Source organism: Populus trichocarpa, chromosome 4 (assembly GCF_000002775.5).
Source record: "Populus trichocarpa isolate Nisqually-1 chromosome 4, P.trichocarpa_v4.1, whole genome shotgun sequence".
NCBI lineage: Eukaryota > Viridiplantae > Streptophyta > Magnoliopsida > Malpighiales > Salicaceae > Populus > Populus trichocarpa.
In genome coordinates this window covers 9075668-9195676 of record NC_037288.2, presented here as the reverse complement: position 1 = coordinate 9195676, position 120009 = coordinate 9075668, and the positions used below count along the sequence as shown (strand labels likewise).

General features: G+C 33.5%; 10 protein-coding genes and 2 long non-coding RNA genes across 27 annotated transcripts; 7 read left to right on the top strand and 5 right to left on the bottom strand.

The window, feature by feature from the left end:
- The first annotated feature begins 7669 nt into the window (after window positions 1-7669).
- On the top strand, window positions 7670-8617 carry LOC112327239 (uncharacterized). The gene is made up of 2 exons (XR_002981367.2): window positions 7670-8010; window positions 8242-8617. It is a non-coding gene; the product is annotated as an uncharacterized LOC112327239 (long non-coding RNA).
- A 9976-nt stretch (window positions 8618-18593) lies between these two features.
- On the top strand, window positions 18594-23310 carry LOC7494554 (protein GAMETE EXPRESSED 3). Its single transcript, XM_024599331.2, is given in 9 exon segments — window positions 18594-18731; window positions 19139-19326; window positions 19495-19824; window positions 20129-20375; window positions 21087-21371; window positions 21485-21571; window positions 21943-21975; window positions 22054-22328; window positions 22410-23310. Coding segments are annotated over 9 exon segments (2133 nt in total). The 5' UTR covers window positions 18594-18658; the 3' UTR covers window positions 23025-23310.
- Window positions 23311-27600: 4290 nt separating this feature from the next.
- Window positions 27601-34307, top strand: LOC7494553 (uncharacterized). Of its 4 annotated transcripts, none has more exons than XM_052452089.1 (10): window positions 27601-27828; window positions 28523-28707; window positions 28822-29208; window positions 29462-29543; window positions 29729-29804; window positions 30108-30188; window positions 31119-31255; window positions 31895-32147; window positions 32367-32430; window positions 33424-34307. In XM_052452089.1, the coding sequence occupies exons 2-10, from the start codon at window positions 28584-28586 to the stop codon at window positions 34053-34055; spliced, it is 1836 nt and encodes a 611-aa protein (XP_052308049.1). In that variant the 5' UTR covers window positions 27601-27828; window positions 28523-28583; the 3' UTR covers window positions 34056-34307. The 4 variants fall into 4 exon arrangements, with proteins under 4 accessions (XP_052308049.1, XP_052308048.1, XP_052308047.1 ...); XM_052452088.1 differs by having other exon boundaries at window positions 28765-29208; XM_052452087.1 differs by having other exon boundaries at window positions 28523-28764.
- Window positions 34308-34439: 132 nt separating this feature from the next.
- Window positions 34440-37729, bottom strand: LOC112327183 (uncharacterized). Of its 6 annotated transcripts, none has more exons than XR_002981262.2 (3): window positions 37367-37721; window positions 36929-37014; window positions 34440-36774 (listed from the first exon to the last, which is right to left on the bottom strand). It is a non-coding gene; the product is annotated as an uncharacterized LOC112327183 (long non-coding RNA). The 6 variants fall into 6 exon arrangements; XR_002981258.2 differs by having other exon boundaries at window positions 37304-37718; XR_002981260.2 differs by having other exon boundaries at window positions 34440-35359; window positions 35744-37014; window positions 37304-37717.
- A 3111-nt stretch (window positions 37730-40840) lies between these two features.
- On the top strand, window positions 40841-51119 carry LOC7468371 (histone acetyltransferase HAC1). Of its 4 annotated transcripts, none has more exons than XM_052452085.1 (17): window positions 40841-40974; window positions 41246-41425; window positions 41514-41616; window positions 41943-42183; window positions 42270-42518; window positions 43262-44667; window positions 45567-45860; window positions 45943-46221; window positions 46768-46896; window positions 47248-47448; window positions 47544-47686; window positions 48309-48612; window positions 49287-49429; window positions 49564-49642; window positions 49761-50123; window positions 50327-50592; window positions 50700-51119. In XM_052452085.1, exons 2-17 carry the CDS (start codon window positions 41274-41276, stop codon window positions 50737-50739), a joined length of 4392 nt encoding a protein of 1463 aa, XP_052308045.1. In that variant the 5' UTR covers window positions 40841-40974; window positions 41246-41273; the 3' UTR covers window positions 50740-51119. The 4 variants fall into 4 exon arrangements, with proteins under 4 accessions (XP_052308045.1, XP_052308044.1, XP_052308046.1 ...); XM_052452084.1 differs by lacking the exon at window positions 40841-40974 and adding an exon at window positions 40975-41105; XM_052452086.1 differs by lacking the exon at window positions 40841-40974 and adding an exon at window positions 40989-41141 and having other exon boundaries at window positions 42297-42518.
- A 17204-nt stretch (window positions 51120-68323) lies between these two features.
- On the top strand, window positions 68324-74420 carry LOC7494549 (protein decapping 5). Its single transcript, XM_002305920.4, has 8 exons — window positions 68324-68675; window positions 69927-70027; window positions 71039-71110; window positions 71560-72444; window positions 72612-72680; window positions 73142-73309; window positions 73463-73573; window positions 73846-74420. The coding sequence occupies exons 1-8, from the start codon at window positions 68483-68485 to the stop codon at window positions 73984-73986; spliced, it is 1740 nt and encodes a 579-aa protein (XP_002305956.4). The 5' UTR covers window positions 68324-68482; the 3' UTR covers window positions 73987-74420.
- A 7997-nt stretch (window positions 74421-82417) lies between these two features.
- Window positions 82418-84765, top strand: LOC7468370 (transmembrane ascorbate ferrireductase 2). Of its 2 annotated transcripts, XM_052452082.1 has the most exons (5): window positions 82418-82571; window positions 82678-82851; window positions 82994-83042; window positions 84048-84247; window positions 84347-84765. In XM_052452082.1, exons 2-5 carry the CDS (start codon window positions 82705-82707, stop codon window positions 84650-84652), a joined length of 702 nt encoding a protein of 233 aa, XP_052308042.1. In that variant the 5' UTR covers window positions 82418-82571; window positions 82678-82704; the 3' UTR covers window positions 84653-84765. The 2 variants fall into 2 exon arrangements, with proteins under 2 accessions (XP_052308042.1, XP_024454854.1); XM_024599086.2 differs by having other exon boundaries at window positions 82434-82851.
- A 1406-nt stretch (window positions 84766-86171) lies between these two features.
- LOC7468369 (uncharacterized) lies at window positions 86172-90388 on the bottom strand. The gene is made up of 7 exons (XM_002305251.4): window positions 89764-90388; window positions 89438-89572; window positions 88739-89106; window positions 87206-87950; window positions 87005-87101; window positions 86867-86921; window positions 86172-86548 (listed from the first exon to the last, which is right to left on the bottom strand). Exons 1-7 carry the CDS (start codon window positions 90224-90226, stop codon window positions 86486-86488), a joined length of 1926 nt encoding a protein of 641 aa, XP_002305287.2. The 5' UTR covers window positions 90227-90388; the 3' UTR covers window positions 86172-86485.
- A 6852-nt stretch (window positions 90389-97240) lies between these two features.
- LOC7468368 (uncharacterized) lies at window positions 97241-102176 on the top strand. 4 transcript variants are annotated; one of them, XR_008058934.1, is made up of 6 exons: window positions 97241-97400; window positions 97934-97990; window positions 98339-98409; window positions 99049-99080; window positions 100644-100772; window positions 101750-102176. XR_008058934.1 is itself a non-coding variant. In XM_052451914.1 (5 exons), exons 1-4 carry the CDS (start codon window positions 97276-97278, stop codon window positions 100732-100734), a joined length of 324 nt encoding a protein of 107 aa, XP_052307874.1. In that variant the 5' UTR covers window positions 97241-97275; the 3' UTR covers window positions 100735-100772; window positions 101750-102176. The 4 variants fall into 4 exon arrangements, 1 of the variants encoding a protein (XP_052307874.1); XR_008058933.1 differs by having other exon boundaries at window positions 99049-100353; XR_002981269.2 differs by having other exon boundaries at window positions 98339-98414; window positions 99049-100353.
- LOC18097629 (uncharacterized) lies at window positions 101180-101756 on the bottom strand. The gene has a single exon (XM_006384159.3). It carries the CDS (start codon window positions 101682-101684, stop codon window positions 101346-101348), a length of 339 nt encoding a protein of 112 aa, XP_006384221.1. The 5' UTR covers window positions 101685-101756; the 3' UTR covers window positions 101180-101345.
- Window positions 102177-102762: 586 nt separating the features above from the next.
- LOC18097628 (phenolic glucoside malonyltransferase 1) lies at window positions 102763-104231 on the bottom strand. Its single transcript, XM_006384158.3, has one exon. The coding sequence runs from the start codon at window positions 104187-104189 to the stop codon at window positions 102774-102776; it is 1416 nt and encodes a 471-aa protein (XP_006384220.3). The 5' UTR covers window positions 104190-104231; the 3' UTR covers window positions 102763-102773.
- A 9330-nt stretch (window positions 104232-113561) lies between these two features.
- Window positions 113562-115137, bottom strand: LOC18097627 (phenolic glucoside malonyltransferase 1). The gene has a single exon (XM_006384157.3). It carries the CDS (start codon window positions 115058-115060, stop codon window positions 113645-113647), a length of 1416 nt encoding a protein of 471 aa, XP_006384219.2. The 5' UTR covers window positions 115061-115137; the 3' UTR covers window positions 113562-113644.
- Between the last annotated feature and the right edge of the window lie 4872 nt (window positions 115138-120009).

Genomic DNA, 120009 nt, shown 5'->3' with positions numbered 1-120009 from the left:
TGTCTTTCTTCCATGCTTATATTCTTTAGTATGGAACACATATCCATTTACAAAATACATGTTGTAGCACTTAACTTTTCTTTCAGGGCCCAGGCTTAGTGAAGACAATGACTTAGCAGCACTCCTTCTCATTTGATAAACCTTGTATGTAATGTACAACAATGAACAGTAAACGAGAATTTTGTAATGACATGCATACAGTAATTTTGCAAGTGATAATGAGTTTGTGATGGTACTTACATGTGTTCTGAACCACGTGGTAAATTGTTCATCTTGTAATTGAAAGATTTGGGATTCAGTCAGCTATGAGTTATTGGACAGTAAATATTGTCGATGTTGCCTGCAAGTGATAATGAGTTTATGATATTACAATATATAAATAGTATATTATTAACAAAGTTTAATTAGTAGTACATATATATACTTAATGAATAAAAGGTATCAGCTTATCACAGTTAAATAGAAGATAATTGTGTGCTTGTCTGAACTCTATTTCTGACAAATATCTTCCCCTTACAGCATTTTTAGGTGTGGGTCATCCAGGATTGGAGAATATTGACAAGTTCTCACTAGAAGACACTTCACTGTCATTATCATACCGTGGAACGCGATTGATTCTCGTTCTCAGATGAGGTTCGAAATAGTATGAGATAAATATTGAGATCTCCTCAACAATATTATGCCTCACATATCAAAACCTCAATATGCTCCTTGTTTTTAACCTTTTTCTTAAATTGAACAAGTACTTGCATTGAATTAATCAAATATTTTGAATTAAGAAAAACAAAGAAAATACTTTTATATATAAATTACATTGTAACTGTAATATTTAACCGTTCGAATGGGTACATCATCTATACTGGACCGATCCTCCAACTTTTGCCTCGAACGGTAGATGTATGGGGAGATGCTCCATTGAGTCAAAAACTAATGGAGGGAATATCATCTCAAGTTTGCATAGTGTCTCGACGATATTTGTTTTAAGCCTCTCAATGTGATCAACATTCAACTTGGTGGAGCATATATCTTTAAAGAAATGACTGATCTCTGTGAGTGCATCTCATATCCTTTTTGGCAACAAATCACGATAAGCTAATGGGATAAGTGTTTGCATAAACACGTGGCAGTCATGACTCTTCATTCCATACAATTTGCATTCCTTTGTATTAACCAACCTTGATATGTTTGAGGCATGTCCTTCGGGGAAACGCAGACTCTTAAGCCATTTGTAGACTAGTAGTTATGTGTTTTTCTCTAACACGAAGCTTGCTCTTGGTTTTGCGACCCGTGACCCATCACAAACCAACTCCATATTTTAACGGTTACAGAACAAAGCTATATCCATTATAGCCTTGATGTTGTCCTTTGTCTTCCCCTTCACATCCATGACGATGTTGAAAATGTTCTCAAACACATTCTTTTCTATGTGCATGACGTCAAGGTTATGGCAGAGGAGATTGGTCTTCCAATAAGGAAGCTCCTAAAAAATTCTTCGTTTTACCCAATTATGGGTCAAATCAAAACCAGGAAACTTCTGCTTACCTGATTGAAGACCAAACACAATGTCACCGTACTCTGATACAACATCATGCAATTCTCACCCGAAAGATGCGGGGATGCAACATCCTTTTCAACTCTACCAATAAACAACGGTTATAGTAAAAAAAAAAAAAAAGCTTTACCTCAGTTTGTTAGCGTGAATGCCTTGTTGTTTTCCATGAAGTATGGACATGCTAGTTTTCCATGCGTGCTCCAACCAGAAAGCATTCCATAAGCTGGAAAATCATTGATAGTCCACATCAAAGCCGTCCTCATAACAAAATTCTATTTCCTCGATATATTATAAGTCAAAGCTTCGAAAGACCACAATTGCGTCAACTCATCAATCAACGGTCGAAGACAAACATCTATATTCCAGCCCAGGCTGCTCGGACCGGGTATGACAGTAGATAAAAACATGAACTCTGGCCTCATACACATTCCTGGTGGCAAGTTATAAACTGTGAGTATGACCGGCCAACAAGAATAAGGAGCAGTAAATGACCTGAATGGATTGAATCCGTCTGTACACAACCCAAAACGCACGTTTCTTGATTCAACTGAAAAGTGAGGATGCACACGGTTAATGTGTTTCCACGCTTCACCGTCAGAAGGATGCACCATCACTCCATCAACCGCATTATGTGATGGACAAAAAGAATGAGAAATAAGGGAATAGAGGGTCGGCAGAATGGTGATATATTAACTTTTACCAATGGAATTACCGACGGAATAATTTTATCGGTGATTTCATCAGCAATTTTGACGGTGAATCAGTCACGTCACTGTACGGAGATCCCGATTTGAATCCCTCGGTGATTCCGTAGATAAAATCGCCTGTAAAAACTTCAACGTTAGCGAACCGCCTTTTTTTTAATTCTGAATATTCCGTCTGTAATTCCGTCGGTATATACCGACCGAAGTATTTCGTTGGTATATACCGACTGAATTACAGACGGAAAAGATTCCATAGGTAATTATGACCGCAAATTACCGACAGAATAATTCTGTCGGTAATGCCATTTGTATTAAGCGAATTTCTGGTAGTGATAGGGGTATGTGCTGAGTCTCGAGCTAATCTAATTTTTTTTATTAAGATGATGCAAGCATTTTTTATAACAAAAAAAAATGTTTATGTTATTGACTCGAATGAGTTTAGTAAATTTGACTAATTTAAATAATATGAGTATAAAAATAAACGATAACAAATAAGCTGACAATAAAAATTGACAACGTAAGGAAAAACTCGATTTAAGATAATTCGAGTTAGCATGTCAAATTTGTGACTAGGTTGTGATACCGGAGTAACCTCGTCGAAAATAAATTGAATAAAACTATGAAACTCAATTATTAAACAATCCAATATTGAAGAGCAAAACTGAAAAAATAATTTAATGAAAAAAAACATATAAAACAAAAGATTCGGGTCAACCCACTAACCCTATGACCATGGGCATAGGATTGGGATAACCCTATAAAAAATTAAAATAAAGCACAAAGATCAATTCTCAATAAATCAAATGTTAAAGTATGAAATTAAAAAAAAATTACAGAAGGACAAAAAATGATCAAAGTCAACCCGTGTTAACTTTCAAAACTCGTGATCCTGGTCATGAGTCCAAGACTAATCCCATAGACGGCAAGCCCTAAAAAATAATGAAGTAAAATTCTAAATCAATAAAATACCGAGTAATTAACAATACTCTAAATGGTGTGGGGGAATCATTGTTCCCCCACACCAAAATCATTATAGATTACAACAGTAATCCACAGTGCATTCCTCTATTTTGTTTTTTCAACTTTCCCTTTTTTTTTCCAACTTTCCCTTCTTTTTTTCAACTTTCCTCTTCCTTTTTTTTGCATTTTTTTTTTCCAAAATTTTTTTTGTTGATTTTACTTTTTAAATATTTTGCTGGTTAAAAATTTTGCTTTGTAATTTTTTTCCTTTAAAATACTGTGGATTGCTGCGGTGTTTTTCCACATAGTTTTTTTATTTTTCAAAATTATATTTGTCGATTTTTTTTAATATTGAGGTGATTAAGAATTTAGTTTTGTAATTTTTTTCTTTAAAACATTGTTGATTGCTACAGTGTTTCTCCGCATGGTTTTTTTTTATTTTCTCTGAAATTATCTTTTTTTTTTTTTTAATATTGAGCTAGTTAAAAATTACAGTTACAATATGTGAGAAAAGTACTGTAACTTTCTTCGCAAATTATTGTGGATTGCTACAATGTTTTTTCCCACGTGGTTTTTTTCTGTTTTGTTATGTTTTTCTCTAAAATTGTCTTTGTAAATTTTAGTTTTTTAAATATTAAGCTGGTTAAGAATTACAATTACAAGTAAATACAAGTTTTTCCTCACAAAACACTATAGATTGATACAGTTTTTCCTCGCATGGTTTTTTTTCCAATTTCTTTTTTGTTTTCTTTTTTTGTAATATTTTTTTTTCAAAATTATCTTCGTCGATTTTTTTTTTCATATTGAGTTGGTTAGAATTTAACTTTGCAATAAAGCTTAATCATGTGATGGACAAAAAGAATGAGAAATAAGGGAATAGAGGGTCGGCAGAATGGTGATATATTAACTTTTACCAATGGAATTACCGACGGAATAATTTTATCGGTGATTTCATCAGCAATTTTGACGGTGAATCAGTCACGTCACTGTACGGAGATCCCGATTTGAATCCCTCGGTGATTCCGTAGATAAAATCGCCTGTAAAAACTTCAACGTTAGCGAACCGCCTTTTTTTTAATTCTGAATATTCCGTCTGTAATTCCGTCGGTATATACCGACCGAAGTATTTCGTTGGTATATACCGACTGAATTACAGACGGAAAAGATTCCATAGGTAATTATGACCGCAAATTACCGACAGAATAATTCTGTCGGTAATGCCATTTGTATTAAGCGAATTTCTGGTAGTGATAGGGGTATGTGCTGAGTCTCGAGCTAATCTAATTTTTTTTATTAAGATGATGCAAGCATTTTTTATAACAAAAAAAAATGTTTATGTTATTGACTCGAATGAGTTTAGTAAATTTGACTAATTTAAATAATATGAGTATAAAAATAAACGATAACAAATAAGCTGACAATAAAAATTGACAACGTAAGGAAAAACTCGATTTAAGATAATTCGAGTTAGCATGTCAAATTTGTGACTAGGTTGTGATACCGGAGTAACCTCGTCGAAAATAAATTGAATAAAACTATGAAACTCAATTATTAAACAATCCAATATTGAAGAGCAAAACTGAAAAAATAATTTAATGAAAAAAAACATATAAAACAAAAGATTCGGGTCAACCCACTAACCCTATGACCATGGGCATAGGATTGGGATAACCCTATAAAAAATTAAAATAAAGCACAAAGATCAATTCTCAATAAATCAAATGTTAAAGTATGAAATTAAAAAAAAATTACAGAAGGACAAAAAATGATCAAAGTCAACCCGTGTTAACTTTCAAAACTCGTGATCCTGGTCATGAGTCCAAGACTAATCCCATAGACGGCAAGCCCTAAAAAATAATGAAGTAAAATTCTAAATCAATAAAATACCGAGTAATTAACAATACTCTAAATGGTGTGGGGGAATCATTGTTCCCCCACACCAAAATCATTATAGATTACAACAGTAATCCACAGTGCATTCCTCTATTTTGTTTTTTCAACTTTCCCTTTTTTTTTCCAACTTTCCCTTCTTTTTTTCAACTTTCCTCTTCCTTTTTTTTGCATTTTTTTTTTCCAAAATTTTTTTTGTTGATTTTACTTTTTAAATATTTTGCTGGTTAAAAATTTTGCTTTGTAATTTTTTTCCTTTAAAATACTGTGGATTGCTGCGGTGTTTTTCCACATAGTTTTTTTATTTTTCAAAATTATATTTGTCGATTTTTTTTAATATTGAGGTGATTAAGAATTTAGTTTTGTAATTTTTTTCTTTAAAACATTGTTGATTGCTACAGTGTTTCTCCGCATGGTTTTTTTTTATTTTCTCTGAAATTATCTTTTTTTTTTTTTTTTTAATATTGAGCTAGTTAAAAATTACAGTTACAATATGTGAGAAAAGTACTGTAACTTTCTTCGCAAATTATTGTGGATTGCTACAATGTTTTTTCCCACGTGGTTTTTTTCTGTTTTGTTATGTTTTTCTCTAAAATTGTCTTTGTAAATTTTAGTTTTTTAAATATTAAGCTGGTTAAGAATTACAATTACAAGTAAATACAAGTTTTTCCTCACAAAACACTATAGATTGATACAGTTTTTCCTCGCATGGTTTTTTTTCCAATTTCTTTTTTGTTTTCTTTTTTTGTAATATTTTTTTTTCAAAATTATCTTCGTCGATTTTTTTTTCATATTGAGTTGGTTAGAATTTAACTTTGCAATAAAGCTTAATCATGTGGGGAAAGCAATGTAGTTTTCCTCACAAAACATTGTGAATTGCTACAGTGTCTCTCCACATGGTTTTTTTTTCTTATAATTTTTTTCAAATTATCTTTGTCAGTTTTATTTTTTTAATATTGAGTTTTTTGAGAATTACAATTACAAGTCATTACTAATAAGGCTAAATCATGTGGGGAAGCATTTAGCTTTCATCATAAAACACTGTGAATTGCTATAGTGTTTCCAACATGATTTTTTTTCCTTTTTTTGGTGTTTTTTTTTTGTTATTTTTTTTCTAAAATTGTCTCTGTCAATTTTTTTTTTTAATATTAAGCTAATTAAGAATTTAGCTTTGTAATTTTTTTTCTTTAAAACACTGTAAATTGTTGCAGTGTTTTGCCATATGATTTTTTCTAAAATTATCTTTGTCGATTTTGTTTTTAAAATTGAGTTGGTTAAGAATTATAGTTACAATAAAGCTAAATCATATGAGGAAAGCGTTGTAATTTTTCTCACAAAACATTGTGGATTGCTACAATATTTCTCTAAATGGTTTTTTATTTTATTTTATTAGGGAAAACACTATAGTTTTCCTCACAGAACATTGTCAATTGCTACAACGTTTTTCCTCATGGGTTTTTTTCCTTCCAAAATTATCTTTGTTGGTTTTTTTTTATATTAAGTTGGTAGAGAATTTAGCTTTGTAATTTTTTTTGCTTTTTATTAACAGAAAAGCTAAATCATGTGGTGAAAGTACTGTATCTTTCCTCACAAAACACTGTAGATTGCTACAAATCATTTTGTTCAATCTCTAAGTTTTTAATCACCAACACAATTTTTTTTTCCGTCATGAAATATTTGCTCCATCATACCTTTAGTTTCTATTATTTATCTAGCGCTGGTTCACAATTATAAAACTATCAAGTGCATTTATTTTATAAACCCGCGGCAGCGCGCGGGCATGTCATCTCGTGAAATTGAAAAAAAAAATGCAATGAGATGAAAAAAAAATAGCAATAAAAGAAATAGAGACTAAATTTTTTTACAACCTTGATTTTTTGAACTTCAAATCAAGTCCAAAAACTTGATAGAAACCTTTAGTTCTCAAGAATATGCATCTATTAAAGACCATCAACCGAAAGAAAATCACAAACAAGGATGCAATTGCAAAAAAAAAAAAAAAAGATTTGCTTACAAAAAAAAGAGCACTATAGAGTGGTTTGTGAAGAGGGTTACCTTGCCACACACCACAGTAAAAATACCTAGGAGATTCAGTTTTTTTATTTTATTTTTGTTAATATCACCAAGTCTATTTTACTTATTTTGATTGTTAATTTTGAGAAACATCGAGAATTATTTACTTCTTGGCATCTCCACTACTGTCTTTCAAGGGTAATTATTTGAAGGCCCTTCTGTTTCGAGGGTTGCTTTACGGGAGGTTACATTGTCTTTGTCGTTCTTACATTGACTTGGAGTCAAGTCCATACATCAATATTAATTCTTGTTTAATTAATTTATTTATTTTAAATGCTTTCAAATAATATAACAATCAGTGCTGTAAATGCAAAATATATATTTGTTGCGGTTTGAATGATCATATTTGTCTTTTAGTTTTTGGCACCACAAAGAAAGAGAGAGGAATTTTCTTCAAAGGTACCGAAACGAAAGATATAGGTTTTGTCATCTATAGACTTGTTCAAAGGGTGTAGAATTCCTAGAAATCTTTTCCTAGGGTTAGGTTTTCGTATTATCCAAGAAGCATCTCTTTTTTCTTTCTCAAACCTTAAGATTCTCATCTCCTGACTTATTAGACAAGTGGAAGTGCGATTGTAAGTGTTGTAATTATCCAAGCTTTCCAGCCAATAACAACTTCGTAAATACAATAATATCCGAGGATGTTTTAGACAACCTCAATATCAGTATCTGTATTAAGAGTATTGGCTATAAATAAAAAGGGTATAGGAGAGGCATTGGCCATGTAAAACACAATATTTTTCAGTATGAAAGCTTTAGTGATAGCTATTCTTATAGCTACCATTGCCTTCTCTCCTTTATCCATGGCAGCTCGAGAATTGGTCGACTATGGTATGACCATCTTCTATCGGCTCGTATATATTACCATATTAGTACCTTTAATAAGTCATTCATGTCTGTATGAAAGCTTTTTTTTATAAAGATCTTGGTTTATTACCGTCAAACATGGATTGACTTCTTCATTTAATTTTCACATTTTAAATCAACAATATCTGTATTGTAGATCCATCCTAATACTGTTATACAGATCATAACGTGTTTAAACGTGCGTTGACGTTGCAGGAAAAGTTAGCGTTACCGTCAATGATGGGAGCAATGGCAGGATTTGGATGCCACCCCCATCACCGGTGACTAATTGTAGACCCAACCAACGCTGCTACCCTCCACCAACAAATGATTAGTGCTGTAGTCTTGCAATGAAATTGTAATCAGCTGCTGGTGGAATTAATTTTGAAGTTTATCTAAAAAACTCATTTGGTTTTTCTAAGCGCTCGTATAATGTATTAATATTATAATTATTCCAAGTCTTTTGAATTATCTCTAGTATAAATATATTTGTTGAAAGCGTTGTAATCTAAGTACATGTCAAAGGGACTTCCTCTCTTGAAAAAGTAATATGGTATGAATGGAATATGTTTCCATCGTATTTCCCTCGACATATCATTGCTTCCCAACATAATAGCATCAAACTTGGCTTGGTCTAATAGGGCTTTTAAAGGATTAGATCATGTATGTTCAGAAGAAAGAAGTCTCAAGAGTGAGTGGATAAACAAATGAGATTCAAAGAGAAAAAAATATAGAGGTGCAAAATGATAGAACCCAACAAGAAAATTAGAGATTAAGTGTAAGTTGACAACTCCTTGTATAAGAGATGGTATGTTACAATAAGAATCACTCACGAAGAAAGGATACACCAGAAAAACATGAGAGAGAACTTTCTTAAAAAAATAAGAAAGGGATATGGCCAAATAGCCATGATGAAGAATTTGGTAACAACCACACCATCTATGAAAAATGACTTGGAGGTTTAACAATCACTCCCTTGGTATCCTGATCTACTTAATTTGGGATGAGCGAAACAAGAGGATATTTGATAATACTTGCAAGCTTGTTTCATTTGTCTTTCGCAAGTTTCAGGTTATGTTCTTCACGGTTCTGCATTTCCATGAAAATAATCATTTCAATCTCCAATTTGGGGGCTGATGGCTTTCTGCTTTTTTGTTGGGCCTTCCTGCTCTAGCTGGCTTTGTTTCCTCTGTCTTCTGGGAAGCTCTCAGGCTCAGCATCTCAGTTAGATCTTCAAAGGGTTGACTAGTCCTTATTTGCTGCTGGTGATGGACTATTTCGATTTGGCTGCAGTTGCTACTGCTATCATTTTAGCCCTCTCAGTCTTGCTTCTCTCCTGTTGTGGCTTCTTGTGTTAGGTTCCCTTGTGGACTTCATCTGTGCTGGTTGTCAGGTCTCTCCTATGTGGGATTTGTTTAAGGTATTTGATCTTCTCGGCTAGTTGGAAGCTTTTGCTATCTCTCTGCTTGGTTTTTTTATTGTGCATGCTGAATGTTGTGGTTCCCTTGATGTCTGATTTGATGCATCATGTACTCATTCGGGTTTTATGTGTTGTAGCCTTCCAGCTATGCTAGTTTGCTTTCTATTTTCCTTTTGCATTTTGGTTAGGTTTGGCACCTTATTGCAGGTTTCTAATCTAACCAAGCTCAGTTTCTGCTTGGTTGTTAATCTATTTTTGTGGGCATGGATGTTTATGCCTAGTAAGGGAGCCTGTTTTCTTTTTGTATATTTATGTATGTTGAACTTGTTGGTTCTCTAGCTTTGTATATTTTTTATCTTTAATATATTCTTACATTTTGATAAATAAATAAAAAATGACTTGAAGGCAAGCAAATACAATTGCTAAATCAGTGAACATGTCTGGTCTCCCACACATCTATTTGTATCGCTTGTTCTAAATTGGTTATGGTAAAAAAAATCTTCCCCTTTACTTTTAAAGTTTTGGGTTGGGATCTCTATTTCGAAGGCATATACATATAATTCACATTATTTTTACTAATCTTATACAAGTTTTCTTTCTCCAAGTCTCTAGCATCTATATCATATTATTAAGGCTTACCAAATATAAGACTATATGCATTCATATCTATAGTATATATATCTAATCCTTACATTTTTCAAATGGAAAAAGGCATTTTGCAATTTTATATCAATTTTATTTCACTAATTGCCTTAATTCGCCCTATCTTGTATGGTTCAAGGTTGATTCTAATGGCAGCCTTAATTTTCAGTAGTATGTTGTTCTATTATATTCTCACAACTACCACTGTTAATAATCAAATCAAACAAGTTATTATTTATGGTGAATCAAGCATAAAATAACTTCTATCACTACAAATTTTCATTAACTTTTAGCATTAAGAACATCTTCCTAACCAATGTCTGACTCTCGTCATAATATTTATACAAATCTTTCTCATCTCGATTAAGCTCTTACAACTTATCAACATCTTTGAAATGTTTTTGCTGGAACTACCCTCAATCATGTTGATCGATTTCGATCCCCTACAATCACTAGAATGATGTCTTAGTTCTCCATGTTTAAAGCACTTGCCCATCATTATTCAGGGGATTACTTGGCTTGTTCATTTCAGCTTGTCTTCTCGCAGTTTCATCAGGTTTAGTGGCATCTTGTTTAGCAGGAGGTTGTTTCATCATTTGTAACGCTTTTTTCTTATTAGCAACACTAACTCTACACAACTCATTGTACATTATCCTAAAAGGATCAAATTTACTACTATTAGTTTCTTTTTAGTATCACCTCAACCTTTAATGTTATATTCCTTGCCTTTATAAGCATAAATAGCATATGTACCCCAATCTTGTCTTGAATTGTAGGTCTTTACCACCTTAAAAATATCATGACTTGTTATTCTTGTATTTCATATAAGTGGTTATGTTCTGCTAGCCTTTAAAACTCAACACTATACTCATTAACAAATCTATTTTTTGAGGAACAATCCTAATATCACTAAAATAAATATTGTTTGTAATTTATGAGGAAGGAATTGCTTAGAAAATAACCAAGGTAAATATTATTGATTATTTTTTTATTCAATAGAAGAGATCAAGGAATTGAACAAATCTAAGCAATCAGGAAATTTTTCAGTCATTTAATCAAAGGTTTATTCTAAATTTCTTCTTCATATAAGAATAGGTTGATCATATATTACTCTAAATATTAGCTTCTGCTTTTTTAGCGAGGCAGATTTATATCGTTCATTGACCACTTTAAAGCGATGTAAAATTCACACTTATCAAATTCCCTAACACTTGCCTTTTACAAGTCCTTGAGCAAAACTAAAACATAAAAAAATACTAACATTCCAACATTTTGTCTTAGAAAAAAAATATTCTCCATGTATTTTTATATTATAAATAATAAAAGAAAAATGTATTAATCTTTTCACTTAACTAAAGTTTTCATGACTTCTTCATCAAAACTTGTAATTTAGTAGTATCTAGAATAATTAATGACCTGGTTTACACGTAGAAAAATTTGAATTGGAAAAATGTGTACTCTAAGTTACATTTGGTAAATCTCTCCCTAACTCCTTATATATTTGCCATGAATTTGTATATTATAAATAATAAAAGAAAAATGTATTGATCTTTTCATTAAAGTGCATGTGAGTTTTTTTATGTTTTTTTTTTTTGGTATGAAAGTGAAAAATCAAGTTTTTAACATATTTATTGAATTAACCTACTTATGATGGTACTAGATAGGTGGTTTGAGTTACACTATGGGTAGTCTTAATTTTTTCCTAACATAAAAAAAAAAAAAAAAGATGTTCAAATGACTCCAACATTTTTAAAGAAATAAGAAAAATCTAATACTCGAGTTATTGACTTGACAGAATTCAGTAAATTCGATTAACTTAATAATATGATTTTTAAAAGGAGGCATCGACGGTAAATAAAGCAACAAAAAAATAGCAATAATTAACTATAAAAATGAGTTGTCAATATCATACTCGAGAAGAGATGAAAGAATAGCCCATTGGAGACTCATCATCGCTCCACAATGGACACTTCTCCACCACTAAAAAGAGCTCACTAAGATGATTCTAATGTCATTGTGAAAGGTTGCACGATGACATTAAAAGGGGTCGCACATGCCATCAAAGCCACAATCAGGAAAGCAAACCATACAAAATATCATGAAGTAAGCATCCCATGATTATATTTAATAAATTAATTTAATTCAAAAATATTAAAAACAAAAAGCTAAATTCAACGAAAAAAACAATAAAAAACTCGAGATGACTCGGGTTATTTTTTAAATTAGTGAAAAATTCTATAGAAAGCAAATAAAAAACTAACGGAGCTCAATCTCCAATTACATAAATGTTGAATGATGAAACTGAAAAAACATGAACTTTAAAAAAGAAAAAAACAAGCAAACACAAGCAAACATCCTAAACCTAGGTTAATCTCCAAAACTTGAAATTTGTGAAATCCTAGAGCCGGTCTCAATTAAAAAGTTCAATTTCCAACCAATTTAATATTGAAAAATAAAACTAATAAAAAAATCAATTTAAAAAATTTATCAAAGTAAAAAAAAAATAGTAATCAAAAGAATAAGGATCAAATTTAATAGGAAAAAAACTAAAAGATATGAAATCATAATAAAAAAATCAATTTTAAAAATTATCTCAAATAAAACAAATAAAAAAATAAGAAACAAATCTGATAAATAAAAAATTTGAAGGAGGATAAAATTAAATAAAAAATATTATTTTATAAATTATTCCAAATAAAATAAATAGTAATTGAAAGAATATAGACCAAATTTGAAGGAAAAACAGATTGAAGGGTTGCTTTGAAAATTTTAGACAATCAGTGCGAAAGTCAAGGAGAAGAGAGAAGAAGAAAAAAGGTTATTGGCGCCAAATTGATGATCAATAAGCCACATGCACCATTTGGTTATAGAGGAGCCACTAAGATGGTTTGAATGCCATTCTGGTAGCCACTATCTAGCCATCGTATGACCCCGCACATGCAACCTGAATGGTCTGGCCACGACCCACGTGCTGACACAAGTAATGCATGTGTCATCCACTTTTTTAAAATTCTATTTATATTTATTAAATTACTAAATCACCCCTTAGTTAACTTGAAAATAACAAAAAAAAAATAGGCTAAAAAATTAGAAAAAGCCCTTGGACACAAGTTAAAGAAAATTTTCTTTTATGGGTATTTTTGTTATTTGATAGTGTTTTTAAAAAATAAAAATACAAAAAAGTCCTTGAATGCCAATTTAAAGGGTGGTGAAGGAAGAAGGACAAAACTTGAAGGATTTATGGCTAGCTAACTTGTGGAGTACATATTATTGCTTGGTAAAGTGTTTTAAACTTATATGATCACGTTATCAAGAAATTTAAATTGATGTTTGATTTAATTGTCAATTCTTGAACCTAGGGTTTTATGAGTGAATTTGGGGATTTTGTGAATTGTCTATGGGATAATGTTGGGATAGGGGAATAATATGGGAATAACCTTATATCATAAGTAATTGAAGAGAGAATTTTGGTGATTTGACTTGGGTGAGAGCTGGCCAAAAAGGAAAAAAAAAGAAAAGGATAAATGGTTTTAAACTTATAGAAATTGAGTGTTTTGATGAGAATTGATAGTGATATTTAGGTCAAGTATTGACAGGGAATATCTCAAATGTTAAACCGCAGAGCGAAGAAGGTGTTGGGACATCACATACAGTAGGTAGGTGTCCAGTGTCTGTGTTTCTAATTCATTTCATTATTATAAATGCAAGTTCCTTGTGATTCTGTACACCTTGTTGGGTTAATAATGAATAATAAAAAGGAAAGAAAATATTATAACAGACTTTATTAGTTATTCTGAGTTAGGAATAGTTAATGATATAAGTGGATTTTCATTGATATCAACATTACTTAAATTTGATTAGCTACTCCAGATATGAAGGCTAATGATATCAAAGGGTCCTTAACATTGGCATTTCCAAAAGTGAAATTAAGATATTAAAATGGGCTTAATTAGCTATTCTGGGTTAGGAATAGTTAATGATATTAGTGGGTTTTCATTGATGTCGACATTACTTAAATTTGATTTGCTACTCTTGGTATAGAAGCTAATGATGTCAATGGAACCTTGACATCGACACTTTCAAATGGTGAGTCTAAATATTATAATAGATTTGATTAACTATTTCGGGTTGGGAATAGTTAACAATACTAGTGGGATGCACTAATATCAGCAATTTCAATAAAATTGATTAGTCAATCCATGTAAGGGAGACTAATGATACTAATAGGATCCTTGTGAAGAATTGGTAGAGAGAAAGAGTATTTGATTAGTTATTTACAAAGAAAGGGGAAGAGTTAATGTCGTTAATGAGAATACATTCGTTGAATGAATATCAGTAAAGGCTTTATTATGTTATTGTTATAAAAGAAGTGAAAATCTAATAATGCTTCCATTTTCATTGTTATTATTATTTTAATATTTACATCATATTTTTTTATTTCTCCAGGTCCATCGTATTCATGTTAGTAGTTATTCCTACTTTATTCCATCTTTTGTTATCTAAAGTATTTTGAAAAACAAGTAACCTTTTGGTAACTTGTAATTTAAAGATAAGCTTTTGGTATATATATAAATATATTGAGCCTTCTTTTGATGTAAATTTATGTTGTGTATTGTTGTATGGAATTTATAATATGGAGATGATAAATGTTGTGGTTAAGGTCTATGATGATTGGATCAGAATTAAGGAAAGATTTATAGGAATAAAACAGGTTGATGTCGATAATTTGAGACCTCCCGGTATAGGGGAGTCTCTGCTAGAATTTTAGTAGATTTTTTTTATGGACTTACATATACAAAAAAAAAATGCTCATGTTTTCCGTAATATTGTTTTAGATGTTGTTCTATAAATTAGATTGTTACAAAATACATTATTGACCTTAGAAAAGATAAAAGAAAAATAAGGTTTTTATTTGGGGGTATTTTGTACTTTCACACGGTTTTTTTTTTTTTTTGTAACTGCACAGGTCATGGGGGTGTTTTGGTGTTTGTTATGTTTACTTTTTAATTTTTTATTCAAGAAAGTTGTTGGCATGTCCTCATTACATGCCAACGAGTGGGTGGCGTCTACGTCATTTGGATGGCATGTGTGATGTCATCTGGTTCCCAAACATGACCTTCTGTCGTATTTTTAGAAGTGTCATCATATCCTCTTCCTCATGGTGTGACGCGTGATGATGTATGGTGGTTGGATTGTCGTCGATGGTCGTTTCCTTTTTCTTCTACTTTTTTTTTCTTTTTCCTGCCAGACAAAGTGCTTGATTGTCGTCTTTGTTTTTGCTTTTTCAATTTCAGTCCTTATTCTTTTAATTTCTTATTTAATTCTTATTCTTTTTTATAAAATTTCTATTTGTTTTCAATTTAGACCCTCAATTACAATTTCTCATATGTTTTTTTTTATTTTGGTCCTTATTCTTTTTACTTTTGATTTTTTTCCTTGACCCTTTTATTAAAATTTTATTGGCTTTTAATTTCATCTTTCAATCAAATTTTATGTTGTTTTATTTTTTTCAATTTGACCCTCATTCTTTTGATTTGTTTTTTCTTTTGTTAAAGCTATTTTTCAATTCAATTTAACCCTCTAATTGAAAATTTTTATTTACCCTCTAATTAATTTATTTTTAACTTCCACCCTCATTCTTTTAATTAAATTCTTTTCTTGGATTCTTTTGTGTAATTGATTTTTTTTCTTGGTTTTTTCTTTCAACATTTGATTTGTTGGAAATTCAGCTTCGTATTTTTTTCATTTATAGCAATTCTGATCTAATGACCTGGTCCATGAGTTTGAAAGGTTAATGTCGTTTGACTTTTTTTTCTTGCTTATTTTTTTACGATCTTATCTTTCTATAATATTTTTTTAATATTGATTTTTAATTTGATTATCTTTGATTTCTTTTCTATGGTTTTATTATAGTCTCATGACCCAGGTCACGAGTTTTGTATGTCTTTTTTGGATAGAAGTTTTTTTTCTGAAAACGTTGTTGTTTTATGTTTGGTTTTTGAAGATATTATTCTACTCCATCTATAATTTCTTTTTATTTTATAAAAAATAACTTTATTTTTCAAAATAAAAAATATTCATTTTTAAATAATATTTCTTATATGTTTGGCGTTGCGTAATATTTTTTTATGGTATGGGTTTATTCAATAAATTTTATTTTGTGTTTCTATTTCTATTATCTTTTATTAATTTAAATAAATAAGTTCAGTAAACACAATCAGATAAATATCTCATTTTGTGTGATTGATTATCTTGATCTACATTAATCCCTCAAATTTTTTAATTTTTTTTTGTTATTATTAAGAACTTTTTTTCGCTTATTTACATAGAAAATTATTGATTTATTTCAATAGATATTTTCATTTGGTTGTGAAGTTGCACACATAAATAATAAAGCACCATCAAAAAGCACGATTGAAATGGTAACTCATAGACGGCTCAAAAATAGAAAATCGAAACATCCTATGGGCAAAACAGGGTGTGAAGTGGAAAGCACTTTTCGATATGGCCTTATTGCTATTAGTTTCCTTCTTTATGAGTCGGGAAAATACAAAATTCTGGTTTGTCAAAACTTCATATACAATCCATAGCAAAAACATCCAAATGAGAATCAGGCGCAATCATATACACTGAGACAAAAGTTTTTCTTCATAGTTCGTGCCACTGAACAATTGCTGGAAAAAGTAGTGTCTCTACTGTGATGTGTTGCCATCTTTTCTTCTTTCTTCTTCTTCTTTTTTCTTTGTATCTCACACCAAGAAAAAAAAATCCCTTTTCAGTTCCTAGAAATTTACAGTTAATAGGCTTACAGCTCCCACACAGCTTAGTGAGATTTCCTGCATTATATGCCCTTCACCTTTTCTTTTTCCCTCTCGAGGCCCATGACATTTGCGTTTGGAACATGATTTTTTAACATGGTATCAGGATCTTGATGACTAAGCGATTACGAGTTTGAATCTTATCATCCTCGTTTATTTGATAAAAATTAAGTAAAAGGTAATGTGGATTTATACAAGTTTCAAGCTCAAATAGCTTTTATTTGAGGTAATGTGTTAGAGAATAATATAAATCATATCTTGGGACTTTACCTAATAGTTTAAGCTATTGAGTTGAGATGATTCTTTGACAATGTTATGTATATTAAATGATAAATATTATCTATATATGTGTGTTTTATGTCAATATTAAGTTATGTGTATGTCATATTATATTAAAAAAATCTAAATATTCTACAAATATATTTATGTAATATAAATATATATTTCAGGTTAGGTTCAATTAGGTTTTGAGTCGGGTTTGACAATATTCATACCCTATATATCTGTTATCCATCAACTTTAGAAAACACTCACCTATTCAAGTTAGAATATAAGAGGTTCAAATTAAATTATCATCCCTAATTGAAAACCAACCTCAGTAAATTACAAATGAAAGATATAAGAAATTGATTAAAACAATAAAAAAAGATATACCTAATATGAAAGGATCACTGAGAAGAGAAGAAAATGACTGCAATTTTTTTATTTAGCATTATTTACCTAAAAAAATATGGGATAATTTTGAAATTAAAAGATTTTTATAAGAATATTTTAGAGATAAAAAATAATATATATTATCTTTAGAAACATGTTCATTTTATACTCTTGTTTTAAAAAAACAAAAACAAAAATTCACTCTACAATTATTTTCTTGACAATTTTATTTTTTTATATTTTTATTTTTACCTCTATTTCTACAACTAAAAATATTTTTGTCTTTATCTTTTATGTGGGTTAGCAACCAAACATAAACGGAGAGTTATTGAATTACTTAAAATATATGCTATCATCAAATAGAGAACAAGTACAGAAAAGGCTCTTGGGCTGAAATTATATATGATTCAACAAGTACTCTTTTATTTATTATGGAGGTGTTTGGATTCAAATATCTATAAAATTGTTGTTCGTGTATCCAGATTCGAAGAGCCTGGTATTAATTATTATTTATTGTCATTATCTTTCCATGTTAGAATTGGATAATTTACACGTCTGCTGCGCTTTATAATTCAAAAAAATCATAAATTAATTTCTATCTTCAAAAAAAAATCCTAATTATTGTGTGTGTGTGAATTCTTATTAATAAAATCTCTTTATCATGCATTGTATTATATCTAAGTTATATAGGTCTTTTTAAAATTCAGTTTAGACATGATGATATTACCACCAATAGTTTTTTTTTAAATAACAAAATAATATTGTTTTAATAAAAATAATCGGCCAAGTTAATACAATATACATAGATTGACTTAATAACCTAATGTTTTTTTTTCATGTTATTCCTACACAACTATGTTTATTTGTCACACTCTTTATTTCTTAAAAAAGAATGGATAAAAGGGATGAATTTAAAGATTTTGAAGACTTGGGAAACGTGGCACGTTCCAAGACATCTCATTTGGGAGAAAACCGGCCGGTTGTGCTGTTCCCGCCACGAACCCAGCAGTTATGTAACCGTTATTTTTGTAGGCGACCATAGATTTTAAAACCATAAAATAAATTCAATTTCTCTCTATCCCTCTCAGCAATCTCTTCAATGGCAGTTGAAACTCTTCTCTTCTTGCTGCTAGTTATCGCTTCAGTTTTCACAGAATCACAAAATTACCCTCGTGAGTATTCTGTCTTCCCCCTAATTTATGTCTCGAAAACATGTTCAAATTGTTATTTTCTAATTGTTTGCGTTAAATTTATGTGGTTGCCTAGAAAAAAAATGAGACAAGTTAAAAGGTTTCAAGTATGATAAACTGCACAACCCTGGTTTGAGTTTTTTTTTTTTTTTTTTTAATAATTTTGGGTTCATGAGAAAATGTGCCAAGTACAATCTCCATTTGTCAAGATTCGGTGATCATCAAATAATTACATGGTTGCTATGCTCCAAGGAGATAAAAGAAGCGGCTTGAATTAGAGCAATATTTTGATGAAACACGATGATGCTTGTGATTGATTTCTTGGCAAATGGTTGCCATTGTATTACTGGAGAAATACTTTCTAATGCGAAACCTAATTGTTTTTTCAGGTGAAGGGCCTTCAGTAAGAACTGATTTAAGGCTTTCAAGGCCTCTTATTGGAGAGGATGGAAGGATTTACATTTGTAGTGAAAAGACTTTGTATGCGTTTGAAAGTAATGGGTCTATTGCTTGGACCTCATATTTGAGTTATGCTTGCAATGCAAGCATGGCTCCAGTTCATGGAACTGTAGGAAAGGTAAGCAGTTTTCCTGAATTTTAGAGGGCATGTTTAGAAATCACAGATAAAACTTTGGTTGTTTTTAGGTTTCTGCCTATGATTGTTTGGTAGAGATGTGCACCATATAAGTGATGTTTTAAAAGCCATAGTGTTCTATGTCTGTTGATTTGTGAATTTTATTGGCAGCTATATTTGGTTGCAGAGAGCAGAGTTTTGAGAATCAATTTTAGTGATGTTAGATCTTCTCCACCAGCAGTAGAAGTTTTCTTTGGTCCAGAAAAAGGTCAAGCAGGAGCAGGCGATATCATCGGGCTTGCAGCGAGTACATTGAGTTCGTCTGTATTTATCAATATTAAGAACCGAGGACTATTTGCTTATGAGATGCATGGGAAGCTACACTGGAGTGCTGGAGCTGTGCTTTACCAGTATGGATACAGTTTAGGTTGTAGAAAAGGTGTAAAAGATTGTTCTTTCAGTTCATCTCCTGTGGTTGATCGATGTGAGGCTAGTCTATATGTAAGGTTTACTACAGCTTTGAGCAACGTTTCTCCACAATGTTTGCACTGATAGTGCTTTGCTTCACAATGCTTACACTGATATATACTGCATGCTCTTGTTCATACACAACAATTTCCTTGCCGAAGTAACTTGCTAATTTTTCTAGCAGAATTGCATGTGAATGTTAAGTTTCAGGCTTTCTTTGATTTCAAGCACTCTCCAAGCTTTCTTTCTTTCTTTCTTTTATAATGCATGAATCAGGATTAGTCCTTTTTGCGCACATCTTAAGCTTATGGACATGAATTTTGTTTTGCACTTGCAGATTTCAAATAATGCAGGAGAATTATATTCATTGTCTCTTCGTAGCCCTCACTTTAATTGGGTTCAGGATCTAAGCTCATTTGACAAAAACTTCACTGTTACACCTGGAAACAATGGCCGGTTGTATGTGACAGTACCCCCACTGTCACTTGTGTTGACTCTAGATGTCTTGAAGGGTAATATTTTGTGGCAGACGAGTATTGGACCGTTAGGTTCAGCAGAATGCGAACCGGTTGTGGACTCCAATGGTAAATCTGTAGTTTTTCTTTTTTCTTTTTACATAAAATTGAAGAGTTGTTCTAACTGTTATATCATAGTCTTAATTTGAGATCAATTAGATGCCAAAATTGATCAAAAGCAGAGTTTATGCGCGGTGTGCTGACATATTTAAGGACTGATTGCTGCTAGATAAAGATCAGAATGACTTTGTGCCACAAATAGGTAAATATTATGGGGTTGGATTAGGCAGCAGTGGCAGAGGAAATACAAAGAAGTTAGTGATAGTCTTAATGCAGGACAAGTTTAGATTAAAAATATTCTGTGTAAAGCCAGAAATTCCAGTTTCTTGGATCACATGCTGAAGCACTTTTATCATCCAAGTCTATCTGCAGTTTCCTATTAACACCTCCATTCTTTTGCTTCTGTCTGTTTTCTGTTCATTCTAAGACCTTTTCACCTCCTAATATGAATTTGTGCCTCTTGGTGGTAAAAACATAGTCTTAGTTTCACTTAATCTGAGATAACGTTGGACATTCCAACATGAGTATCATGCTTCTGTTTCCAGTCATCATACGAGTGAATACCTTAAATATGATAGGTACACTGGTATCAAACAAATGTCTAGTTTGGATTCAAGTCATCAGTAATCCTCGGGGAAATTGATATGAACTTCGTCAAAAATTTGGACTGCTGTCATAACTGACAACATCAATTTGTTTGTTGCATAAATGCCATGACAGGTTGGGTATCTATCGGTTCACTGGATGGATTCCTGTACTCAATCTCACCAACCGGAGCCCTAAAGAAATACTCAAAAGCATCTGAACAAGATTATGTTATTCAAGTAAGCCCACATTTAGATTGCTCCGGCAATGCTGTTTATATGTCCCAGACTGAGATGGAAGGAAAAGTTGTCCACACAGTTGGTGAATCTACTTGTGTCTCAGCAATGAAACCAAAAGGTGTACTGTTCACTATGTTGGTTCCAGCAACTGGTGTGATCCACTGGTCTGAAAGCTATCCTGGTAATTTTAGTCTTCATGTGGCATAATTTCTTAGAATTTCATCTAGCTTCAATGTTCTCTTATAATGATCTATTTCTTAGTAACTCCAAATGCTTTCATATTTTGATTGTCAGGTAAAGTCTCATCCATGCTTTCTCAAAGTGATCTGAAAAACTTTGTACTGGATGAGGGACTTCTTCTTTCTTTTATAGCTGCTTCAAGTAAGTTTCTATTCACAGAGCATATGTGCCAAGGTCTGAAACTATTTGGCCTTGTGAATGTGTAATTAATCTGTTGTTTCAAAAGAAAAGGGAAATCCAGATCATCATTATATTAACACTTTCTACAAGAGCGTGTCACCCTTTTAAGAGAACTGAGCATCTGATGGTTTAAAGCCCACTTCTTGATCTTGTAGTCCGCATCATTTTTCTATGTAATCCTAAAATCTCAAGTGTTTGTTTATGAATGTTGTGACTGAAGTGGAACTAGTTACCAAATGTATATAGACATTTGCATATAATAAGTTTTTTGAACTTGATAATAAGCTCTTATATGAGTCATGTCTCAGCTTTTGTGATTGTGAATGCTGCAGGGACTGGCAAACCACTGCCTTGCCGTAGCAAACGTAATTGTTCTTGCAACTCTCTTTTCAATTTTTATCATTCGTAATGTGAATAGAATGTAATCATTTATTTGTTTCCAGATCAGAAGCTTTTATCTACTTGCTCACAAGCAAGGCCCAGGCATCATAGTATCTACACAGGCAAGACGCAAATTCTTCCGAGTAGAAACACAACACTTGAAAAAAGCTAATTAATATTACTCGTTCTTTCAGGTAATGAAAGGACAATACTGCTGTTCTTGTTACTTGAATCCATGCTCTTGGTAATTTTAGCTGGACTTGTACGATTCTGCTGCATATTTTGGACGAAAAAGAAGCTTCAAGATCAAGGCTTGGGAAGTTTCCTTGAAAAGAGAGTAAGATCAATCACTCCTTTCTATCCTTTGCTGACTTCTTCCATGTTATTATATTGTGGTGACCTTTTTTATTCCTATCAGCGTTCTCTCCAACTTAAGAAGAAAGAATTTGATAGGACAATCACGCAACTCGAGAAGAAGGCTGCAAACGAAGCAGTGGCTCATGAAGTCATTGAAGAAATAGGGGATTTGGTACGAGAAAGAGAGAGCATATCAAGGAAGCTCTCAACAACATACAGTTTAGGTAGGGATGGAAAGGGCTTGCGGTCAGAGTCTCTCCTTCCAGTATATGATGGGAAATCAAGGAGCTATTCTTTTCAGAGTGCAAGGAAAGAAAGCGTCACTATTTTTCACACACTAAGTAATACATCTTCTGGAGAAAGCAGCAAAGAGAAAGATTCTGACCGGGACTTTCACGAGGAGAACCAGTCCTCAGCTAAGGGAAAGGGAAAGGCAAGAGCACCTGTTGAAACAGAAAGTTCAAGTGATGATGATATCTTTGAGAAAGGCTACCATAGAAGTTCATCAGAGCCAACATCAAGCTCAAAAAGGTATGCCAATCCATTTTTTATGGAGCAAGAGCTGACAGAAGAGGAGTTGAATGATGAGGGGAAAGTGGTGGAATCAGCAACAGGCAGTGGCAGAACTAGAAGCATGTGGTTAAAGAGAAGAAAGACGTTGTCTTCAACTAACTAGATTGCAGACAGGTGTGCAATATGCCAACAGAGAAGTTTATACATGTGTAAGGCTAGACAGCCTTTGATAGTCCTGCAACATCTGTAGCGATTGTCTTCAGAGGTTAATGCAGACATGTTAAGCAAATTCGTGTATATTGGAAGTAAGAATAGGTGAAATTAATGTTCACTTCAAGCTTGAAAACTGTTGGTTTTGATTTTGATAGTCCAAGTGATTCTTCTTTCGCTCTTGAAAGAGCAGCTTATAGCTGCTGCACTTGCATATAAAGAGTTCTACGTTTTGAATTCTTGACCTCTTCCAACAGAGTCTTGGAGATCTTACTTTATGCCCATCAGAGCAGCTAAATCTTGAGATCTACTTTGCTAGGTTCCTTGCTTGCCTTCTCAACTCAGCAAACAGTCCTCCTTTACTTCTTTCTTGTTTCCATCAAAAGTTGGTTCTAAATCCTCTTTTTTATTTTAAATTCATCCTTGAAAGGACACAGAATAACTTCGTTTCTTAAGTTGGACAGAAATAATGGATTCTAGTATTTAAGAAAAAAGCTCTTCATATATGTTGGCTTCCTAATAATGCATTACAAGTCCATGCTACCACATGTCACAGCCAAAGATAGCAGCTACATTGGATTTGGATTGGACTGAATAAAACTCCTACAGAGAATTTTGAGTTAGATTGTAGGTAGGCTCGATTTTTATTTCACTAATATTCTGTCTGGGAAAACATCTCCGATACTCTATAAATACTTCTCAGTGTATATATGTTTTACTAGTTTAGTGGTTTGTGTTATGATACAAGTTAGATCTATGTTTTTTTTTTTTTTTATGGGAAAGAAAATGTCAAGTTCACATGGATTCATTTGGTATTGTTATTAAATTTGACCTAGTAGGTCAACCTTCAAACCAAACCTTTAAATCTGAATTCTTGTTTAGTCTGAGTTTAAAACTAATTCGTATGAGAGTTGTTTTGATATAACTTAATCGACTTGGTAGGTCTAAAAGCAACCTAAATAATCAATAAAGACCATTGTTTGACTTAAAGATAAATTGAAGGTGATGTCTTTTTATTTAAATATTAAAATGACAATATATTAAATCAATTCAAGTTTCATATCTTAACATGTTAAACCTACAACTCGAGTCATGGACTCCACTAGGTTTAACAACTTTGTTTTTTAAAATTATTTTTAACTTAATGATATAATAACAAAAATAGATACCCGTAAAATTGAGTATCAATCAAATATCGAGATATTTGTTTGAGACTGCAATAATCTCAGAGAAAATAAACCAAAATAAATTATGAAGATCAATTTAAAATCAACCAAATATTGAAGATAAACTTTAAAAGAAAATAAGATAAAAAGGATTCAATCATAAAGAGAAAATTTGGAAGATGGAATTTTTATAAAAAAAAAAAAAGGAAGAAAAAAAAAGTCTAACCCAATGAGTCAATCTCAAAACCTCTCAACCTAACTCTCATTCTAGCCTGGGTTTAAAATTAATCTGCATAGGAGTTACCGTAATATGACCTAATCGACTTTGTAGGTTCAAAGACAACTCAGACAATGGGTAAAAAGTATGATTTGGTTTTAAAAAAAAATGTTAAGATGATATATTTTTTTTAATACTGAGACAGTGATATATTAAATCGACTCAGGCTTCAAGCTTAACTTACCAGACTCGCGATACAAATCATGGGCTCTACTAGGTTTAACAACTTTGTTTTTTTTTAACTATTTTTTTACTTAATGATATGATAATAAAAATAGACGCTTACAAAATTAAGTACCAACCAAATATTGAATGTGTTACTTGAAACCAAGATAATATCATAAAAAGCAAACCGAAACAAATTATAAAGACTAATTCAAAATTAATGTAATATTGAAGGATGAAATTTTAAAAAACAAACTAAAAGAAATTCAATTAAAATAAAAATAAAAATGAGGGTAGCAAAAAAAATGGTTCATATAAACAGCAAAAGAGTTAGGTTCACCCCACTTTTTTTTAGGAGGATAGGTAATATGATTTTTAAAACAAAAACAAACAATATATAAAAATAAAAATAGAGATCCCATCTACTAATATATAATTGTTTGTGGATTTATAAAGTGGAGGATACTAAGTTTAATTTTGGTAGTACTAAGTTTAATTTAGATAGTTTGTGCACTGTAGTTTGCTTTTATAAAAAATAATTTAATTAAAAATACATTAAAATTATAATTTTTTACTGTTTCTTATATCAATATATCAAAATTATCAGAAACACTTAAAAAGCATCAATTTAATACTTTTTAAGAGAAAAATAATTTGAAAGCAGGTTGAACAACATTACCAAACACAGCTAAAATATATTTTTCCCTAAAACACTCATTTTTCATCTTTTTAAGTATAGTAAAATAATTTAATTGTCATCATAATCAATAAAATATAAACTAGTTCAAAGGGGTATAAATGTATTTTCATTTAATCATGTACAAAAAATTGATAGGTATGCCATTGAGATCAAAAAAATTAAACTAAAGGTTCAAGAGTCTTTTAGTCTTTTTATTTAGGTTTTTATGTAATTATCAGGATAATCAAGTATTTTTTTTTTTAGCATCAATTAAATATTAATTAATTTGAAACATCTTCTAGTTTGTACAGTGCACATACCAGGGTGTGAGAGACGTGCACGCCTTTTAAATAGTGTGTGAGGCACCTCCCAATAAAAGAAAATGTTATTCCACCGTGTTGTTGGATAAATCACCACTTCCTTTTCCTCCCGGTGTGGTACTTGTAGGCAGCGATGGGATGGTTTGTCATCGGTTGACCTTCTCTCTCTCTCTCTCTCTCTCTCTCTTATCCTTAAAAATATAGATTGATCATGTTTGTTTTTGATATACCAACTTCAGTCCTTATTCTTTAGATTTCTAATTTTTGTCATTGATTTTTTTATTAAGGTTTTATTTATTTTCAATTCTAATTTTTTATATATAGTTTTTTTTTCAATGTTATCCTATTTCTTTTAATATCTGATTTTTGTCTTAGTGCTTTTCTAAAAACATTTATTGTTTTCGACTTCATCATTCAATCCAAGTTCATGGTGCATTTTTTTTTTAATTTGGTTCTCATTCTTTTTTTTCTTGTTATTATTTTTTTCTTTTCAATTTAACCCTCCAATTAAAAATTTGTTCTTGCCCTCTGATTTATTTTTTATTTTAATTTTCACTCTTATTTTTTTAATTGCTATTTTTTATTTTAGATATATTTGTGTACTTGATTATTATTTTTTTCAATTTCATCCTCTTGCATTTGATTTGTTAGGAATTGAGTTTCATAGTTTTTTCATGTATGTTTTTTTTTGTCTAATGACCCAGGTCACAAGATTCTAAAGTTAATGTAGTTCAACATTCTTTTTCTTGGATTATTTTCTTTTTTAATTTCATCATTTGACATTAGTTTTTTTTAAAAAAAAAATTGACTTTGTTATTTTCTTCAATTTCTTTTATATCGGGTTATCTCAATCTCATAATTTAGGCCACATTTTTTGTGGGTTAAACATGGTTAGCTTGCCTCTTATTATCCAAGTTATATGTCTATCACGCTACCTTGAGTTGACTCATGTTAAGTTTTTTTGTCTTTTTTTTTGTTTAATTATGTACTTCCAAATGTTTTCTTTCCAAGTTGTTGTGGTCTTTTTTTAAAAAAAGAAAAAATTTGTTCACTTATTATCATTGTTAATTTTTTTTATCATCTAATTAGAATAAAATCAATTTATTAAACTTTATTGGGGTTATAACCTAAGTCATTTTTTTACTATTTTTTTAAAACATGTTTACGGCATTAGACATTTTTTTTTCGCAAAAAAAATACAAACCTACAACATAGTACGAGCCTATGTCTGTGTGTGTTTATTTTGTTGTTTTTAAAATCATTTATATCATAGTTATTTAATGAGATGTGTTTGAGTCATGATTAGGTAGGTTAATAAAAAAAGGATTCGGTCTTAGAAAAAAATAAAAAAAATCTTTTTGTATAAAAATAAATTGAAAAAAAAAAAGTAAACTAGTTTTGAGATTGTCACAAGTAAATTCATGTTTTTAACTAGATTATAATGAATTAATTTTCTTTAAAACTTTTTTTTATGAAACCTAACCCAAACAGGTCTCATGTTGAGCCACCATGCTATTCCGATTTCATAACACTGATACCAACATGTGATTTTAGAAGTATTTAAAAGTATGGTAATAATTAATTTTTAAATATTTTTTATTTGGAAATGTATTAAAATAATATTTTTTTATTTTAAAAAATATTTTTGATATCAATATATTAAAATAATTTAAAAATTAATTTAAAATATAAAAAAATAAAAACAATTAATTTTTTTAAAAAATATTTTTAAAATATAAAAACAAACAGCCACTTCTTTAAAATTAATAAAGTCCCTCGCCACGCGGACAGCTAGGATTTCACAAGAAAGCAACATCTTTTCCAAATACCAGAAAATAAAAAGCCTAATATACACCGCGTTGCAGCATACCATCGTCTCTCTTTATATCCCTCTCCGTGTCAAATAATTAGGTAATAGAAGAGGGGGGAAAAAAAAAAGGCTGCTCATTTCGTAGAAACCGAAAATTAAAAAATAAAATAAAATACAGATCCAAAAAATTGGGTAGCCTCAGCTTCTGCTTCTTTTGTTAAGTTATGCACTCGTGTGTGCAAGTGTAACTGTAACTATAACTGAACCAAACCTCACTTCCAAAACCCTAACTCTCTCTGTCTCACACTGTATTTCCTGATTGGTTTCTGAGAAAATTCAGGTAAATCAGAAGAAAACAACTATTACTCCCTCTCTCTCTCTCTCTCTCTAGCTTGTTTTTCTCTATTTTTCCTCTTGTTCTTAAATTTGCGAGTTAATTTCTTGTTAAGATGGTTAATTTGACTGAGTTATAGTTTGTTTGACATTAATTATTGAGTTCATTGGAGCATTGTTGTTTATGTTGTAGAAATTAGAAATTTATTGATTGGTAACTGCAAGTATTTATTTTCTTTTAGTGACTATAGTTTTTTTATAAATTTAGTGACTATAGTTTTTTATAAATTTAGTGACTAATGCTATTTTTTTAGCTACTGGAATCAAGAATTCTTTTTTTTAATTGGTAAATTTTAGACTATTATTGGTTTAGATTAGTTGAGATGAACCATTTTTGCTCTTTATTTGTTTTCCGTTTCCAAATCTTCCGGCTTTACTGCGGTTTCTTTGTTTTGTTTTGTTGTTTTAGATTCAATTGTTATTTTATATAGTGCAAATACAAGACTGATATTTTATTGATATAAATATTAATATGTGCTTCTGTGAATACTCAATTAGGGTTTCATTCTTAATTTCTTTTCAGTTAAAAGTCAAATAATGAGTCTTTTTATTGCAAGAGGTTGTTACACAGGCACACACACAGAGGCATAGGTGATAGATATTGGTTTTCATTTTAAGTAAATAGGTTTTGTCTCATGCAGGATATTTGTGGAGATTTGGTCTGTGGATTTGCTAGAAGTGAAGCTGCTTTTAAATTCAAGTATGGGGACTGGGAATGATGAGCTTTTGAAATCTGATTTAGGGCTAAGTGATTCTCACTCCCAACTAGGTAGTAATGAGACTAAAGAAAGTAAGGATGACGAGGAGAGTGTGGAGCTCAATGAAGGTGCTGTTGGAAATGATGAACGAATGAAAAATGGGGAGAGTGTGGAGCTCAATGAAGGTGCTGTTGGAAATGATGAACGAATGAAAAATGGGGAGAGTGTGGAGCTCAATGAAGGTGCTGTTGGAAACAATGAAGGTACAAAAAATGGGGAGGGTTTTGAGCTCAATGTAGGTGTTATTGGAAATGATGAAGTTACAGTCGATCCAGGGTATTCTGCGCTTAAAGTAGGTAATACTGGAACTGAAGAAGCTGCAACAGATCAGAGTAATTTGGTGCTTGAGGAACGTGGCATTGGATCTGAAGAAGTCCACTTTGCAGTGGAAACAGAAGTTGACATGGATTTGGTTGATTCGCCTGTTAGGCAAGTGAATATTGAAGTGGTTGATGCTGTTATAGTTTCTAAGAAACCAAATATTTCAAGCATCACAGGGAATGTTGAGGATTGTTTCCTTGATACACAAAATAAAAGTCTTATCCAGCAAGAGAAGGTTGATGGCAGTCGTATCCTTTCTTAACCTCTGATAACTTAATCCTTTTATTTGTATATTATCCAACTCAACTCTAGATGGACCCATTAGTTTTGAGGACCATAATTCCAGAAAAAAACTTATCTTCCAGAATTATATGCTGCAAATAACCTTAATAATTGAAAGTCAATATGAAGAATGTTATATCCATGAAAATCACTTTTACAGTTGCAGTTTAATCTGATTGCTCCCTTTTTGGTCATGTTTTCCCTAATCCAATATGCCAGATGTATCAGGTGTTAAGAGAAAAAGGATAACATATAATGAAGAGCAACCTTCAGTGCATGTCATGTATAACTCCTTAACAAGGTCAGGGTGGAAGTGTTCATAATAACTTTGCAAATTCAAGAATTTAAAACTTTATGTTTAGATTTCTTGTTGAATAGCTGTGACTGTTATCATTCTGGAATTATTGGAGCCATTATGTCATATTATTAGAGTTAGCTTGGATTCTCATTTGTTGAATTCCTTGGTGATTGTTTTGCTCTTCCCAGAGCTAGCAAGAAAAAGCTTGAGGAACTGTTACAACAGTGGTCAGAGTGGCATGCTCAACAGAACTCTTCGTCTCATGTAAGGCTTGATATTCTCTGCTATTTAAATTTGCGGTAATATGTAAAATTTCACCTTTTTATCTTTTCTAGTTTGGGTGGCTTGGTTTGGCTTGACCATTGAAAAGTTAGGAAAGTATTTCCACCACATGATCCAGAGTGGACTGGTAGAAAATCTAGTGTAAATATTCTTACATTTCCATTAGAAAGAGAATTTTTCAGATATCCTATTGTGAATGCTGACAATCTGTTGCTATTTTCTCTGATGCTTCATATTCTTTATCAAACCAATGACTTGTCTAAACTACGTATCTCATTCTTTCAGGATTCTGACGAGATGCTACAATCTGGTGAAGACACTTACTTTCCCGCTTTACGTATTGGCATGGTGAAGTCCTCTGCAGTGGTAATTTCCTTCTTCTTTTTTTTCCTTTGATCCTGCATGCATATAGTTTTTAAGTTAAAGGACTAGCCAGGTATTAATCATGAAGAACTTTTTGTTCTCGCAACATTAGATGCTTCAGGATGTATTTTCTGTGATGCAATTAACCCGTTGCATTATTAATAAAGCTAGTTGGATTACAACTATATACCTTTGTTAAAGGAAAAAATATAGCAAAGATATTTTCCATCATAAATTTTCTAGTTTCATTTTCTTGTGAATGGGATTCTGTTTTGGTATATGGCCTGAACCCTGGTCGAGCTATTTGTTGAAGGACCTTAAAAAAAAAAAAAAAAGGCCCTTCAATTTTGATATGGAATCCTAAAGTTTGGAAGTGGATAATGTAGTTCTTAGATAATCCCTGGCGTGTGTTACTGCACCTTCAATGCACTGATGTGCAATTATTTGAGCTATTTCTTAATGCTAAAATCTAAAAAGCACATATTGAGCTTGTTTATATTCTAAACAATGACCACAGAGCTTTCGTAATGTAAGATTTTAATAGGCATGTATTAGCCAACCATGCTGTACTTGGAACACTGTTATCACTCTGGAGGTCAGTTCATTATCCATTACCATGGAAAATTACATACACGAAAGTACAAATATTTTCTGTTCGAGTTCCCAGTTTTTATACAATTTGTAATTGTGGGATTTTTCTTCTTTTCTTTATGGGGTTTGGAGTTTACTTTACACTTCTCAAGCCATTTTTACCTGAAAATTTTCACTCATGACTGCACTCCACTCATTGTAGAGCAGATGTGAAGGCCATGCCATCATAGTACAATGATATTCTTTCTTTTTTGAATTTATATTCTCTAAAAGAGATTAAAAGTTAGGATTGCATGCCTTTTCTGTTTCATCCGTTTTTCATTTGATGTTTTTTATTTGTAGACCTTTTGGATTGAAAACCAAACAAGGAAACAGCAGGACAATGCCATAATTCCTCTGCAAAGTAATTATGTGCCTCTGTATGATCGTGGATATGCATTGGGTTTGACTTCAGCAGATGGTCCAATTAACATCGAAAGGTAAATTGATCTTGACTCATGTACCATTCACAAATTTCATGTTTTGAATATATAACCTTTTTGGTTTGTGTCCGACATGCTCATAAGTTGCTCAAAACTTGTTGATTGCTATGTATGTTGAAAAACTTAGGATATTAGCATTCGTGATGATTTTTTGATTGTGATGGGGGCATTGTATGTCATGGGTTGGCAAAATATAATGTATTGGAGAGTAGTTAACCACAAGGGATATCCATGTGGATGCGTGTTTATCACCGAGAATCACTATAACCTTGTTTTTCATTTCCATTGGCAACTTGGAATGTGTAACTAATTACAGACTTTAATGAAAAGAGGATCTGAGAAAGATCATTAGAAACTCAAGTTTGTTCAACCCATTAGAATAGTTGCCGCATTCATATCCTTCATCTATATAAGAAGGATCTTGCATTTTGCATCAGATAATAATCCATTGATGATTTTATGGGGCCAATTTTCCTGGTGCCAACCTGTCAAGACATAGTAATTCATTAATTATAATTCTATTCTTCTGTCAGTTTTCTGATTCAACCAGTGATTCTTCTTATATTATATATTTGTTTTATGAGGGTTCCTGCACATTGTTTATCATATATTAGCTATTGCCTTCCATTTCTATAGAGGCTTGGAGATAGTAGGTGATGCTGCACGTTGTTATAACTGTGCTTCGTACAACCACTCTTTGAAGGAATGCCCTAAACCTCGTGATAATGCTGCTGTTAATAATGCTCGCAAACAACACAAGTTCAAGCGAAATCAGAATTCTAGTTCCCGCAATCCAACACGCTATTATCAGAGCTCTTCAGGTGGAAAGTATGATGGTTTGAAGCCAGGTTCTCTTGACACTGAAACACAAAAACTTCTAGGTCTTGGGGTAAGAGCTTGCTACATCGTATCATTAGTTTCTCCTATCACACATGAACCCCCCCCCCCCCCTGTTTCTACTGGCTAGAGCCTTGTTGGCTCAAATACAATAGCAAGTACAGGAGTGCACATTGCATGGATTAGATAGTGTGATGGATCTCCAGCTGAAGAGTATTGACACTTTGTTCATGGGATTTGTTTTTCCCTTTTTTTGGAATTTGTTATGCAGGAACTTGATCCTCCACCATGGCTTAACAGAATGCAAGAGCTGGGATACCCACCAGGATATCTAGGTAATGCAGTCCATTTCACTTCTTTGTCGGATATTGCTCTGTTGATTTTGGTTTCCTTCTACGTTGTCTGGTATTCTTCTTTATGTTTGGATTTGTCATTTTTTTGCCAATTTGCTCACACCAGGAAAATGTGGTCCTTTATAGAATTTGAATAAGGTATTCAAGGATCATGACATAAATTCTCTCCTGTTGCCCTTGGTTGTTGCATGGATTGGAGGCCTAGTTTCATTTAATTTATGTTAGTGGATTTGTAAATGTAGAGTGACCGACTTTGTTTGGTAAATGTCATCTAAGCTAGTGTGGTTGGAGGCCAGCAAGGATAAGAAAAGCTAATGTAGCCCAAAGAAAATTACGATTCCAAATTCTTGCAAATATTTTGCACTTCATAGCTCAAATAAGCTTTAGCTGACCTCAGCTAGTTTTTGGATTGAGGCTTCGTTGTAGCTGTTGTATAGTTCACCTAAGCTGATAGGCTGATGCTAGTGCACAGTGAGTACCAAATTTACCTAAGGTCAGAGAAAGCTATCACTATCCATCTTCTTGCTCTTTGGAGATTTTGGTCCGACAAGTACCTGAATTTTCAATGGAGGCAATAACCATATTCCGAGCCAATTAGATTTAATGTCTCTGCTACTGTAAATGTAGATCAAAACTTTGTTTTCCCTGAACTTGAACTTGAGGCCATGCATATTAAAGGCAGTTAGGACTCCAGTAGAGATTATTGAGCATGTGAGAAATGATGCTTGAGGTAATCACCTCCCACATACAAGAAGAGACTACAGAACATCATGATAATTCCAGGTTATGCTATTAACTACATTTGCGGTTTTGTTTCCATTTGATAACTACAAATTGCCCCATGTTATTGGTGGTGAAGGTTGTTTTGTTGTCATTGTGGCTGTCATCCCCAATAACTGAAGTCATTGTTTTTGGCAGCTTTTATTTATTCACAAGTATTTTTGCCATCATAATCTCTTTATGCTCGTATTGCAGATCCCGATGACGAGGACCAGCCATCAGGGATCACAATATTTGCCGATGGGGATGTCAACGAGGAACAGGAAGATGGGGAGATTACGGAAACAGACCCACCTCCTGAACCACAGAGGAAAATGTCAGTTGAATTTCCTGGAATAAATGCGGCAATCCCAGAAAATGCAGATCAAAGACTCTGGGAAGTTGGGCCTACAAGTTCTGATCCATGGAGGCACCGATCGCAGCATAGATTGAAATATTCTTCAGAAGCTACAGGTAGATGGCATCATCACGAGCAAAGACAGTATAGGGATGATGGGCCTCCAGGTGTTGATTCGGTGTTTAGCCCATCCATGTCTAGTTACCCTCCAAGGTATGGTCATTATGATTCTAGTTACAGTTCTGACAGCCCAAGAGATCTGACTCCTGCCTTTGGGAGGTCCAATTCTGATAGAGGAAGGAGCTCTTTGGTACATGAAGATTTTGTAAGCCATGGTTCCACGTCAAACTCATCCTTAAGAAAACGTTCTTCGCCACAGGATATCGGCTCAGCGAGGTACAGGACTGATAACAGCCCGGATGACTATGACACGGATTATTCATATCGGGATTATTCATTCGATCGCCATCGCCATCGTAGCAGGCGGTAAAGGGGTAGTAGACGTGATTGTAACAAGGTAGCCTGGATGCGATATTCCTTGTAAAATACCTGCTTCCGTTTCCCTTTAGTCCTTGACTAGAGATACACATTCGATTTCTTTCTCCAGGAGAAGGTTGTATAGCACAGTACTAGCTGGTCGTAACTAGTTCAGATGTTTTCTGCAATACTCCTCCGGTGGGAGTTTGTTTAATTATTTTGGTATCCATCTTTGTTGCTTTATACAAATTGCAGATTGTGTTTATCAGGAATCTCTGGAGGATCTCGTGGATTTGATGCACTGTCAAATTGTGCCAAGATAGGATGACAAGTGGTCAAGTGGCTCGAGCAGGTGGATAAATAATTAAATCTTTAACAGAAAAAAATGTGAACTTCTACCAAAAAATAATAATTATAAATTGATTATGAACGTTCAAAGTTTATAAAACTGTGGCCAGAAAAAATGTTGAGGTGTGTTGGGTTTCATTATGTAATGAAATAGCAGCACTAAGAGAAATTTGACATGAAGCTCTACATAGTGAATAGACTCAAAAGTAGTTGTATTATGCCTAACCGTGTAATGCCCAACAAAGGGAACCTGATATAACCAAGGAAAAAGATGGCAGTTGAATGATGTGTGAGATTACATCTTCCTCAATCTGCTTGCAGATCTATATATAGACAAATATGTCAAATGAAGAATGAACCTCTTTTATGGATTGCAAGCCATGAAAAGATTCCAAACCTGGCCACTTCATACTTCAACACAGATCATCAAGCAAGCTCCAATCATCACAGGATATGCAAGAGTAGGCTGTAACAACAGAGAATTCACCACCTGGTTCATGGGTTCTACATCATAAAATTAAGCTTTCATGTTATTAAGCTTTGGAACTCCATCATGTAGAACATGTCAACCAAAATGCCTACATTATTCACCCATTAATCTTCCATAAATTTATCAACTATCATTCCCCGGCCATCCACAACTCACTCTTTATAAGAAAACCTTCCGCCAAATATTGGACATGGACCCTTCTCTCTTTGGAACCAAACCCAACTGACTAAAAGTCATTATATCATCTTTAAAAAAAAAATTAAGAAATCAGCTTGGGTCATTAATCCCCAGATAATCTTTAATGACACAAGTCCTTCAGTTCATCAAGTGCACTCTTATGTACTCTATCGTATCCCCCCAACAAAACTTTGATGCACTTTGTCAATAGCCTCGCGCACACGCCCAGGGGAGATGAGATGTCTACATTGTATACACCAGTATAGTATGGACTACAAAAATGCAGAGAGCGACTCCTCCGGCTACAGAAAAATTGATTATTTTTCAAAGCTGACAATTTGCTCTAAACTCTCTCAACAATATCTTTGAGGTCAGATATCAATATAAAACCATCTACATTGCTGATTGCATTTGATACCTGTTTAGAAGTGTTTTTGGGGAAGAAAATATTGGTTTTGAAAACACCAATTTTTTTTACCAAATGAGGCACACAACTTCTTTAAGCATCCCAAAATAACATCAATATGATTTTTCAGAGGACTCCACAGAGTATTTAATCACCAACGAAAAACAAATGTGAAATGCAAGCCCCATCTTTTCCAACCCTACAGGATTCCATTTTCTAATATGCACTTGTTATGTAATTAAATGAGTAAATTCTTCCATGCAAGATACATAAAATATACCAAGAAAAAGGGTCGCCTTGTCTAATGTCATGTGAAGGACTGAATTTTTCTGAAGCTGCTCCATTATAAAGCAACTGCATAGAAAAGGACCATGAACATGACATGCAAAAACCGAAACAATATAGATCTCTATCAACGAAACAACATAACCAAAGACCAAATTAATAGCATCTTTAAGCCAAGTATGAAATCCATAAAAACATGAAATGCACAAACACAAAGACGTCTTATCACAGTCTCTTTCATCCACCACTGACCCAAACATCATTAATTAGCATGTCTTTCCCTAAGAGCATCAAGAACCCGAAAAAAGGACTTTAAAAGCTCAACATACATCCACCACTGACCCAAACATCATTAATTAGCATGTCTTTCCCTAAGAGCATCAAGAACCCGAAACAAGGACTTTAAAAGCTCAACATACATCCACCACTGACCCAAACATCATTTAATTAGCATGTCTTTCCCTAAGAGCATCAAGAACCCGAAAAAAAAAGGACTTAAAAGCTCAACATACAGCAAGAATAAAATCCAAGGAACAACTTAAAATAAAACACATCTCTCTCAAAATCCTCGTCAATCACTTTGTGGGCAACATGTAAAGAAGACAGTCCAAACTAATTAAAACACTTAACTAACCCTATCATCTGCCTCCTATCATTCACACTGCTACTGCACAACACTAATTTATTTTTCGAAACACGATTACACATAGATGGCTCAGTAAAGGACTACCCCATGGATGATGGAAAAGGCTTAAAGTCTAATTCAGTTAGTTCCCTGACACTAAACCCATGGATGCAAAACAACTGGAAAAACTCAAAGCAGGGACCTAAACCAGAAGCAAACATGGTCTGTGTCTGATCCATAAATGGAGGTGAATAAGTTTCATGATGAACCGCTATATAATTCCTTACCTGCACATAAAAGGGGCATGGAGAAGCTTGGGAATGCCTTCAAAAGAACCAACCTAACCAACTTATACCTAAGTCAGCAAGCTACAACAGCTATTCCTTCTCCAAATTTTAAACCTTTTTAAGATGAAAAACAACTAAATTCAAATTTCAACCCCAAGAAACACACAAATAACCCAGCACCATGTAGCTTGCAGCCAAATAGAAGAAGATAAATCTGAAAAAATGAAAAAAAAAAATTGATGCTTGAGCAACAAAAAACGTAACTCACATGTCAAAACCTTGCCATGTTGCCTTTGATGCAAGAGAAGGCCACTACGGCAGTAACCTTCCAACTCTGCTCTGAGTCCCCACGAACTGCATAGAGAGAGTTGTTAGTACAATTCTAATTCATTAAAAAAAAAAAATCCAGCAACATCAATAACAATTTAATGCAATAACACAGAAGTGGCTCCCAAACCGAAGGATTACAATCCCACAAAAGAAGAAATTAGATTAAAATCTAAAACCCAGCACGAAATAAAAGTGCAGATATATCCTAGAAATAAAAACCCATTAACCAAAAACAACAAATAAAAAAGAATCCATAATTTCCCAACCAGGAATCAAAAAAGATCATGAGAAACTAGGATTTCAAAGGATACACCTTCCTTTGTTTTTTTTCACAGATTCCTATCTACATTGAAAGCACCATCGTAGCACCACCGACCTCATCATCGTTGGTGCAAGAGCAAGACCCTCTCACTGGATCCTTTTCTTCTCCATAACAGCCTCTCTCGTATGTCTTTCCCCTATCTGTTTGGTTTCAAAAAAGAAGAAGGTAAAGAAATAGATTAGCTGCCAAGAAGTTAAAAAGCAAAGGAAAATCATGGCCTCCAAACAACCACGCCTCTCAATAAATGGAAGGGGACACAGAAAGCAGGAGAAGAAATTGAACATAATATCGCGAGATCAACAAATTTTCTGGCGAGAAACACTGCATAAATCCACAATAAAATACCTCACAATACACAGTATTTATCTGATTTTTTTATATATAAAATTTTGGGTTCATACAAAAAGAAATAAGTAGTGAAATTGGAAATTGACAAATTTAAAACCTTTTGTAGATTAATGATAATAATATTTTCTTAGTAAAAAAACCAAAAAATAAAAATAAATTGCCTTACCAAAACGGATAAAATTAGCAACATAAAATTTTATCACTAAATTTGGAATAAAAAAAAAAACTATTATAGGCAGTTTGTTTTAGGAATTGAAACTGCGTTTCATGATTTTTAAAATTTTTATTTTAAATTAATATTTTTAGTATTTTTAAATTATTTTAATGTTAATAAATTTTTAAAAAACAAAAAAAATATTTCCATATATTTTTAAGTGAAAAACAATCGCTATTACACTCTCAAATACTATCTTAATATTTATTTTTTAATTTATAATAAATATCAAAATATCCCTAAAAAATAGATAATCAATACAAATTAATATATTGGCACGCAATCCAGCGCGGGTCAATATCAATTTTTTAAAATTATAAAAAAATATTAAAAATATAGAGAATGTTTTAATAAAGTTATTAAACCTAATCAACTAAGTTAATTTTTAAACTTCCACTCCGTTTTTTGTCAAATTCAAGCGCCTTGGGTCTGATAATTAAGCTTAAACAGCAAAAAGTGAGTTTGAGAGCATTAATTATAACTTATTCCCTTCTTTTCTTGTTCAATAAAACCAGTTAATTGATCCTTAAAATTTTAAAATATAGGTACACTTTTGCACTGTTATTTTTTAATATTTTTGAATTTTATTATTAACCGAAGCTCCTGGGTCTGCCAACCATGCCAGACCCAGGCGCTTCCGGTTTGATAACTATGCTTAAACAACAAAAAATGAGCTTGAGAGCATTAATTATAACTTATTATCTTCTTCTCTTATTCAATAAAACCAATTAATTGATCCTTAAAATTTCAAAATATAGATTTAGGTTTGTTTTTGCATTGTTATTTTTAAATTTTATTTTTGACCGAAGTGCCTGGACCTAGCAACCATGTTAAACTTAAACGTCTTGGGTTTGATAACTATGCTTAAACAATAAAAGTGAGCTTCAGAGCATTAATTATAACTTATTGCCTTCTTCTCTTGTTCAATAAAACCAATTTATTGATCCTTAAAATTTCAAAATATAGATTTAGGTTCGCTTTTACAAAGTTATTTTTTAATATTTTGAATTTTATTTTTGACCCATGTGTCTGGGCTTATTTTTGAATACCAGACCCAATATAGTTGCTAGACCCACGACGTTTTTGCTGGCATGGATGCCGAACCCAAGGCGCGTGGGCCTGGCATAGTTGTCAGACCTAAAACGCTTGGGCCTCGCGTGGTTGCTTGACCTAGATGCTTGGCCTTGACGTAGTTGCCTGACCCAAGGCGTTTGAACGTAGAATGGTTGCCAGACCCAACCCAAGTACCTTTGTTTGGCATGACTTAAGCGTCTGGGTGTGGCATGACTTAAGCGTCTGGGCTTAACAATCATGCCAAACCTATGCGTTTTTTAAAAAAAATATAGTAATTCATATATAATTGTTCTAAAAACATATTTACTTCATATTTTCAACTTTGTCTTTTTAACCAAATATATTTTTATCTTTTTCTATATTTATTTCTTCTATTTTGGGACATTAACCACACACATCCCTAAAAATCATTCATTTTTTTAGTGAAGAAATCATCTACAAAATTGCACAAATTAAGATAGTCAAAAGGACAATAAGTCTTTTACATATACAATATTTTCTTTTCCTACAACATAATGTATCAATTCAAAAATTCAAAGGTTTTCTCTTATGATCATATATCTCAAATTTTCGTATATACTAGTAGTTATAATGTAGAATAAACTCATTGTAACAAACTTTGACAATTAGATTATGTAACATCTCAAATTTAAAAAAAGTATTGAACCTTTTAAAAAACTGTCTAACACTTGGATGAAACACATAAAATTAATATTTTCATCCATAATGTTTACAAAAGAGAAAAGTTTATTTTTTAAGACTTGAAATAAATCACTTAGAACTCAATATTGTTTTCCCATTATTTTCTCTTCGAATATAATAAATTTATAAAATAAGATGCACAAACAAAAAAGAATTTGTAGTTAAGTTCTATTGTATATAAATGAAAAATCATGTTTGAATGAGGCAATGTATATTTTTCAGTCCAATCATGCTTTTAAAAAATTTTAAATTTTTTGATCCAGGCGCTTGGGTCTGGCAGACCCAGGCGCGGGGGTTGCCAAACCCAGGCGTGCTAGTCTGGCATGGTTGTAGGAAGAAGATAATTGTGCACTTTAGTTGTTAGGAGAGAGAAAAGAAAGAAAAAACGCAAATAATCGATCACCGACGGTAATTCAACCATCATCTGTCTACACGCGTCACGCCATATGGAAGAGGACATGATTGCGCATCGAGTGAGATGGCGGATGACCATATTTAACCACCGAGAAGCGTTACATGCGCCTCTTTAATAGCACAGGTACCACCTATTCGCTGTGGAATAAAAGGAAAGCCAAAGAAACGTCGTGAAAATATGAGAAATTAAAAGTGAAACTAGGGGTGAGAAAAAAACTGAAAAACACATTAAACCAAGAAAACCAGAAAAAAATAACCGAAAAAACCGAACCGTAAAAAAACCGATTAGAATTTTAAAAAACCCGACCGGTTTGGTTCGGTTTTATAAGCCTAAACCAAAAAAAACCGAACCGAACCGAACTCAAACGGAAAAAACCCGGAAAAAACCGAGTCAAATTGGAAAAACCGATTTGAACCGGTTTTTGTTCTAAAAAACCGAACCGAACCGAAACCGGTCGATTTGAACCGGTTTTGGTTTTTTTAAAAAATATTTCGGTTTGGTTGCTTTTTTTTTTATAAAAACCAAATCAAACCGAAAATAATCACCTCTAAATAAAATTATTATTACAATTCATAATAAAAAATCTCTTGATCTATAGTGATTTTTTCGTACTATTTAGCTCTTGTTATAATCATATACCTGGACATCTCCAAAATAAAAAAGAGAAAAAAAAAACAGTATATAATTATTAAAAATTATTTTAAAATCCGGACCTGACACGAATAATAAAATCCAAACCTAGGAAAAAAAAACGGATTTTCTTTCTATTTCTGACGTTAAATATAAAGAGGGATAGGAGACATTATTAATCTATTTTAACACAAAAACCAGCTTCTTTTAAAAAGACGAAAACAACCCTAACACCGACCCGCACATGCATCTGCTTTCCCTTTTCAAAAACCCTCGCTGGTAAGTTTCCCTGTAGGGACAACCTCGGCCTTTTCAATTTCTAGGGTTTTCAACTCCGATTCTTCTCTCTTATTCAATTCCAATCGTTTTTCTCTTTTATTGATCATGATTGATTTTTTCTCTGATTCCTGGTAATTAATTTGACCTTTTTCTGAGCTGTACAGCCGGTTCTTAATCACCGACCGACATTATCGAAATTAGGGTTTTATTGTTTTTTTTTTCTGAATTGATGGTGCTTGTAAATGATAATGTGTTTCTTTTGAATTTGCAGCAGGAGAGGAAACCCTAATTAATTAAAGATGTTGACAAGGAGATATAATTTGGAAGGCAGTGATTTTAATAACCTTAAAGCTCATTGCTTTTCCAATTCAAGTTCACTGAATAGTCTTTTGGATGATTGGCGGAAAGACCCTAACATTGATTTTTTTCGGGGTTTAGTTAGAAACAACATGTAAGTTTCGTATTTATTTTTAATTTTGTTTTTCATTTAATTTTGTGTTTGTTTATTGTATGTGAGATGCTGAATTTGTTTTTTTTAGCGTTGAGATTCTCGAAAAGGATAGGAATTATCAATTGCAATTGCAAGGATGGGATTATGTTAACGTGTTAGAGAACCAGTTGTTTTTTAAGGCTGTTTCTGAGGTAATTTCTTGTTATCTTTTCTATGATTAAGTGATGTTAAGATGGTTTTATATGTCTGTTTGTTTTTGGTTTTGGTTTTGTTGAGGTTTAAAGATGGGTTGTTGTTGTTAACGTTGCCGCATTTTAGATTATTTTGAAAATTCTTGCTGTTTTGAGTTACTCTTTGAAATGAAATTGTCTATGGTTAATACTAAAGTGATCTTATGAAGGGAAAAACTGAATGTGGGATTTGTAGTACTTGAAAAAATGAAAAATCAGTTAGGCTTGCTCTGCTTATTTTTCGAGAGCATTAAAGTGACATCATTTGTATTTGTGCGCCTTTGTAGGAGGAATATATCAATCTGGACACTCTGAGAAATAGATTACAAAGTTTAATCCTACAGCAACACAATGATGCAAATTGTGGTCAGCAAGGATCCAAATTGACAGCAATGCAAACTTTGGGTTTGACTCAGGGGTGCAGTTCAGATGAAGGAAACCCTATTTTCAATAGTTACCCCATCATTGGCAACAATAATTATAATCTGATGGGGGCTGAAGAACAGGATCATTTTGGCTTCCAAAAAGGTGAGCAATCCATCCATTTTTATAGGACTTGCTGAGAAAATGGATACTCTACTTTTATGTCTCACAATGCAATTTCTTTTCCATAGGATTATTTAACAACGAATTTAATCTAGGAACCACAAGTATGTACAATGCTTTCACTGTGGCCTCAAAGCAGATCGGTAATGAGATGGATTCCTCTCCTGATATAAATTCGTCCATCACCACTATCTCTTGTGGTGATGGGTTTCCCGAAACTGGAACTTTTGACAGTGGACCAGTTTTTTCTCAAGGAGATCATCCATATCATCTTGAGGCCTTCAAAGACATTTTTCAGCAGCAACATTTTGATCAAAGTATGTTTATCTGCATTTCAACTAAGAAGTCTTAGTTTTTTAAAAGAATATTTTATACCTTAGTTGAGGTAATTGCTGCACATAGTATTACTTTATGCAATTCTGTAATAGCGAGTCATTTATTGGAATTTATAAATATTGAGTAAGTGGTGAATGACAGACAACTTGTGCTTGCACACCAGTTTATGCAAAATCTAAATCACACTTGCAATTTTCAGTATGTTTTCTTTATTCCTTGCTTTGGTTATTCTAAACTGTGGTTATTCTTGGTCGCTCTGCTTTTCTTTTTACTTGTTTCTTCAAGGTCTTAAAGTATGATTGTGGCTGATGATGCTTTTCAAAACTTTTGTTTAGCTCCAAGTCCAATGTGAAATATCCTTTAGTTATTGGTTCTCTTAATGGATCAAGGAGAAATGGACTTGTATTGCCCATGTCATATTAATACAACATGATCACATTTGCAATATGGTACAAGCTTTTATCACTATAATCTGGCATTTCATGAATAGGGCTTCCAACTTTGTGATTTGGTGATGTCCTGGTGTGTTTGATTCTTTCCTGTCATCCTGTTACTTTGAGATTTTTTTTCTATGTTGGCATACATTCCGTTCTTTGTTTGTATCAACATGCTTGTGTTTATCTTTTATGTGGCATTCCTATCAGATCTCTAGCTATTGTTTTGCTCGTTCTTTTGTATGTTTTGGTCATCACTTTGTGCTCATGAGTTCAACCATTTGTGTCAGGCAACTTGAATTTGGTGAAACTTGGAAGCTTGACAAAAAATGAGAACCATTATGGTATGCCTTTGTCCACTTTAGGTGAATGCTTGGAGTATTCAAATTCAATTCTGCAGATCCCAGATTACTCTGGAGTCTCAAGCATTCTACCAAGTTCCAGCACAAGGTTTGGCATAACAAATTCAACTCCTGATAAGCTACTGGAATCTAGAGCACAAGTATTAGAACAGACCCAGCAGCAGTCTTGTCAGTTATATGGACAGTTTAATAAGGCATTGGAGGTCAAAGTACCAAGTCACTTAAAGGATCACAATAAGTCTTGCAGGCCAACATCTGGACATAAATCTATGCATTCTCAGCTCCCGCTCCCTTCAGAACAATCACACGGGGTTCGTGTGCCTTCAAAAAGTTCTGCACCTCTTCAAAAAGTGGCAAATTTAAATAACCTGCCATTTTTTTCTTCAAGAGAAAAGGTCTTAGCTGCTTATGTCAATTCCAAGAGATCAACGATCCCAATGGTGGACTGCCTAGATTCTTTCCTTAAGCATTTCCATTCAACAGTGTGTGACAATAGCAAGTGCTATTGTGAAAGTCTTCGCCCACTGTTATTGCATTTTGATAACTGCCTCCAAACTGATTGCCTTGTATGTGCTCCTAGCCGAATTCTGTGTAAAACTGATAAACTTGGTCAGAACTCTAAAGAGGTGAAGAGTGGTCATAAACGGGAGATCATTGATACAGATTCTAGTGGTTATGGATCTTGCTGTTCAGGAGACAAAATGCCTCCTTCAAAGTGTCAGAAGATGGAAAAATATTCTTATTACTTTTCATCTGGAGATGGAATCGCATCTGTGGTTGCTCCATTCTTGGTTCAATCTGATGGTCTTGGAGGACCCCTGCCATTGAAGCAATTGCCTGAATCTCCTGTATCTATTAATTCTGAGTTTTTTGGGGTGAATAATGAATCACTGATGAATTCCATGGAAAATCCTACAAGCTCTGATCAGATCAGGAGCAAAGCTGCAGATAGTTATCCCAGATTGATTTGTGAGAGTGTTTCTGCTCCTTTTAAGGAGCACATTGTTGGTTGTAGTTCAGGAGAGATGGACTCCAGAAGTTCTAGTGGAGTTGCAGACGTTATGAAAGGTGACTGCAACCAATTGATGAATAATTGTATGCCTATTGTCTCTGAAGAGGTTGGCGCTGCTTTTAACAAGGAGGCGATCCAAGTCATATCTAAATTTCATTTAGCCAAACCAGCTATAGAGCATGAGCTAAATGCAACAGTTGCTGAACATGAAGATGGAATGAAATCAGAAAGTTCAAAGATGAGAGGTGCTTCCTTAATTGATTTTTTCACACCAGAACAGATAGAAGGACACATGTCCAGTCTTGAGCAGTCGATGTGCCAGGTGAATACATCAGCATTACTATATATATATATATATTAATCTTTAGAGACTAGAAGCACATTTTTTCTGTAGATGTTTCATCTTGATGCTGAAATTGAAAGATTAACATATCATATCGGCTTAATTCGGAAATCTTGCTTAACCTCTCTGAGTGAGTTATTTGAATGCAAAAAACATGCACAGAAGAGAAAGAGCGAAACAAATGAACATATCCTTTTAATTGAACCTTTCCCAGCTATCTGGGCCTAGCTACAGAATCTTCTTTCTGATGTTTTCTAGACGGGGCCATGAATTATGATAAGAGGTTACCATATTGCTTCTGAGTGCTCGCAACTGTTTTGCACACTTTGTTTTTCTTGTTGTTTCTTTTCCTTTACATTGTAGCTTAGGTCATTATTGCAAATGAGCAGAGATTTTACTTGGTGTCTTAAAGTCAATCCTCTAAGAGTGAAAATAGTTGTGTTAAAAATGGGAAGTTATGTAAATAAACAACAGACCATGTGCCAATCACCGTTACTATGAGCCTTTTGATATGAATGGAAACTAGGGAGTCCAGTGATATATATGCTTTGGTGTAACCTTTATAAATTTGATCAATCAAGCAGGAAAAAAATGTCATGGAAGTTAAGTAGATTGGATCTGAAGTCTAAGTAGCTGCAGATCTACTTGGGCAAAAGCTTGAGTCTGTATCCAATGTGTGAAGTTGTGTGTTCATATATTATTTCCTAGAAAACATGTAGCTTCTCACCTGGAGTTCAACATTTGCTCTTCTTTTTCTCATTTTGTTATTACAATTATCTATTTATATTGTCTGCTGACTTGAGGATATCCAATGTGTGTAGCTGTGTGTTCATACTCTTTTTGATGAACACTAAACACATTTGTGCATCTTCTTTTAGAGAAAATCAAATGAAGAAGACAAAATAATAAATCATGTCAACGAGAATCGATGCCAGTTATGTGCAGAAGATAAGCTTTGGTTTGCCCCAGTGCCTATATATTGCTCGTGTTGTGGTGCTCGTATCAAGCGGGGGGTGATTTATTACACCTCATCAGATGAAAATGGCACGCAGCCTTGCTTTTGTTCCTTATGCTTTAAGAGTTCTCCACCTAAGAAGATCACATTCTATGGAATTACCATTCTCAAGGAAAAGCTTCACAAAAGAAAGAATGACGAGGCAACTGACGAACCCGTAAGCTAAGCATAATAAGTTTATTTTGTTAAATCTGTTCATTTACAAGGGACCTGCTCTTAAGTCTGCTGTGCTCTTGTAGTGGGTCGAGTGTGATAAATGTAAAAGGTGGCAACACCAGATATGTGCTCTGTTCAACGATAAAAGAGATATGGAAGGAAAAGCTGAGTACATCTGTCCCAAATGCTGCTTGAAAGAAATGAAAAGCGAGGAGTACATGCCATCAACTAAGGCTGCTATTTTTGGTGCAAAAGATCTGCCTCGTACCAACTTGAGTGATTTCATAGAAGAAAGACTTTTTAGGCGTCTTAATCAAGAGAGAGAAGAAAGAGCAAAGTTTATGGGAATGAACATTGATGAGGTTAGTTCTCAGATGCAAATTTTTACAAGGATACTGTGTTTTTATGTGCCTTGTTGTGCATAAATAGTTGATAAATTGTGAACTGGTTGTCCATTGTAGGTCTCAGAATATGAATAGAAAGCAATGCAATTAAATATGAATTGACCCATATTTAATTTGATTCCTTCATATAATATAAGCTTATAAAAGAGCAAGCATTTGTGGGTTTGAATGGGAATTTGTTGTTAAAGAACGAAAATGGATACAAAAATAACAGTTCTAAAGGACTAGATATTTATGATTATATCTTTTCACTCAAATCTGTCTTCAAAATCTAATTTATTATGATCAATGTTATGGACCTTTAAGTGTGTTGTTTTCTTGAAAATAAAAATGAACGTAAAGATAAACATTTGCTAGAATTATGTGGTAATGGACAGTTCATGCTTAGGTCTGATTTTTCTCTTTTGCATTTTTTTGTTATTGTTTAGTTTACAATGGATGTATACATGCTCTACAAGCTTAGCCTAGGAACTAGTTTGATATGTATGTTCTATTGGTTTCCAGGTTCCAGAAGCTGAAGATCTTGTTCTAAGAGTGGTGCTATCTGTTAACAAACAGTTGAAAGTGAAAGAGAAGTTTCTGGAAATCTTCCATGGTGAGAACTACCCTGCTGAATTTCCCTACAGATCAAAGGTAAGAGGTTGCAGTTAACAGTTAACCACATGCCTAATATTTCTTCATGATAATTCTTTCTGGACAATTTGGGAACTTCTTTAAACTCTCAAAAAATAATAATGGCATCCCAAAATTGTACTATACAGCAAGGACCTTCCTTGATCTTTCTCAAAATATAGGGGTCTTTACCAATTTATGCCTCATGTCTTAATTTGCCAAAACTCATAGAAGCGCAAATATTGATAACCATTAGCACAAGGATGTTAAGCGTTCCTTTATTTTGGTTTCTGTAAATTCTCTATCTTTTAGTATTGTGGCTGTTTATGTGGTTTATGATACAACCTCACTGCTGGTTCTGTTCCCTTTTAGGTGATTCTTTTGTTCCAGAGGATTGGAGGAGTGGATGTTTGCCTTTTTGGCCTTTATGTCCAGGAGTTTGGCTCAGAATGCAGTCAGCCAAACCAACGCAGTGTTTATATTTCGTATCTTGATTCTGTCAAGTACTTCAGGCCGGAGACAGAAACTTCAACTGGAGAAGCTCTTCGTACATTTGTTTACCATGAAATATTGGTATGGTACTTCACATCAGTTACTACTTATTTGGTATTTGTTATTTAGTAACTGGAATGACTCATTTTTATTTTTACTTATTTTTGCATCCTCAGATAGGGTACCTTGAATACTGCAAGAAACGAGGTTTTGCAACCTGCTATTTATGGGCCTGTCCTCCTATAAAGGGAGAAGATTATATCTTATATTGCCATCCAGAGAACCAGAAGACTCCAAAGTCTGATAAGCTGCGACAATGGTCTCTCTCTCTCTCTCTCTCTCTCTCTCTCTGTGTGTGTGCGCGCGCGCGCGCGCGTCTGTATGTGGGTGTCTGTTTGTCTGTCTGTGTGCGTGTACATTTGCAGGTTCAATGGCAGTGCAATTCCCTTGACATTTGAGCATAGGCTAAGTTTCAATCCTATTATCCTTTCACATCCTAATTTGCCATTAAGCTAGTTTATGTGATCTAAATGGCACTGATGTCATCCATTAGGTGTGCAACACGTTTACATAATGTTTCAAATATTAGTCTGCTTTTGATGGAAGAATGAATATGATGCAAAAATCTAAAGGCTAAGAATTAAATTGCTCTTTTTTTATCCACAAGGTTCAATATGAAAATCATTGAACCACATAGACCTGCACTGTCACTAACTTGCATTTCCATTTGTAGTGGTGGTTTGAACTGTCTCTCAGTGTTATTTAGGGGCACACTGGTTTTATTTTGGTTTCACCATTTTATAGCAACATAACCCTATCCTTGACTTGGGCCCACTGATTTTTGTTTGCTCAGATCCCCATGGCCACTGCTTTGTTTGACTTTTTTCCCTTCTCCCTTCTAAGTGAATGTTTTGACAAACTAACTAAGCTAAAATATGCAGGTATCATTTGATGTTAAGAAAAGCAGCCAAAGAAAATATTGTGGTCAATTGTACTAATTTATATGACCACTTCTTTGTCCCTACTGGACATTTTTACTCGAAGATAACAGCAGCTCGTTTGCCTTACTTTGATGGTTGCTACTGGTATGATGCTGCGGAGGATATCCTCAAGAACATTGAACAGAAAACTGGAGTATATGCAGAGAGGAAGGTGAAGAAAGTAATGACAAAAAGAACTCTAAAAGCCATGGGGCACACAGAGTCCTCTGGTGGTAACACCAAAGCTATTCTAGTAACAAATCATGTAATCCACTGATACTTTTTTTTTGTTTCTATTTGTTTTGTTAGATATTTCTGTTCATGCAATCATCGTAAGTTTATCATTATCTTTGTGACTTCATAGTCAACTAAGAGTTTCAATGAATAATTTAGGAGTTGATGGGGCAAAACTGAGAGCTTAAACTTGTTTGTTTCTTATATCTAACTAGGTAGGTGCTAAGTGTATTGCAAAATAGCAGAACCATCTCTTATTTAATTGTTTCAATTATCTCTTACACATGGAAAACTTTGTAGTGCAGAAACTATATCTATCAAGGTAAATCATATCATAAAGCATAGTTTAGATTCCTGAAATAATAAAACTAACAGTTCATGATATTAGTTATAGTGATATGGTTTCTTAGGGCAATAATTCAATTTTTCAGATCACGTCTTAGAGTTTGTCAACCGTCCCAAGCATCTAAATCTAAGCTATTTTTATTGGCTTTTGATTTTATACCCTATTATTTTCCAAAGCAACTGGAATTACAGGAAGGGAAAATGTGTAGCAGCATAATTTTGCACATGCATGGCCTACATGTTACTTGTTTTGACACTTGTTTCTTTTATGAATTCCGAAGCTAATTGAGTGATTGCTTTTTTGTTACTTAACTATGCTATTCTTTAATTTTTGTTATATTTCCTCTCTCCCTTGATCAGCTGAGGGGTGGTCCCATGTGTGGTCGCAAGGAGGACTTCATGGTTGTTCATTTACAACATGTATGCACTCATTGTCATGAAGTGATGTTATCTGGAAGCCGATGGTTTTGCCGACAGTGCAAAAATTTTCAGCTATGTGAAAGGTAATTAATGTAAATAGCGCCTTAAACCATGATGGTGCTTGTCATTTTACTTAAAACATTGTTTCCCACTATTGTCTGACCAAATGGTGGAATTATTACTTGGAAATTAATTGTAGTTCAATACGCATTTGCAGATGCCATGTTGTAGAGAAAAACCTCAATGGGGAGGACTCGCACTCCTTAAATAACAAGGAAAAACATGTACTCTTTAAGGTGAGAGTCCCTGCTAAAATTACAGGATGATATTTGTAATTGCAAAGATAATTACAGGATGATATTTGTAATTGCAAAGATGACACAATTGATACCTATTTCTTTCTTTTCTTTTCAGGTTATGGTGAAGGGGATACCGTCCGATACTGAGGATAATGATGCTATTTTAGAAAACTGGCATTTCGATAATAGACATACTTTCTTGGGTCTTTGTCAGAAGAATCATTATCAGTTTGATACGCTTCGCCGAGCCAAGCATTCATCAATGATGATCCTGCATAATCTTCATAATCCAACACTGCCAGCAGCTGGGACAATGTGCAAAATTTGTCATAAGGATACTGATACACTGGATAGAGATGTCTGTGCTGCGTGCTATCACAAGAAAGACAGTTCTTTGCATGTCTATAAGTTGAATCAATGCTCTCCAGCAGCTAATTATGGAACTGAGAATGTAGATGCTCATCAAGAAGCACTTCAGGCATGATGAATCTCCCTCACATGTTACTGGTCTTTAAGCCATTGTTTTAATACAAATGATTCAAGTTCTTCGTGTTCGATTTTATTTCTTCTCATGCATACATAGGGGATGTAGGACCATGTGTGTGCGCGTGCATTGCCAGACATGTAATGGATTTAGAATATTAATGCTCTGTTTGACATTTTGCTAATTTGGTGGCGCAGCTGAAGGAACAAAATCTTTCTAATTTGGTGGCACAGCAACAAAAGGAACTGCTAAATCTTTTAATGCATGCCACTCATTGTCGAGCAACAAGTAGTGACCCCTGCTCTTACCCAAAATGCCTCCAAATTAAAAGGTTGTTCTGCCATGCAAGGAAGTGCAGCATTCGGTCCTTTGGGGGCTGTCAACACTGTCAGAAGGTATGGTACTTGTTGAAGCTACATGCGGGAATTTGCAGACAAACAGATTGCCGTGTACCACGCTGCATGTGAGTTCACAGTTTCCATTTCCAGTGTCACTTCCTAATCACGTGAGTTTAAACTATACTTGATTTGCCAGATCCATGTTTTGAAGTGTTTGATTTAAACTTTGTAGAGATCTAAAAAACCACATGGAGCTGGAGCCTGGAGGATGATTAGTCGGCAGCAAGCACCTGAAAACCAAGTGGCAAATGATTATCCCAACTGTATATATGAACAGACTTGTCGACATTCCTAACCAAATACTGCGTGCCAGAAAAGAGTCAATTGTACAGTTAGCTAGGCTTGAAAGTTACGGAATTTTGTTAGTGGAAGAGGAAAAGGTCTGTAACCTAAGCATATAATTAATATTGTTCTTTTTAAGCTAGAAGTTTACCCTAGAATGATAAGATAATCTCAATCTTAGGAAGTTTTTTTCCTTCTAGTCTAGGCTTATTTATGCTGTCAGCATGGCAGATCACTGGTCTCTAGTCATGTGCAGCTGTATCTATACATTGTATATCATCGAGTATATATAAATATTATATTATATTAATTAAGTATTAAGTATAAAGCTAAAAGTATGTGGGAAAACAGTGTTCTCCCACATCAATTAGGATTACAATCTACATTGTTTGTTTATTTTTTGTTATTGATTTTGATGGGTCATTGTTTCTATAAACCCACATCATTTAAAAGCTAACTTAAGAAAGTCATAATGCAGGATGAGATTATGTCCTTCTAGGTGCTCAACTCTAAGTTGAGTAGGGGCATGACCGTGTCCAACCCCATGTTGGGCAAGGGTATGACTGTGCCTAACTTCCTGTTAGGTTAGGGACGCACCTGTACCTAACTCTATGTTGTGTTTGGAAGCGTTCGTGCACAACCCTATGTTGGGTTAAGGACATGACTATGTCCAACTTCATGTTAGGTTGTGGCACCGCTGTCCCTGACTATTCTTGGGTGCAATCATGAGCTTTACCCGATTCCTCCTGGGCTCAGGGTGTGAGTTGTACCCAACGTCCCTCAGGTTAAGTGCGCGGTTGAAGGGTCACTCTACACTGAGCCTCCCATACCCTGAGTCTGGGTTGATAATTATGATATCCATCATACTCTCATTAAATACAAACAAGCAGTTCATGCTTACATTAATTAAATGTGATGGTAGGAGTAATGAAATAATATTATCTTAATCATAAAAGATTACTTTTCTACCATTCTTACGTTGCATAAGGCAATTCAAATCAGGTAATATAAAAGAAAATGGAAATATACAGAAAAGGAGAGAGACATATCCAAAGACATAAACACATTCTCAACTTTTTCCCTTCACCTCTAGATCTTCTTCCCCAACCTTTTCTCAATCTTCATAAAGCTTATTAATATCTTCATTAATGTTGTTTTTTTTACACAAATATTCCTAATACTGACTTGATCTTCAGAGGTCCCCTATCAATATCCCAGGGGATTTTGTGTAGGCATTTATTCCAGAAGAGTTTCATATCCCCCTAGGAGAAGATTTGCCAAAGGAGAAGCCTATGTAGTCTTGAAGTGGAGGTCATAGAACTCACCATAAATGATGTATAAGAATTTCTAGGAATAATTCATCCGAGAATATCCCCTGTGATTTTTATAACCTCATTAATTGACGCCATTTGTGGGGACCTTATAAAAAGCTAATTACTTCTTCAGCAAGAAAGTAGACTTTGACGTGCGGTTTTATCTAGCACACCACCATGGCCGATCCACACACACCATGGCATATCATGGATGCCCACATTGCTGTTGGTAAGTCCGTCCAACCCCAGATTGAGAAGATGGCTGAGCATATATGTTTGCTTTCTGAGGAGGTCATCAGATTGAGAGGACAACTCACAATTCATCCTTAACCTCATCACGATATGAAAAAGGCTAAACAAGAAATCAAATAAAATATTAAAATAAGAGGAAACACTTTTCTAGGAATATAGGAATCAGTATCTAATGACTTTGACAGTTCTAGTAGAATAGAAATGAAAGAAAAAAGGAATGACATAATAACATAATAATAAGATCTGAATCTCAAAACATAAAAAAAAGGGATATAGAGAAATTGGTAGACGCTACGGACGTAATTGGATTGAGCCTTGGTATGGAAACTTACTAAGTGATAAATTTTAAATTCAGAGAAACCCTGTAAAAAAAGGGGTAATCCTAAGCTAAATCCTATTTTTCAAAAACAAACAAAAAACAAATAAAGGTTCATAAAGATAGAACAAGAATACAAAAGGATAGGTGCAGAGACTCAACGAAAGTTGTTCTAACAAATAGAGTTGACTACGTTGCATTAGTCAAGTAAAGGAATCCTTCTGTTAAAGTTAAAATTCTAGAAATTCAAGAAAAAAGTGTCGCCCGTCTGTGCGCGACGTCGCGACGATCGTTCAACCCTCAGGTGTGTCGTCTGTCTAGGTAAATATGGTAAGACAATGAATTCTTGTCTTTTTCCATGGAAAAAAGGAATGAGAGTCGCCACCTACTATTTTGGTCACTAAGAACCCTAACTGGTCTCAGAGATCGGATACGAAGACTGGTTGCGTAAAAGGAAGGTATTAACACCCCAAATACGTCCTATCTAAGGTATGCTGCATTGTTTTAATGTCTGATAAAATCTAAGGTTTTGTTGCGTTTTCTAGTCGTTGGTCGGTTTTAAGGGTTCAAGTAAAAAACCCTCCTCAATAAGGAGGTTCTTTATCTTATGGGTAAAAGCTTAACCGTTCTAGTGTCCACAAAAAAAAATTGATATCCGGAATGCGTCTTACGTGTAAGGTCATACCCTGGATACTAAAAGACAAACAAAATAAAATTTTTTGTTGTTTTTTGAAATTTTGGCCAATGTTCTCGTGACTTTAATAAACTGGTTATTAAAGCCAAAATACATGCTAAAATATATCTCTTTTTTGGTGTATGGAAAACACAATATGATTTTTTAGCTTTGAGATACTTGGTTGTATGCACAAAACATTTTTTCTTCTTCTTTTTTTAAATTTTTTAATTTTTCAAAAGGTGACGAAAATCAGGTATGTTAATACCAGCTTTATATTTTTACGACGTAAAATACAAACCGATATTAAGCAAAAAAAGGCATAGATCAAAAAGTGGGGAAATCACAAATATTGAAAAATATTTTTTCTTTAATTTTTTTGAAATGGGCCGGACCTTGCCCAAATGTATGGGCTGGGCTGAACCCAGCCCAACTACGTGGGCTGGGCTTAGCCCAGCCCATCTGAACAGTGCTCTCCACTGTTCACATGCTACGTGAACAGTAGAGGCGTGGCAGGGACAATGACGGTTGTAGAGAAGGCCGACCTGTGGTGGCGTCGAGTCGGTGCTGCTGGCGGTGGTGGTTGCAACGGCGCTGCTAGTGGTGGCTGGGGGCACGGTGGCGCACTCCTGACTTCTTTTTCTTCGTTGTGCAGAGGCGAGAGCCTCTGTTTTTTTTTTTCTTTTCTTCTTCTGCTCGACGAGCTGCTGCTGCTGGTGGCGATGGAGAGGAGGCGCAACAGTGACACTGCTGGGCTGAAGGTGGTCGTCCTCCCCCTCTGCCCCTACATTTGCCTTCTCTTTTTTTCTCTCTCTTTCTTCTTCTTCTTTTCTGGTTCTCCTCTTTTGCTTTTTTCCCTTATTTTTCTTTTTTTTTACCTCTTCTCTGCCTCTGTATTAATAGGAAGAGAAGGGCGGTGAAATGGCCTGCCTCTGTCCGGTCAGGGGACAGGGAAGGGCGGTTGGGGCGGCCTCTGTGCAGCTGCCCCAGCGCCACCTAAGGGTTTGTCCCCTCTGTTTTTTTGCGTTCGTGGTAGGCCACCGGTCAGTATTTAGGCAAGTGGGGTGTTTTTTCGGCGTCTTTTTGGGTCCTCGGGGGAAGAGAAGGTGGTGAGAAACAGGGGAACAAAGCTTTCTTATTCCCTTATTTTCTGCGCGTCCAGGGGAAGAAGAAAGGCTATAGTGTCGTTCAAAACGACTCTGTTTTGGGTTTTTTTTAACAGTGTATGAAACGGTGTTGTTTTGGCCAAAACGCGTCGTTTTATTTAAATGAAAACGACGCCAAACTTATGTCAAAGTACAAATCAGTCCTCAATTTGTGATTTTTTCAATCGAGTCCTTAATTGAAAATTTTGATCAATTCAATCACATCCCTGCCAAGATTAACAGTCAGCCTTGAAGTTGGCCACCTTTTCCACTTTGGTCCTTGGTTTCTGATTTATGCAATTCGACCCTCAATTGATCAACAACAACTTCTAATTTTCTTCAATTTAGTCCCTGATTTAGTCAATGTCAGCCCTCCTATTTACGCACCTTTTGCAGTTTAGGGATGTTCTTCATCAACAGGGCTCTCATCGGTCAATGATATACCGTCAAATTTCAATCTTTGTATTTTTGAACCTCCTCAACCAATTCTTGACCATTTTCTGAGCATTTTGGCATCCTCTTTTCATTGTTATATTTTTTGATAATATTTTTTGTTTTTTGTTTTTTTTAAGAGAGAGAAAAAATGTAAATTGGAGAATAACCCAAAAATGGGTTATGACAAAAAAAGAAGATAAAGTAAAGTATAACCCTATATATATAATACATGGGCATACATACTGAAATATTATCTCAAAGGATTCTTCCAATGTATCATTTCTGGGTTCAATGGAATTCATAGGTATAAGAAGAAGCTCGCCAAATAGAGAGTTTTTCTTTCGACCATCTTTCGATTGTTAATACGATATATAAGTACCACTACTACAAATAGTACTACACCGATAGTGAAATATCAATTGCTTGTTGAACCTTGTGAATTGCGTGAAAATATGATACTTCATATTCAGGAGTCCAAGAGTTTTATAAAATGTTCTTGATGGAAAAAAAATGTGAATGAAAGATCCCATTAAATTGAATTGGGTCTATAAATCTAAGAAATAGTGAGAATTCTTGATCTCTCTCAATTTGAAAATCCAGGATTTGAATTGACATCCTTTCATTGATTCCTCCTAAATTTAAATTGCATTGATTTATCCTAAATATTTTATTTCAATTGGAATTTTGTTATTCACCATGTGCGAGGATCCCCGCTAAGCATCTATGGTTAAATAGTTAAAACGCCCAACTCATAACTGGCGAATTCGTAGGTTCAATTCTTACTAGATGCATGCCAATGGGACCCTCCAATAAATCTATTGGAATTAACTTTGTATAAATGCAATCTCATCATCCATACATAACAAATTGGTGTGGTATATTCATATCATAACATATGAACAGTAGGAACTAGTCTTATTGAGACTAGAACTCATAGGGAAGAAAATAGATTTATGGGTGGAATCGCAATAGTTACAAATAAAATTATTCGGTAATTATTGAAAAATCAATATACTTCTAATATCGAATCAGATCAACTAGGACAAAAATAAAGCATAGGGTCGAACTCTTCTCTAATGTCAAGGTAATAGCTATGAATATCCATCGACTCCCGGGAAAGGGTAGAAGAATGAGACCTATTATGAGACATACAATGCATTATAGACGTATGATCATTACGCTTCAACCAGGTTATTCTATTCCACCTCTTAGAAAGAAAAGAACTTAAATCAAAATCCCTAACAGTATGACGATACATTTATACAAAACTTTTACCCCGAGCACACTCAATGAAGCCGTAGACAGTCAATTGAAATCCAATACATGAAATAATTTGATTTATGGGCAGCATTGTTGTGGTAAAAGCTGTAATACGAGAAGAATCATTACCGCAAAGGATAGAGAGGGAGGTCATAAACGTCTATACTGTAAAATCGATTTTTGATAGAAAAAAAATACATATATGGTAGAATCGTAACCATAGAATACAACTTTAATCAAAATGCATGCATTTATCTCATACACTACGAGGATGGTGAGAAGAGATATATTTTACATACCATAGGGGCTATAATTCAAGATACCATTATTTTTGGTACAAGCTAATTTTTAAGGTATGATTATTAAAACAAACATTCATGTCATTTAAACTGACAAATGACTATAATGGATGCATAATAAACATTTTAAATAGGAATTTAAAAGATAAAATAGAGGGGGGAGGGGTGTGCTCACAAAGCTACACCTCCTCATCAAAGTTAAAGGTATACCTTGTTTAACAATGTTGCCTCCTTTGCTTCAAATTTCTTTCTCCTTATTCAAGCTTTAGATCTCTAGTATTTCTGCTTCCAATCTTGGACTCACAAGCTCTACCTTCTACTTCTTTCCTTTCATTTCTTATCAGTACTTTATGGCCTTTATATCACGAAACTTTAGTGGTTTAATTTTCTCTAAGCTTTTTCTTTTTCTTTTTCTTTTTTTGTTTCTTTTTTCCAAAAATCCCCCTCCTTTGCTCAAGAGTAGATGCTCTTTTATAAGAAAAATAAAACAAAAAATTTCAACACCATGATGGTTTTTTCCAAGAAGTTGTTATGAAAGATTTTTATTCTTTCTTTTTCAAAACCTTCCTCTCTGAAATAGGTGGTGCCTAGTCCCTTTTTGTCTTTTAGCAAACTAAAATCACACATGAGAAAATATTCGTTGAGTCTTTTCTATTATGGTGTGTTTTTCTTCAGTCATAGATGATTGAGTTAGGTATTTTGTCAAGATCATTATAGAGATTGAGCCATAAACGTATTATTTTTTGACCTAAACCTTATAGAAGGGATATAAATCTGTCATTAGGAATGAACCACACTGGATTTAAAGGTCTAAAACTCCACATTTATTGATTGGAAGGTAAGCTCTCGATTAACTTGAATCTGCCAATGCAGAGGTGGCTGATTAGGGACAAGATATTGTCGAGTTCATTAAGCTAAATAATGTACAAACATGTGATGAGGATAACTAGTCCTTGTAGAGGAGATGTTTCTAAGTCAAGTGGTGAAGATTGGGGTCTGTAAGGTGGTTATAGATGTCATATTTATTCGTCTGAAAGTGGTTACTCGATCAACCTTTTAGATAAAAAAGAAAACACTATGACCGAATAACATATCATTCATTCTCTTTATTAAAATCTGAGTGACACGTTGTTCATTTAAACTCTAAATAATAGGGTTTTCAAATAGGATTTTAGAAAAATTTCAATTTAGTCCTTGTCCTTCCAATTGAAGCATATGAATCCTCAATTGACCTTTAAACTTTTCAATTTTGGTAATTACACCCCTGGAAACCTTGATTTAAATCCTTTAATTTGATTGTCTTTTGCCCTTTTGTTCTTGGTTTGCATATTATGTAATTTCACCCCTATTAATTATCAGACTTTCAATTTCTTTCAAGTAGACCTTTTATTTAATTAATTTTAGTCCCTGAACTCACACACCTTATTTACTTTGGTTATTGGTTTTGAAATTCTTCAACTTAGCCCTCAATAAGCCTTCAATCTTTAAATTTCTTTCAATTAAACCCTGATTGCATCAATTTAGCATTTTCAAGTTTAATTGTGCCCCTAATCTTTTAATCTTTGCAAATTGATCAAAATTAGGCTTTCAAACTTGATTTATCTTCAATTCAGTCCTTGATTGAATCCATAAAACCTATTAAAAGTTAAATTAGGTCATTGAACCTAATTAATTCTTTTGATTCTGGCCAAATTGACTTTTAAACTTAATTTCTCTTCAATTATATCTTTAATTAAGCTAATTAAACCTACTAAAAGTTTAATTAAGTCCTTAAACTTAATTAATTCTTTTAATTTTAGTCAAGTTGGATTTCAACCTCCACTTTCTTTCTATTAAGTCTTTCTTCAGCCCATCGTGTCAAAGTATCTTAGTCTAGTTATTTTGGTCAATTGCAGCTGGAGGGCTTATCTCCTTATGTCCCAAAAATATTTTTGGGTTTTTTTATTTAATTTTTTGAATAAAAAATAAAATGTATTTTTTTTTATAAAACAATTTCCAGGGGATCCAAGATTGAGTTATGACAATATATTTTGGTATTTTCACTTAAATGACGAGAATTATATTTATTATGTGCTCTTACACTATAAAGTATTTTAATATCCACTTCTTATCTAAAAATCTTATAACATGAGTTTTATACCTTTTATTTGTTATTAGCTAAAGTAGAAAACTTGTAATTATGATAAAAGTATGCTTAATACTCTTGTTATTCTTGCAACAATTCTTTCTCTCTCAAACTTCTCCTCCTAGCCATTTCTAACACTTGGGAAAAATATTTGGAAGAGCAAGTTTTTTCTCTTATTTTTTGTTTGTGAGTAATGGCTAGTTGTTAGGATTTTCCTATAAATACCTAATTGATTTTCATGTAAGATCTCTCTCACACTCCTACTCTTTTACAATCTTACATACTTGATACTTTAAAAGCTTTTATTGCTCACTCTATTCTCTTAAAGCTTTAAATTCCATATTAAATTAAATCAATATTTCACATTTATGGGTTAGATTACATTTCTGTAAGGACTTGGGGTTAATTTTCATAATCTTCTCTTATATAAAGTGTGAATATTCTTTTACGAGAAATAAACAAATTGTAAAAGTGTAAGTGACACTTGAACCATTTGGGTTTATCCTTTAGGTGTAAGCCAAAAAGAGGTTTTCAATATTGATCCTTGAAAAAGATTATTTGAGAGGTTTTCAATCTTGATCCTTGAAAAATATTGTATGTAAGGTTTTATAATCTTTAGCTTGTAAAAAGATTAGGTGATAGGTTTGATTTTAAGCTCGTAAAAGGATCAGGTCTGATCTTGAGCTAATAAAAGAATTGGGTTTAATCTTAAGCCCATAAAAAGATTGAGTAAGTGATCATAACCCCGTAATATGATTAAGTTTGATCTTGAGTTCGAAAAAGAATTAGGTTATATCTTGAACCTGAAAAAAGGATTAGGAAAGGTTTTCAATATTTGACCTATGAAAAGAATTGTGTAAAGGTCCTTTCACCTTCTAAAAAGATTGTATATGATAATGAATGCTTGAATGAAGGTTCAATGAGTGGAGTAGGTGATCATCCAAACCATTATAAAAATTGGTGTTTCTCTCGCTATCATTATCTTTTTAAATTGATGCTCATTGATATTGCTTAGGTATTTTGGCTATCTTAGTTTAATTGGAGATCAATTTTTTAAAGTTTTATAAACTTAGATAAAGTCCTAATTCACTCCCCTTTTAGGTTATTTAAGTCTTTTAATTGTTATCAAAGCTTGGACTCCTTATTTGAGGTTTAATCACCTAGGAGAAAAATATCACGACATCAGAGGGTCAATGTTTGACTAGGGCTCCCTATTTTAAAGGTAATAATTATACTACTTTTCTAGAGTCAATTGTATTGAGTTGTGGGATATTGTTGAGAATGATTATATTTGAACCACAAAGATTGACTCTAATGGTAAGGTTATTCCAACACCTATAAGTTAGTGTGATGGTAAGAAAAGGCATAGTTACAATGCTAAGGCCATGATACATTCTTTTATGCTCTTAACCATATGGAGTTCACTAGGGTTAAGAAATGCAAAAAAGCTTATAAGTTACACATGAAGGAACTAGTTAAATTAAAGACTCTAAGTTGATAAGTTTTGCTAGAGAATGCAAACTTTTTAAAATGGAGCCACATAAAAGTATTCAAGATATGCACACTAGATTTATTATCTTTGTATCTGTTTCTCCCTTTCTATAAAGAAACTTTAAATACCTAGCCTAAATATTAATATTCATAGAAATAACCTAAAAATAAATTATTAGATACAATGATATAAAGAGGCACCCTAAGGAAATGTTTTAGTCATTATATGTAAGGGTAAGTTAGCTATCTAAATTCACCTCAAAAGAGTCCCTCGCTGCTCGGTTAACAAGCTATAATGGGATAAATCAAGGCCTACATGGTGGAAAAAGTATTAACCAGGATGAAGCACTATCGCTTTACCAATTTTGACCGAGAAAACTATTCATAAAAGTTTGGTAGTTTCACGAGTGTTTCTCGGGTCAATGACTAATCAAAACACCGATAGTTTTCTAGTACAACATAAAGCAATGTATGTGCAAATTAAAAGTTTTGTGTAGTGAGTATACATACACTAGTCCATATCCAATCTAGACATGAGAGAGAATTGCATGAAATAAAGTACAAAAACAATTATATATATATGATAACTATGAACGCTAACTAGTCTTTAAAGGTTGTAGGTCATGTTGTGAGAAAATACAATAAATAACATAAACAAAATATAACTTGAGGCGTGTACAAACATTGTCCTTAAGGATATTTCTTCAACACAAGGCTATCCTCCAAGATTCAACAAGTTCTTCCTCTAAAATGAGGGTTATAGAAACAACCAGACCAAGATCAAAAGGAAATACCATCAAGCCTAGCAAACACAGAAAAATAATACTATGGTTTTTTTCCAGCACTCTTTGGCTGTAAGAGTGCTTGGTATATATAGGTTGCTAACATGTAACAATTAGACAGAAAATAAATTAGAAAATTAAAGAGTTGTTACAACAATTAAAAAAAATAAAAGAGTTGTTAGGGAATTAAAGAGTTGGAACTGTTAAAAAAGTTTTAAATAAAAGAGTTGTTAAGATTTTATGACTGTTAGAAAATTAATTTCAACTGTTTAAAAAATTGTTGTTTCATTAGACAAAAAGTTCAAAAGTATAAATGTTGCCTCACGCGTGGGGAGGGGGGAATCAAAGGTTTTTCTCATGTCGACTAAACCTTATGCGTACAAACCCACTATTCTTTTCTTGTTGGTTACTATCTCATATCAAAGTTCATTATATAAACACTATATAAAAATTTTATTTTTTCAATGTGGGATAAAAACCTTTTGAAATAGTTTTCATTATTTACAAGAGGTAAGGAGCCGATTATGTAAAAGGAAAAAATAAAATCACTCTAAAGCATCTTACTTAAGGTAAACTACTTTATAATTTTTTTTATTGTTATAACCCGATTTTTACCCCCTCAAAAAACAAAAAACAAATCATCCAAAAAAAGTTTTCAAGTCATAATTTCCCAAACAATGTTCCAAAATAAAATTGTGATTGAAAAAGAAAGAAAAATAGAAAAAATACTATAGAAAAAAGGAAAAGAAAAGGAATTGAAGAAAATTTCAATTAGGGATGAAATTATGAAAACAATTGAGAAAAAGTTTGAAATTGTCTAAAAATTAAAAATTAAAAAACCAATGACTGAATTGAAAAAGGCATAAAAATCAAGAGGCTATTTGTAATGCAATCAATGTTAGATTTAGAAGAAATTGAAAGAAAAATTTTGAAATTAGCTAAAAATGAAAAGTTAAGTATTGAATAAAGAAAATAAAAGTAATTGAGAAAAAAGTTTGAAATTGGCTTGAAATTGAAAATTGAAAAGCCAATGATTGGATTAAAAAAGACACCATAATCAAGGGACCATTTTAAATGTATTTAGGGTGAAATTGAGAGGAAATTGAAAGAAAAAGGGTGCAACTATAAAAAAAAAAGTTCAGGGACCAAACTAGAAAAGACAGAAATAAAAGGGCTGTAAAAATGTGAAATTAGAGACTAAATTGAAAGAAATTTTGAGAAAATATTGAAATTGGCTAAAAAAATAAATTAAAAATCCAACGACGAAACAAGAAAATGTGAATTGCTTTGAAAAACTAAAAATTTTCATTTATTTTAAAATAAATGATGTTGTTTAAAAAAAAACTAAAATGAAATGGCATATTTTGACCAAAACGACGTTATTTCACTTAACAATTTTTTTTTAAAAAAGCCTAATATGATGTTGTTTTGGGCATGCATGAACAATACTTCTTCTTCCCTATGCATAATATAACCTACACCCTTTTAATTTTCATGTCTTTTGGCTCGATTTTTTATACTTTTTTCTCTCTCTCTCCCAAAGATAACAAACAACATACCATTCTCCTCCTCTACATATGTACTCTATATTCAATAAAACAAAAATTTACGTTATAACCCTCTGAGTTCGCTATGAAACTAGTGCAAAAAAGCCACCATGTATGGTGGATGATTGAGACTAACTCAAGGAAACCAATGACCACGATGATTCCATCAAGACAAGTTCTAGGATCTTTCTCATTGCCTATAAATAGACAAGAAAAGTAAGAGAAAAAAGGACACGAGCTAGAGAGAAAATACAAAGAGAGAGAGAGAAGAAGAAATAAAAGAGTTTTGAGCTAAAAAATGGTAGTTTCGAGCTAGTAGGTAGGAGAATAGAGTGAGGAAGAAAATAGAAAGAGAAAGAAACAAAAACAAGAGAAACCCGAAGTTAGGAGAGAAAGCCATCAAAAACCTCTCCATTACCCTACCACTACAATCTTCGCCACCAAAAACCACCGACAACCACCACGAAAGCTTTTCATGTCTCTAAAACCACCTTTAAGGTAAGCCACAACCTCTTTTCCCTCTTTTCTTCTTATACTAGGGTTTTGCATGTATGACATTATTCTCTTTGCCTTTTTCTAATTTTATTTCTATTGACTTCATAATCATGTTAATTTCATTTCATAAAACTACATGTTCTCATTTTCACGAACGTATAAACATATAAAAAATCATTTTTAAAATCTGCAACTTTTCACTCATGCATTTTATTTTATTTTATTTGGCTTTTATTTTATTTTTACTAGCTTTGCAATAGTGTTAGATTCATTTCATAAACCATGTCATTGCACTTTTATGTATGCATGTGTGAAACAATTCGTTGTTGGAAATCAACAACTTTTCACTTATGTATTATTTTATTTTATTTTATTTTATTTTTACAAGATATGCAATAGTGTTATATTTATTTCATAAAATTGTTCTGTCATATTTTTTACAAACACTTGCATGTGTAAAGATTCATTTTTAAAAAATGGGCTACTTTTCATTCATTTGTGCATTTGTTTTTATTTCATTGTAATAGCATCATTATCATTTCATAAAAAATGTGGTGTGTTCCTTTTTTCATATGCATGTGTGTGTAAATATTTATTTTTCAAACAATAATAAAAATTTAGAAGAAAACACAGACAAGTCGATGAGTCAAATTTTCATGAATAGCCTAATCAACGAGTCTTTTATTTTTAGGGGTAAACATCGAATTTTTTTTCATGAATAGCCAAGATGACGAGTCTCTTATTTTTAGGGATAGAAAACAAAGCTTGAAAAAATAACTAGGATAACTAATGGCATGAAAATGAATTTAGAAGAAAACACATAAAAAATATAGCATTTTATTTGAAAAAACACGGTAAAAGTGATGGTTATCTTTTCTTATATATAACTAACCTCTTATCCAAATATCTACATAACATAATTTAGGATTGTTAGTTTTCTTTAATTACTAGTGATAACTCCTTTTTTCAATTCTCCCTTTAAATTGTGAAGGTCCTAATTCATGTCGAGGTAGAAACATTTATGGTAAAACATATATATAATGCTTACGTGCTAATTTTTTTTCTAAACTGGTATTCATATGTTTATTTTTGCTTGCCTAAACATTTAAGATAAAACATACATATGGGTCTGATTTTCGTGAGGACAAATCAAGACACCATTGGATCTTGATTGAAGGCTGGAGTGTTTGGTGAAGGTGTGATATGGGTTGTGATTGGATCATGTGATGGTGTTAGTGTGTCGTTAGTGGTTGATTTATAAGGAGATATGGAAGCTGTGTAGTAGTTGGTGGTTATGTATGACTATGGAAATGGAGAAATGATGGGTAGCGACTGTTTTTCAACAGGTGTTTATTGTTTCAGTAAGAGAAGGCTTGGGGATGGTGTAATGGCGATGGTGGTCGGTAGTCTGTGGCTGTGGCTGCGGCTACTGAATTCCAATGAGCTAAGATAAAGTATTGACATTTGACAGTGGCAGCTAGGTTTGTGAGGGAAAGAGGTTTTCATTTTTTATTTCTTTTTTATCTTTTTTTTTACAAGACTCCCTCTCTTTTTCTGCTTTTTTTTTCCTTTTTGTAGTGGATTTTTTTTGATTAATCGTGAATATCTGAATTAGTTTACGCATACCTCGACTAATCTCCTGAAACTCTAAAGTTAATGACTATATAAGCTTTCTAGTGGTTTCGAGGTTGGTGACACTTGAATTTGTGATATTTAGGGAACTAACCTAGAATCTGACTAGTTAAGTTATACCCTCTAAAGACTTTTTATAGTGATTTTCTCTAGGGTTTTCTAATGCCTATAGTGTTTCTTTATTTTTTTTAATATTTGGTTTTTCAATGTATTTCTCTACTCTTTGTTTTTTTTTTTTTAATCGTATCTCTTCTCCTTGATTCTGGACTGTTTGCATTTATTTATAGTCTTTATTTTTCAAGTCTTTAAATTTCAAATTTACAATCCCTTTCTTTTCTCTTCTTCTCTTTATTAAATTTTTAAATCTTTGAATTTATTTTTCCTTTTATCTTTTGACCCCATCCTTTTCTCTTTAATTTTTAAAATTCTTTTTTTTCTTTAAATTTCAAATTTCTTTTATCTCCCCTAATTATTTCAAAAATGGATATAAACTTTATTTTGATCCCTTTTATTTAACTCCCTAATCTTAAAACATTTTTTCTGATTTTAATTTGAACATATGCTTAAAGGGGTGTTAAAACCAGGTTATGACAGACATCATTGTTAGTAGCACATAAACTGTAGTAAGAGTTAATTGGTTTTAATTCTCCCTCTTCTGAAAAAAAAAACAAAAATTCAAACAATATTTATTCTCTCCCTCCCTCCTTTAAACAACCTATCCATGAAAAGAGATTTATTTGGACAGCCAATAGTGAAAATTACATTGATAATAACCCTTGTTTTTCTTCATTTTTTTTTAATTTCTATTCATTTTTAAATTTTTTTTATCTAATTACTAGATTTGATATCTTCAGGGGTTCAAATAATTATAAATTTCGATATGTATAATTTCAGATTCATGGTTTTGTTTGATTTCTTCTTCTTTTTTTCCCCTTGGTTTGTTGAGTTTTTTTTTTTTTTTGATTTGTTCAAAGATTCTAATGGATAGGAAAATAAATTAACATTTATGTTTGAATTTCAAGTAATGAAACTTGTTGGAGAGAGGCTTCGATATCATCTCGCAATCTTGATTCTACTGCCAACAATGGCGACAATGAATTCCTTGAATTGAAACTCATTGAAAAGTTGATAGTTAATGTTTTATTTGTTGGATCTATTTTCATTTAATAGATTCGATTTTCATATTTATTATTTTTATTTTAGTCGTCTAAGAATTATAATAATAATGTACTATCACTAATATTAATGAAATTACATTTTTCTATAAAAAAAACTTTTATTTTCTAAACAAATTAAATTGATTTAAAAATGTGTTGATATTTGTATTTTTCATCATCTTAAAAAGTTTTAGATTTTCAAATTTATTCTTTTTTATCTTTCTAAAATTTTTTAAAATAACATATTTAAAACCCCCATCCAACATGGTAAAATCTTCCATTATTGATAAAGTTATTATTTATATCAAAATAAATTAATATCCCAAATTATAAATATAAATAAAAACAAAAAAAGTAAAGGATATGGTTAAATCATTGCAATTACACCCACAAAACACCATAGTTACCAAACTTGGCATAGGGGTTGACTCGTCCAAAAGACCGGGTTCCGCATTACATGAGTTGACCCGGGTCAACTTGAAAAAATTAAAAAAAATATTTGAGATTTTAATATTTCATACGAAAAAAATTAAGAAACAATCCATTTGGATATAGACTATACATGTTGAAAATAATGGAGTTTAAGAGATTATTTTAAAAAGATTTTTTTATTCCACATTGCAAATATATTATTTTATTCTTTTAAGTTGACGTATTTAAACCAAAAAGATTTTTTATCACACATTGAAAAAATATAACTTTTTTTTAACATAGAGTATACGTACTAAAGGGTTTCAAATCCCCCATTGAAAAAATAAAATATTCTTCTGGTATTTATATTGTGAACTTTGAAATGAATTAATAACCAACTGAAAAATATATATAAAAAAGGGTTTCTGGCTAGGAGAAAAAACAAATTAAAAAAAAGGGTCTCTACCGGATTTTACAGGGTCACCCGGGTTCTAGGTTGACCTGGTGGGTTGAATGGTTTTTCCCGAGCCAATTGCAGGCCCAAGTTTTGAATGAAACAGACCCGACTAAGGCCTCAGGTCACCAGGGTCCGGGGTTGACTCGCCAGGCTGGGTTTGATAACTATGCAAAACATTATTAATTTGAATGATGTTTTTTTTTGTTATTTTTTTTTAATTTTAAGGTTTATCAAACCAATCTTCTTCCTTTTTTCTAGTTTTTTTTTTCAAATTCATTCTTTAATATTAAGTTGTTTTGAGAATTGTCGTTATAATTTTTTCTATTTTCTTTCTGTTAGGTTGTATATCGATTCTATAGATTTATTTATTTTTTCTCGATTTTAACCTTCAATTTTAAATCTATTGGAAGGAGGATTTCATATTTTTTATCGCTTTCTATAAATTTATTCTATTCTCATGATCCAGACCACGAGTTTAACAAGGTAACTCGGCCTATTTTTTGGACCAACTTTTCTAATTGATTTTCTTATTTTATTTTTCAACATTGGAATGGCTTGAAATTATGCTTCGTGATGTTTTTATTTTTTTTTCTATGAAATTATCCTAATCTCATGACCTGCATTGACTCTGTTTATTTTTTGTAATTTTTTAATAGAGTATTTTTTATTTTTTTTTATTTTTAGGGTTATCGCGATCTAATGATCCGAGTTGCGAGCTTGACAAGTTTAGCTGGGTTGACTCTGTTAATTTCTTTTTGTTCTTTTTAATTGATTTTTTTTTTCAATTTCACACTCCAACAACTCAATCTACTTTTATTTATTTAGTTAGTTCTTTTTTTCAATTTTATTTTTTAATATTAGATTGTTTGGAAATTGAGCTTCGTGATTTTTTTTAATTTGCTTTCTATTGAGTTATCCCGGTTTCATGGATTTATTTATTTTTTTTTATCGATTTTAACCTTCAACATTGGATCTGTTATAAATAAAACTTTGTGATTTATTTATTTATTTTTTATGAAGTTATCTCGGTCTTATGATCCAGGTTGCGAGTTTAACATATTAGCTTGGGTTAACTTGTTTTATCATTTATTTATTTATTTTTATTTAATCCTTCAACATTAGATTGATTGAAAATTAAGCTTTATATTTTATTTTTTTTGTTTTTCATAGAGTTATCCTGATTCCATGACCCGTTTTATTGGTTTGATAGTTTGACTTAGATAAGTTTTTTTTTTAATTTAATATTCTTTTTTAATTTTATCATTCTTTTTTAATTTTATCATTCAACATTAAATTGATTAAAAATTAAAATTCATAATTTATTTTGATCTGGTTTTTTATAAAGTTATCATAATTTCATGATTATGATTAAATATTTGACATATTAATCTAGATCAATCCAATATATCATCATCTCAATATTTAAAAATAAATATTATTCAATATATCACTATATCAATATATTTTTAAAAAAAATATGTTTATACATCACATTTTAAGTTTATAGTTATTTTTTTATTATAAAACATGTTAATAATATTTGGATTTTTTTACTTTGAAAAATAAATTAATCTAAACCACAACAAAGCAATATCCTAAAACTTAAATATAGATACAGCACTACATATTTGTTTTTCAATTATTAAAGTAAATGGAATTGGAACAGTTACGGACACAGCAATTTTCATTAAAGAGGGACATAAGTAGACCAACAAACAACGTAAACAAGAAGCCTTGCCCCCTTTATTAAAGCCAAAAGACAAAGAAAGAAAGAAAGAAAGACACACCCTTTGCATCTATCTGCATTCTCTTTCTTTCTTCCATTTCTAGTTTGGCAAAGAAACAAGAAAGCATCAATCTTTATTTGATATTGTTTTCAAGTCATGGCAGCTGCAACAGCAGAGGCAGCCAGATCTTCTTCTTCTTCTTCTTCTACAGGTAGTGGTGGTAGTGGTGGGTCATCAGCAGATTCCTATGTAGGTAGCTTGATTAGCTTGACTTCAAAGTCTGAGATTCGTTATGAAGGCGTTCTTTTCAACATCAACACTCAAGAATCCACCATCGGCTTAAGAAATGGTAAATATTTTGATCCTTTTTTTTGGGTTTTTCTTTATACATTTGTGTTGGGTTTTGCTTTCTGGATTTTTGCTTTTTCTGGTTGTTAAGACAGAGATTCTTTCAATCTCAAATGGGTTTTGTGTCATTGTGATTTTGTGATGTGGGTTGGAGCTTTAGAGTTCTTTTCTTTTTGGTACAAGTCATGTATGTATGAATGTAGATGTTGAAATGCAAATTGTATTTAACACTGGAAGGTTCATTTGTACCTGGGAGAATTTCTATTGGTAAAGAAAATTTTGTGAGCCCAGTTCAAAGTTCTATGCCTGGTGGAAGGTGGTAAAAGATATCAGCATTGACACATTTGATATGGGCTTATATTTGAAGAATAGAGGTTGTGTTATTTAAGAGGATTAAATTAAGGCAGACATGGTTGCAAAATCTGCTTCATGGCACTCTTGGAATTAGATATTTTTGTTTATGATTCAAGGTGATGTTATTCATCATTGAGAGAAAGGATGCCATTTTGAAAAGAAAAAAAAAAGGAATGAAAAGTAGGGGATAGCACTCTATTTTGTGCAATGTTCAGTAGTGTTTTGTTTTAATTGGAAGAATCTGTTGGTTATGTAAGTCATATGATAGCGTTGATAAACTATTGCAACATTAACTGTTCCATAGAATGTCCTCGAAGTTGCATATGGCATAAATGGAAGTTTGGAAATAGAAGAAAACTGGACCACAGGATTGTATTTTACTTGTACAAAAATGGAAGTTATGACTTAAATGGAAGTTCAGAACATGCAGATATCAGACCATTTTCATATGAAACCTGTGATATTTCCATGGCTGGAATGTTTTTCTTGAGCATAACAATAGCTTCTTGTTTTTTGTGCGCCTGCTGAAATACCTTATATCATTTTCACAATATTATACATTTTTTAATAGACATTTAGTATTATACTTATACTGGAACCATAATGTGGTAAGTTTGGGTCACAATCTTCTATGTTTCGTGCTAATCCTAATGTAAATTACTGTAGCAGCAACCACATTTTTCTGGAACCTATGCAAAATAATATGTTTTTCAGCCACTTTGACTTTCTCGTATTTCTGATGATAATGAAATTGTCAGCCTCAAAAGATATTAGAAGTAAATCTATGGCCAAGTTCTGCCTTCACATTCTGTATTTTATTCCTTCTCGTTCTTTTGGATACTGTTTAAAGATGTAGAGCATGTCTGTTGGCTCTAAATCACATTGCTTAAATTTGCAGTAAGATCGTTTGGAACGGAAGGGCGGAAAAAGGATGGCCTGCAAGTTCCACCAAGCGATAAAATTTATGAGTTCATTCTCTTCCGAGGAACTGATATCAAGGTATACTGATTGTCTGCAATGAGAATCATTTGCTATGCATATGAAAATTCAAAGTCTGGACAACATGTTAAGAGGATTTTTCTGGGGACATGCATAATGTGTATAATGATTATTCTTACTATCACTTCTTATGCTTCATTTCTCCTTGGATAAACTATCTGTATTTATTTGAACTAGAAAACATGCATGGTTTCACACATTGACACTCTTAGTTTTGGTCAATACAAGCTCTTAAGTCACCACTTGCATGGAAAATATCTCACATTTCTTGCATTTTTGTTGTACGGTATGTAAGTTCAAAGTTGTTGTTTCTGGTCATTCCTGCACCATGTTCAGCAGATTGACCATTAATCAACTACACACTTTAGCATTGTATAGATGGTCTGCCATGAGAAGTACAAGTTTGAGCTTTTTAGCCACAGACAGACAAGGTTTGTTTGTCATGGATGGTTTTTTGACACTCTGCTACCTACTCATTGGACAAGCAAAACGTTGCTAGCTGCTGGTAGTTGTAAGGTTTTGTATTTTTTTTCTGTGTTTTCTCTTTAATTTACACCTCTCATTAAGTTCTGGGTTAAGTCTGGTCAATATGTGCTAGGCTTGAATTGGGGAATGAATTCATCAACCATGCTGGCCTGACCTGGACAGGGAATTATTTGCATGTGAAGCACCTGCCTCTCTGCTGGCAAAAAAGTTTGGTGTATAATATTATAAATTAAGTGCCCCTGCAATTTTTGACAATGTTGCTGAGGACATGTCATGCTTGGTATCAGTTTCAGCTGGTTATTATTAAAGCTTTGCCGTATACCAGCATGCATAAACATAAAGGCATCCATCATTCGTTGAGTTTTGGAGGATCATATTGAATATTTAAGGAGTTACAATAGACCCTCATTGATTACACTGTTATGGACCAAACATTTTGTTAAGGTGGCATTTGGTACTCCATATTTAAGTTGCTATGGAATAGCTTTACATTTCTTTTTTCTTCTTTGGTGCATTTGGTCACAGGATTTGCAGGTCAAGTCTTCTCCACCTGTTCAGACTGCAACACCCGTGCACAATGATCCTGCAATCATCCAGGTGAAGAAAATGACATTGGTCTCATGCATGTCTGTCCATGGATCGGTTAGATATTATTGATTTTGAGGTGATAAAATTATGGCAGATTTGGATATTATTATGGTCTTGGAGCAAATTTACCATGGGACCTCCAGTACAAGTAGTACTGCCTCTCCCCCTTTTCAATGAGAGAGGTCCAGAGGTCGAACTGCAGAGAAAACTCTGTCTAGCAAGGGTTGCCCCCACCTCGTAACTCACATGATAAACTTAAGAAAGGAAAATTGCTAATCTAAGTAATTTTGTTTGCATATATGGACATGTGATTCCAGAAGTCAGTTTCATTAGTTACTTGGTATAACTTGTACAAAATCTGAATAGTGCTTATTGTATCCAGGCTTGACATGGACTGATGAAAAGAATGTCTTGCTTTACTTAAGCACATTATTGTTTATTTAAATTCCCTTGTGCAGTCTCAGTATCCTCAAGCAGCAACTGCATCCATGAATTTGCCTTCTTCTGGTAATGGATCTCTAACAGATCCAAGTTCCCATGCTTCATCCAATGGTCTTCCCAGGCCAACATTTCAAGGCAGTCTTCCCCAATATCAGCCTGATGCGAGTTTAGAATCATGGGGTCCATCACATCTCCTTCCAACCACAAATGGTAGTGGGCTTGCCATGCCAATGTATTGGCAGGGATACTATGGGCCCTCAAATGGAGTTCAGGCCCCACAGCAAGCTTTGCTTCGACCCCCACCTGGCTTGTCAATGCCACCTTCCATGATGCAATCTGTGCAGTATCCTGCCATGAATGCATCCAACACTTCAGCTTCTCCATTGTCAGAAAGCCCCCCTCTGTTGCCACCATTTAGTACAAGCACCTTAAATTTGCAGACTTCTACAATTCCTTCTTCACGGTCTTCTGCAATGGTTTCAGACTCTACAAATTTAACTCCTGATAGGGTTTCTACTCAAACACTTCCTAGTAACTTGCCATTGGCATCCCCATTGACTATTGCTGTAGATAAAATTGCTATTGCATCACCAGGTTCTTACCTGCCCAAGACAGTCCCAGATCCAATAATGCCTTTTAAAAGAATGTCTGAACCTCCATCCTCCATCATGAGGACATCAAGTTCAGTTTTGAACGAGGGAAAAACACCTCTGGTGACACCGGGCCAACTTTCGCAGCCTGGCCCTCCCATTGTTCCCTCACTGCAGTCTTCACAGATAGCTCAAAAGGATGTCGAGGTGGTGCAGGTATCATCACCAGAATTGTCAGCATTGCCACCAACAACAGCTGCAGCAGAAGTGCAGAAACCCATATTACCTCTACCTTCACAACCTGAACATAAGGTATGCAAATTTTCTGAGAGCTCCATTATTCTTGACTTGAGAAAATTTGAAGTTGGCCTCTTTAAATTGATGTTCCCTGGTTCCTAGTTTGGTGATAAATGCTTTTCTACAAGGTACTCACATTATTGAACTGTAATCTACCTCATCTGTTTCTTTTCTCCTTGAAGGTATATGGAGCGCCTATGTACACTTATCATACTAGTAGAGGAGGACGTGGAAGGGGGAGAGAAAATGAGGTATGTGCTGTCTTCCTTGCATTTCCATATTGGCAGATTTAACCTTGTTATCTCTTTTTTTATGTCGTCATGATTTGGCAATTTGACTTTGATGCTGTGTAACATGGCCATGTAAAATAAGAACCTTATCAGATGAGCTGTTCCTTCTAAAGAATATCAAATGGGAAGTTTCTGAAAACATCCTACTTTAGTCTCACATGCTCTAATTTCTCTCTCCCTTTCCTTTGTTATTCATTATTATTAGTTGTTATTGTTATTGCTTTTTTAACAAGCAATTACTAGTTCCAGATACAGAGGTGGTCTTAGTTTTTGTGCTTAATTTCTCCATTCCTTAAGCACTGTTAGTTCATTGCTGACTCTAGAAAAGTAATTTGTCTGTTTTGCTTTTCTAAACCAAAGTAGCTGTAGCCAATATTCTTTGTGGACTTTAAGTTTTAACAAGCCAACCTTTGGGATTGCAGATTTCACGTTCTGCTACCAGATTCGAGGAGGATTTTGATTTTACAGCAATGAATGAGAAATTCAATAAGGACGAAGTATGGGGTCACCTTGGTAAGAGTCACAAAGCTCAAGACAGGGATGATTTGCTAGATGAAGATGATGTTGGATCATCGAAACTTGAGACCAAGGTATACTCTCTCTCTCTCTCTCTCTCTCTCTCACACACACACACAAAAAAAAAAAAAAAAAACTTTTTGAAAGGATTTGCTGTTTCAAACCCTTTGTACTTTTGCTTACTCTGTGTTTGTACTTTTGCTTACCCTGTGTTTCGCATTCTGCAGCCTGTTTATGTGAAGGATGACTTTTTTGATTCCATATCATGTGATGCTCTTGATGGTGGATCACGTAATGGGAGAGCTAGATTTTCCCAGCAGTCGAGAAGAGATACTGACGTATGTGTTGTTCCCCTATAACCCTCATCACTTTGCTTTTTCTAATTTAGAATCTAACCTGATAAAATTTGTCAATGTTTTTGCCGCTACTAAATTATGTGGGGATTGTCTTAAGAGTTCTGTTTTATTTTAGAACAGTAAAAGTTTCAAAAACACTCTGAACTGCTGAAATGATAAATTTTTGTTTTCAATTATTGCCATGACTCTTTGTTACCATATTAATTTTTGTTTCAATATTGATGGGCTTAATTTCTCTTTATTTAAATTTGCAGACATTTGTTAATTTCTCCCACCATTGGGGTGGTCGAGGAGGTTGGGGACCTGGCCGAGGTGGTCGATCACGTGGTGGTTATTATGGAAGAGGCTATGGTTATGCTGGTCGAGGTTATGGCATGTCACACGGTTCCTTCTAATTATCACTCGAGTTTACAGTGTAATATTTAGTTCCTGTCAAAGTCTCACTATAACCGACACTGAGTTTATAGTGTACTAGTCGGTTTGGTGCTTGGACTTTGCAATGCAATATTAACCTGTCACCAAATGGTAATGCCCTGCCGATTTGGAGATATCTATAAATGGTTGTGTACCTGTTTCTATAGTCGCTCACTTGGGAATTGTTCTGGGAATAAACAAAAGAACCCAAAACAGAGAAGGGATTTTCAGTGAGTTGCAAGTCAAAATTTATGACTAAATTTACTTGCGGGGCTTTCCCCGCATTTTATGTATTGCGCCGAAGTAAAATTCAAGACCTAGCAGTTCTCTTTATTCCTCTTGTTTTTCTTCACTGTAGCATGCAAGAGCATGTCAGCAACTGTGTCAGAAATGGTAGAAAATTTACTTTCATGTTTCCCATGATTGCACTTGATATTATAATGGAAGGAAAGCAAATCCTCCATGTTCTTTCGAGGTAACATCCGATTAGTGAAATTCCTCTGCTTCCTCTGTTCATTGATTTGCATGCTAACAGCACCACTTCATAAACTTCTTTTGGTTGCGCCACTTTATTAGACTTGGGCAGCACATGCAGAGGCATTGCTTTATGATAATATGAAGGGCATATATTTCGTGAATTTGAAGGACATCCCTTTTTGAAGACGCAAATGCTCATGAGAATCCGGGTATCAAATACAAGTGAAGCTTCAAGCCTTTTATTCTCAGGTTTGAACCAAGTAAAAAACCAGTTAAGAACCAAAATGAAGCAAGTCAATAGCAAGAATAGCAGTGGCACATGTAAGAATACCAATCCCATCGGAGCTGTAATGAAGTATCCAATTGGGAGGAGACAGAAGAATTTGGGGATAAATCAAGCATACATGATATAAACTTGGATTTATTCATATTATATCAAACTCTTAGATACATATTATTTTTCCAAATACTCAAACGCTCGAATACTATTATCTTTATCTTTATTTTTATTATTATTGTAACATATACTAACACAATACATTTAAAAATATATTAACTGATAAATAAAAAAAATTATGAATACTAATTAAAGATTAAAGTGGAAAGTTAATTTTCTCACCAAAAAAGTAAATGATAGATATAAATTTGTAAATATAATTTTAATATTTTTATTTGAATGAATTAAAATAAAACAAAAAAATTAATTAAAAAATAGAAGGTGATTGGACAAAATTCCCTTTTAAAAAATAGGTCATACTCTATTGGGTCAAGATGGTCGGCCTATACACTTTATTATTTTCTTTGTCATAACTTGTTTTTTACCTCTATATTTCTGAAAAAAATAAAAAACAAAATACATTTTCAACATGGTTTGGTCAATTTGTGGTCATTTCATAATTTTTATCACTTCACATGTTGTTTTTGTATTTACAATTCTTTCAAAAAATAAAATAAAAATTTAATCAAACAACAAGAAATTCTTTTAGTAGGTCAAATGTACTAATAATAAGGATTGGTTTTAAAAAATGAATTTCAAAAGAAAAAGAGAGGGAACGAGGGAGCACATTCTATTTAAAAAAGAGAAGGGAAATTTTAGAAGATACTAGAAGGTTTTGGAAAATACAAGAAAACTATGAAAGGGTGTGGAAGAGATTAGAACCCAAGTGTGCAAGGAATATTTTGATTAGTATAAATAAACTCATCTTTACTCGTAAAGGGGGAGCCACACAGAAAAACCCATACATAATGTTTGAGAATTAACCTAAAAAAATCATAAACACTCTCTCCCCAAAAAAAAAAACAAGAAGAAAAACTGAAAACACGCACCACTCAATAACACCAAAAAGAAGATGGTGATCTCTCTCACCAAGCTATCTTTCTATTCCATTTGACACACACATATAAACTAAGCTTTTTCTCACTCAAATCTCTCACAAAACCTCAATAATCACTCAAGATCTCAACAATAACATACCATGGAAGCCTACCCTTCAAGCTAGACAAAGGAAGGAAGGAGAAAATCACAAAAAAAGAGAAGAAATTACAAGAAGAGGGAGAAATGCCAAAACTCTCAATCGCCCAATCTATTACCTCTAACAATTATGAGATACATTGTCGACACTAAGAGGAAAATGAAGATTAGGTACGTCTTATAAAGGTTGTCATGCACCTCCAAATCTCACCGATGTGTTGAAAAACACGCCATAAGCTCTGGTTCACACAGTCGCACATCATTGTCACGCACCTCCTTGCTGCCCCACCAACTCTAGCAGCTCCGACGACCTTCAACTCCTACATTGAAGGCTGATTTTTAAGATCCTAAACCCTAACATGTTAGCCCTATTTTTAATGTTTAATTTGTACTAGATAGGTGGTTTGTACTACGTCGTGGGCTAGGTCAAGTTTTTCCTAACATAAAAAAGGATGTTCAGATGATGATAATCCGAGTCAACTCGGGAAGAACTCGCAAAGCTCAAGGCCTAATAACCTAATGTCAAACAATAGAATTGAAAAAAAATATCAGTTTTTTTAAAAACGAAACATCAAAGAAAAAAACCCGAGTTAACTCGACAAACCTGTCATGCAAGATATGAAATTGGGATAAAAAGATTTAATTTAAAAAAAAACATAGAAAAAAAAACCGACGTTAAATCATTAAAAAAATATTGAACAAAAAAACTCGAGTCAACACGAAATATCTTGATTACCTCGCATCTGGGATAACCCCATAAAAAACAAAACAAAAAAATCACAAAACTCAAGGACCAATAACTTATTGCCAAAGGATGAAAGTGAAAAAAAAAATCAATTTCATAAAAAAAATATTGAGAAAACAATTATAGTCAACCTGGGTTAACTCAACTAATCCGTTACTCGATATATGAAATCAAGATAACACCACAAAAAAATAGAACAAATCATGAAGCTCAAGACTAATAAACCAATATCGAATTATGAAATTGAAAACAAAAATATTAATTTGTAAAAGAGGACAGAAAGAAGACCAAACTTAAACCAAACTAATATTTGAAAATAGTGACCCTGATCATGAGATCAGAACTACTTCCTAAAAGGCTGATACAAATTTTTTTTTCTCAATCATAAAAAATAAAAAAATAAAATAAATAGTAATCAAAACATTGAGGATCAAATCTAGTAGAAAAACTAAATGAAAAAAAAAAGAATTAGGGACTATATTAAAAAAATAAGAAAAGAATAAAAAACAAGAATCAAAAGAATCAGAACCAAAATTAGATACAAAAATTAAATTGAATAAAATGTTGAGGGATAAAATTGAAAAAAAATCAAGAAAATGGATAAAAATAAGTAATCAAAAGAACAAGGACCAAATTAGAGAAAAGAATGAAATAAAATGATTAGAGATGAAATTATAAAAACAATAAACTTCAAAATCAACCCAAATTGCAATCAAATTATTGAGGGACAAAATTAAAATAAATACAATATGGAGAATGCAATTGAGTGTTAGAAGGGAAGCTCAAGGTCAAGAGAGAGACAAAAGAGAGAGGAGAAAAATAGTTCACCATTACCTAATCACCGTATTTTTCAATAGACGAGCAACCCCATCAGTTCTGTCATCACTAGACGCATGAACGACACAATGATTGGCCATTTTTGGATGTTCAATGTCATTGCACGCATCTTTTGAAGGGCGTTGAAGGCGTCCACAAACAAATGCGTGCAAAACATGCATAAGCCACTTTTTTTTAGTAATATTGATATTTTTTAAGTTACCAAATTATCCCTAATTGAAACTGATAATAACACAAAAAGCATACTAAAAAGAATAAAATGCCCTTAAGACAATAGACTTAGTTTTTTAATTTGAAGGATAAATCCGTCAATTTACTGTTTAAAAAAATTAAGAAGACAACAAAGCCCCTCTGCGTTAGCCACTTTTTTTAATATTATTATTATTATTTGTCAAATTATCAAATTGCCCCTAACTGAAACTAATAATAACAGAAAAAACATACTAAAAAGACGAAAATGCCTTTAAGACAACAACCTTAGTTTTTTTAATTTAAAGGATAAATTCATCATTTTACTGCTAACAAATGAAAAGACAATGTGAAAGCATAATAATTTTTCTTTTAAGGGTAATCAATTATTTAGTACTTTGAAAAATATTAAAAAGACCAAAAAGCCCTTTTATGCAAGCCTAACATTTGTTTTTTCTTTTTAATGATAATTAAATCTTTTTACTGTTCTAAAAAAAGGAAAAGATTAATTTACCCCCATTCAATTTGTTAATGCTAATTGAACCCTGTGAAATGATCAATTTTCCCCTTAATTTGCACTTATTTGGCTCTCATTGTGGAGGACAAAAACATCATTATACTATAGCAATCCACAATACAATGTGTCTTGCTCCAGAGTGAATTACTAAGGACCCTTAGTTTTTTTGGATAATTTTAATTGAACATTTTGTTTAAGTTCATGGATGATACTTTCTTTGGTTGATATAATTGTTTGAGATGTGATATGTGTGTATGATTCATGGTGTTAGATTGATTTGAATTGATTAAATTGAGTATTTATGATATTAGTGAGAGTCTTAGTTTATGATTTAGATGGAATTTCTTGATTTAGATGTTTTTATGATGTTTTTTTTATTATTGTTATTGAGAAACATGCATGATATAATGGATGTGATGGTAATTGATTTTTAAAGAACAACTTGATTTGTTGAAGTTTGGAAATAGTTAGTATTGTTTAAATGTTGTTATATGATTTTGTTTTCAAGATAATGATGAGAGATGTTATTAAAAGAGTAATGTTGTTAGTTTTTGTTTGGATTATGAGTTATTGAATTGATAAATGATGTTAAAAGGTTTTAATTCTAAGCTTGAGATCTTGACTAAGTTCATTAAATATAGTTCTTCATGTATATATGGAAAATTAGAATACATGGAAGAACACTAAAAATTTGATTTTTGAAATTTTTAAATTTATAAATTTACAAGTTGGATTGTTAGATCTACAAATATTTAACAATGCCTAATGTGTGATCTTGAGTATATACTTGATATTGGATAATGTGTTTCCATTTCTGAAATATTGTTGATTTGATAATTGTTAGTTAATTAATTTTTTATTATGTGCTTTTTGAGATTTGAACCAAGCAAAGTGTGTGAGGTAGTTTTGGATTTATTGGTTGGTTAAGTGGATAAGATGAGATGGTTAAGTATAATCATATGTTGTATTTGAATATTGGATTATTATGAGAAATATTGTGATGAGCATATTATGAATAATTTTTTTAAAAAAAATTTATAAGGAATAATAATAAAAACAATGCTAGAATAATAATTGTTAATCAACTTAAGAAGATATAGTCTACCATTATGCCTCGTTTTCTGGATGGTGATTAATGAATAACAAGATTAATAATAAATATATAAAGTAAAAATGGTGCTTATATTAATTATTTATATTAATTGTTAATTGATCCAAGATGGTAATTTAATATTAAACCCTATCTTTTGAATATTCATTACCGGATAATAGGATAAAATAATATATGATCCTTGAATTAATTGTTACTATTAATTACTAATCAACCCATGATGACATGGTCTAACATTAGGCTATATTCTTTGAATGTTGATAAGTGGATAATATAATCAATTAATACATGATCTCTAGGACATTGTGTGATAAAAAAATAATAATTTGATCACCATATAACCACTTTACAATTTCAAAATTAATTTGATGTTCCCATTAAGTAGTCCATAATGGAATGGTCTAATAATGGGTCTTCTTCTTTGGATGCTATTTAGTATATAATGTGAATCTTTCGTACATAATGAGTCTTATATATTGGTGTTCCTATCATGTACTAAATAACTCCTTTTAAGAACCCATTAATTAATTGCTTAACTAACTAATCATCATTATCATCGACAACTAACCCCTCTCCACTTTTTTTTATAAAAAAACCAAGTCAACGGTCAACAAATCAGAATTCAGTTTCTCCAGTTCATCTTGCTCCTACTCTGAACAGGAAGTTCTCAAATCAATGAATCCCAAATTAAGTTTTGAGTTTCTTCTTCTACTGTTACTCTGCTACTCAATTGAATCAAAATACAGCAAAGGATGCGATTTGGCTCTAGCATCCTACTATGTTTGGCAAGGAGCTAACATTTCATTCATCGTCGAAGTTATGCAATCAAACATCTTAAAATCAACATAATTTGACACCATCCTCCTCTACAATTCTCAAGTATCAAGCAAAGACAACCTTCAATCTTTCATCATGATCAACATCCCTTTCCCCAACGACTGTATTAACGATGAATACCTCGGCCACTTCTTCACCTACAACGTCAGAACTAGAGACACTTATGGAAAAATCATCAATACATACTATGCTAATTTGACCACAATTCCATCATTGATGCACTTTAATACCTACCCTAAGGTTAATATACCCGATAATGGAGTGCTTAATGTAACTGTTAACTACTCGATAGCTTGGTTTCTAAGAACTACGGCTTGCGAAGCCAAACTCAAATGCTACTGGGTTTGGCTTAGTTGGCTTTAAGTTTGGCTGCGGAGACATACCCAATATTCTTGGGTTTGATGGGCAAGGAAATTAGGTCTGGCTGCTGAGCTAGACCCAATATTATTGGGTTTAGTTGTGGAGCAAACCCAATAGTTTTGGGTCTGATATATAAAATAAACTAAAAATTAATGGAATAAGATTTTTTATTATTAGTCTTTAATGAAAGTTTTGATTTAAAAGTACTTATTTTCTCATTTTCCATAATTATTGATTCCGGCAACATTTGGGTCTGGCGGCGAAACCAGACCCAATAGAATTGAGTCTGATGGCAAAGTTAGACCAAACAGCTTTGGGGATGATATATAAAATAAACTAAAAATCAATTGAATAAGATTTTTTATAATTTGTATTTTTTTAATAAAAGTCTTGATTTAAACGTTTTTATTTTCTCATTTTCCATAATTATTGATTCCTACCACATATTATTATTTTTTCCCATAGAGAATCCAAGTTTTTTACAGATTTTATTAAAAAAGCAAAATTTATATTATCTTAAGCTTAAAATCTCTTCATTTCCTTCTTAATCTGGTGGCCATTGGGTTTGGAAAACAAGTCAAACCCAAAAACATTCATTGGGTCTAGTTACCAAGCGTGACCCAACAACTTTTAGAATTATAAATAGAAAAGACAATGCTTATATCAAGCTTAAAATCTCTTCATTTCCTTCTTAATCTGGCGACCATTGGGTCTGGCGTTAAAGCCAAACTTAAGAGCATTAGGTCTGGCTGCCAAGTATAACCCAACAACTTTTGAAATCAAAAAGGGAAAAGATAATGCCCTTGAGTCCGGTTGTCTAGTCAGATCCAACAATATTGTTAGGCCCAGTAGCATCTTTTGACTAAAAACAACAAAAACAATGCCTCCATGACGCTATAATATCGTCCACAGTGTAAACACTTTATGTCTACAATCCACAATACAATAAATCTATATCAATAGTATATATGCACAGTGTGTTTTCAATATGTTTTAAAATATAGTATAATATCAACAATATTATTTTCTTATTTTCCATAATTATTGATTCCTGTCAAATTTGGGTCTGGCAGTGGAGCCAAACCTAATAGCATTGGATCTGGTGGCAAAGCTAAACCCAATAGCTTTGGTGCTGATATATAAAATAAACTAAAAATTAATTGAATAAGATTTTTTATTATTTGTCTTTAATGAAAGTCTTGATTTAAACATACTTATTTTTTCATTTTCTATAATTATTGATTCGTACCGCATATTATTATTTTTTTCCTTCAGAGAATCCAAGTTTTTTGCTGATTTTATTAAAAAAGCAAAATTTCTATTATATCAACCTTAAAATCTCATCATTTCCTTCTTAATCTAGCGGTCATTGAGTTTGAGGGGCAAGCCAAACCCAAAAGTATTAGGTTTAGCTGCCAAATATGACCTAGCAGCTTTTGAAATCATAGACAGAAAAGACAATGCTTATATCAAACTTAAAATCTCTTCATTTCCTTCTTAATCTGGTGGTTATTGGGCCTAGTAGGCAAGCCAGGCCCAAAAGCATTAAATGTGGTTGTTAAACGTGACCCAACAACTTTTAAAATCACAAAGAGAAAAGACAACGCTCTTGGGTTCGGCTGTACAGCCAGATCCAATAGCGTTGGGTCTAACTGTCTAATCAGATCCAGTAGTGTTGGGTTTAGCAGTCAAGCCAGACCAAACAATACTTTTTAATTAAAAAATAGCAAAATTAACACCTTTTATAATGCTATAATATTGTTCACAGTGAAAATATTCTAGGTATATATTGTGCTCTACACTACAATGAATTTACGTCTGCAATACTTGCACAGTGTTTTTCTTATACATTTTAAAGTATAATATAATAATAAAGGTAAAACCCAGCACGGTGCTGATGTGGTAGTCAGTTGAAAACCTAACACGAAGTAGGAATTTTCTCTTAGACAGTTCTACTAATGGATAGATTCTTTGTCTCTGGAGGCTGAACAAAAATACAAGCAATCAATTGAAGAAAGGAAGGCATAGATCCAAAACCCAAAACCCCGTTCCGAGTTTACCATACTCGAAAACCCTTTAATATACCCAACCCGTTTTTTGAACTGCATTTCTCTCTCTATCTTTGCAGTTTTGTTACAGAAAAGAAATAAAGAAAATGGCAGTTCCAGTGATTAAATTCCCAACCTTGATGGTGCTGGTGAGGTTAATGGGGGTGATGGTCTCTGCTCTGGTGTTGACGTGGACTGTTCATTACAGAGGAGGATTGGCTCTTGTCTCTGATAACAAAGATCTCATCTTTAATGTAAGAATTCCAACTCTCTCTAATTTTCATTTTGAGAATGATCAAAATCTTTGATACTGTACTTTTAAAACCTGGGCCCTTTTTTCTTCTCTGGGTATGGATTACTGGTGGACTAAGTGTGGTTTTTGTGCCCCTTTTGAAGGTACATCCTGTTTTGATGGTGATTGGGCTTGTACTCTTGAATGGTGAAGGCAAGTATCCCTTTTGTGCTCTTTTGGCTTTAGTATTTTGTGTATGCAGGTATGTTGGGGTGAGATGATTAATTAAAATAATGTAGATTAAAATGGATGCCCAATGTGCTTTTCAATTCTGGAAATTGACAAGAGAGCTCTTTTGATGTGTTCTTTTAATTATGAATCTAACAAATAAGCTGATTTGTTGGGAATATTGGAAGGCATTGATATAAGAAGTTCTACAATTAAATGTTTCGAGGTTTAACTGGTGGTGTAAAACGTACATGGCATGACATGCAATAATCATATTAGTGATTTTTTGTTCTATTGCTATTACAAGACCACGTTTAGCTCTGTGCAAATGTTTGACATGGTGTTACGAAAGAGACATGTATTCAACTACCTTTACACTGATTCTATACACATGCATGGATCTTTTGTTTTCTGATGTGTGTGTGGCAATAGATCCAGAATTTGTGATATTTTGTTTATTAAAGTTGAAATGTGTCAATAATTATCAGGTGAATGGGTTTGTTCATCCTCAAAAAGGGAGAGAAAACTATGGCCTCTTTTGGTTTAATCATATTCTGTTAATAATCCAAAGAAATGTTATTTTTCTTATAGTTTCTTTTTCTATATATGGTAACATAAAATATGAACTTCTCTGGGGAATCATGTTTTGCTGTGGAGGCAGTCTCAGGAAAATATTTGGGATGTGGTTTTTTATTTCCTTAGAACTAAGGTGCAAACATGCTTCATGTTGAATTATAAGCATGATTGGATATGAACAAATTACAATGAGAAAGAATGGATGGAATGTTGGACTTTTGTAGTGGGCTCTGGAAACACCAGAAAGCGAGTTGTTACTTGTGATGTTTGAGCCATGAGGGTTCAAATGTTGTTAGTGGCATGTTATGAACTTGTCATGTTTAGTTATCTATGAATTTGAACCCAGTCATCACTGGTGCCATGTTGGTGTTTTTTGATTTTGTGTTTCAATTGTTTGTTATTTGACTCATGCAGCCATGCTAGCCTACAAAACGGTTTCAGGAACCAAAAGCTTCAAAAAATTAGTTCATCTGACACTACAATTCCTCGCTTTTTGTTTAAGCTTGATTGGCTTATGGGCTGCTTGGAAATTCCATAATGACAAGGGCATCAACAATTTTTACAGCCTGCACTCTTGGTTGGGGCTAGCTTGCCTTCTCCTCTTCGGCATCCAGGTCCTTTTCATTTTTCCTTTTCATTCTCTTTGATGATTACCCATGTGCACTATGTTTCATGAAGCTTGTGAGCTACTCATAATCTTTTCTTCATTCCAGTGGGCTGCTGGGTTCGTAACTTTTTGGTATCCAGGAGGCTCAAGGAATAGCAGGGCCACCTTGCTCCCATGGCATGTGTTCTTTGGGGTTTATATTTACGCCCTTGCTGTTGCCACTGCTACTACTGGTATCTTAGAAAAAGCCACATTCCTCCAAACCAACAAAGTAATATCGCACTACTCCGCTGAAGCTTTGCTGGTGAACTTATTGGGTATCTTGATGATTGCTCTGGGTGGTTTAGTTGTTCTTGCAACAATTACTTCTCTGAATAGCAAAGGTGACATCCCCAGAAACGCAACAGAGTAGGCACGATATGTATGTATATTTCCATAACTGATGTTTGATTAAGAATTGTACTCTTATTGCATGTGAATCACAGGTTAATATTTATTTTTACAAGATCATTGTACCATGAAAAATTTCACTTGCTGTTCTATTTGCTTGCATGCATAGCATTGAGAGAAATTCCCAACTTGGTATTTTAGAGCAGAGTGGTTTTTTGTGACCACAACTATCACGTTCCCCTGTGTTTAAAGGGATTTATGATTTTCTTGCTTTTCCCCTTGCCATGTATTTTCCATGTACATGCTGAATAATATACTTTGGAACTTGACAGTGTGAAATATTGTGTTGAAGCGAAGTCATCTCAGTCAGTTCAAACTTCAAAGTAGTAGGAAAAAGTATGTGGTAAGGGAGAGGAGAGACCCCTATCGCTAACTTGTCTGTCCTAATCTCCTGTATCGGGCCGCCTCTGGGTTTACTGGTCCAGCTCTAGGTTGAGTCAAAGACGAGTTCTCAGGAATCCTCTCTCCATGGAATTTCCCTTAGCTGAACCTCTCTGCCCTACCACCTTCTTTCTGAATATCGAGCTCCACATAAACACAATGAAATCCTAAAACCAATAAATCCCAGCACCAGAGGAAGGTGGAGCTTCTTGATTAGTATGTATGTAATTGGTTGCACCTTCTCTCTAGACTAGGTACACGTACCTTTGTCCTTGTGGTGAATGAACTTGTCCACGTTCTTGAGGAAGGACATATTGTAGTTTAATGGCAAAACATTTGCTTTCTGGGCTCGAGGTTTCTTGACCAAAATTAAACTGGATTAAAGATTTTCCAAATTCCACCTATTATAAAACAGATGAATGCTGGAAATGACACGAATGCAGCGTTGTATTGAGAAAACATTGAACATAAAAAGTTTCTTATGATGATGACGAGAATAGGATCAAAATGTCACAAATCATACAGGGAAAATATATAGTTGGATTAATCGATTTATTGATATGCTAAAATCGTTTTAACATGCTGTTATTCTTCGCAGGTAGATTTTTATTTTTGTGTTCTCTAAATATTTAAAAAAATAATTTTTTTTAAATTAATATTTTTTAGTATTTATAAATCATTTTAATATATTGATGGAAAAATTAATTTTTTAAAAATTAAAAATTATTATTTTAATATATTTTCAAATAAAAAACATTTTTAAAAAATAACCATTACCATGTACCTAAAACACTTTTTTAGAATATCCTCCACCAATTATAGTGCGGTCTACTGCCAGATAACATCGCTTTTTCAAGCAGCACTTGTGTCCCAATCATGTCTGCAAGCATTACAAGGACTGAAAACATTTAAATTGCAGAAGACAACAATGAGGAAGATGCTTTAAAGTAGTTCTTGAAAATTCTAGATTTTCCAGCTAATTCATACCAACGCTCCTTCATGTGATGTACATCAGCTGCTAGTATCACATGCTAAAACCACCAGGAAAAATATAAATAAAGGGTTGAATAAAAATTTCTAAAACAATTCGAGGTGTAAGCTTTAGGCAACAAAATTGTTATCTGCTGAAAATTAATTGTCTGAAATCCCCAAGAGGGATGCATCTCTGTCACCAGTTCACAACATACATGAATATGCCTTGCTAAATCTGCCCGGAGAGGCAAAAATGGCACTCTACACAGTCAGGAAATGAGAAACAAAGATATGTCAAAATCTCAGCATTATTCCACAACTGTGACCAGAGAGGAAAAGAAATCACTTTATTAGAAGTTTTGCTAGTCTTATTGCTCCCAGAAGAAGGATATTAGCATGGGCAAAATTTTTGGGGAAGCTTGATGATCCATCTGCATGCCATCTATATCCACAAGTGTTCTCTTCGATATTCTCGTACTATGACAGGCACACTTGTGGGTGGAACCTTAAAGCACAACATGATACGAGTCAATGGCAGCTTATAATAACAGATGAAAACAATATTCACTACAGTTAATAAATAAAGTAATGATTGAAAAAGTAAGTGCTTCCTCCCATTTCCTCATTCCCATCAGTCCAAGGTCCAGTGCCCACCAGATAGATCACCTAGCTTGGAAGTTGGGAAGGTTTCAAGCAGATATTAATCAAGGTGTAAATGCGCATGCATCAATTTCAATTGGACTAATGCTCTGAAGACAACCAAGTGAAACCACCAAGAACTTTCATAATAGCATAAAAATTAGTTCAAAATAAGACAACCTACCATGCCATAATCCGTGATTATCATTGAAACGTAATCTGAAGGTGTTGCATCATAACTGTCCAACATATAAGATCCACGGTCAGGTTCAGAAAAATCAAAATCTTTCATAGACTATTGTTAGCATCAAAATAACTTTACATCAAATTCAGAAGCTGGAGAATTGCACTATTGTCCGATCCATCAAGGAAGTTGATGTCCTCTCTCCCATGAACCTTTGAAATCACATCTGGATCACCTGCAAGAAATGGACAGGTATTGGAGATATTAAGCATAAAGAAATTACAAGCCAGTCATTAATTGCAAGAGGCACCTCCTAATCCTATAGCTAGAAATGCATACCCAGTTCATTAGAGCATATTGAATCAAGCTGTACCCTTTCATGAAATTTATATGCTTCACAACAAACTAAAACTGGTACATGGAATGAATGAGCAACCATAGCAACACAAGCAGTCCCAACTCTTGAGTAAACTGTTCCGTTGGACAGCACTGACGAAGCACCAAGAAAAACTCGAGTAACTTCATGCATAATATAAGAAATGGCATTTATATGAGTGTATGTACAGTTGATTCCCTTTCCAACCAATCTACGAAGTAATAGTTGCCCTTCAAGCTTTGGACGAGAATCCACTACCACAACACGGAACTGTTTGCCAAGCTCATGAGCATGCAATAGTACCATTTCAACTGCAGAAGACGACCCATATATAAGTAGAACATCGCCATCACTGATCTTTGTAACAGCATGCTTGACTATCACCTTGTCTGCAATTATGATCTTCTCGTTTATGAATCTATCAATGTCTGAATGAAGGTTTGTTTTTGCTTCCGATTCAGACAAAGACAAAGGTAACTTGGCAATTCGATTCTTCAGAAACCTGATTGCATTCCCCATGCTGATTGAAAGTGGGCGGCACTCAATAAGAAAAGAAACGTAACTACCTATTTTTGCTGTCAAGTCTCGAGGAAGAGTTTTTTCAGGTGGTGTTGAGTAGTCTTTAATGGCTTCTTGGAATGCTTGAAGCATTGCAATGCAACGAGCATTGCCACCACATATGTCTCCTGACAAATACTGCAATCCAACCTGTCAACAAGAAGAAAAGTTCAACAATTGGACAGCAACACCAGAACACTCAATCACTTATATACTGCAATCAATAAAGGTGGGTAGTGTTTAAGACGTTTAGGGATTTACAATAAGGGAGATTAGGGTTTGAAATTGGGTGCTTAAAAGGTAGAAATGGGGCAGGAATGATGATAGGATTCTGCTGGAAACACATTTTAACCTTGATAGCCTCACTGATTCCTTTTACAGGACTCAAGTAAGAAAAAAAGTGACAGCTTTAATGGACTCGCACTACTAAGAAATTCACACTAGGAAAAAAATTATTCCCAAAATAACTATGTTTAGATGCTAGTACAATGTTGTAATGTATAGACTCAAGAGATATCCTAATCTAGGAAGAAAAACTAAATACCACAAGGAAAAGTAAAGAGTACTCCTAACTAATTAAGAATGATACCTCCTGATTAATAATTCTAAAATCAAATAAAAATAAAACTACTGATAACCAAAATTTCCACCAAGCCTTATTACTGCAAGATTACAGAAATATCCCTGCTAAAGGTTCATCAGTAACTGCCATATACATGACCATCCAGCTAAAAGTAGCAATCATCAACTAACTTCTACATAGAATCAAATGCAGACTAGATCATGGATAGCAGGTACACAACATTATGTAGACTTGAGCTATATCAAAAAGATTATTCCGGTTCATATAGTTATCTAAGATTGTTAAATTCATTCAATGTTTAATAACCAAAAGATATGTCCACAGAAGGTGCAAACTAACAACTTCAAATGAATACCTTATAGACAGCTGGGTGCATTGGATCAAGCTCAAAGAACTTAGACTCAAGTTCAGGGAGCTGAGTTCCACGTTCATATTGAGGCAAATGCCTGAACAACTCAACTCTATTCCTAGCTTCTGTTTGCTTCACCACAGCACGCCTCTTTGCCTTTTCCACCCGACTCTTGTCATCATATTGCATGCGTGGTTGTGGGACTTCCTTCTTTCTATCCTTTTCTGGTGGCCTATCACCTCCCTTCTTCTCTGAAGCTGCAACTGTAGCATTATCATTCTTCTGTGAAGGAGGTGGCTTCACAGATTTAGTTGACTTCGTATTCACAGAAGCTGCAGCCCCAGAAGCAGCAGCAGGTGTCTTACCACCTTCAGCTAATAACCCACCCATGATAGAAACCGTAATTAAAGACTGGGTTATTATAACAAAGCCTAAAAACAGCTGTGCTAGACAAAAGAAAACTGACGACCTTCAACAGGGCATCCCTTCATTTATTCCATGAGAAATTTGACAACATAAAAACCAAACAAAAAAGGGTGAGAAAAAAAACTCCATCTGCTCATAACCAAAACAAAAAATTAAGACATCCGAGCACATGAAATAGTAATTAAACATAACTAATTCCAGGCAATATCGATAGAACAAACTTTTAGCACCGGAAAAAAATAAATTGACATGTCAAGAAAATAATAGAGCTGTATTCACCTTTGGCAGCAGCTTTCGCAGCTCTTTGAGCTTCTTGAAGTGCACGCCTCTCTGCTTTAGTAGTTTTCTCTTTCAATGACTTGGAACGTGTAGATTGATCATTTTGCATTTCCACTGCTACCCCACCACCCTTTTCTGCAATCACGTATAATTTTTAGTCATTTCCTTACGGCCTTGAGTCACCCTAACTAAAAATAAAAAATTTAAGCATTACTTCACAAATCATGCATCACAAAATGACCACACTAAATTGATTTAATTTGAATAATCATATTTAAATAAGAAAATAATAATTCAATATGATAATTAAATTAAAAAGGCAATACCAGAAATGCCAATAGGCAAATTGTTGACAACTGAGACGGTAGTCAATCCACTTGCCGGAACACTACTCGCGGCTGATTTAACCGCCGCAATATCAAACCCTAACCCTCCCGGCAAGCTACTCGAAGCAGCTACAGCACCCCTCCCCATCACCGCCGCCGCCACATCATCGGAGAACGAGGCGGGGGAGGTGGGGGAAACAGAAGGGGGGAAGAGTTCTGCGGAGTCACGGCGGAGAGGGGAGAGGGTGGCGGAGGAGTGGCGAGGAGGAGGGATCATGACGGGAGAGAGAGAGTTGCCGGCGGAAGGAGAGGAGTTGTCGACAACAGGAGGAGGAGAAGTGGGGAAAGAGAAGATTGGGTGGTCGGGTGGACCGGATAGAGAGCGGTCGGGTGGAGCAGTAAAAAACCCGACTTTACGGACTTTCGGGTCACTTGCGGTTCTTGGAGCTCGCCGAGAGTCCATACTGTTGCAGAGAGAGATCGGGAAATTAGGGATTCATTAGGATTGGGAATTTGGATTTTGAGGTCGCAGAGAGAGAGAGAGGGAGGAGGAGAATTTGGGGATTTTTGCTACAGTGATATTGAGGGAGTAGTGACACTGAAAACCGTTCACTCAAAACGCTGTTGTTTCTTTGCTTTTTTTCTTCTGTTGTTATTATTATTATTATTATTACTATCTTTTCCTTTGTTTTTTCCTTTTTTAATATATTTTATAAGTAATAAGAATTTTCAAAGGCATGGGTTCTTCCACCACACTCTACACATGTTGATTGAGGATAATGGTTGATCGAAACATTCTTTTTGCTATCATATCCAATATATATATATTAGAAAAAGAACTTACATTTATGTTATAATTAGTTTAATTTCATTATATATAATAATAATTAATAGAAAATTACATGGAGTTTTTATAGTTGGATTCTATACTTTACTTTCAATTCAAAATCTAAAATAAAATAAAAATAAATAAATTTACTCTTATAAATAATATAAAATAAAGACATAAACTAAGTATAATACATATTTGAACCCCCTCATTCGACGAGAATGTTTGTTTCTGTAGCTACTTCTATTTTTAAGACAGATCATAAAAATAAATTATTTGATTAATTACTAAATATAATTTACTGTTTATGGGACCCAGTATAATTTAAGTTTAAAACGTAGGGTAACTGAAAGCATCTTCAAGCTGCTTCTCCTTCTTCCCACGTCTCCACTTAAATAGTGGAGAGTGAATTAATTTACTCTCCACTGTTCATGGCCGGACCGGGCCCGATCCAGTAAAATAAAATAAAATCTATTTTTTTTATTTTTAATTGTGTTTTATTCAAAAAACTAGTGTTTAACATTATTTAATGACACTACATAAATTAAAAGTAGATCGCATGATGACGTAATATTTACAGAATTTGATCGCAATCCCAATTTTGTTCCTGATGATATTTTACTTGATGTTGTTGCACACTTAGAAAACCATGAAAACTGTAGTCCTTGTCGGATGGATTTCATACGTGATGGAATTGCAAATAGTTTAATGGAACAATAAAAAATATTTTATATAAAGTATTATTTATTTCATGGTGTAATAGCAGTAGTTAAATTTACAATATTTAAATTAAAAACCATCAATATTAATATATATATATCTTTTTTAGTTATTTTATAACTTCAATTTGAAAAACATTCTTAACCAAATACATTAAACTACTTTTTGTTCAACCTCAATTTTAATCACAGTTTTAACCAAACATATATAAATACCAAACCAACATCAACCAAAATGCTTTTTTATAAAACAACTTTTTTCAAACCATAACCACAAAAGCTACCATAATACCAAACACACTATCATGGTCATCTCTTTATAACAACCCACGGGACCTAACAGTCCTCCTAATCAAAGACAATCCTACCTTTGACAATAGTAAGCTCATGAAAAATGATCTTCACCTTCTAGGAACTAAAAAGAAGTTCAAGATGTTTATAAAAAAGTATAGCAAAGAGTATGCAACGAAAGAACGTGCACCACATTGGGATCTTCAATAAGAACTTGATCAACGGTGTGGTGGGGTGTTTTTTTTTACCCATAAAAGAACAAAAAAAACATATAAAACTTGTTTTTGATGATAGCTTTTTATATATTAAATGAGTTGTACATTAAAAAAAAAAAGCTATCACACTTTACCATGCGATACTCTCAAACACCCTTCAAAGTTGTTGAGTACCAGGCACTAGACCCCATTTGTTTAAGGACTTAATCGATGAGGAGTTTGAGAGAATGTATACTGGTGGTTTTGGGTGGTGGTAATGAACCCGTGGAGAAAGATTTTGTTTCTTCCACGGATTTTAGTGGTTTGCATGATAGTTTCGATTGGAGAGAGAAAGGAGTTGTCACCGATGTCAAGATGCAGGTACAATTTCTATTAGACTGAAGGGGTAATTGGGCAATTAGCACACAAAACACAAATAAATAGCAAATTAACATAGGATGAAAAAGTTTTGATGAAATAACACAATTTGAGGAGGTTGCGGTTCAGAAACACGACAATATTGAAATGTCGCATTTCTAAACCACGACATTTGACTAGATATCGTAGTTGTGAACCGCGACATTAATTATAATTTTGTCACGGTTCAGAAACGTGTCATTGAATTAAATGTATATTTTTATCAATCTAGAAATTTCAAACCGCATACCATTTGAGAACGACTAAACATTTCAAAAAATGGTCAGGCAATAGCCAAAATAGTTTGACTGTTTCTCACAACAATCAAACCATTTTGGCTATTGTCCATTTTTCAAAAACATTTGTATTTTGAGCTTGAAAAAGTTCATAAAATCATAGTTTTTGTTAATCTGAAATTTAATGTACTTTATGATTTTATAGAGTTAAAATTTTTAAAATTTTAACAAAATTTTAAGAGTTTTATGTTTCCTTATATAGGAACTATATCCAGAATCTTGTCCCACTTAAAAAAAAAACTTGTAAAAAACCACAATAACCCCAATCAACAAATTATAATGAAATTCAACAAATTCTTACATTTCATAATCACAAGTAACCCTAGGAATGCAAAAAAACAAAAACATATATACATGCAAAATAAATAAAAAAGAATTCAATAATATAATATTCAAGTAATCCTAAAATATATAAACATAACTCATCTATCTATTTATGTCTATATCGCCTACGGGATAATCTGGGTTCATCAATAACATGACTAGATCCAACTCCTGCATTTGCGTGAATGACTTCGTCCTCTGCCATGACTTCATCAAAAGTTAACCTCTCTCTAAAGATATCAAGTCTAGTGTAGCAAACATTTAATCACAAAGACATAATGGTGTGAACTTCACTTTCTTCGTTAATATTACGAAGATAAGATGTAGCCTCTCAAACCTCCCGCAACATGAAGCCAACCTAGTATTAATAAAATGTTAATGTTAAATTAAAAGATCAATATATAAAACCCAACGTTTAACAAATATTAATTATGAAAAGATTCGATTACATACGAGATTTTGAATTTGTTGAGCATGTTACTCGTATTGCATGTATCTAGGTGGAGAAACCTGCTCGGGATCCGGAGTAATGACTTGACATGTGATACTCATGTACCAAATCATATACTCCTCGTATGTAGTCATAGGATGTATCTATGTAAATATCTCATTCCTCTATGCATCCCATTGTAATACATAAACTTCATGTCGGCTTACCCAGTTATAGTCATCATTTTTACCCCGACAAGTTATAGCATGCAATACATCACTCATGTCAATGTCAACTGGAATGTGTTATTTGTAGCCAATTTGTCACATTACCTAGTCTGGACAATATAGCTCGACTATCTCAAGAAATATCAGTGGGACCATTGATGTTCATATATCTATACTGGTAGTGCAAACAACTAAAGCAACTACTAATTTTTCACTTGAATAAGGTGTCCATATGACTTGTAGAATTTTTTAAAAAAATATTAAACAATAATTATTCGGTGAATTGTAATGATTTTTATTAAACCAATGGTTGAAAAAAAAAATACTTGGATAGCATGATACTTGTTTAGCTCACTCCGATAAAATAACAATATATGTGTTGAATTATTTTCAAATACTCTACTAGTACACCACTTAACATTAAAAATATGTTAGTTTAATTGTATTTTTTAGAGTTAAAATTACACAATATAAATTCATATAATTGTAAAATAGCATCACAATACCTATATCCAAGTGGTAAATAAAGTGTAACCCCTATAATCTGGACAGTCATATATGACAATTAGGGTATTTGGGGTCTATTCACATGAAAATGTTCCCACGACCATAATTGTTATTCAATAAAAACCTTTTGTGTTAACATAAACATTTAAAGTTTAGATAGTATTTCTCGCTTCATACCTGTAGAAGTAACAAATATCCCTCAACCTATTTGACCTCCTTCATGCATGCAAGACATGGATGTTTGTACAAGAATGTCAAGATACCAAAACTCCAGCTATATGTGGGGATGACATCAAAATCATCCAGAAACGTCATATAAATTAAAGGCACATATCTTTCAATTAAGTCCGTGAATAATATACTGTTAAACAGATGAAGTATATATGCTTTGACATACTTACATAACATATTAAAATTACAATAATAACTCATTCAAACTTAACAAATAATTAACACATTAGATTTATAATTTATTTTGTACCTCCACTTCTCCGTAACATCAATTTATGGTGTTGTAAATGTCTCCTCAATCCACTTAAGACATATGCTACCCCTTTTAATTTAAAAAGAGAGGGCGTCAATCTAAATGATCACTCGCATAACGCAATCCTATTACAAACATCAGAAGATGTGACTACTCGTTCATCAATGGACAATTCAAGCAAAACCACAATGTCCTATAGTATCGGTGTCATCTCTCCATACCTATATGGAACATGTGTGTCTCACATCTCTATAGCTCAATTAGTACATAGATCAAGTTATAGTCAAGCTTGAAGCGGTCTAGACAAGTTACATACAAAAAACCTGCCTAGAACACATATGGCTGGACCCTCTCATCTAGTCTCATTCGCCTATGTGTACGATAATAAATAGTAGTGGTCTTATCCTGCATAATAATTTAAATTATACGTACATACATATATAAGTAAATTAAACATAAATTAAAAATATTTTAAAATTAGAAATTATTACAATGTTGGCGAATACATCCTCCGATTGATGTCAATCCTACAACCGCAAAACAAAAATATCGACAGGTTCGGTAGGCATGTATTGTGACTAATGCTCTCTATGATCATAATCATGCTTCCCCTACTCATAGTCCTTCTCTTTCTATTGATACTCATGTCGTCCCCAATCATCATCCAAATATGGACACTCAGCATAAGTATACGATCTGCCACCTCTAATGCGCGACATCCTAACGAATAATACTTGTGATAAATGTGAAACTAGATAAGTTTGATATGCATAAAAAAATATATTAATATACCATAACATGATAAATAAATAATATAGAATTTGCATATAATTGTATTGTCATACATACAATGTATATTAGGACATATTTTCCTATTATAGCTCATGTCATTGCATATGCCACACCTATATTATGCAAGACCTTTTCTTGCATCCATCTTGTTGTGCAAACGAGTTGACATCATTGACCACACCCAAAATTCCATCTAGATGAGTCTGTTTCAACTCGAGGTCTAGTGTTATCAGTCCATTCTAACTTGTCTGGTAATGGATGAAATAACATGTCATATACTAATTTGTAGCTCTAAATAATATAATGATCATTAACAAACTGTGTAAAGTCTATGTGATTCTTGGCACAACATGCAAGAACATGTGAACATGGTCATTGAAATGTCTTTCATTTACCATATATGCATATTCTATCATTCAATCTGACTGTCTGTCTAACTTCTTTAACAACACCCGATTTAATAAGAGTGTTGATCTAGAACACATCTTTCTCAAAGTTAAACAATATTGTAATATGATCTCTAGAGTTATCCTTGCTCAATGTCAATTGCTGGTGGCTAAATTTTACCGCATTGAATTTCAGCATTAGCTTCACGTCTCCACTTGACCCAATAAAGTACATCTATAAAATATTAATTGCAGCAGAGCTGAAATAGGCATTACACAAGCACTTTTTACAACATGATTAAATGATTCTAAAAGATTAATTGTCATATTACCATACCAATAACCACCATCATAACATAAAGCCCATTTTTCTTTTGGCTCTCATTCAAGTCATTCTTTATATACTGAATCCAACTTACATATTTTTTCATACTATAAATCAAATTTGCGCTTTGAAGGTTCGTAATACATCATCATCAAATATTTTTTTCATAGCTAAGTCTTTGAATTTATAATTGAAGTTGCTAATAAAATGTCTGGCACAATACCAATGGTATCGTATAGGTTCGAACCAAACTTCTGCTACTCTATTATTGATGTCTGTATGTCTATATGATATTATACATAAACATGTTCTAGCCCAATAACACATATTTGTAAGCAAAGCAAAATCCATCTCTAATTAGAATTATTTCCTTCATCAACAATTGCAAAAGCTAAAAGGAATAACCTATTATTTGTATAAAAAGCAATTGCAATCAATAACTTTTATTTTACAACTCATGCTTTGTCATATGAAATTTTATACTTGTAATGCAATTTTATTTTATAATTTTATTTTGTTTTGAAACCGTCATTGAAAGATTATTCATCACAAGGATTGACATAGCATTAATAATAAAATTTACATTAACCTGATGATGGTCTTTTTTTACAAAGGTCAAAACACATGTGTGTAACCCTTTTAACTTTACTATCTCAAATGAATATGATCTTTTATAATATCCCCCACACAAATACTACTTACATTCAGGTGCTTACATATATTGTAATTGAACAAATATAAAGTTCGACCATTGGACTCAATATTCAAATGAACATGTAACGTGCTATCATTTAACTATATTAATCAATCCAGACCCTCCCGGTATATGTCTATGACTAAGTGTCTAATCATCAAAAACAAAAATAGACCTAAAAAACATCTTTAAATTCAAGAATAGAAGGTATGATTTCATCATCAACATCATCTTCATTCACCATCACATTCGAGTCTAACATATCATTATTTTCATTGTTATTGGGCCTAGAATAGTTAAATCTATATTGATTAGTAAATTGATTGTCAAATATAGTATCATGTATCATTTGCAGCAAATCATCCGACAATAAAATATTTTTATCTTTACTAACTGAATTTGAAGGACCAGTAAAAATTAGGACACATACAAATTTTAATCGACTACTCATATACAGTATGTTCATATTCAAACCACTTTTAAATAAAAAAAATCAATCATTATTTAAAAATTACCATCACACATTAGCCATTCAAAATAATACTAACGTCCACCTTTCTTTTCCTATCATTGTTTAAAAACTTTTTCCTGAATATTATGAGCATTAACTTCTTTTCCCATTGGTGGAGTATTCAAGATTCCTTTGGAGTTGTGTCCAACTTCCCTTTCCAATCTCTGAGTAGCTATATAAAACTGGAATTGATTTGCCAGAGCTTTAATCTGTAAGTTGATCTGATCATTCCTTTTGTTTTGCTCCACCCATTGTTCTTGCCATTTGTTTCGTTGATTAACCATTGATTCTTAGATTTCTCGGTGAATATTTTGCAGCTGTTCATCAAGCCTTCTACATTAGTCTCGTATAACCTTCATTTTGTTATTTTCTACTATTTTTGCACCAGATAGAATCAATTCGAGCTTGGATTTGGCTCTGGTACTAATTGTTAGGCTTATTTCCTAACAAGAAAATAGAAGGAGTGAACAAAAAAAAGAAAGACGAGAGAAGAAGAGAAGAATGAATTCTGTTCTGTTATTGCTTGCCTCAAATGAAAATGCCCTTACATCTTTTATACACTTCAATCTTATTCAACTAACTTGCTAACTGATTTTCCCGCCCACTAACTACTTGCAACTAACTTAACTAACTGCTACTAACAGCTTAGCCACATGCTTCATATTTCATCATTGTAACTTCTGCAGCTAACAATTCTTCTTCGTTCTTATTCCGCATATGCTCTTTGTTTATTAACACGTGCAGAATGTAACATAAACACTGTCTCTTCTCTCCCTTTCAGTTTGGTTTGCGTTCAACCAGGTGAGCTGTTTCTCCTGTTCTCATTTCATTTTCTTGGTTTGGTTATGTTTGAGTTGGGTTTGGTATTGGTTGCCGTGGAATGTGTGGTGATTTCCCATTATTTTAGCTGGATTTATTGGGTTGTCTGTTAGCTGTGCTTCTCAAGAGTTTCAGTCTCTCTCAGTTGCCTGCTCTCTTAGTGTTTTTTTTTTTTTTTGCTCTTACCATTATCGTTACTTGTCCTTCGCTTCTGTGGGCTCTGCTTTCTTTGCTTTTACTCCTTTGCTCTCTTTCTTAATAGCTTTTGATCATTGACCCAATTCTTTCCTGGTGATGTTCATAGTTGGGTTTTGGTTTTTTTCCTCGCAGGTTTCTTTGGCCTTGGGAGTTTTGGAACCGCTTGGTGTGGATTAGGGCTCCTGGTGCTGGTGTGTTTGTTGGTGAGGTATTTTTTCATCCAGGTTAATGGTGCTTTATTCTGGATTCTTGGGTTTTTGATTTCTGTTTCTTTTTATTTTTTATTCTGCACTGATTTCTGTTTCTTTCTTTTTAATGCACTCTTGGCTCTCATGATGGCTTGATGTTTGCTCTTGTCCTTTTGTTTTGCTCATTTCGTTGTTCTGTGACACTTTCTCTGTCTTTACTTATTTTTATGATAAGTTTGTTTGTTATCTTTGATCATTGGTTAGGTTTTGTGTATTGTGTGCATTCAATGATTGTTTTTGCCTTGGTTGTAGTTGTTTGCAACGATCCATCGATTTTGTTTGTTCTTGCTGTTCTGAGCTTTGGTGTTTTTTGGAGGTCTGCTGGCCTGCGCTGAGTGTTTGGTTGTTGTGTGTATTTCATTTGAGTTTACTTCTTTGTGATTGTTATTTCTGATTTTGATTTTGTTTTGATGTTTAGACTAAACGTTGTTCGGCTTATGTTATATGATCTTTTTTCTGGTTTAGGATCTTCGGTTTTTTTCTATCGCTAGGCTTGATGGGGGTCCTTTGAACTGTTGGGTTATTCGTTTACGGCGTTCTTTTAAGCTTTTTTAGTGATTTCTTTCTCTTTGCTTGTTGTTTGGCTCTTTACAGGACTACTGCTCTGATTCATTGAGGCCTTGCTGGTGATTTTCAGTCCTCTTTAAGTTTCCATGTTCTGCTTTGGAATTACCTGTTACGAACTAGGAGACATGATGAAGGCTGGAAAGAGAGCAACAAGAAGCAACAACAGCATTGAAAGAATATAGTTAGTAGTTAATTAGTTAGAAAAGCAGTTGAGTGAGTCAATGAAGTAGTTAGAGTCAGCAGGCTTGAATATAGTTACAGTTAGTATAAGATAAAAGCTTGTATATAAACTGGTGTATGGAAACGTGTTGGAGAGAAGAAAATACAGAACATTATTCTCAATCACTGCTCTTCCCTCTGTTCTCCTTTCTCTTCTCAATTCTCTGCTCCTTCTCCTTTCTCTTCTCAATTCTCTGCTCCTTCTCCTCTGCTCTCTCTTCTTTCTGTTCTTTCTCAATTTCTGTTCTCTTTTCTTTCTATTCTTTCTCAATCTTGTTAAGCTGAGCTTAACATTACCCTTGGGGGATTTACAACGACTTCAAGCTGTTTATCGTTTCCAGTTTCAGTTGTTTTATGCGATCCAGGTTATAGTGGTTCTGGTGGTTTAACTTACTAGGTTTTTCTTTCTTCTTCTCTGTTGAACGGGAATCCCCGGTTCTGTTTCTCTTTGTTGTTTTTCTCTTTGTTTACTGTGTTGTTCTCGATTGGCTTTTCACAAATGATTCTTGGGGGTTGCAGGTTCCTTCTTGCCTTGTTGGTTTCTGCCCTATTCTGCTTTGATAGCTGTTATGCTGTGTTTCCTGCCTTTTATTCCTATGTTGCAGCAGCCACTCTTTTTGCTTCCTGGCTCTTTTTGCAATTTCCTTGATCGTTTTCTTTACACTCTTGCTAAATTGTTTCTCCCATTAATTTCTCTCTTTTTTTTTTATGGAGTCCTACTGCTGGTTTTCTTTGCCTGTTTTTTTTCCTGGGTCTTTTGCTCTTCGTGCTTTGTCTGCTTCCCTTTGTTGCTGTTTCTTTTTTGGTTTTAAAACAATGCTCCCTTTCATCGGGTGCAAGCTAGATTGCTGTCTGAAACTGGGCATAAAGGAACATGGATTCCAATCTCTACTAGGTTTGCTGGGACTTGGGGAATATGGACTGTTGATTATATGTTTAAACATGCATTTCTTTAGGCTGAACTGTTGCATTTTTCTGTTGTCGAAGGCTCCACATCGCTGGACTTTGATGAGGAAACAACATCCTCACAGAAACAGCCCGTGGATTCCCATGAAACTGCCCTCCACCAACAAGGAGGCGTCTGCTATTCGACAATGAAATTCCACTGCACAGGTTTAAAAAAATAGCTCACAAACACTTGCTTGGTGCAGCAAATATATATAAACTTATATTATGTGGTTGCGTTTTATTTTTCTCTGGGAGACTACATCATGTGATCTAACAGCCCTTTAGTTCTCCATCATGCAGTAAACCTCTGGCTGTTTTGCCCCCACTTTCTTCTTTCAACTTGGAACATTTCTCTTTGATTTTTCTCACACCCATTTCTTTTTGAGCTTTTGGAACAGAGGCGCACCATTACGTGCACAACAAATAACTTACCTTATTTTCTTCCTTTGAAACAGCGGCCCAGCACAGCAGGACAACGTCCCAGTTCAGCTCAAAGAAACAGATGCGCAGGTTCGCTTTCCAGCTTCCATGAATCGGAGCAGCTAACCAAGAAACAACAAACCTCATTGTCAACCCCCGCAGAGGTACCTCCTTGTATTTAACTCTATTTGTCGCTTTTTTCACTTTCTCATTCATCGTTCCCCTGTTTCTACCACACAAACTGCTTAAGAGCCTCGACATGCTTTTTCTTATTGATGTCTAACCTCGAACAATGGCTCCCAAACTCTCCTAACTTAGCTTTCATCGATTATCGCTGGGTTTATGACTTTGAAGCAGGTTTATACCCACTGATTAATTTGGGTAACCAACAAAACAATGGGTATTGATAGAAGATCGACTAGAAGCTCATCTTCAATATTCGTCACTGATGATGACGGTGGTAAATTATTCGGACGGGAGTAACCCTACCGTGATTCAAAAACACCAAACTTGCATGTGAAGGTTTTGGCTTTTCATCCTCAAAAGACCAAAAAAAAAAGAAAAAAGAGGGTTTTGATTCTGGAATGTACACATTTCTATACTCAGAGCATGTAATTTAGACACATGTTTACATTAGAGAGAAACAAGAAACAGTCAAAAGTCAGCAAGATTGTGAATTGAGAATTTCCATGCATGATTATTTCACTGGTAAAACAGAAAAGGTGCTTACAACATAATCAAAATCCCTGCAAAATAGGCCTCTTTCCGAGCCTCTTGATTTCTCTATCCATCTGACCAGTAAGCATCAATCCGAACATCTTGCAATCACATAGAAAAGACCAAACTGGATGCCCAAAAGTTGCAGGAACATTCCCTTCCACAAAGAAATGGCTGTACCAAGCGAATCCATACCCAACCAACGGCACAAAGAACAAAACCCACAAATTGAAAACAAAAGAGGACAGCAATAACAGTATACTTGAAAGCGTGCCCACAAAATGCCAACGTCTTGTTGATGGTTTTGAATGTTGAGTAACATAGAAAGACCAAAACTCTTCTAAGCTCCTGCAATTCATTATCTTCGACAAGCAACAAAACAAGGAGAACCAAGTTCACGAATCTTGATTGATTTGACTTGCAGCTCAATTTCTTGATTGGTAGATGATCTTTGAAATCCAATTACGAAATACAGCAAGAATTCTATCTGGGCTTGGTGTGGCTAGCAAGAGACTAATAAGGGATGTCAGCCTTGTGAGGTGCTGGGTACAGGCTTCAAAGTCAAGACAATAATTGGAAGCAGAAAGCAAGGGATTTTTTTTTTTTTGGCTGGAGTTGACTGTAAATTCGAGCGAGGAAGTTTTCAAGATGGATTTTGGTGGAGTCTTTAACTCCCCACCTAGGTTTTTTTTTTTTTTTTTTTTTTAATGTAATTGAAGATCCAACAACCAATAAACATAAGCTGAGTGGCTCCAGTACATATTTGGATTGTAAAGTATATTTTACACATAAAATATAATGCACATAATAGATAAACAAGACAACGCATAGAGAATTATACTTGGAGCAAAACAATATTTTATGTTACGGTCCAAACTGAACTTCTGTCTTTTTTTATAAATTTGAATAACTATAATTTCTTCATACTTCAACCCAAAAAATTCATATAATATACTGTTAAAAAGCCTGACAACTCTACTTTCTAGTGGTACTTTTTTTATAATTTAATTTATACTATATTATTAGATAATAATCATAGAAGCAGGCTTATGAGCACTAATTTGGTTGAAGTAAAAAATCAAGAATTTCAATGGTAGAAACTGATTAATCTTGAAAACATGTTATAAACAAATTAAACACTTCAAATATTTTACCATCGAATTGGAAAAACAAACAAATTGTATATATTTTTTTAATTTAATGTGGGTATCCGGGCCAGCTTGCATGCACCTCGACTAATCCCACGGGCTCTAAAATTAACGACCATGTAAGCCTCCAGTGACCATCATATGAGTAACCATAGAGCTCGAACCTGAGACCACAGAGGGAGCAAATCTCTTAGTCCCAAACTTTTATCACTAGAACACCACTGATTAAATAAATTGTATATTACTTGAGTTGAAAGTTAACAATTATTGAAACTGGTCACAGAGAGAATAAAGAAAGAACTAATAATGATTCTTAAGGCCATCAACAAATAAAGAAGTGAATTTTTCCATCTCATGCTTCTCCAAAACCAAACCAATCTCGACTCCACCATTTCCATCCTTGCTCTCCGCTAGAGAAATTGCTCCTGTCCTATCTATGGAAGTTATCTCCACCTTCTCTGGTTTCCCCCACCCAAAATCAGTTCCATAAACCTCAAATTGGTGTGACCCAGCAACCGAAAGTAGTGCTGCACCACCTGCCGCTTCTTTCATGTTCCTTGCCATCTTCTCCTTTGCGCCATCAAGGACTCCTTTCTCTAAGGTTTTGACAAGCTCACTTAGCATTTCTGCTACATACATAAATCCATTCTCCTCTAAAAGAGATTCTGCTTCTGTAAACGCAGCACATGAACTGACACAGTTGCCAAAATAGTTCTCATGCATTGGAGGGTCCAAACGGGCTCTACAATCTGCTGCAAATCGCATAATAACCTTTCTGTTACTTTGAACCCCTATTGCCTTAAGTATACATCCAAATCCGTGTGCTAATACAAGCACGAAGGTAGATAAATGGACTGGGTGTGTTTCATTTGAACCTTCCTTTACTAAATTAGCAAGCACCCTCTCCCTGAGTTTCTTTATGTCTTCACGAGATAACTCGAACGTTGCTCGTACTGAGCTAGATCGAACTACTATAGCTGGCAAAAGTTGTAAGCTTCTTGGGTTGAGATCCACACCAGGCCATTTTAATTCTAACCAGTTGTTCAAATACACCATGCCCAACCCTTCAGGGTCTTGTATACCTATTCGATCAAAAACAGGTGTTAGTTCTGTCAACAAAGCTGGATATTGTCGTTTGTCTTCATCACCGAGTTTGCAGAAGTGAGCCCATGCTTTGATAAACATGATCGAGCTTTTGCCATCAAGGACTGAATGGTGGGCAGAGATGCCAATGCAAAAGCCGTTATTAGGAAATAAGGTTATTTTCAAAGCTATAACGGATGCCTTTGAGTCAGTGACCGGCAACTCGGGTATATAAGGACGAGAATCTGCAGCTTCATGGACTTCATTTCCCGAGAGGAGATGAAAGTCAGCACTGGACTCAGCAACTGTGAGCTGAACACCATCGTCAGGAGTGTATAGGATGATGGGTTTGATGGCTTGTGGAGGCCAGATAAGGTTGCCAGCAAGAGGAAGGAAGTGAAGGAGTGTATGAGAAAGAGAGTGTTTGAGTTTGGGAAGGATCACTGAATTGAAGAAAGTTGGAGTTGACTCAGTGTGTTTATAGAAAAATATGCGTTCAACTGGAGGAAATTTCAACCACATAATGTCGTGGAAGGTTAACGGAAGAGATAACTCGGTAGCTGACTCCGATGAGTCGAAGTAAGGAGTAACTTGGCAGACATCGATGGTGTTTACTTGGTTTTCGACTTCCATGTTGGAGACGACGGGGAGCAGAAGAGAGATTTTGTTATGGTTAAATCCGAACGGAAGGAAGAGATTTTACGTATCAATTATAGCTTCTCTGATATAAGATATAAGATATGAAAAGATAAAAAAAAAATATTTTGTTATTAAAAATAAATAAAATATTATTTTATTATATTTTTAAATAAAAAATATTTTTAAAAAACTAACACTCCCTTGAAATGTCAACGGACCACATCATCAGTTTGTTTATTGTTTTCTTGTTTAATGGTTTCTTTTGCCCTTTCATGCATCTTTATGTTGCAATACAAGCCTTACACCAATATTTTAATAAATTAGTTTTCAGATTTCTTATTAAAAGAAATAAATTAAGTTGTCAAGAAATAAAAGAAATAAAATATAATTATAAATATTTTATATCTAAATTCTAGAGGTTTCCCAAGTAAAATCTCCGTGGATGCTCCTTGACGTGTCATTCAAGCCTGTCTTATACTCTTAATACTTGGAGAATCTTCGTTGGCTTTAGATCCACATCCTAGAGTAAAAAACGTATTTTTATTATGTTAAAAAACTAAGAAAGATATATACATTCTCAAATAATCTGTTAATAATTGCCGAGCTAAAAAAACCAAAAAACTATAAAGAAAAAGTTTAAATTTAAGTTATTTAAAGATTACAAAAAAAATTCATTGTAGTAATCCATGTCATAACCCAATTCTGGGTTATTCTCTAAAATTCACTCTTTTTTCAAAATAAAAATAAAAAAATAAAATAAAGGATGACAACGTCTAGAAAGCAGGCCAGGAAATACAGCTGTAATTTTTGAGGAAATTCAAGGCCTAATTGTACCTCATTATTCCAAAAAATAGAGAAGCAATGCAAATCCAATGTCAAATTACATTATTATTGGATGAATTTGCATAAGAATTAAGTCTAAGGACATAATTAAATTTTTAAGAGGTCAATTTGATTTAATCATGAGCCAAATTGAATTTTAATTATGTTTAAGAATTAATTTGGGTCCAATTGAAGGATTTAATTAAGTGCAAGGACTTAACTATACTTTAAAAATGGTCAAATTAATTTTATTAAGGGCTTAATTGGTGAAAAATTAAGTTTGGGAGCCCTATTTAGGCTTAATTAAGAAGATTGAAATTTTAAGAGACCAAATTTAATTTTTACCAAGTTAATTAATTGAAATCAGGGGCAAAATCGCAAGAAAATTGAAGTTTTGGGGTCATTTAGGGGTCAAATTAAAGATTTTCGAAACTAAGGACTATTTTGCAAAAGACGCCAAACTATAGGGGATTAATTGATAAAATCCGGGGGTGAAATTGAAAGTTTAATGGTCAATTAGGGGTTAAATTGCATAAATCCAAAACCAAGGACCAAAGTGCAAAAGACACCTAAATCCGGGGTTCAAATTGAAGTTCATCAGGGGCTTAATCGCATTAAATCGAAAGTTTAGGGTCAATTAGGGGTACAATTGCACAAAAGTGTAAGCTGGAAGACTAAATTGAAGATCAGCAAAAATCCTTAATTCAACCCAAAACGACACCGTTTGGATTATTTGTTTTTTAAAAAAAACCTGACGACGCGTCGTCTAGTCACTGTTCATTGTCTTCCCTATTTTGCCTGAGAATGTTGCCCGAGTGGGTACTTTTCAAATGCATTTAATGCCTCATATGTCCACCAAAATTAACAACACATGAACTAAAATAGTCACTTGACATCCCTCTATCCCCAAGTATGGTCCGCTCAAGCATATTATCATCAAAACAGCCCTGGTGCCGGCTTAAAGTAGCTAACTTAGGCAACCTTGAACTGTCAGATTTAATAGTTCATAGTGCCTACTTTTGAACCAATAATTGGGATCCTTACCAACCGAATTAAGGCTGAAAGTTTTCCCCTGTGAAGACAAGATTACCTTTTTCCAACCCTTATAAATAGAGGTTGATTTTATGGCTTGAGCAGGAAAAAAATTAGGTCCGAATTCGGCCAAAAAACCAGCCTTGCTCCCCTGTTTTTGTCTTTTTCTACCGTCTCTCTCTCTCTCTCTCTCTCTCTCTCTCTCTCTCTCTCTCTCTCTCTCTCTCTCTCTCTCTCTCTCTCTCCATCGTTCTAGCCTCTAAGCGACGCTACCACCTGCTCGTCCGCTACTAGCTCTACCACAGGTAGCTACCCCAACCATCGTCCGACCACTAGGAGCCACCGTTGCTCCCTTTCTCTCTCCTGCAGACCTGTTTCATCTTTCTTCCTTCTCTGTCACCACGACCTCAACAGCAGCACTAACAGCAACCACCATTCCCAACGACTTTCATCCTTACCAGTAGTAGTAGAGGTGACGACTCTTTCCTCAGCTACTCCAATCGTAAGCAACCCCAGCACCGACCACTGTTGTTTATCATTTTTTGGCCCCTCGTTCTGGAGATGGTGTGTATCCCTCTTAAACCAAATGCAAGAGTTTAGTTCATGGTTGTTGAAAAGCAGAGAAGAAAGAAATGTTTTTCGAACATTATTTCAAGTGTCTTCTGTTATCTGTATCATTCCCCCTTTGTTGCCAAAATAGTCAGGATTCTTAGGCTAATTAGGAGTCTTCATAATGCTAAATTCATTCCTTCTTTATCTGATCTTTAAGGATAGATAAATCCCTCAGAATTTGTACTGAAAATTAATTCTGTTTACGGTCACAATTCTATTTGTAAATCAACTCTGTTTCAACTTCGACTTTGACTCTGACTTGGTTTCGTGCAATATCCGACCATCCCAATTATATTTTGTCATTCATGATGTTGTAACCCAATTTTGGTCCATTGGCTTTTAAATTTAATTTTACAGGGTTTAAAATGTAAAATTAAAAGATAAGAGATTTATTTCGATGAAAAATGTGATTTGTCAGCTTGCGTGAAAACTAGGGACTAAAATGTGCTTTTGTCATTCTATTCTTATCTTCAAAATAATCCCTATCTTCAAAATAATCCCTATCTTCAAGATAATGATAGTTATCCGCTTTTGAATTTGATTCTTAATCAAGTTCAAACTTCAAAGAAGAGAAGGAGTTTGAGTGAAACTTTATTTCTCACACGTGATGGGACTCTTGCACTATAAATACATATCCTAGTGCATGCGAAAAAGGAAGAGAAGAAAAACCCTAGAGAGGTTATTACAAGAAACCCTAGAAGAAAAATCGTTAGAAAAAAAAAAGAAAACACATCACTAAAGCAAAAAGAAAAGGAAAACAATGGGGGCGGCGAACCCTATACCAACCGCTGCCCCCTTCAGACCTTTTTTTTTTTGCTTTTCTTCTTCAGTCTCAGTCTTTTTCCCATCAGACACTTTTCATTCCTCAATCCCAACACCTAGGAGCTGCAACTCCTCATCGAAAAAGAGCACATCACATAGGAGAACATCATTGTACACAACCACCTTATCCTCACAGAAAAAAAAAGCTTGGTATTTCACCTTCTCCTTCCTGCCGTCTTCCCCCTCAGACCAAGCTCAACAACTCATCTCAGCAGCCGCAACAACAGAGTTGGTTACCCCTAGTCACAGTCACAGTAATAGTAGAGTTTCATCATCAAAGTCGGAGCAGCAGCAGCGTGGTTTCCTTTTCTGCAATCTAGGTCACTGGTTCTGGTTTGGACCAATGACCCGACCCTTTTTTTTAAAGTTTTGAGATTTGGCTACAAAAAAAACATAATAAAAAAAAGAAAGTTTCTTTTTTTTTTCTTTTATCCAGATTTTGTGGATTTGTTCACTGACGCCAGAGTCAGGAATATCGTACTTTGTGGATTGCACAATATTTACCAACGCTGGAGTTGGAAATATTCGTAGGCGAATATTCATTGACATCAGAGTCGGGAATTTTATAGGATGACCAATAAAAATGGAACACAAACAAACCTTTAGCAATTTAAGACAAAACCAGCAATGCAGCTTGCCTCAAGTAGGACGTTTAAGGAGTGATAGTATCTTCGTTTTCGCGTAACCAGTCCTATACCATGGAATATCTGTTGACCAGTTAGGGTTCCTAGTGACCATAATACTAGGTGGCGACTCCTTGAACAAGACATTTTCCCCTTAAAAGAACAAGATGCCAGATATCTGTTCTTTTTCCATTGAGATTAAATAATTTTAATTGGTCGTTGCGATGTCCGGATGTGACACATTACATGTTAAAGAATTCATCTGCACCTTTATTGGGTCCTAGGGCCCACTGTTTTTATGTCAAACTCTCAGTCATATTGGGATGCTCGATATTGTCAGTTTTCAAATCAAATCAGGAGACCCTTTTTGACCAACCAGATTGCGGCGAGATTCTGTTCTTCAAAAAAAATTTATCTGACTTTGAATCCTTCATAGAAGTTTTAGTCCTATACGTGTAGATGAATTTGGGTTTTTGAATCGCCTGATTTCAACATCATAAGCTCAAGATATTCATGTTTGATTAGGTTAAAGACCAATTTTAAAAGTTAATCGGTTTCGTTGAAGGAATTGAAAAAAAAGGATTGGATCAGAAAACATCATAATAATTTCTATTCTTTAGCTGCCACGCTGGATTATATTTTACTTCTTTTCGCAAAAACCAACAGCACCGTTTCCTTACCTTCATATATCCCACTTACAAAAAAAGGCCATCGTTTGCAACTTCGCAGCACAACCGTTCCCGTTAGTTTCTCATTATTCTCTCATCTTTGAGTCTTTGGGTCAGTATCACCGCTTTTCACGCCCGATTTTTAGGCTGCAAATCACAGTTTTTCTGCTTCAGTCCAAAGAAAACAACTTTGAACATCACTGCGCCAGCTTGAAAGAAGACACGAAGATGAGCTTCACCATCATTTAATGGCTGGGATTCTATCCCTAACACAGACGGCTGGATGAGAGTGTTAACATGAAGAATAATTGCTGGAATCATGGAATACGAATTACAGAATATTTTAGTTTTCTAATTTGCTTTATTTGATTGTAAATCAGCCGAGATTATATCCTAGATTAGTGTAATGAGTCTTTCCTAAATAGAGTTATGTATATGCTATATATATGCCTCCTCTGTTGACCTAAAGAGGGGGGAGAAACGAGAAAAAGAGAGGAAAAAAGGAGAGAATGAGAGAGAGAAAAGATGAGAAAGAAAAACAGGAGTGACAGAGGAGACTGAAACAGAGAGAGGAGAAAGAAAAGGAGAAAAGTGGGGCGAGGGAGAGGAAACAGGTAAGCAGAGAAAGAAAAGGAAAAGACAGAAGGGAAAAAGGGGAGAAAAAAAAAAGAAGGGGAGAGAGACCAAAAAACAAACGATGGAGAAAAAAAGAAAACATAGGGAACAAGGAGAAGACCGAGAATAGGAAAGCAGAGAAAGCAAGGAGGAAGAGAGAGCAGATTACCTTCAGCCTATCTTACCTTGCCGGATAGGACGTCATAAAACTCTGAAAGGGGTGGAAAGAGCTCCTAACAGCAAAAAAAGGAGGTCTTTCTTCGTTTACTAGAGGCAAGAAAACATAATTTTTCTTTTCAGCAGTTTGCACTTCATTTGTTACATTTAAAGCAAGAAATATCTGCAGGTAAGTCTCAACTTTCTTTTTTTTATTGTCATATATAAAACCGACGTCTGATGTTTGTTCTTTCCAAAACCTGTTTTTGCTTTTATTTTAGACATTCGAGTTTTGTTTTGGCAACAAAGTTGCAAGTTTGCTACTGTTTCGTCCATGGTTGTGATTTTTAAATGGGTGTGGATGTTAGTGTCGCGGGCTTTTCTTTTTCCATTTTCGGGAGGAATCGTGAGCTTTAAAGTTTCTCATTATTCCCCCACTCGTCTGTTCAGTTTTTTTTCTTCCCTTTTTTTGCATACAACGAGTGTGGCAACTCCCAAGATTAGGATAGAGTAAAGAGGTGTAAGTCACGGTTCCTGTTATAATTTCTGTTTTAGAACGTTGTTTTTTTTTTTTTAATGCATACATGCTTGTGCCTTATTTTAGAGAATGATGGGTCAGGCTTTATGCTTCGAGTTTAAATCGGTGTCAAATCTTGTTTATTTGAGATGAACTGTTTTAGGTTTTTTTGAATTTTGAAATAGACGGGTATGTTTTGTTTTGTTAATTATGATGTTTGTGTTTAATCGTGTTGTTCGTGTTTTGACAAAAAAATAAAAATGTTTTCTTGTGTGTTGCATACGGCAAATACCCTAAAAATATTTTGACCATTTCTTTTTCCAAAAAAAAATATTCAAGATTTCAAAAATATGTTTTAGCATTGATTTCTTAAACACAGAAATTATTTCCTGGCATTTTGAATTTTATAACATGTTTGTAAATTCCAAAGGGTATTGGCCAATATTTCAAAAAATACAAAAATCTTAATTTTAGGGAATTCATCTTTATTCACTATTAATATTTGGATAAAGAAATTTCAAAGGGATAAATATCCAAAATATTATTGAGAAGAATTTGTTATTATTTACTGTTAATATATGAATAAAGAAACCCCAAGTGATCAATATCCAAAATATTTTTTCTAAAAATAATAAGTCATTATCCCTTAATAATATAAGGGTAAAGAAACTTATGAAAGGTAAATGTTCAAAATATTGTTGAGAGTAATACAACTTGTTTATTTTTAACATAAGGGTAGATTTATACTCAAAAATTGTATTTAGAACAATTTAATTACACATCCTTGAAAGAACTCTCGATTATAATTGGCGACATTTTAATTTTTGATTCCACGGTTTACGAGCCGTGAAAGTATGAAATACTAAAGCAAAAATAGGTTTTTAAAGCGCTCTGAATTTTCTTAGATTTCTAATTTAGTTTTTTTTTTTCTCTTCTTTTTCTCCTTGCGATCTACAAGTCGAGAATGCTTAAAATACTAAAGGAAAAGTTAGTGTTTAAGAATGCTGAATCTCCTTGGATTTCTATCTTAGTTGTCTTATAATCCACAAGTTGCAAATTTAGTCTGAATCAAACACATATTTCAAGAGATCTGCATTAGTTCTCCTTGGTACTTTGTAGACATATCTAAGGTATGATCCACATTGGCCAAAGGTTCTTTCTCTTTAGACTTTGCCCAAGTTTGTTCATCATAGCAAACTTATCCTATGAAAACTGATGGGATTAGAAAACATCAACACCATAGCAATTATAAGGCAAACCAAACACCAAGTAGCTTACCTTAGGTAGGGCGTACTAGAGGTGTTAAAACCTTTCCTTTACGCAACCAGTCCTTTGCCTTAGAATCTCTAAAGACCAGTTATGGTTCCTAATGACCACAATACTAAGTGGCGACTCTCTTTTTCACAAAACAAAGACCCCGACATGATCCTCCACTCCGGGAAGGGTCGCCACGACCCCAAGAGGGCACAACAACAACGATAGTAGCAGCACCTGCAACACAAGTAGCAGCAACTCTAGCGGCTCCACTCTCCATGGTTGTCACCACTTGCACCACGTCGTCCTCCTCGGTCAAACCACCTTCATGCCAGGCAGCCTTCCTCTTCTTCTTCTTATTCTTCTTATTCTTCACGATGTTCACTGTGTGAACAGTACGCTTGAATTATAATTCACGTCCTAATGTTCACACATGAACAGTGGGCGTTAATTATAATTCTCGCCCACTGTTCATGTAGTGGATGTTAGGTCGGGTCGTATCTGGCCCAACCCAACTTTTTGGCCCGACCCCAAAAATTAGAAAAGAAGAAACAATTTTTTGGGCTGAGATCGGCCCAGCCATGCTCAGCCCACATGTTTTAATAATATTTAATTAATATTATATATTATATATTACAAAAACAAAAAAAATTAAAAATCCTTTCAAAAAAATTATGATTTTCTTGCAAGTTTTTCTACCAGTTTTGTTTAATAACAGGTTTGTATACTTAAACTGTAAGATACGGACCCGGTACTAAAATATTCGGTTTTCTCCGAAATATTTCAAAAAAAATTCAAAACATTTTTTTTAAAAAAATAAAATCTCAAAAACTTTTAAATTAATTTCCATTTAAAAAAAATTATTTTCATCCATACGGCCAAATCCTAAAATTTTCCAAGAATAGTTTCATTAAAAAAATTGCATCGTTCCCATGTTTTGAAAATCCAAAAAAATGGATATCATAACCAGTTTATGATCATCTATTAGAATTTGGCCAAAATATCAAAAACCTTTTTTCAAATTGTTTTTAGGGTCCAAATGTAGACTTTAATATCTGTAGGGTATAAAATTATATGATAAAGTATACTCTCATATATTAAAGATACAATGTGTAAATATATGCGATGCTAAAATTCATATTTCAGAACGATTAGGATTTAACTCAATAAGGTAGAGACTTTTCCATGAATAGAGATCTACCTTGAACCTTAGAAAAGATCAACAAATAGAAACCCGACTTAGAAAAAACAATCAAATAACAATGCAGCTTACCTTAGGTAGGGTACACTGGGGGTGATACGTTTTCCCTTTGCACAACCAGTCTCTTACCCAGACTCTCGCAGACCATAGGTTCCTAATAACCATAATACTAGGTGGCGACTCCTGAACATTAATCACAATTTTATGATTAAATCTAAAAACGTCTCCAACACAACACCTTATCAAGAGACACGACCAAAGCCTTCGTTGTCGCCGAATGATGTTGCAACGTGACCCCGCGACAATCCATAATAATTTACAAGAAAAACCGAAAAACAAATTAAACCAAGAAAACCGAAAAAAATAACTGAAAAAATCAAACCATGAAAAAAAACCGAATAAACCAATTAGAATATTTTAAAAAATATTCGGTTCGGTTCGGTTTCGATTTCATAAGCCTGAAACCGAAAAACCTCAACCGAACCGGTTTAGTTAAAAAATATAAAATAACCGAACTGAAAAAAATAAACTGAACCGAAACCAAACCCATTATAAAACCTATTAAAAAGAAAAAAAACTTAAAAAAACAATATAATTTTTAATTTTTAATATAAAATAATCAAATCAAACTAAAACGTGAATTAAGTTTGAATTTTTAATACAAAATAATCTTAGCTTTACAAGTAGGGACAAGTGAGAAGATTACAACCACATAGGTTTTGGAGTGCCCTCGTGTCCTCATTGGTGGAATGTATGGTCCAAACTACTGCTTCATCCAATAATTGTAATGTCGGTTTACAAAGTACTTTTATACTCTAATTTTTATACAATTTGAGTAGAAGAGCAACTCCATTTTCTACTTTTTAGTGGTACTATTTTCGTAATTTAATTTCTACTATATTATTAGATAATAATCATAGAAGCAGGCTCATGAGCACTAATTTGGTTTGAAGTAAAAAAATCAAGAATTTCAATGGTGGAAACTGATTAATCTTGAAAACATGTTCTAAACAAATTAAACACTTCAAATATTTTACCATCGAATTGGAAAAACAAACAAATTGTATTTTATTTGTGATGAAAGTTAACAATGATTGAAACTGGTCACAGAGAGAATAAAGAAAGAACTAATAATGATTCTTAAGGCCATCAACAAATAAAGAAGTGAATTTTTCCATCTCATGCTTCTCCAAAACCAAACCAATCTCGACTCCACCATTTCCATCCTTGCTCTCCGCTAGAGAAATTGCTCCTGTCCTATCTATGGAAGTTATCTCCACCTTCTCTGGTTTCCCCCACCCAAAATCAGTTCCATAAACCTCAAATCGGTTTGACCCAGCAACCCCAAGTAGTGCTGCACCACCTGCCGCTTCTTTCATGTTCCTTGCCATCTTCTCCTTTGCGCCATCAAGGACTCCTTTCTCTAAGGTTTTGACAAGCTCACTTAGCATTTCTGCTACATGCATAAATCCATTCTCCTCTAAAAGAGATTCTGCTTCTGTAAACGCAACACATGAAGTGACACAGTTCCCAAAATAGTTCTCATGTATTGGAGGGTCCAAACGGGCTCTACAATCTGCTGCAAATCCCATAATAATCTTTCTGTTACTTTCAACCCCTCTTGCCTTAACTATACATACATATCCGTGTGCTAATACAAGCACAAAGGTAGATAAATGGACTGGGTGTGTTTCTTTTGAACCTTCCTTTACTAAATTAGCAAGCACCCTCTCCCTGAGTTTCTTTATGTCTTCACGAGATAACTCGAACGTTGCTCGTACTGAGCTAGATCGAATTGCTATAACTGGCAAAAGTTGTAAGCTTCTTGGGTTGAGATCCACACCAGGCCATTTTAATTCTATCCAGTTGTTCAAATACACCATGTCCAACCCTTCAGGGTCTTGTATAGCTATTCGGTCAAAAAAAGGTGTTAGTTCTGTCAACAAAGCTGGATATTGTCGTTTGTCTTCATCACCGAGTTTGCAGAAGTGAGCCCATGCTTTGATAAACATGGTCGAGCTTTTGCCATCAAGGACTGAATGGTGGGCAGAGATGCCAATGCAAAAGCCGTGATTAGGAAATAAGGTTATTTTCAAAGCTATAGCGGATGCTTTTGAGTCAGTGACCGGCAACTCGGGTATATAAGGACGAGAATCTGCAGCTTCATGGACTTCATTCCCCGAGAGGAGATGAAAGTCAGCATTGGACTCAGCAACTGTGAGCTGAACACCATCGTCTGGAGTGTATAGGATGATGGGTTTGATGGCTTGTGGAGGCCAGATAATGTTGCCGGCAAGAGGAAGGAAGTGAAGGAGTGTATGAGAAAGAGAGTGTTTGAGTTTGGGAAGGATCACTGAATTGAAGAAAGTTGGAGTTGACTCAGTGAGTTTATAGAAAAATATGCGTTCAACTGGAGGAAATTTCAACCACATAATGTCGTAGAAGGTTAGCGGAAGAGAAAACTCGGTAGCTGACTCCGATGAGTCGAAGTAAGGAGTAACTTGGCAGACATCGATGGTGTTTACTTGGTTTTCGACTTCCATGTTGGAGACGACGAGGAGCAGAAGAGAGATTTTGTTTTGGTTAAATCGGAACGGAAGGAAGAGATATAAGACATGAAAAGACAAAATATATATATATATATATATATATATATATATATATATATATATATATATATATATATGTTTTGTTATAAAAAATAAATTTAAAAAATAAATAAAATATTATTTTATTATATTTTTAAATAAAAAATATTTTAAAAAAATCTAACACGTTACAAACACTCCCTTAAAATGTCATCGGACTTGGCCACGACCGCAACATTAACGGTGGCACGTGGGCGAAGCCATAGCTGATAATGATTATTAATGGGTTGTTGAAAGAAATAAATTAGTTGTCGGATACTTAAAAAATAATTATTATATTTTATATCTAAATTCTAGAGGTTTCCCAAGTAAAATCTCCATTGGATGCTCCTTGACGTGGCATTCAAGCCTGTCTTTTTCTCTTTATACTTCGAGAATCTTCGATGGCTTTAGATCTACATACTAGAGTAAAACACGTATTTTTATTATGTTAAAAAACTTAAAAAGATATATACATTCTCAAATAATCTGTTAGTAATTACTGTGCCAAAAAAAACCAAAAAACCTTTAAATTTAAGTTAAACGATTAAAAAAATAATTTTATTATAGTAGTCCATAATAACAAGTAAAACTAGAGATGAGTAAAAATGCTAAAAAATTAAAAAAAAATCAATAAACAATAACGAAAAATTTAAACTATATAAAAAAACTGATTAGAATATTTAAAAAATATTCGGTTCGGTTCGATTTCTGTTTTATAAACCTGAAACTAAAAAATATTAACTGAATTGATCTGGTTTAGTTAAAAAAATATAAAATAACCAAGCCAAACCAAAACCAAACCCATCATAAAAACCATTAGAAAATAAAAAAAAAACTAAAAAAAAATATAGTTTTAGTTTTTAATATAAAATAACCGAACCAAATATGGTGGATTAAATTTTGATTTTTAATATAAAATAATTGAATCAAAACCGATTGGTTGGAACTAATTTCTATTAATTTCAATTTTATTTTTATATTTTATAAAATTTTTATTTAATTATTTTTATAAATAAAAATCAAACTAAACCAAAAATCATCAATCTAAATGGAACTGCGGTAAAATTTACACAGAATTTTTTTTTTTTTTTAAGAAAAACTGTTTTTTTATCTATCAAAACGACGAGCTACGGTAGCTCGAAGACGGAGACAAGTGTATTGCTCAAGATGATTCGACTCTGTATGCCAATCTTAGCTTTACAAGTAGGGACAAGTGTCCTCATTAGTGGAATGTATGGTATAAACTAGTGCTCCCTCCAATAATTAATTGTAATGTCAGTTTACAAAGTACTTTTGTACTAAGAGTAAAAACAAAAAAATATATTTTAATTTCTTTTTATGCTTGTCTTTCATGCTTTAAGAAGAAATCCAAACAAAATGCTATTTTAGTATTTTTTTATATAAAAATATTATTTCTATACATCTTAAAAAAAAACATCAAAACATATTCATTGTAATAATATTTTTTTTAATATTTTTTTTCCTTTAATTTTTTTAAATTTATATTTTTTTTATTTACTTTTAATGAGATTATTCTTGTCTCATGATCCATATCATGAGTTTGTCGAGTTCACCCAAGTTGACTCGAGTTGTTTTTTTATTTTTTTAATTGAATTTTTTTTAATTTTATCCTTTAATAATGATTTGATTGAGAATCATTCGGGTTATTTTTAGATCCTCCAAGTCAACCGAGTCATATCGGGTTGTTAAAATAGTTGTGTATTAAATATATTAAAATACAATTGGCTATTCTAAATGACTTTTTATCATTAGAGTGTATGTAAACAATTAAAAAAACTATATTTACACTATTCAAAAAACTATATTATCAATTTGGCTATTTTAAATAGTATTTTTTATTGGAGATTGCTCTAAACCTTGTCTAGATAAGAAATTATAGCAGGGTGTTTTTTCTATAGATTTTATTATTTCTTACTCATTTTCATCACTATATTTTTTTATTAGTTAAACAGGTTGGATTTTAATCAATTAAGTTGACCGGATCACATGAATATAATTTATATATAATTTAATTTTAAATTTAAACTAGACAAAAAATTAACTTTGTATGGCAAGCGAAACAGGGAATGTGATAGATGATTTTGGTAATTAGAACAGAAGAAAATTAAGGTTAAGAGTGAGACTCGGCCGCATTATTACAATGTTTAATGTTTTTTTTTTTTTTGTTATTTGTGTAAAACGTTAGCATGATTTTAGGTAAATGCATCACTTGAAAATAGAATACAATATTTAGGTTATATAAAGAAAACAAAATGTAAGAATTAGCAAGAGAATCCTAGAGAAATTAAAATCATTAAGAAAAAAAAAATAGAAAAAAATATGAAATTGATCTTAGAGCAGTCAAGTCGTAGACGTGAGCCGGCTAGGCTAAAGCTTAGAAGGTGCTTAAGAATTGTTTTTGAAATGAAGGACGAATCATTCGTTCATAGATATGAGGTGCTTATGGATACATATTGTCCCCACTACTTACAACTTATTTGGCAAAATTTTATTTTACTTAAAACCAAAACTGTCAAAATAGGTCAAAAAAAGTATTTATCAAACACACCCTTAAACCAAAGAAACCCCTTCAACAAGAACATTGCAAGCTAAACAAGGTCTTAACTCTTTGACCCGATTTTGACCTAAGCGAGTTGACCTAAAATCCTTGATTCGACCATAAACTGAACCAAAGATTTGGGTTTGACTTGAAGACAAAACAAAGCCAAAAATAGATTAAACACAAAAAAAAAATTCAAAAAATTCAAAATTTCTTGGTCAAAACGGGTCAAATTCATAAAAAAAACACACGAAAAACATTCAAATCGAAACCTAGCAACGTGAATCCCAACCCAGACCATATATAATCAAACCAAGGACACAAACATGTTGGACATCATGCAAGGATCAATATTTTGGCACTCATTCACTTTGATTATCATTTTAATATCATGATTTGGTCTAAATAAGTTTTGATTCAAAACCAAAATCTTAGGATTAAAACCCATTAAAAACATGTTATTGATGAGAATATACCCTATATTATTGTCTAATGATGTCATGCATAGGTGAAGATATAAAGAAATGAACCAAAATAGGTTAGAATCACATAGATAAGGCAATGTTCGTGGGAGGAACATGAAGAACACCAACTTAGATTTTGACCAAAAAACCCAGCATATTGTCAAACCCAGATGTAATATCAACCTGTCTATGACACCAAATTGGCCTTTTAGGCTTCCAAACCAAGCTCTTTCGTACACACAAACTACATTGTCATAATTGCATACGTCTAACTAAAACCAAACAACAAGAAACAACAAATCATACAAAACATGCATGGGATTCCAAGAACCATAACTATGACTTTATTGACAATCAACAAATGCATCAAACTTCATTCCAAAACTGACTCTTTGGGACAAAAACTAAACTCATGAACTAATGACATGCACTAGCAACCGAAAAAAAAGCATCAAACACCCCCTGCCACTTTTTGGCAAAATAAAAAATTATTTTACTTTATCAAAATCAATCACAAACATATTTTCTTGGCATTCAGTAACATTATCAACAACTCTAAGCAAGATTTAAACAACAACAACATTTTATGTACTAATTGAAACCAAAACTGTCACGACCCGAATCCCGGGTCCATGACCAACAACGCAGGAGCGGTGTCAGAAGGACACCCCACCTACACTAAGCCTCAGAACGGACATATCAAAAGAATAAGTTATTCAAAAATACGTACCATTTTGTAATCTTCAAAAAAAATATTATATTATTCAAAACTAATAAAACCAAAAGATAGTTCAAAACTCTTCATCAGTAATTAAAACAAAAACAATAATTCATAATACTCACTACATTGTCAAAATCCAAACTTAATTAAAACAAGGTAATAGTGGAGCATATAAAACATCGAATCAAAACTAAAAGGAAAACCACGCAAAATAAGCAAGGCATACCGACCAAAACTGAAGAAGTAGGAACACTTAACAAGTCCACATGCTAACATAAACTAAGAACCTGAAATAATATTACGAATGAGGGGTGAGTTCAACCAACTCAGTGAGGGGATAACATTTAATATACATTTTAGATATTTTAGATATTAATAGTTTGCAAGACTATTTATCTTGATATACATATACATATACATATACATATACATATACATATACATACTATCATAAAGTAATGGAATACATGTCAGAGATCAGATGACACCCGAAGGTGACTAGATGACACCCGAAGGTGACCACTGTGGGATGATCAGTCGTCACAGGCTGATGCCTCTCTCACCAGCTAGGTATACAAAATACTATGTGCACATAGGCTAACTACTCTCCGTTAGCATGGAGTTACTGACAAGTCCCATATCAAGGCATAATAGATATTCACAGAATCATCAAAGAAATGTATATCATATCAAACAGAATTTAGTTCGACAGATTGTGAGTGCAAATTCAAGAATAAATGAGTACTCAGAAAATAAAGCAATATATATAAATATTCAAGAAATTTACTGGTTGTACTCATCGTATAATCAACATACATATTTATTTATATTATATGCATATTAAAAATTATCCCACTCACCCGGAAAATATAGAACTAAAAGGAATATCAGATGGAAGACCCGAAAAACCTATTGAGAATTGTTAGGAGAACCTACAATATGAAATATACTCAAAAGCAACACAAATAAAATATTCCAATGCATAAAAGAAAACCAGGTTTAGTCTCCTAGGTTTAGGGACTAAAACGACAATTATCCAAAACAAGGACCAAAACGTAATTTTATCAAAACTGGACCAAACTATAAATACATAACCATACTGAAATTTTCACCCATA

Bases quoted from the DNA above. Each gene is read 5' to 3' on its own strand.
- LOC7494553 (XM_024598897.2), top strand. From the start codon at position 28,584: ATGGGGACTGGGAATGATGAGCTTTTGAAATCTGATTTAGGGCTAAGT. The intron at 29,544-29,728 runs GTCAGGGTGGAA...TGCTCTTCCCAG, and splicing joins ATGTATAACTCCTTAACAAG to AGCTAGCAAGAAAAAGCTTG. The intron at 30,189-31,118 runs GTAATTTCCTTC...TTTTATTTGTAG, and splicing joins TGGTGAAGTCCTCTGCAGTG to ACCTTTTGGATTGAAAACCA.
- LOC7468371 (XM_052452085.1), top strand. From the start codon at position 41,274: ATGTTGACAAGGAGATATAATTTGGAAGGCAGTGATTTTAATAACCTT. The intron at 44,668-45,566 runs GTGAATACATCA...ATCTTCTTTTAG, and splicing joins TTGAGCAGTCGATGTGCCAG to AGAAAATCAAATGAAGAAGA. The intron at 47,449-47,543 runs GTATGGTACTTC...TTGCATCCTCAG, and splicing joins TTGTTTACCATGAAATATTG to ATAGGGTACCTTGAATACTG.
- LOC7494549 (XM_002305920.4), top strand. From the start codon at position 68,483: ATGGCAGCTGCAACAGCAGAGGCAGCCAGATCTTCTTCTTCTTCTTCT. The intron at 71,111-71,559 runs GTGAAGAAAATG...TCCCTTGTGCAG, and splicing joins ATGATCCTGCAATCATCCAG to TCTCAGTATCCTCAAGCAGC. The intron at 72,445-72,611 runs GTATGCAAATTT...TTCTCCTTGAAG, and splicing joins CTTCACAACCTGAACATAAG to GTATATGGAGCGCCTATGTA.
- LOC7468370 (XM_052452082.1), top strand. From the start codon at position 82,705: ATGGCAGTTCCAGTGATTAAATTCCCAACCTTGATGGTGCTGGTGAGG. The intron at 82,852-82,993 runs GTAAGAATTCCA...CCCCTTTTGAAG, and splicing joins ACAAAGATCTCATCTTTAAT to GTACATCCTGTTTTGATGGT. The intron at 84,248-84,346 runs GTCCTTTTCATT...TCTTCATTCCAG, and splicing joins TTCTCCTCTTCGGCATCCAG to TGGGCTGCTGGGTTCGTAAC.
- LOC7468369 (XM_002305251.4), bottom strand. From the start codon at position 90,226: ATGGACTCTCGGCGAGCTCCAAGAACCGCAAGTGACCCGAAAGTCCGT. The intron at 87,951-88,738 runs GTATTCATTTGA...TCTTGTTGACAG, and splicing joins TGCACCCAGCTGTCTATAAG to GTTGGATTGCAGTATTTGTC. The intron at 87,102-87,205 runs GTATGCATTTCT...CATTTCTTGCAG, and splicing joins AATATGCTCTAATGAACTGG to GTGATCCAGATGTGATTTCA.
- LOC7468368 (XM_052451914.1), top strand. From the start codon at position 97,276: ATGAGCATTAACTTCTTTTCCCATTGGTGGAGTATTCAAGATTCCTTT. The intron at 97,401-98,338 runs GTAAGTTGATCT...TTTTCCTCGCAG, and splicing joins ATTTGCCAGAGCTTTAATCT to GTTTCTTTGGCCTTGGGAGT. The intron at 98,415-99,048 runs GTATTTTTTCAT...GGCTCTTTACAG, and splicing joins CTGGTGTGTTTGTTGGTGAG to GACTACTGCTCTGATTCATT.
- LOC18097629 (XM_006384159.3), bottom strand. From the start codon at position 101,684: ATGAATTGCAGGAGCTTAGAAGAGTTTTGGTCTTTCTATGTTACTCAA.
- LOC18097628 (XM_006384158.3), bottom strand. From the start codon at position 104,189: ATGGAAGTCGAAAACCAAGTAAACACCATCGATGTCTGCCAAGTTACT.
- LOC18097627 (XM_006384157.3), bottom strand. From the start codon at position 115,060: ATGGAAGTCGAAAACCAAGTAAACACCATCGATGTCTGCCAAGTTACT.